This window comes from Strongylocentrotus purpuratus, unplaced genomic scaffold (genome assembly GCF_000002235.5).
Source record: "Strongylocentrotus purpuratus isolate Spur 01 unplaced genomic scaffold, Spur_5.0 spur5_scaffold_18, whole genome shotgun sequence".
Taxonomy (NCBI): Eukaryota; Metazoa; Echinodermata; class Echinoidea; order Camarodonta; family Strongylocentrotidae; genus Strongylocentrotus; species Strongylocentrotus purpuratus.
This window is the reverse complement of record NW_022145603.1, coordinates 31834737-31956595: the sequence shown is the minus strand read 5'-3', so window position 1 is coordinate 31956595 and position 121859 is coordinate 31834737. Positions and strand designations below refer to the sequence as shown.

Below are 121859 nucleotides of genomic sequence, written 5' to 3'. Positions count from 1 at the left end.
GGTCTGTCTTAGGGCTGTTGGTTGGGTCCAGGGGGCAGAGCCCCCGGAAGCTCAGGAGTTTTAGGTATTTAATTACGGTTAGATGAGCATCCAGGGGGCGGAGACCCCGGAAGCTCGTTTTTTTTTAGGTATAACTACGATCAAATGAGCATCCATGTAAGCTAGGGGTTTTAGGCATTTAATTACGGTCAGATGAGCGTATTTTAATACCTCGTTTGTGACATTGGCAGGTCACTTATTTTTTCTTTTTCTGTGTAACATACTTTTGCAAAAAGTGAGGGGGGCTCGATCACCTGAGCCCAGCCGTTCTACAGGCCCTGACATGAAGGTATCCAAATAAGCACATTTTTCGCCCGACTGTAAATTTGGGAATTTATAGTTTTCCAACAAACGCATTAAAAGGTTTATAAGATGGGTAGAAGAATCCCTGCAATCTGATTGGTCAATTACCATGTAATTATTTTTACTGGATGCACGCGATATCGGCGATCTATACCACCGATATCCTTTTTTAAAAAAATAATTCTCTCTTTTTTTTTCTTTTTTAATATTTTTTTTTTTTATATAATTTTTTTTTTTTAATGATTTTTTTGATAATTTTTTTTTGGTGATAATTATTTGTTTTTCGTGTTTTTTGATAATTATGATCTGTTTAAAAAAAAAAAAAATTCTATAATTTTTTATTTTTTTTAGTTTAGTTTACAGTTTAATGTGCACTGACAATTTTTTTTTTTTTAATTTTTTTTTTAATTTCATGATAAGTTAAAAATCATGCGTCCGGTAAAAAAAAATATGCGTGCGGTAAAAAAAATTATGCGTCCGGTGATAAAAAATTACCGGACGCATGATTCTGCCATGCATCCGGTAAATTTGTAAAATAACAATTTTTTTTATTTTTGACAATTTTTGGGACCCCATCTTATAAAACAGATGATGCACAGGTTTAATTCGTGGGTCGGTGGAATTGTGTGCACGCGGTACCTTTGAATTTGGTCTAAAACCCACTCGGCTGCGCCTCGTGGGTTCAAACCATTCAAAGGTATCTTGTGCACACAATCCTCACCGACGCACTCAAACCTGTGCATCATTTGTATAATGACTTACAAAAAAATGAGAAAAAAATACTGGAAAATAATGTCATTTCAGCAACATTTTTAAATCACTGGTATCGAATAAGAAATACCCCCACCCCCCCCCCCCCCCCCATCAGTACGCGAGCGTTCAGGGGCTCATGTCTTCTCACCCCCCCCCCCCCCCCAAAAAAAAAAAAAAAAAAAAAAAAAAAAAAAATACACCCAAAACAAAAATTCCCCCAAAACACACACGCTTTCCCATCCTCTCACAGTATTTCCACGATGTGCGCGTATCGCTATTTTAAAAACCTCTATTGATAAATTTAGGTGGCATGCGGAATGTTTCGCAAATGTAATTGCTGTTAATTTTTCTTTTCTTTGAATATAATTTTATATGTGATTTGATTCGTTTTTTTTTTTTATTATTGTTATGTTCTTTTGGCTTAAAAATACACACATCTTTATTCCTTTTTTTGTTGCTTTTGGAGGTTTTGCCCCCCCCCCCTCTTCTGGCGCCTATGTTATCGTATGTGGGAGTAAACTATTTTGAGCTTCATGTATTGAGCTTTGATCGAGTCCGTTTGCGCGTGTCACAATTATCTCTCTCCGTACGCTATGGCGTAACCTTGTTGTTGATTATCATTTAGATTGTTCAATGTGTATCTATATAGGATAATAATCAGATGGGCGCAGCCAAACTAGCACATGCACCACACACACAAAAAGATAGAGAAAAGACGTAGTAAGAGTTGTTTTTGTTGGTTAAAGTGCCATGACGCTTAGACAAATTAATGATGTTGGACGTAATGATTTTAGACCATATGGATCAGATGGTAATTTTCACCTTTTGTTTATGTGTACCAGAGGTGGCGCTCCGGGGGGGGGGGGGGGCATGGGGCACAGTGCACTCCCACTTTTTCAAGTACCCTAAAAGTGCCCCTTTTTGCATAGGTAAAAGTGCCCCTTTTACTTTGACAAGTGCCCATCTTTTACAGAGAAAAAGTCCCCCTTTTATTTTGAAAAGTGCCCCTTCCCCTTTCCACCTCTGATAAGTGCCCCTTTTGTTGACACATACTCCCGTTTCTTTGAAAAGTTCCCATTTTCCTTTACAATAAGTGTCCATTTTCCATTCTCATAAGTGCCTTTTTTAATCTCTAGTGAGTTCCACTTTTTAGATACGAGAAGCGCCCCGTTTTCACTTTTGATAAGGGCCCCCTTCACATCTGATAATTTCCCTATTCAAATCTGAGAGGTTCTCTTTTTTTGCTTTGACAAATGCCCCCTTTCCTTTGTAACAAAGTGCCCCTTCCCCCTTTTAACTTGGATAAGCGCACCCTATATTTTAACATGTGCCCCATTTCCCTTTTAAATAAGTGCCCCTGTTGCTTATGATAAGTGCCCCCATTTCAAGAAGAGCCCTTTTCCCTTCTCATAAATGCCCCTTTTCATCCCTTGTAAATGACCCTATTCAATTCTGAGAGATACTTGTTTTACTTTGACAAGTACCCCTTCCCCTCCTGATAAGTGCCGTTTTCATCTCTTATAAATGACCCTTTTATTTTGACACGTCCCCCTATTCTTTCCTAATACATGCTCTCTTTTTTTCTTATAAGTGTCCCTTCTCCTTCTCATAATTACCCCTTTTTGTCTTTGAAAGTGCTCCGTTTATTTCAATATGTGCCTCTTATTCCTTTAAATAAGAGCCACTTCCCCTTCTCATTACCTTTTAACAATGATATGTGCCCAATTTCTTTTCAATAAAGACCCTATCCCTTTTTCATAAATGCCTCTTTTCACTTTGATAAATGCCCCCTATCACAAACTAATGGGCGCCTCTTTTCCATCGACTAATGCCCATTTCCTTTCCATCCCTGGTGCGTGCCTCTTTTTTAGGTGTAAGAAGTGCCCCATTTCACCTCTGATAATTAGCCTTTGTACTCTGACACGTGCTCCTTTTCTTTTCTTATAACTGTCCTTTTCCTCTCATCATCTAACGTGCCCCTAATTTCAAGCGACTAAAAGCAGTTTTCCCCAAAGCTCGGTCGCTACGCTCGCTCGTAGTTATAGATGTTATAATTATGTAACTTATCAAAGATCTTTTCAGTCTTCCGTTATGAGAATGTGCTTATATATCCCAATCATGATAGGGTCATTCCTCTTTATAAGATGTATTTTTTTGCACTGCGACCTCACAAATCTTTAACAAAAATTCTCGCTCGCTTTGCTCGCTTGCATATGTATTTTTAGACCATCACACTTAACTGCAAAGATGATACTTAAGCCAAATGTTATATGATATATAAATACAAAAAAAATATTGAAATTATCCCCGATAATGCAATCACGATACAGGTGTATATACCAATGTCTAAACATTTGTATATTTCCCCTTTGAGATTTCCCTTTAAAGGTGCCCTTTTTTCCCCAGAAAGTGCCCTCTTTTGTTGGTGCCCCTCCCCCTTTGGAAGTCGCTCCGCCGCCTCTGATGTGTACATAGCATCTTCAAGTGTTTCGGAGGCGTCCACCGCGATGGGATCAAAGAGTTTGACCGTCCTTTCTGAAGGTACAAAATCTACAATACGCCTTATTTATCGACTAAAGTAAAGATGAGTTTTTTAATAAAATTGTAAATGATTAGTTTGTGTAATAAAAGCTAGATTTGGTATGAAACCTACGCTGAGTAAAAGCAACTAAAACAGTTATCTTCCTTCCCACCCTTAACGCACAATCAATAGGATCACTGCATAATATTTATCGTCATTGTGTACTGAGAAACGCGCACACGTACTCGATCAAAGCTCAATTCAACGAGCTCTAAATAGTTCCATCTCACATATAATTATATAGAAGGGAACTACTTCAGCGTTTCATGATAAACATTTTCGTTGAAGCCTTCTTGAAGAAATCACTACTTACAAAGTGATCAACTCATTCAACTCGTAATATTGTAATCAGTATGTAAGCTGTCTACTGAACACTTTTCCTATTATAACTTTCTAAATAAACCTCAAAATAACACTAGTTTTAAATTATGAAACAAACATGTGCTGTAATCCTTTAAAAGAAGATTGCTTTACATTTCAACGCATTTAAATGTATTTGGTCACTACGGCCTCTAATACAAAATATGGTTTAGTAATTTAACTTAATTTCGTTGTAGATGCAGAGAGGGTGACGTACGAACATATCAAGAACTTGTCAAAACTACTCGGTATAAATCATTTCGACCCGATTTGCGAAGCCTTTAGCTTTGATCGCAAAAGTTCACTGAACCTCTTAGACGAGAACGATTCCGATTACAGTGCAACCTTCGAGCAACTACTGAGCGGATGGAAATCAGGAAAGAACCTGAACGACCTGGACAAGTTACTGAAGGAATCAGGAATTAGATTAACATCGTCTTACAAAAAAAATACTCAAAAGTAAAATCAATAATCGACTGCTTTATTTCATTTGTTAATGAATTTACTTGACAAATTTGTAACGCGACCACGAATCAACTCAATGACAATTTCAAAGCCTAAAGCCTATTCTACAGAAATCTTGTTCGGATTGCGTAATACGTCATTTTAATGTTCACATATTTCCAGAGGTGATGGAAGAGGCTATTAAAATTGTTTGAAGTTGGGGGTCTCCTGCGTTTACAGATGCTGTTGATAATAATATTATATTTTCTGATATGTGTGTTTCCTCATGTTTCAAAAACTTTTTTTTTTTAAATATCTGTAAATATATCTTTAATGATATTCAATTATTCCGCATTACATTATTGAGTGCAGATTTGTTTAAAGGATTTTGTCGATTTTTCGAAAGTAGTTGTGATCTTGTATTCTAAAATGATCTCATATTAATTATTGATTGCCATTGTTGTATACATGTACCTTTTAGATGTTAGCTGTATGCGAATTTTTAACATTAATTTGATTCATGTTTATATTTTTCTTAACCTGTAAATTTAGTATGGTTCAAAATATATTTTAATGTTATTTCTTGTGACCGAATTGTGCATAGACAATACTGATTTGAGAGGGTTAATCAGAATGTAAACACAAGTTCAAAAGGAGTGTTATAGATCTGCTTCTATTTTGATTATCTACAATGTATAAAAAAATAACCTAGTGAGCGTTGTGATTACGATTTCCTTATCTTGTGACAGAATTGTACATAGACCATGTAGACTATTCTCAAATGGTGTAGAAAGGAGATAATTATGTTAGTTTTATTGCCGTTATCATTTGGTTCTAAAGGTTATTATTTCAGTTTTAAAGATTAATTATCTTCACGCTTCAGTATATTATTGCATATTGGTTCTTCACATGTAGGCCTATATGTGTACAGATTAATGTACAGCGTGAGTCCCGGCAAAGAAACACAGATTGAATTCTAAAAATAACAGGACAGCAATTATTTTCACAATTTCAACTCCAAGGCAATTTCAATGCCCTATTGTATGTCCCATGAAAATCACGTTTGATAAATCATGTTCGTACATTTCAATAGGTGACGCACAAGGCTATTGTAATTGCCTTAGGTTAATATTTCTTAAGTAGTTGCTATCGTATTATTATTGATTCCTTTTTGTCTCTGTACTACATGAGCGGAACCCGGGTATTCAGTTGGTAATGTAGTGTGCTCCCCATTGATGTCTGCTGGCTGTCTCGCCCGGCGTGGCGGTCCTTGGCAATTACCTGAGGGCTACTTGCTTGCGTCAAGAGATTTTTTTTTTTTCTTTCCCTTTTTGTGTTATATATTTGGCGTTTATCGATCGCCATGCTTACTACTGCCCGATTGGCTTGGCAAGCTGGATCGGGACGCCGGGTTGGGGGAGGGGGGTTATGGATGAGGGGTTTGTATGGGTGCGTTCGTGTGTGTGGTTGTGTATCGTGTATGCGTTTGTTTGATATCGTTTACATGTGGAGGGGGGCGGAGGTTTCACACCAGTGGACCGGACCCTGTTCAATATATTGTGCCCTTGATCGCCAGTCTGGACGTTCTTGCTGGGGTCATCGGGAGGTCGTGGGGTCATTGCACTAAGCCTAGGTCTTGTTCATGTAATTTTTTAATACTACTAATTAAGTCACTTGTTTGTGTGTGTTTTTTTTTAATTATTTTGAATTGTACCTGAATTGTACGAATCTCCTGTAAATATTGTAGTTATATTTGATTCGTTATAATAAAAGACAAACATATATTTTGTTTAATATTCATGCAATCACAATATAATTAGAGACTTAGTCGGTTATGCACAAGTTGCAGCCTGTCATATTTTAATTTTTATTATGACATCTTGTTCAATACAATCACAAAGATAACAGAACATTAGCCACAATGGTTGTATAAATTTGTATCAAAATTATTCCTGTTCATATCACGTTAGTTATGCGTGTAGATTCCCTAATTACAAAGATGGGCCTACCTAGCAACGTTTGAAACAAAGAATAATTTATTTTAATACATTGCCATAATTGTACATAGACTGTTCTAAAATGGCGTAGAAGGAAAATAATTCAGTATTTATCAAACCCATAACATGTATTATGCCTTTAAATCATGAATTCATTTTTCGGTATCTTTATTAAAGTCAATCGTTTAAATTGTAGATAGTCGGACACGTACTTGTAATCCGTGTCTATTTCTTATTACCCATTCATTAACAAACAGGTGATGGGTTTACAATTCACAATGTTATGGTCTTATTTTTTTCTGTGTATTTGCGACATGTCCGATAAGAGAGGTCCAGGGTTCGACTCCAACCCAGGCGGATGGCTGAAGCCTGCGTTGTGTGTTAACGTGCCCCTTCCCTTGTTCATAGACGCAGGTTATGTCAAGTGGAAAACACTCCGTCCCTCGGATAGGACGTTAAATGGAGGCCCCGTGTAGAGAAGAGTCACTACCTTTGCACGTTAAGAACCCACTGCACTATTTGTATAAGAGTAGGGGAAACTCCGGTGTAGTGGTCCACCTGCACACACCCCAGTATAGTACGATAATACTCTGTATAAGAGGTCTGTACTCAAAAGGAAGAAGAAGAGAAATGCTATACCTACTTGGTCATCAAAGTTTTATGAAGCGTAAACGAAAGATCATCAATTAGTTTATTTCACAAATGGTTGTATTTTGTTCGAAATTGTACATTTTAGATTATTCTAAACTGGAAAGGGTAAGAACATTTACTCAGAATTGTTATGTCATTTTTTTTAAAGCGTGTTTTAAGCCTGTTTTTATGTTTTTCTTCAAGCGTCGACATGTATATGATTTAAACAAATATCTGCATTTTTCTACTTATCAGTATGATGCTAACAGGTGGTGAGTTAGTTCTCTACTTATACTTTGGGATTACAAGGTGTACATTCTTATTCATATCCAATTCACAATGCTTTACATCTTAAGGGTACTATGTCCCATTTGCAAAGGTTAAGTTCCAACGGCATTTCAAAGATAATACTAATTTAGAACTTCCCTAAAAAAGGAGGGCTTGAAAAGGTATTTTAGTGGGGGAAATAACGACTATTAGTTGTCGAATCGACTTAAGTGCTATAAAGTCAGTAAGTAAACGTGTTGGCCATTACAAGAAGTGGGTTATTGATGAAGACAAATGCTCATGTACCCTTTACGGTTCATTTTATATATATCATTACCAAGGAAGAAAAAGAGCCAGTCAGTCACTCAAAAGTGTCTGACAGTAAAGTCTAGCAATTTGACGGGTTTCCTTACATAATATGAATAATAGAACACTGTTAACGTTCACAAATAGGACATACATATTCATAATTCCTGCAAAGTTCTACACAGTTTGAAACTGGCTGCAAAAGGGACATAGTATCTTTAATGTATAATTTCTTAAAAGCGTACACAATTATAAAGATAATTTCATGGAAGTCAAGATTCGATATGCTGTGCACACATTGTTTTTAAGAAAAGCATTGTGAAATTATCCCCTCGTGAATAAATTATACATAGACTGTTCTAAAATGGTGTGAGTTCAATAAGAATAACCACCCTGTAAAAGAAATATACAATGAACATCTTTCATACCCTTACCAATTTTTCAATTGGGCTTAAAACTCATCTCATGCTCAATGCATATTGTTAAATGTCAATGTTCTTTTTATACAACGCATGCAAAATGAATAATGAAACTGTGCCACATTGTATGTACTATAGCACCATAACGTTTGGTGATAAAATGTAAGTTAACATTTCATATTTCTTTAATCTAAAGTATGTTGAATATTTATTTAAATTATTTGTACGCACCTTCTGCATCTCTAGAGATGGATATGTTGAGTTTCATATTATTGTTATTATTATTATTGTTGTTAAAGTATGCGTACAAAATAGTTTGCCCCGATTAATGTTTCCTGACAATTTTACGAACACAAATCTAAAAAGTCTTATTCATATCCAATGCGCAATGCTATATCTCTAAACGTTTTGTAACAAATTTAGATTAGAAAGTAGTAGCTGTATTCAGGAATGCGAAGTAAGCATACATACACAGGACATTATTATATACGTATAGAGTGTTGCTTTGTTGAACATATCAAGCTCTTTAGCCCTTGATTAATTTCAAGACTTTGTTTTTCGGCCTTGCCTGCGCTTCCTTCATTAAGTTGTAACAATTTTGTTAAAACTCTACACCGATGACTTTTGTAACGGCAAGGCCATACGCGCAATCGCGCCTGGCCGTCCGGCAGACCCTCAGCTTGAGGTCAGACTCTGTCTCAACTCAAAGTCAGTTTGAATCCTTACTCGGAGGTCAGCATGATTTAAATCAGTTATAGCTCCTAGAAACATTCAGGGCAAGGATAATTCATTCATCAAAAAAACCTTGAAATATCAGCCCACTTACGAATTGAAAAGCCCGCCAAATTATAAATTATTTGTTCCCGATTCAGATGCTGAGCATGCGTTAATTCAGTTTATAAAACGCTCCAATAATGTAGCCAATGGGAAGCGTCAACCACAATGAATGTTTACTCTAACTAAATGAGAAAGTGCTCTTTGGTTCGCTTTTCAATTCGTAAGTGGGTTGATATTTCAATTTTTGTTCATAAATCAATTGTCCTTTCCCTTAATGTTTCTAAGCAAATGGTTATTATTATCGGCAGCAGCATCACTTCGCCCCTAAAATAGTGAAAAATATGTCTAATTTAAGACGAGGACTAAGGACACGATTTGCTGTAACATTATAACCTTCAAAGATTGAGCTGCCTTTCTTCCTTAAATAAAAATAATGAATAAAACTGAATGTAATTGACTCATCTCTTCTTTTACCAGTATATATGAACACCCATGGTCTTGTGTAGATGATGTTTGAGGGGGACTAGAGCCACGTGCAACATTAGAGAGCAAACAATGAGAGAGACTGTTTACATGTAGTTACAAGCGCAGTGAGACCACGTCCGTAACCCTAACCCTAACCCTAACCCTAATCCTAACCCTCATAAGGCACACATAATTCTAAATCGTGGATTGATAACAAATGATCATTTTTATTTTAAAAAAAGCATTTTGAAAGTATTCCGTTTTGAGCGCAGTATATAGACTGTTCCTAAATGGCGTCGGTTTATTCAGAATTATTATACTTAAAAATAACACATATATATATATATATATATACTTAAAAATAACATATACAATTGCTTCAAAATCAATTAGGCCTACTGACTTTAAAGACAAATGAAAATGTGTCCCTTTCGTCATTGAAAAGGTGCCCATCCGAGAGGGGAAATCATCTTCCGATAGAATGCCTTGCTCTTCTGAAAAAAGTTACATTTTTTAAAAATGCAGAATTCTGTATTCATTACAATACATTCTATCATTATTTAAAGAAACGTATGAGAACTATCACTCATTGGATTTTATAGTTTTCATTTTATTAAGGTATTACTTGCATGTGATTTTTACATTTGCAAGGCTTTTTTCTCCAAAATCTGGCTCAAATGGACTTGTACATGCCATGTCTAATACAATGGTGCTTAGTAAAGCGTGCTATGGAATGCTGTGATAAATATATCATGTGAAAACATCCCGGCCCCTGGATACGTCACTGATGTCTTTCTATTGCACATGCATAACGATGAAAATATTTTTCTTTACATGCTTTTCAATTCGTCTACAAAAGCTCTCCTAGGTTAAAGTTCAGACTACAAACCAGGCAATTGACTTTATTTCATTAGATTTTTGTCTTCTCTTCCATCAATGGCAAGTAGTGCCTGAATTGATTACACCTGGTATTACTTCAGCGGAGCGGTAAAATCTCACATTTAGGCAATTTACAAAGAGAAAGCAAATTTGATCTCACCGTAGGGGTCACAAGATTTATAATTTTCATGTCAATCTGACATATTTAGTGTCGTCATTAAATTAGTTTTAAGTAATACCAGGTGTAATCAATTCAGGCACTACTTGCCATTGATGGAAGAGAAGACAAAAATCGAAAGAAATGTATTTTGTTACGCACTATTATTTTTGTAAATAGAAAATAGAAAGAAAAAAAAAGAAAAGAATTGAATAGTGACATATTGTTGATGATCACTACATTATTCAAGTAAAAAACAATGAACCCTTCGGTGGGCCCAGATTTACGACTTAATCACGAAAAGAGACCTTCAACATTTTAAATGAAAGTTGAAGGTGCCTACGTTGGACTGAGATCAGTGACTCTCATCAATGAGTTCAACACAACCAGCATATAGCATAATGTTTCAATTTTTCAGTCATTAACCTACACGTGGGCTATTGGGCCGTTATGAATAGCTTAGGGCTGCGGTGGGGAGGGGGGGGGGGGGGGGGGGGGGCTCAGTTACCCCAAACATAGTTTAATATTGGTAGACTTGATACGTATTTTTACTTAAACACACTTCCAAGTGTCTTTAAAAAAAAGAAATATCATTCGCATTAAAGTTTCAAGCTCTTAAATCACTGATTTTACATTTGGGTCCTTAAAAACAGATTTTTGGTACCTAAACATATTTGGTCTATAAAGCCTCATACCGAAAATGTATTATGATAGTTTTGTACCGGGATATAGAGGGTTTCAAGCAGTCCTCTTGACGGTCGTAAGTAGCTGATTCTTTTGGCTCTTTTAGAGAAACAGGTCTATGTGATATGTTTCATTGTGCTGTTCATGGTAGGTTTTCTTCACCAAGCAAACATTTTTAGCCAACATTTTCGATCTGAATTGCACAAAAAAAAAAAAAATTGGCCCCTATACTATTACGATTTCGCACTTGGGACACAATTGGCCAAAATTCAAATTTTACACTTGAATCAATGATTTCAAAAGGAAACTCCGTTTCCCTGCTGTGCAGGCTATGAACCTAACTTCCATGTAAGCAATGCAAACACTAATTTCTATAATAACAATTGTCTGGCATTTACTATGGACTTTAACCCAGGGAACCTTTTGTTGAAAAGTGTTGAAAAGTGGGTTGAGAATAATACATCTCTTCATCGTTATGCATGAATATTAGACATACACCGGTGGCTGATCCAGGAACCAGAAAACACCTACTTTTAGCCCCCTCCCCCCCCCCCCCCCCCCCCCCCCCCCGCCCACACACCAAAAATACGACGATCAAAAAGGGGGAAGGGTAGACTTAATATAGGAGTTCATGACTTTTTGTTTTGTATTTTTTTGTTTTTTATTGCATGATGTTTAGACTTATACGCATAAACTGTGGCAAACTGAAATATCTTAAAGGTTCTATGTTCTATTTGAAGGCCAAACAAATGAAAAGGCTAAATTCTAACGAAATTTGAAAGACAATACTAATTTAGAACTTGCCTAAAAAAAGGGGGACTTGAAAATGTCTTTAAATAGGAAAATAACGACTATTAGTTGTTGAATCGACTTAGGAGCTATAGAACCAGTAGGTAATAGTCTCATTTGTCAGACCATCGTACCGAATCGTCGTACGTTATATGCTGCCCAAAGATTCAATCAGTTTCATTTTAGCCATTACAAGAAGTGGGTTATTGATGTAGACAAATGCTCATGTTCCCTCTACAGCTCATTGTATGAATGTTATTACCCAAGATGAAAAAAGCCAGTCAGTCACTCAATAGTGTCTGAAAGTGAAGTCTAGCAAGTAAACGGGTTTCCTTGCATTTTTTGAATATTAGGACACTGCTAATGTTTAAATTTTACAGCTTGGACATACATGACATATTCATAATTCCTGAAAAGTTCTACAGAATTTGAGGTTGGCTGCAAAAGGGACATAGTATCTTTAAATATATGATTCCTTTTTTTTTAAATCAATATCCCCTCGTTGAAAAGAAAAGTAAAAGCACATTAAAGTCAAGATTAATTGCTGTTAGGAATATACACGACTCTATAAAAATGCACAATAAAAACACAGTACATAACATAATATATTGAAACATAATGTATAGGTCATACCTGATTTAAAACATCTTGAAATCCATCAGCTGTTGAGAATCGTCACAAACTTAAATTAGGTGGGTCATATAGTTAATGAAAAGCTATCTTTAAAATGCTACCAAAATAATAAAATAATAATACAAATAGTCTGTTTTTCCCTGCAAAATGTCAAATCTCAAATAAAGGATATCTCAAGTACCTTACAATTGTATTTTCAACGAGTGTTAAACATGAGAGTAGGTAGATCAGAACATGGATCTACTTATTACTTATCATCACAATCATTATAACTGTATTGTCATTATTTTAGTTGCGAAATTACCATTATTCGAATAATAGAGGCAAAAGTTGTTTCTGTTACCAAAAAAAATGTAGTGTATGTAAACATTCATAATGTGTGTCAGTGTTCGCGTAAGTACATGTATATACGTGGATTGTGCCCGGAAACTATGCGTGACCGTAGACCTTAGGTAGCGTGCGTGCGCTTGTGTAGGTGTTCGCGCGAGAAGTCTCGGCGTCTGATTACGACCATTACCTACTCCACAGCCCCCCCCCCCCTACACCCTCCTCAGAAAAGGATATATGCCACTGAACATTTGAATTCTTAAAGCACAACATACAGTCGAAATACGGTTTCGTTTCTTGGGGAAATACACATGGAATTGAAAGCAATTCAACAATACCTTCCTTCAAGCTAAGAAGTAATTTTTTGTTTGTAAAATATATGCAACTCTTTGTCAAAAAGCATTTGTTCTTTGTATTCCCTACTTTAAGTAATGTAAGTTATTAAAAAAAACGGACTAACATGCACTTCACTAAAGGCCGACGCCTGGTGCAGCGGTGTGTGCAGGATCGACTCGCTCATTCCAGATTATCCTACTTGTCCGAGAGCCCACGAGACCAACATTAACAAAGAAATACTTGACTGACGGTGCACTAGAGCGACAGCCCAAGGGGTTCACAATGACACACTTAGCTTCAAGAATTCAATATTGACAAGAGGTTCACAAGACTGCGCCTTTCACTAGATCCGATCGTGGCCGACAAAAATAAAATGCATGAGAAAATATAGAAATGGAAAAAGTTTCAAAAGGTCCACGAGGCCCATGAGGCCCGTTAGACTGATGAAAGAAAGAAATACTAGGGGAAGATAGAAAAGAATACTGGTATCCTGGGCTGTAGCCTACATCGAGAGATGTAGACAAATTAGTTCAGGTAAATGCCAAAACAACTTTTATAAAATTTTGCTATGTGGGAACTTTCTTGCGAGTCCAAGAAAAAAAGGGGTAATTTTGGAAGCAGATTTCATGATAGATTCTGTGATTAGATATTAAAATAGCACTAACAGTCATTTCCCATGATTGCATAACTATCAATGTGAATGATACAACTATTTTTGCGTTATTTGAGCTAATACAGAACATTTGAAGCGGTTTTCAGTTTGTATTTATACTAATGTTGACGTATCATGGGTAAAAGCAAGAAATCGTGTGATCAAGTGGATAAGCTCGATAGAAATGTTTTCATAAACTATCCCTGCGACTAGCTGGTTTCGGCTCATTCTAAATAGCCAACCGAGCATATTTTCTCTTGTCATGTACTTTAGCATTGCATTCCATTAAAGCCTAGATGAGGTCATGGTGACGCACTATCTCGATGATGTTCTACACAGCAACACCCGTTTCTCACAAAAGGATCCGCCATTTTCTTCAACGACTGTTCAATCGGTTAGTTCGGTAAACTTTTCGGATAAAAAGTAGAAAGCTAAATTTTAAGAAAAATTCCTAGCGTTTTGTCGTGGGACAATTGTATGCACTGATTTGCCAACTGATTAGACAATTTACAATTTCATTTTGAAGCAACAAACCTTTGATTGTATATTTGGATGGACCGGAGCACGTTGGTTATATGAAGGAAATCAGATCAATACAGTGGAGATAACAAACTTGAACTAACAGCGCCAGGACTTTCCGAGACGGATTCTTTAATTATAACATTTGAATTATGCTCGTTAGTATAACTTTATCAAATTAGAATCATTCCCCTGCCTAGTTTCAATTCACAATCATTAGTAGGCTTCGAACAGTTTAAACCTGCCTGCAGGGTAACACAGAAAGATATATTCCTCTGAGGCTGTAGAGCGGGTAAATTAAATGACGTATTCAGTCTTTTCTAAGAACAATTTACAGAACACAAATGTGACTTAATTGACAAACACGATATATAAAGTCTAGAACGTAGAAATATCTATAAGATTTGCTTCACAATTGGGTCCACAGCCAAAGCAAAACATGGGTGTAAGAGCATCGAAAGAGCGCGATGAGGTCGATAAAGCCTTTCGTACGGCAGCTTCAGAGGGTCATCTTGATGTAGTTAAGTTTTTCGTTGGTAAAGGAGCACAGATTGAGAAGCCTAATAAACATTTTGGTGCGACGGCTCTCCTCTTAGCATCAGCTCGCGGTCACCTTCATGTAGTTAAGTACCTCGTTGGTATTGGAGCACAGATTGACACGTGTGATATTACGTATGGTGATACACCACTTCACACTGCATCAAGCCAGGGTTACCTCGATGTAGTTCGGTACCTTGTCAGTCAAGGAGCACCGATAGAGAAGGTTAATGCAAATGGTTGCACCCCACTTCTTATTGCAGCAGGTGAGGGTCGTCTTGATGTAGTTGAGTACCTCTTTAGTCAAGGAGCAAATGGAGAGGCGACCAATATTCATGGTACGACAGCACTTATTGGTACATCGGAGAATGGTCACCTCGATGTAGTTCAGTACCTCGTTGGTCAAGGAGCAGAGTTAGAGAGGGGTGAGGAGGATGGTATGAGACCTCTTCATGTTGCATCAATCAATGGTCATCTTGGTTTAGTTCAGTACCTCGTTGGTCAAGGAGCAGAGTTAGAGAGGGGTAATAAAGATGGTATGACACCTCTTCATTTTGCATCAGTCAATGGTCATCTTGATGTAGTTCAGTACCTCGTTGGTCAAGGAGCACAGATAGAGCGGGAAGATAATGTTGGTAACTCCGCACTTATTATTGCATCAATCCGTGGTCATATGCATGTAATTGAGTATCTCCAAAGTGAACAAGAACGGAGGAAAGAAGTACCACCTGAAGGTATGATTTGCATTTTAACAGTAATCACTATTTCACTTTAAAAAGCGATATATTTATTAAGACAGAACTATCTTAATACTTTTTTTTCATGTTTTTGTTGTTATCGTTTACTTTTTTCAAAGGTGCTTGTTGACAAATCCCAAAATAAATAAATTCGATGTAATTTCATTTCCTTAAATCGTTTAAATGATGAACTTTTTACCCGGCCTTACCAAGATTGTAGACCCATATTCAGCAAATTTTCCTGATCCTATAACTGAACTATTTTTAATCAAAATAAATTATGTATTGCCGTATGATCACATGCCACTTGGTCCAACACCCAGCTCGTCCAACTTCATTTTAGTCTACACCCAGTTGTCATGGGTAAATTCGATAAACCCGCTATACATGGTCAGTCATCATGCTAGTCAATTATTGACCGATAGGGCCAATAGCCACTTGTCTGTAACAAATTGGTAAAATGGCCACTTCGTCCAATCTATGTTTTTTTGTTTGCCTTTTGGTCCAATTGCATTTTGTCTAATATAAACCCAATTAGACCAGTTTCTATTTAGTCCAAGCATTATTTTTCCGTTTGTTTATTATTTCATTTGCTCTATTTTAATTACGTCCAATCCCATTCCTTTTCATAACCATATGGTTCAATCATCATTTGGTCTAAACATCATTAGGCCAAATTTTGAATTTTGTGTATTTGCCGATTGGTCTAATTACCAGTTTTACCCATTACGTTTAGGTCTATGTCTAAATGACCGATTATTCTTGGATTTATTTTTTTAAACCAAGAAGGAACTTAAAGGTTTATATATAGATCCGCAGTATTTTCTCATTATCTTCGGATTAACTTCGGGGATAGAAGGAGTAGGTCATGCGAAATAGTAGCATGTTCTAACAATAAATTATTGGTCCTGTTTCATAAAACTTGTTATCAATAACAAATTATATGACAATTGTGCTCTCATCTAATTAAGTGCCAATTTTGTTGAGCTTATGACAGCTATTGTAGCTTGTTATTGATAAACGGTTTTATAAAACACAGCCCTGATCCGAGTGACATTGTAGATCCCCGAATTTAGACTTAATCACAAACTCTGTTGAAGATTTGGATTGTTCAATGTGCATTTATTACAAAATATATTGTTATTTGAACGTATTGGACCGAATGGATATTGGACTTAGAGACTAATCCCGGGGGGGGGGGAGGGGTGGCAGTCAAATCAGTTGCTCATACTAGCAAATGCGCCAAACACAATAAAAAGAGAGAGAACAAAAATAACTGTAAACGTGATAACGGTTGTTTTTGTTGGTTAAAGCCCATTACGCTTAGACAAAATGAATGATTATTTGACTAAATGGGTGATGGAAAAAATGTTGTTGTACGAGATGATGTTAGACCATATTTAAATTGGACCAAATGGTAATTTACACCTATTTTTGTGTACCTAGGGTCAGCAAGTGTTTCTGAGGCGTCCACCGCGATGGCATCAATGAGTTTGAACGTCGTTACCGATGACAGTGTTAATCAGGAAGGTACAAAATCTGCAATACGCCTAATTAATTTATCGACTAAAAATAGTCTAAAAACATGATATTTTTAATAACAAGAGAGTAAAGATGAGTTTTTAATACAATTTTAAATGTAAAGTTTGTGCAGTAAATGCTTGATTTGGTATGAGTTTTACGCTGATCAAAACAACTAAAACAGTTTGTTTCCTTCCCACCCTGAAAGCAAAATCGATAGGATCACTGCATAATAGTTATCGCCATAGCGTATTGAGAGAGATAGTTGTGGCACCCGCACACGTACTCGATCAAGGCTCAATTTATGAATCTCAAAATAGTTCCCTCCCACATACAATTATATGGAAGGGAACTAATTAAGCATTCCATGACCTGCATCTTGAGTGCGTGCGTGTGTCACTGTGTCACAACTATATCTCTCAATACGTTATGCTAATTGATTCATCGTTACATGATAAACATTTTCGTTAAAACTTTCTTGAAGAAATCACTACTTACAAAGTGATCAACTCATTCAACTCGTGATATTGTAAACAGTATGTAAGCTTTCTACTGAGCACTTTTCCTATTATAATTTCTACATTATTCAATTGCTCAAAATAGCACTAGTTTTAAATTATGAAACAAACATGTATGCTATAATCCTTTAAAAAAATGCTTTAAATTTTAACGTATTTAAATTTATTTGGTCACAGCGGCCTCTGATGAAAATATGGTTTGTTAATTTAACTTTATTTCGTTGCAGATGCAGAGAGGGTGACGTACGAACATATCAAGAACTTGTCAAAACTACTCGGTATAAATCATTTCGACCCGATTTGCGAAGCCTTTAGCTTTGATCGCAAAAGTTCACTGAACCTCTTAGACGAGAACGATTCCGATTACAGTGCAACCTTCGAGCAACTACTGAGCGGATGGAAATCAGGTAAGAACCTGAACGACCTGGACAAGTTACTGAAGGAATCAGGAATTAGATTAACATCGTCTTACAAAAAAAATACTCAAAAGTAAAATCAATAATCGAATGCTTTATTTCATTTGTTAATGAATTTACTTGACAAACTAGTGACACGACCACGAATCAACTCAATAGCAATTTCAAAAGCCTAAAGCCTATTCTACAGAAATCATGTTCATATTACGTAATACGTCATTTTAATGTTCACATATTTCCAGAGGTGATGGACGAGGCTATTGAAATTGGAATCTCACATTATGAGTGTTTACTTTATATGTTGAAAAGTAATTTTTAATGTCTGGAAATATGTGTTAATGTAATATTCAATTATTCTGCACTACGTTATTAAACTAAGACTTTTGTCAAAACCAAACAAACAAGTTGATTTCTCGACAGTAGTTGCGATTTTGTTATGTATAGCATCCATACATTATCTAATATTCTTACCATACTCAATTGCCGTTGTTATATACATGTATCTTATATAATTATGTTAGCTGTACATGCGAATTCTTAAAATGAATTTGATTTATTTCCATACCTTCCTAACCTAAACATACCATTGGTGTTCAGAATGCATAATGTATGAAAGTCAAAATGTATTAAGGTGCAAAAACAAAGGAATATTTCGTAAACTTAGTATCGTTTACAAAATATTATAAATGTAAATTTCTTGTGACTGAATTGTACATAGACTATATTGACTTGAGAGAGGGTTGATAATATACAATCAAAATTTGTACTTAAATTTATAAGGAGTGTTCTAAGTTTGCTTCTATTTTGATTATCTACATTGTATACACACGCCTAGTGAGCATTGCGATATATTTACAACTGCCAATAGGGGCCTACCTAACAACGTTTACATGTAGACATATTTGGAAATAAAAATGTATTTGACTGTGAAAGCAAATTATCAATACGGCGCCTTATTCATACAGTATTGTGAATGTCTTATCTGGCAACAGAATTGTACATAGACCATACAGACTATTCTAAAATGGTGTTGAAAGAAGATATGTTAGTTTTAGTCAGATAGTTATATCACTTTAAAGATTTGTTTTTCTCTTTACGTTTTCACATCAGTTATGTACCATGTATATAGTTTCTATAGGCCTTTGCATTTACAGATTATTTTGATGACAAACCGGTGATGAGTTTATTCCGTATCCATAGTTCCTAATTTCATCATGTCATTTGTTTGTATATATCTAACCAAAGTTGAGATTTCCACGCATCAATATGTAACAAATGAATTCACACATGTACAGGGTGAGTCACAACAAAGAAATACAGATTCAATTCTATAAATAACACGACCGCAACTTTTTTAGAAAATTCAACTCAAAGGGAATTTCAATGCCCTATTGTATGTCTAATGGAAATCATGTTGAGCTTACTTAATACGTCATTGTCACGTTCGTACATCTCAATACTCATTTCCCCCAATAGACTGTATAGTGTTATAAAAGCCATTGGGAAAACGGTTAAAAATCTCAATTTCAAATTCCAATCATAAATATCTTGATAATCAGACGGGCATTTGGCATGTAAACGTCATGGGATTCCTGACTGACCTTAAGGTTTATAATCATGATTGCAGCATGAGCTAAATCCAGGATTGTGTTTAGAATCTGAGAAAAAAAGATACCCAATCCCTTTAAAGGTATAGACCAGTTTTGGAAACGCCCCTCTCTCCAAAAATGAAATGGAAACTCTCATTACCAATCATGTGAAAGAATATGCTTTGACTAATACGTGATGATACAAATTTTGCCGGAAAACCGCCTACTAATTGAAATATTTGGTAAATTATGATATCTATTGGGACCAAATAGATATCGCGCACGAGGTCGCGTAGTCCCATATTCATCTTTCTGTGTACAGTGCTTGTAACTTTACCAAGACTGGGCCAAATTTCTTATCATTTCAATACCCTATTGTATGTCCCATGAAAATCACGTTTGATAAATCATGTTCGCAGATTCCAATAGGTGACGCACAAGGCTATTGTAATTGCCTTAGGTTAATATTTCTTAAGTAGTTGCTATCGTATTAATATTGATTCCTTTTTGTCTCTGTACTACATGAGCGGAACCCGGGATTTCAGTTGATAATGTAGTGTGCTCCCCATTGATGTCTGCTGGCTGTCTCGCCCGGCGTGGCGGTCCTTGGCAATTGCCTGAGGGCTACTTGCTTGCGTCGAGAGATTATTTTTAATTTTTTTTTCTTTCCCTTTTTGTGTTACATATTTGGCGTTTATCGATCGCCATGCTTACTACTGCCCGATTGGCTTGGCAAGCGGGATCGGGACGCCGGGTTGGGGGAGGGGGGTTATGGATGAGGGGGTTGTATGGGTGCGTTCATGTGTGTGGTTGAGTATCGTGTGTGCGTTTGTTTGATATCGTTTACATGTGGAGGGGGACAGAGGTTTCACACCAGTGGATCGGACCCTGTTTAATATATTGTGCCCTTGATCGCCAGTCTGGACGTTCTTGCTGGGGTCATCGGGAGGTCGTGGGGTCATTACACTAAGCCTAGGTCTTGTTCATGTAAAATCAATTTCAAATGCTTTTAATACTACTAATTAAGTCACTTGTTTGTGTGTGTTTTTTTTTATTATTATTTTGAATTGTACCTGAATTGTACGAATCTCCTGTAAATATTGTAGTTATATTTGATTCGTTATAATAAAAGACAAACATATATTTTGTTTAATATTCATGCAATCACAATATAATTAGAGACTTAGTCGGTTATGCACAAGTTGCAGCCTGTCATATTTTAATTTTTATTATGACATCTTTTTCAATACAATCACAAAGATAACAGAACATTAGCCACAATGGTTGTATAAATTTGTATCAAAATTATTCCTGTTCATATCACGTTAGTTATGCGTGTAGATTCCCTAATTACAAAGAGGGGCCTACCTAGGAAGGTTTGAAACAAAGAAAAATGTATTGAATACAGTTCCTTATTTGTGAGTTATTGTAAATTTTCTTTCTTCCATAACTCTACATAAACTGTTCTAAAATGGCGTAGAAGGAAAATAATTCAGTATTTATCAAACCTATAACATGCATTATGCCTTTAAATCATGAATTCATTTGTTGGTATCTTTTATTCAATCGTTTAAATTGTAGATAGTCATGAAAGTACTTGTAATCCTTGTCTATTTCTTATTACCCATTTATTTACAAACAGGTGATGGGTTTACAATTCACAATGTTATGGTCTTATTTTTTTCTGTGTATTTGCGACATGTCCGATAAGAGAGGTGAGTTGGCTCAGTTGGTAAAGCGTCAGTCTGTCGAACCAAAGTTCCAGGGTTCGACTCCCACCCAGGCGGATGACTGAAGCCTGCGTTGTGTGTTAATGTGCCCCTTCCCTTGTTCATAGACGCAGGTTATGTCAAGTGGAAAACACTCCGTCCCTCGGATAGGACGTTAAATGGAGGCCCCGTGTAGAGAAGAGTCACTACCTTTGCACGTTAAGAACCCACTGCACTATTTGTATAAGAGTAGGGGAAACTCCAGTGTAGTGGTCCACCTGCACACACCCCAGTATAGTACGATAATACTCTGTATAAGAGGTCTGTACTCAAAAGGAAGAAGAAGAGAAATGCTATACCTACTTGGTCATCAAAGTTTTATGAAGCGTGAACAAAAGATCATCAATTAGTTTATTTCACAAATGGTTGTATTTTGTTCGAAATTGTACATTTTAGATTATTCTAACTGGAAAGGGTAAGAGCATTTACTCAGAATTGCCATGTCATTTGTTTAAAAGCGTGTTTTAAGCCTGTTTTTTTGTTTTTCTTCAAGCGTCGACATGTATATGATTTAAACAAATATCTGCATTTTTCTACTTATCAGTATGATGCTAACAGGTGGTGAGTTAGTTCCCTACTTATACGTTGGGATTACAAGGTGAAAATTCTTATTCATATCTAATTCACAATGCTTTACATCTTAAGGGTACTATGTCCCATTTGCAAAGGTTAAGTTCCAACGGCATTTCAAAGATAATACTAATTTAGAACTTCCCTAAAAAAGGAGGGCTTGAAAATGTATTTTAGTGGGGGAAATAACGACTATTAGTTGTCGAATCGACTTAAGTGCTATAAATCAGTAAGTAAAAGTCTGATTTTCAACCATTGTACCAAATGGTCGTACGTTTTGTGCCGCGCAAAGATTCAATCAGTTTAATTTTGGCCATTACAAAAAGTGGGTTATTGATGTAGACAAATGCTCATGTACCCTTTACAGTTCATTTTATATATATATATCATTACCAAAGAAGAAAAAGAGCCAGTCAGTCACTCAAAAGTGTCTGACCGTGAAGTCTAGCAAGTAAACGGGTTTCCTTGCATAATATTAATAATAGGACACTGCTAACGTTCACAAATAGGACATTCATATTCATAATTCCTGCAAAGTTATACACAATTTGAAACTGGCTGCAAAAGGGACATAGTATCTTTAATGTATGAATTCTTAAAAGCGTACACAATTATAGCAATAATTTCATGGAAGTCAAGATTCGATATGCTGTGCACACGTTGTGTTTAAGAAAAGCATTGTAAAATTATCCCCTCGTGAATAAATTATACATGGACTGTTCTAAAATGGTGTGAGTTTAGTAAGAATAATCATCCTGTAAAAGAAATATACAATGAACATCTTTCATACCCTTACCAATTTTTCATTTGGGCTTAAAACTCATCTCATGCTTAATGCATATTGTTAAATGTCAATGTTCTTTTTGTACAACGCATGCAAAATGAATAATGAAACTGTGCCACATTGTATGTACTATGGCACCATAACGTTTGGTGATTTATAAATGTAAGTTAACATTTAATATTTCTTTAATCTTAAGTACGTTGAATATTTATTTAAATTATTGGTACGCACATTCAGCATCTCTAGAGATGGATATGTTGCGTTTCATATTAGTATTATTTGTATTATTATTGTTAAAGTATGCGTACAAAATAATTGGCCCCGATTAATGTTTCCTGACAATTTTACGAACACAAATCTAAAAAGTCTTATTCATATCCAATGCGCAATGCTATATCTCTAAACGTTTTGTAACAAATTTAGATTAGAAAGTAGTAGCTGTATTCAGGAATGCGAAGTAAGCATACATACACAGGACATTATTATATCCGTATAGAGTGTTGCTTTGTTGAACAATTTCAAGACTTTGTTTTTCGGCCTTGCCTGCGCTTCCTTCATTAAGTTGTAACAATTTTGATAAAACTCTACACCGATGACTCAAAGTCAGTTTGAATCCTTACTCGGAGGTCAGCATGATTTAAATCAGTTATAGCTCCTATAAACATTCAGGGCAAGGATAATTCATTCATCAAAAAAACCTTGAAATATCAGCCCACTTACGAATTGAAAAGCCCGCCAAATTATAAATTATTTGTTCCCGATTAAAATGCTGAGCATGCGTTAATTCAGTATATAAAACGGGTTCAATAATGTAGCCAATGGGAAGTGTCAACCACAATGAATGTTTACTCTAACTAAATGAGAAAGTGCTCTTTGGTTGGCTTTTCAATTCGTAAGTGGGTTGATATTTCAAGTTTTTTTTTTTATAAATCAATTGTCCTTTCCCTTAATGTTTCTAAGCAAATGGTTATGAATATCGGCAGCAGCATCACTTCGCCCCTAAAATAGTGAAAATATGTCTAATTTAAGACAAGGACTAAGAACACGATTTGCTGTAACATTATAAACTTCAAAGATTGAGCTGCCTTTCTTCCTAAAATAAAATTAATGAATGAAACTGAATGTAATTGACTCATCTCTTCTTTTACCAGTATATATGAACACCCATGGTCTTGTGTAGGTGATGTTTGAGGGGGAGTAGGGCCACGTGCAACATTAGAGAGCAAACATTGAGAGAGACTGAGTGTTTACATGTAGTTACAAGCGCAGTGAGACCACGTCCGTATCCCTAACCCTAACCCTAACCCTAACCCTAACCCTCATAAGGCGCACATAATTCTAAATCGTGGATTGATATGGTGTGAAAACAAATGATCATTTTTATTTAAAAAAAGCATTTTGAAAGTATTCCGTTTTGAGCGCAGTATACAGACTGTTCCAAAATGGCGTCGGTTTATTCAGAATTATTATACTTAAAAATAATATATATATATATATATATATATATATATACTTAAAAATAACATATATATATACTTTGAAATAACATAATTTTATAAATATATTAATTTAAATTTATATATATAGTGCGTCCTACAAAAACTGAATCCTGCAAATAAACGGCTACTGTGAGCAAAGTGCGAGCTGTATAGGAAAAGCTTCTTGCTTTTCATCTCCTAAATTCTTTTGAATGATACTGTGATTATATTAGCCAACAGGTTACACTAAGAAACATTTGAGAATAGCATGTCAATATCCGTTTTTATGCCAGATTTGGGTAAAACAGAGAATAGTTGGTATCGCGTGTGAACATGACAGATAGGCATGTTAATTAAGCAATACCCATTTCCGGGATGGCAAGGACATACACACTTAGTTTTCCTCAAAATCAATTAGGCCTACTGACTTTAAAGACAAATGAAAATGTGTCCCTTTTATTATTGAACAGGTGCCCATCCGAGAGGGGAAATCATCTTCCGATAGAATGCCTTGCTCTTCTGAAAAAGTTTCATTTTTGAAAAATGCAGAAATCTGTATTCATTACAATAAATTCTATCATTATTTAAAGAAACGTATGAGAACTATCACTCATTGGATTTTATAGTTTTCATTTTTATTAAGGTATTACTTGCATGTGATTTCAACATTTGCAAGGCTTTTTTCTCCAAGATCTGGCTCAAATAGACTTGTACATGCCATGTTCAATACAATGGTGCTAATAGTAAAGCGTGCTATGGAATGCTGTGATAAATATATCACCTAAAAGCACCCCGGCCCCTGGATACGTCACTGATTTCTTTCTAGTGTTCATGCATATTGATGAAAGTATTTGTCTTTACATGCTTTTCAATTCGTCCACAAAAGCTCTCCTAGGTTAGAGTTCAGACCACAAGCCAGACAATTGACTTTATTTCATTAGATTTTTTTTCTAGTAGTGCCTGAATCGCATACACGGGTATTACTTTAGCGGAGCGGTAAAATCCAACCTTTTAGGCAATTGACAAAGAGAAAGCAAATTTGATCTCACGGTGGGGGTCACAAGGTTTATAGTTTTCATTTTAATCTGACATTTATGTCGTCACATAAGTGATTTGAAGCGCAAGAGGGCGTCCTTATTGTATTGTCCATGATCACAAACCCAACCTTAATAGTAAATAACTTTCACAGAAAGCAGAACAATCAGGGAAGCAGACATTTGAAAATTGGAATAAAATCGGACAAAAACTAACAAGGATTTGACTTTTGGAAAGTTGTAATCAGTTAACGTATCTGAACTTAAAATGTTCTGAATCGGTAATGTCTCTGTTACAATGCAGTGCCAGACATTTATTCTTATTTATTCCAAAACACTTAATTACTGAAATATAGATTAATCTCTCAAAATGTATGAGAACTATCACTCATTGGGTTTTAGAGTTTTTATTCTATTAAGGTATTACTTGCATGTGATTTTAACATTTGCAGGGCCTTTTCCCCCAAATCAGGCTCAAATAGATTTATACATGCCATGTTCAATACAATGGTGCTAAGTAAAGCGTGCTATGGAATGCTGTGATAAATATATCACCTAAAAGCACCCCGGCCCCTGGATACGTCACTAATGTCTATCTATTGCACATGCATAACGATGAAAATATTTTTCTTTACATGCTTTTCAATTCGTCCACAAAAGCTCTCCTAGGTTAAAGTTCAGACCACAAGCCAGGCAATTGACTTTATTTCATTCGATGTTTGTCTTCTCTTCCATCAATGGCAAGTAGTGCCTGAATTGATTACACCTGGTATTACTTCAGCGGAGCGGTAGAATCCCACATTTAGGCAATTTACAAAGAGAAAGCAAATTTGATCTCACGGTGGGGGTCACAAGATTTATAATTTTCATGCCAATCTGACATATTTAGTGTCGTCATTAAATTAGTTTTAAGCGCAAGAGTGCGTCCTTAGCGTATTGTCCATGAATAGGAATCCAAGGTTCATAGTAAAGAACTTTTAGAGAAAGCAGAAAAATCAGGGAATCAGACAATTAAAAAATGAAATAAAATCGGACAAAAACTAATAAAAGATTAGACTTTTGGAAAGTTGTAATCAATATACGTATCTGAACTTTCCCTTTTCTGAATCGGTAATGTCTCTGTTACAATGCAATGCCAGACAACTTTCTCATTTATTCCAAAACACAAAATTACCGAAATAGAGATTCATCTCTCAAAATCTATGACTCGGGATGGTCTTTTTTCTTTAAGAAGACCTATCATAATACACGATCTATTAGGGGGGGGGGGTATATCTTGAGTAGTGACCCTAGGGAGACGACAATTAGAACAAAAGATAAATTAATTATATTTGTGTACACGACTAACGGGAGTATTGTTAATCCACTGACAACATTGCCAATTTGAGAATCGCATAGCTACACTGATCTCATATTTCAAACATTCATAACTCTCCTATTAACTCATAGCCTGCCATTAGGCTGCATGCACGCTATTGTTATAGTGCCTTGTGCTCGCTAGCAAGCTACTGCTCCTCTGCTTCTTGCATGATTGCACGCAGATGTAATAGCAGTTATTGTTCATGCCCATTGGACTGTGCCTAGTGCTTCGCACGCGCTCTTGACAGTACCATCGCGTTAATCCAATTATCTCGTTATAAATTTGGCACTCGGGGGATTTGTGGCCTGGCACTATAGGGATTAGCCCTGTGGCATGATAAGAGTTAAGCTGATCGATTTCTAACTTTCGCCATTTTGTTTTTCCTATTTTGTTTCGCTTTCATGCAAATTGACTAGTTACAAAGATAGGAATGCCCTAATTAACCGTGTGCATATGACCAATGCTCCGGTGACCATTGCCCATAGCAGGTCCATATCGTTCGTACACTAACTGAATTTCTAACTTTAGATATTTTATTCAAGATTCAAATTATTTTTATTTCCCACGCAAAAAATAATACAATAACATTGCAATGTTATTTGCAATTATTTCTAAACATAGCCCTAACTCTTTTTTTACTTATAGCTTTGATAAAATGAAACATCTTGGTATGAAGTAATGTGATCGGAGTAAAAGTAATGTTTCACAGGAGACAGGTAAAAATGCCAGAGGTAAACATTTCAGAAGGTAAATATTTCAGAAAGTAAAAACGCCAGAGGTTAAAATGCTAGACGTGAACATGTCTCATTATTATTTATAGATTGAATAGACTTTGATTTTTTAACTATTTTGTTCGGAAGTATCAATTCGGGGCAAGTTTGAATACTGTACGACAAGCTGTTTTCCAAAAGGGAGTATCAAATGTCAACCAAGCTAATTGTTTCAAAAGAGCACCAAACGGAGTTCCCCATGTTAATGTTGTCACTAAAGTAACATGCCGCCCTCTTGTGGAGTTAGATTAAGAATGTCATAGTTTTTCTCATTTCTCCCTGTCCATTCATGGCAGAAAAAACAGCATGTTGGACATGACTGACCCAGTATACCTGGGATAATTGAAAGAAAGAAAATACTGTTTCCAGTCTCCTGATAACACCTGAGTTATGTTTGATTTCATTCGCTCGTTTGGATGTTTTCCTTATTCCACTATTTGCTCCTGAATATTAACAAAATAGACAAGTTTGGTGTTCGGTTGCAAGATTGAGGGACTGAGTTCATGCATGGGAGCGGACGCTAGAACGCTAAGTGTTGACCTTGACTCAAAATCTTGTGTAATTCTAATACACTTGCAGGGCATACATTTTGACAACGACTAGTAATATTTATTCTTTTATTCATTTTGGTTTATTAATACTAAGAGGACGAATAAAATTGGTTTAATTAGCGCTCATTTGAAAGAACATGCAATTTACTGTATACCACAACGATCTTTTAGGCAATGTTTAACGCTAAATATAAAGCGTGCAAATTATAATTGCGTATAAACTTGTATTAATTCACTTATTCATATCGTATTTTGTAAGGGATACTTTTTATTCCTCGAATCAAGATTAAGATTAACGGATCTATTTTTGTATTTAACATATCAGATTTAGGCACATTATGTACCGCGTTATATCTCGTGAAAACGCGCCACATAATGTGCCTTACCAGACAATATGCTTACCTTTATTTTAACATAACAAAATCACTTTCTTAAAAAAAAGAACACGTTGGTACATTGGTCTGTAGCCTGCATCGATAAATAAAGAAAAGTTGGCCCAAGTTACTACCCCCAAACCTGTAAAAATAGTAGCTTAACTACTTCAAAAGAAAATTGAAAAAAGACTATTTAATTCAGCAATACGCATTACATTCCAACTTAGCGATCGGGACACATTCATCTTTCTCCCTCTTTTTCTGTCTGTTTGTATGTCTGTCTCTCTCTCTCTGCCTGTCTCTCTCTTTCTCTCTCTTTCTCTTTATGACTATCTTTCTCTCTAGCTTTACCACACTCTGAATCACTCACTTCCAGTTCCTTTTTCTTAAATTCCCTTTCCTCTACCCTCAATCTCTTCTTTCAAATTTTGTTCAACACTATATAGCGCTTTCCACTGACTTCCTTACTATACGCAATGGTTGAATGTAAATTGGATGGCACCCCTCCAATAGAAATAGAGCATGTATAGTATAGAGCTCGACTCGTTTTCGTACATATTACGTTAGAATATGACATGCCTGTTAGACAAAATGTAAATATTCTGCGTTTGTGATTTCAACCTTGAAACCTTTGCTATTAACATAATATCCAACGCTATTTCCCCAGCTATACATCTACAGACAATTCAAAAACAGTAATCGGCATAATTTTGTGCTGAAATAAATAGATAAATTGGTTCCCAATTAACCGTAATTCCACCCAGCTACTGTTTCATCCACACTTTCCATAATTGTTGTTTAATTTTTTTATTTTTTTTAAATATATTTATTATTATTATTATTATCATTTCATTATTTTGTATTTTTTTTGTATTTTTGTATTTTTGTATGTTTGTATCATCTTTTTTTTTTTGGGGGGGGGGGGGGGAATGTTCAATCACGTCACTAGACCAAACTAAGTGATTATTAGACCATGTGAATAGTAGACGGGCTAGGTCTGGACCATATGGGAATATACTTAATGGTTGGTAGACGAACTGGTTGTAGACGAGACGGCATTAAACCGTGATGTAGTGGTTGAATTATTACTAGTCTCAGGAAAAGATCTATATTCTAAGTCCATTATTGACTGATTGTATCTTACAGATGAGCTTGTTGAAGCCAGCGCAATGGTCCAAGTTGATGAAGAACAGACAGACACCCAGAACACTGAGGAAGAAGGAAAGGAGGATGAAGGTGAAGAAGAGAAAGAAAAGAAGGAGGAAACAGAGGATTACATTGCCAGAGAAAGCCTGCCCCGTGAAACAGGTTAATATTTTGCTTTGAACAATATCAGCAGAAATTGATTTGGAGAGTAAGGAAAGAAAAATAAATGTTTCTCTCTGGTGCTTTGTGTTGTTGCATGTCCACTTCATTCACAGGAAAGGCAGAGACACGAAACAAAGAATAAAGTATTTGATAACTTAGTGTATTCATGATTCGACGACATGAGAGCGAGAGTAGTAACCCCGGCCCCCCCACTCAGTGTTATTTAGGGTACGCATATGCGTGTTCCAACCGACCCCCCCTTTTCAGCAAAAGTCCGGTGTGTAAAGTCAATACGGCTCGACCTTTTTCTTTTGTATACGAGCCTTTTTCAGCATCCCCCCCCCCCCTTTTCAGCAAAAGTCCGGTGTGTAAAGTCAATACGGCTCGACCTTTTTCTTTTGTTACGAAAAGGACATTTTGGCAACACGCATGCGGTCATTTTGAAACCTGAGTGGGGGGCCGGGGTAGTAACAAGCTCATGTATAAATATATAAAACTTTGGACGCTGGATGGCGTAATCTATGTTAAAATATACAACACTTTCTAACAGAGATGTGTTTTAGTGACAGTAGGCCTACCATGCGTGGTTCTAGCAAGAAGCAAGATTTGTTTTGTTCGGCAAAAGGCAGAAAAAACGTCTGGGTAAATTACAATATTTTTCTTTTATATTAATATTTCATTATATTACAACAAATTTAATGACAGATAGGTAAAAAGTAATTGTGCTAAATCCTTTAGGTTGAAACATATTCATCATTCATGTAAATTGCTAAATTCCAAAGATTGTATATCTAAATGCCTATATCTTTCTACAACGTAGAGTCTTCAACTAAGCAATATTTAAGAAGAAATTGAAAGAAATTGCCTTTTAAAAGATAAAAACTTTAAAATGTTTAAGAATATTATTCTTTTACTCTTATACCTGTCATGAAATATTTACCGGTACTTCAGAGTGATATTGCTCTTTGGTGTTCCTTAACCTGTATTTAATATTTTGCTGGAAAGTTGAAGTACAATTACGTATTCTATTGTTTGCAGAGAGTTTACACAATTTAATGGAAATATCTCTTCTGATTTTCAGTACCATCTGTAGTAAATGACAAACCAATCAAGATGGAATGTTGTAAGAGAGTTGGAGTTGAAGGTGGCAAACTTCAGCTAGATTCCTTTGGGATTGAACTTGATATCCCTCCGGGTGCAATTGACAGCACAGCGCCACAAGGCATTTCTCTTCGTGTCCTGACAGATACTCCAAATCTTAGCCACAGCAAAGCCGAGGTGTCAGTCTGCTTTGGTGTACAGTGTTTAGCCCCCGATGACTTGGTTCTGAAGTTACCAGTGACTTACACAATACCTCACTGTGCTGTGATTACAAGATACTCCAGTGTGGAGGCAGTCTTATACACGGGAGAGGGAGAATACTCACCCGGTAAGTACATGTAGGCCTATGCCTATTATGTAGCAATGCTATTTCATAAATGTTATCAATGTCAAAACTTTTTTGTAAATATATGAAACACTCAGCAATAGGTAAATAAAAAGATGTAACTCCATTTTCCATTAAAAGTACTAGGTGTATTAAAAAAAACGTTTGACACTTTTGATCGTAAGTGACTCAAAACATTATTGAGGTCTTCATGTATGTTGATTTTAACATATTGCTCAGAATATTTCATTAAGATTTCACTACGTGAAAAATCAAGTCGACGAAGTCGTGTGTGAATCCCATTTTTCCAGAACAAAGCAATCGCCACTGTGCATGACAGAGGAAAATTCAGACCACATTTTTAAACCGAGAGTCTGAAGGTCAATAATGAGATTTGGTAGCATAAGAATAATTGGGCCAAACTTCAAGTGAAACTCTTAAGAAGACATACTCTTGAAGTGCACCCCAAAAAAAACGCGTTGCTACAGGATGTATGAGGAAAACGCTCCCAATAATTTATATTGTGAAAAAATAGAAGAACAGAAAGAAAGAAAAAAGTAAAGGGGAAAATGAAGCTTGACAATAAATTGCTATAATCCCATCAGCTGTTTTCCCGCCCCACATGCGCTTCCCTCACCAATAGATTGGTCTGAAGATGTTGGAGTAAACAACGTGTATAGGTTAAAAATGTGCTAATACGAATGAACCCACAACTACTCTATGCAGAGACCTTGGCATTTGCTTACTATTAGTGAATTACTTTAATAACCATGTTTATCCCTCACTTCAATGAGTCCATAATTTTCCAGATTGTCACCACCAAATTGTTGATTATAGATGCAGTTGTTAAAGAACGTATTATGTTGTCGAGGTCTGGAACACCTAGCTGCATTATCACGAAATCTGTACTCAAACTGACGATGAACCACTTTTCATGGGTGACCATTAAGTTCAGGATCAATAGTTTTTTCTTCCGAGAAAAGAAGATGTGCTGTCAGCCGTTTAAAGAAAAGAACTTAGCCCTGCAGAAGACACCTGTCATCTTACATGCACACCTCTATGACGACATCATAGGAAATAGCGAGGTAAATTGTTGTTGCATCAGTTGATTTGGAAGTTGAGGAATCTGATACAATGTACTGAACTGTCAATATTCGTGGCAAATATGGAAGCACTTCCAAAAATGTTGTAATTTCCCATTAAGTATCAACTATGCCTTTACTCGGGAAGTAAAATCTTCACCATAGAATGTTTATCACCACCGCAACGTGTTAAACGGCCTTAGAGGTCGGCAGAAAAGCGTTCCTACATTCAGAACATGCAATGTTGTAATGACATGGTGGCTCAGTGGTTAAAGCGCCCGCCTCATGAACGGGAGGTCGTGGGTTTGAACCCCGGTCGAGTCATACCAAAGATTTATAATAAACATAATAATAATAATTGTACAGTTAGTTTGAAAAGGGAAAAATCAATTGTTTTATTTATTTGAACAGTGGATCGGCATGGATCCATGCAGCACTGGTGCACTAAGGTGTTGTCGGGAGAGAGGGGGAGGGGGGGGGGAACAGTTACTCTATATGAAATGTGAAAGAAGAAAGTCATCGAGTGAGGTATCATGATCATATTCCTTTAATGCCTTCCCCTCTTTCTTCTCTATTATTCATTTATCCTCAATCGATGAAGGGGATGCGACCTAATTTGTTAGGCCACTGGGTTTGGACATTCGACCCTTAGATTTTTCTAATTACCAAGTATGAACATCTAAGCTCTAAAAAACAAAGAATAAGTTATTACTACCCTTCCCCAATCTAATATGCTGAACGCCTAGCTAGAAGGCAGAAGGTCCTATTGTTTTAAGTCGTTAGTATGACTCGGCCGGGGTTCGAACCCACGACCTCCCGTTCATGAGGCGGGCGCTCTAACCACTGAGCCACCATGCCATTACAATAATGCGCACTCATGCGAATTCAAAAGTCTGTTATTATTTCTTTATCTTAAGGTTGTTGTGGGGGGGGGGGCGGACAACCTCCTTGCTTTCTTCAAATTAGCTAGTGCTTCCAGGGATATACATCTCTAGTAGTAGCTCTTCTTCTCCTTTGATGTTTTTATAAAACCCCTGTATAGAAAAATATATATTCCATCATCAATAACAAAGAGAAAGACAGTTCATGAAATTTAAATCAAATGGGAGGGAAGCTCGCAAAGTGCGTCACAGAGTTGCCAATTTGTGTTTGATTGATCACATCTTCACAAAATCATAACTTTCATATTTGGAATCGGAATTTACTCAAACTTTCAGTGACCTGTTCTTTTGTTCTGCTTCTAAAAAAAAAACTTAATATTTGAGTGCACTACCTCTTCATGTTTTCAATTGCAAATTCTTTATCAAATATTACCAAATAAAGTAATTCTGTTAAGAGTGCTTCCATATCTAATATATTATTGTTCAATATTTATTATTTTAATAACAACTGTTGCAAGTTCAGCACTTTTAGACAAAAATTTATGTGAAAAACTTGTTCTTCAGCTTTGAAAAAGATCGCATTTACCAACATAATGCATCATTTAATTGATGTTTTTGAGTTTTATTACTGTTCATAAAGATATGTCAATATTCTCTTACCTTGTATATTTATACAGCCCTGTATAAGTCTGTTTTCTTTTCTTTGGTAACAGTTGGTAAAAAGCGAAGAAGGTGAACAAGAATTCATACCTGCCCATATAAAACAACAGGTTCTTATTCAGACAGCAGAAGGTGATCTCAAAATGACCTGTTACGTAAAGAACACAGTAATTGGAGGACCTACTGTAAGTAGATAGATAACCAAATTTATTTCAAATTATGCTTTTAACGATTCTGGTAGCTCTGATTTCGAATAGGAGCATTCAACCGATGTATGGTCGGATGATATTGTGTATTGTTCCACTTGTGTATCAAATCGTACCGGTATGACTTGTAACTTTGCGTATTTTTATTGTTCATACTGCAAGAGCATTTTTCTGAGCTGATTTCAAATTGCTCGAGGGAGCATACTTTATCTAGGACTAATAATCATAGCACTGATAGGTCCTTAACAGTATTTTGAAATCATGCTTGATTGAAATAAGAGCCATGTAACTGCTTTAAGACGGGTTTTGTGAGAGTATCATTTTCTCAGTTTGGGTCATCAATCTTGCCGCAGAGTTGACATTCATGAATCTGTAAAATGCTCATAATCTGATTCTGAATTTGGAATGGTGGGAAGTACGTACTCTTCCAAATGCTAGAAGTCTTTTAACGTACTCTTTTGATGACCAATTATTTTATTTTTTGAAGGATGTCTCCTTTGATAGATTAAAGAGTGGAACCCGGATCTGTGAGCCCTTTGAATTGGACTTCCCCAACCAGTCAGATAGTGTTGCAGTGTCACTAAAAGTAGGACAAAATAATAAACTAGAAGTCAATCTCTTATTTCGATTGGAAGACAGAAGACAGGGACCTTCTTCACAAGATAAAGGTATTTTGATTTAAAGAGAAAGTGGAGTTCTGGTAAAGGTGTAAATTTACTTTGTTAAATGTATTCTTCTTTTATATTAGTTGGAATAAAGTTGTTTTGCGGAGCGAAGATTTGTGTTGCCTAGTTTAACATTTAAAAAGTACATATAATTAGTCATGTGAAGGTGCGGTTAACATTACAAAAACGCTAAACTTTTTAATAATACGAGAGTTTGCGATGTTAGTTCCGGTTGAAATGCGAAGACACGCATACAACTGTTTTTGCGTTGCCAATTTAATACTTACTTTACGACGATAACGATTAGTGTAAGAATGCCGGCGCGTAGGGGGTTTGCTAAATTCAGGTATATGGTCATATCAGATGTGAAACACTTCTTGGTTGAAAGCTAATGTGAAGCAAAGATTAGATGAACACAATGTTCAGACATTGTATAACAATATTTAAACATCTAGCACCTGTGTGAACTGTAGAATCTTTAAGAAAAATATTGGTCTTGAAAAATATTTGTAAATTCTCCAAAGAAAAACATGCATTTGATCTGAGAAAATTAAGATTGGGCAATACTCTTCTCCGCATGGTGCTAGGAAGATTTGGTAATATCAGTTTTCATGACAGATAATAACAGAATTGTTCTGAATCCATCTTGCTTTCAAAAAATACATTTCTTCTTTGAAACAGAATTATCAAGGAATTGTTCCTCTATCCTGACACCACGAAGAAGAAAAAAACCGTAAAATGACAATCATGCAGCTACAAATCCTTTAGAAAGAGCGTCGTCGATTGTCCGCGGTTGTGCGCGCAACCTTTGTGTTAGTCTTATTCGAGACGCGAATGAACATACAATATTTATTTGACACTCGGATCTACAAGCTGTCTTATAATTTAACACCGAAAGAGCAAACTCAACAAAAAGAATACATAGGGCTTTAAAAATGCCTTCCATTCTGAGGAAAATGCCTGGCTTTTGAAATAAGAGGTGTGTTTTGTTTAAGTCGATCCATGCTAGCTGAAGGCGTGTATAGACCTAAATGATAAACTACATCGAAACAAATTACTGCAAACCTCATGGGCCCAAAGTTCTTCTTTGTATAATCATGTTTTTCGGGTTGGTCAATGCGCTTCGCAAAAGGCATTTAGGTTGTTCTTTTCGGTTCATACCTAACTCTTTTGTAAACTTTCTCTTGATAGTATTTTTGTAAGATGTGGGGTTTCCCTCTTGCTGTTCAGACAACCTAACTTATTTCTTAAATTTATTACTCAAGGTACCATGTGAAAATAAGGACTTTGATAATATAATGCATTACCAATTTAGTGGAGCTGAAGAGGGTCCATGTAAAAAAATAGCTATAGAAACAGTTTACATATTTGGATTTGTTAGATGGGTGGACATTTCATCAAACAGCAGGCCTATAATTCCATGCGGAAATATTTTCAGCGTTTATATTAACTGAGGAATCCGTCGTATACATATATATATATATTACTGTACGGATTCGTCTGGTTAAAGATCATCCCCGATTATGTATTATTAACAAGTTTGTAACAATTTCTAAAATTTGTAATTTTACATTTGTATGTAACTCTTTGTAGGTGTCCCTAGGAATAACCCAGGAATAACAGAGGCAACACAAGGGGACACAGATTTCACATCTCTGAGACCGTCGACATCAACATTTGTCGTCATTCCTCCTGAAGGTGCAGCAGCAGCAGTCGATGGATTTTCTACTTCTACAGCAAGGTTAGGTTTTTGTCTTAATTGCTAATGTGTGGTTTAATCATTCTGGAATAAAATCTCATTGATGTGATAGGCCAAACCTTAGGGAACAATATCGATATTGTTCTTAGATTTAAACTATATGCCAGCCTTGATGAAAGGGGTATAAACGATTTTTTGGGGGGCGTATAGTACAACGGTTTTGTAATGGCCCTATCAACGCCAATTGTGGCTACAATTCTGATTTGTACTAAAAAGTGTATTAGAATATTCCCGATACGACACACAAGGGATAAACATTGAGAAAAATAAGATTGTTAAGAATTCGACGGAATTACATTGTCCATTTACAGACGTATATTCAATGTAGTTGAAATTCTTTGACCAAATGACGACATTTTGGGCATATTAGAGTACGCAGATCAACCATGTAGAAAGTTATAGAAACATACAAATAGATCAAGATGGGTCTCAATTAGATTAAGGTTTCCCTCGCGAATTTTTTTGTGATGCTTTATGAGGCAAATAATATTCGAAGAGAGGAACGAAGTTGCAACGAGGAAAGATTTGATATTTTCAATGAGTAGGGAATGAATGAATACTGCAAACGCGAGGTAGGAGGGTGGGGGTAGAAGTGTGGATTCTACGAACACCCCCCCCCCCACATCCCTATTTGTGTGGCCGGTACCTGTTCGAGTAAAGAAGAAAAACTCGAACGTACCGTAGCGCGTGTCGGGGGGGGGGGGGGGGGGCGGGGGGAGGATTGTACCCCGGCTTTTTAGGGTTAAAGGGGAAGTCCACCCAGGGGGGCGTTTCATGAAACAATTAGTCTGTGGTTTTCACCGACTAATATCATATTCGCCGACAATTTTATTGTTATAGACTATTTTCCAGGCATGTGATTGGTCAAATTTAGTCAGCGCTGACAATTGTATGCGGACTAATGCTGATGAAACGCCCCACAGTTAGTTTTAATTGAAGTAGAAACATTAGGGGAAAAAGGTCGATGACATTTTCAAAAACCGAAGGAAACAAAATTATGATATGTTTAAGGTGCGGTCGTTCAAACCCAAATTGGCAACTCTGTGACGTATCTTGCGGGGTCCCCTCCAATTTGCTCTGTATTCTGTAGAATGTGTAAACAAACTGAACGTAACATTATTGAAACATCCGTGTAATAAATTTACCAGTATGAACCATTTGAGCCTTGCCCATCTCCAAAAATACTAAAGTAATATATGGATGACAATAAATTATGGCTGTTTATTGTAGAAACAACGTGACAAACATTAGTGCTTGAAGTATCATTACCATTGGTCAAGGGATTAATTTCCGATTATGCACTAAAAGGGTATGAGGGGAAGAAACAGGTCAGTGAAGGTTTGAGCAAAACCGATTGAAAATAGGAAAGTTTTGAATTTTGGAAGGTGTGATCAATCAAAGAGAATTTGGCAACCCTGTAACATATCTTGCGAGCTCTCCTCCCGTAGCCTTTTAATAACAAACTCTTCTTCTTCTTATCGAGTCACTACACAAGTCCCGTCCAGTGGTCCACACAGGCTTTAGCACGGCATTTAACGGCTTCCAGGTCATCTTGGGTGCATGGCTCTGGCAGGAGTGGGCAGACTAGCAGGTCTGCCCACTCCTAATAACAAACTTAACAAATATATATATTGCCTTAAGAATATCATCAATCATACACTAAGTATAATTTCTGCAAATATGTTTTATGCAACACCTATATGAAACAAATCTATTCGATCATCAATAATTAAGAAAATCAAAGTTTATGAAATATTCTGTACTGAGAAAATAGGAGAGGAGCTCGCAGGACATTTCAAAGTGTTGCCAATTTCTTTCACTGATGTCAGATTCAATAACTCATTACTTTCGTATTTTCTTAATCGAATATTGTTCAAGCTTTCACTAAATAATTAGTTTTACTGATTGTTATGCTTTTATTAAAACAAACTTAATATCAAGATGGATGTCCCCTCCAAGACACGAAGAGATATGTATTTCACTCTTGTCATATTATTCATATTAATATTAATCAAAATTTACTGTTATTCATATTTAAAACATTTCAAGTTGAGGAAATCAAATCATTCATAGCTTCAATATTACAAATAAAGGTTATTTAATTTTGGGGAATGTTGAAAGATACTAAATTTGTCGTGTTGCAATATAAATGGTTAAAAATATTATTCAAAGTTTGAATTGCCTATCAGATTATTAATTATTTTCACACAATCATTTTTTTCGGAATATCAAGAATGTACTATCAAGTAAGAGGCAGAGATATTATTGTTAATTAGTTGAGATGTCATACAATGAGTTTCAATTGTAAGCTGCGCACACGTTGAACGATTTACAATTTTATCGGAATGTTATACAAAGAGTATTATCTACGAACTTTTAATTAAGTGTACATAACAATTCCTAAAGACAATATGGATTTGAAATTGCCCTAAAGTTGATTTTTTTTTTTTAAGTCTTTGCAATCGTGGTATTTGAACTAAATAAAAAACTAAGGTGCTTATTGTGGCAAAACGAAATTAGAAATGATAAAATTGCACATGATTGATACATAATACTCAAATTAACTGCATTGAAACTGAATGAGGTAACATGCAGTCCCATCACAAAACGTAGGTTTTATTACTTTACGATCTTTACTTCTCTATTCATATAATATCTTAACAGTGAAGTGAGCGACGGAATGCTAAATAGGTTGGCAAGACGAATTCCAAGCCACAACTACGACACATTAAGCGAAAGATTAAACATCGAGCACACCGAGGCCAGGAACATTCTCGAAAGGTATGGGAACAACTATGAGATGGCAACGAGGGATTGCATGGCGATATGGAAGAATAGATCAACCCGTAGTGTGGCTGACTTGCATGAAGTTCTGAGAACAGCTGAATTGGGGGGTTTCATTGTTGACTGTAATTAACATCAATACAGAGTAAGCCATGTGAGGAAAATGTGGTCAACAGACACATAAACACTCATGACCGCATATACTGGCATATATTTAAGAGAAGATTATGTTCTGTCACGGAGATACGCATACGACAAAAACACTACAACAATAATTATAATAACTGAATGTCCAATCAATATCGTAAAGTTTAAATACCGAGATACTGGCTAGGGGATATACCAAAATATGTATTTAAAAAAAAAAACGTTTTCGGCTCAAAATTTATATTCAACAAACTACCATAACTCCATGAAATTGATGTCAACTTAAAGGTATTTTGATTATCCATCATATGTCATCAACTCCATGGTGATTTGAGATGTTACTTAAAATTTATCCAAAATCGATTTAAACACAAAAAAAACGTCCTCTATACACAAATACAAATAGATGCATACGTTTATTACACATATATCGTTTGAGTGGAAATCAAATTAATAACCTTGGGTCACTATAAATTTTCACCGAAAAGAGATATAAGCCTCTTCTTTGCAAAATATATTGTTCTTGTACATTCCTGGTACGTTGCGAACAAAAAGATACCTCCCCGATTTTGATTTAAGAAAATAATGTTTTTGATATAATTAAATTTTGTGAGAAAAAAATTATACCCAATTCTTTTTTTAAACAAAATTGTGATGTCATCTATTTGTATTTCCGTCGAAATTGGTATACACAACGACTGTATATTTTTCATATGAAACCAAACTCAGGGTGGTTCAAGATTGCCTTAATGTATTATTTTAAAAATACAATTTTTTCTATAAAAGGACCTCTTTCTTGGACGTCTTTCGAATGAGGACGTTAAAGGTCGGTCCGCAGACGTAAATAATCATATCTGATTGATACACGTCTTTAAAAACCCAATTTCACACACGCCCCCTCGGATTTTCGGGTGACCGCTACTAGTTAAAGATAGACCCCTATTGTGTGTTTCATGCATGATGACGTCTTTCGAATAAAGAAGGGGTGAAGTAGTGGCGAGCAAACCCCTCTTTCCAGACTCTGGCCCTCTGCTTTAATAGGTGAAATAATATTTCGCCCATCGGGCATATTCAGCTTATTGATATTGATATATTGATGCGTCCATTCATGAATGCCAATGGTTTATTCTCCTATACTATGGGAATAAAATATGTTTTGAATGATTTTTACAAGGTTGTCATTTATGATGTACAATATACTGTTTTCATTTATTTTGCTTTTTTTTCAAAATGAAATGTGTTTGAATGATCTGATGCAGAGATTATCATTCACAACACAATTCATCCTCCTTTGAAATGAGGAATTTACTGTTGACAATAGCAATATATTTTGCAACATTTCATTTTTGACTTGGCCCCATATTCAGGTGTACTGCACATCACTTGATTTCGAGGTATATTTCAATATAAGTAGTCGGAAATCTGCCTGATCTAGCAGTCTACATATCATGCACAGAGTGTATCTTGTCACGGTTTGGTAATATTATGTGTGTAGGGCCATGTTCTGAGTTTCGCATTAGTGTTGTGATTCACCTGGGTTTTCCTGGCGAAACTTTTTTTTTTTTTTTGTAATTACATTTAGGAGTTTAAAGAAAACAGTGATGTATGAGCTAAAGTTGAAGGTTTTTAATAAAATGTAAATAACTTGTTTGGATGTCATTTCGAAAATGAAGATGACATTGAGAGGAGGAAAATAAGGATGATCACTTCACAAGAGAGTATTTGATTTTAAATTTGATTGTTAATGTTAATTGTTATGCTTTTGTGTTGTAAAATTACAACCAATAAGACAAAATGTGATATATCTTTGTGCTAACAGCTGAAATTTTCAATAGTGGTGCATTTCATAAATATTTAGTCATAAAAGGAATATTATACTAGAATGGGTGTTTAAGGCTAAATTGTGGTGGAGGCAAAAGTTGTTTTGCTTTATATGACTACTGTATATATTGTATATCCAGTGTGCACAATTTGGCACCGGTATCGTTTGTATAATGATTTTGCCGTTTGGGAAAACTTAATGAGTTGAAGGATTTCGATGAGTAATCACTATCTATATAAATTATTGTAAGAATGGTAATTTACACGTATTTTTATGAACAACCACCCCGGACAACCATCCCTAGGATAACCACCCTCTAGGACAACTACCCCCTATGACAACTACCCCCTAGGAAAACTACCCCCTAGGCAACCACCCTCTAGGACAACTACCCCCTAGGACAACGACCCCCGGACAACTACTCCCAGACAACTACCCCCTAGGACAACTACCCCCTAGCCAACTACCCCAGACAAATACCCCCTAGGACAACTACCCCCGGACAACTTCCCCCTGACAACTACCCCCAGACAACTACCCCCTACGACAACCACCCTCTAGGGCCCCCCTAACAACTATCCTAGGGGGTAGTTGGCTGGGGGGTAGTTGTCCTAGGGGTAGTTGTCCTAGAGGGTGGTTATCCAGGGGGTGGATGTCCAGGGGGTAGGTGTCTGGATACGATTTGTATGGGTGCATAGGGTCTGCAAGTGTTCAGAGCGTATCAGGACAATTACCCCCCTGGACAATCACCCCCCGGAAAATCCCCCCGGAAAGCTACCCCCGATGATAATTACCCCCAGGACAATACCCCCCCCCCCCGATAATAACCCCCTGTTCGTTAAAGGGGAAGCCCTGTTAATTGTAAAATTAAAATGTCACATATGTGTGTTTTCTTGATGTGTTTAAAAAGAAATTTTAATATCTGTAAATATATTTTTAGTGTAATATTCAATTATTTTGCATTTATACGTTATTGAATGCATATTTTTATTTTTAAACAAACAAACAAAGAAATTGCGATCTTGTATTGTCTCGTATTTATACACGATCTCATACTCATTATTGATTGCCACTGCTATATACATGTATCTTTATACAAATGTTAGCTTCATGCGAATTCTTAATATCAATTTGATTTAGTTTCATACCTTCTTAAGCTGTGCAGGGATATTTTTATAAATTTAGTATCGTTCACGAAATATTTTTAAAGAAATTTTCTTATGACTGAATTGTACATAGACAAAACTGATTTGAGAAAGGGGTGATAATATGTAATAAGCATGTATACTTAAGTTTAAAAGGAGTGTTCTTAGTTTGCTTCTATTTTGATTATCTACATTGTATTAACACGCCTAGTGAGCATTGCGGAAGATTTACAACAATAGGGGCCTACTTAACAACGTTTATATGTAGACATATTTAGAAATCAAAATATATTTGACTGTGAAAGCAAATGATCAATACAGTGCCTTATTCATAACGTATTGTAAATGTCTTATCTTCTGACTGAATTGTACATAGACCATGTAGACTATTCTAATATTCTATTATTTCCCTTTTTCCTTAGATTTTCACTTCAGTTGTTTACATTGTATAGTTTCTATATGCCTATTTTTACACATTAATTTTATGACAAACCGGCTTATTCCGTATCCATAATTCATAATTTCATTATGACATTTTGCTATACATAGCTAATCAGAGTTCATATAGATTTCCATTCAGCAATATCCAACAAACGAATATACATATGTACAGCGTGAGTCACAACAAGGAAACACAGATTCAAGTCTATAAATAACACGACCGCAACTATTTTAGAAAATTCAAATCAAAGTCAACTCCAATACCCTATTGTATGTCCCATGGAAATCACGTTCAGCTCACTTAATACGTCATTGCCATGTTCGCACATTTCAATAGGTGACGCACAAGGCTATTAATATGGCCTTGGGCTAATATTTCGTAGGTAGTTGCTCTCGTAATAGATATTGATGCAATCACAACAATAATCATAGATTTAGTCGGTTATGCACAAGTTGCAGCCCGCCATCTTTTCTTTATTTGTACACATTGATCTATACAATAACATGGACAGCTGAACAGTAGCATGTCTCTTTTGACTCTGCCCAAGTTTTTAAAGGTGAAATTCAAAGAAAATCACAAATATGTCAACTAATGTATCACTAGAATATACGAGAGATTCGCCGGAAAAATAACGATTTTTTAATGACGTCACTATATAGACCAATACTGCCCAAGCAGACGACATCCCATAAAGAATGAACATAATTGCAAAGCTATTATTTGTCAAATTATAATGAGTTTAGTGTATATAAATGTAATGGCATGTCAAACAATTCAAAAGGGGATATACTAAAATCTTTTGCTTGTAAATACACAGGATAGGGGTTAATTAATAATCAAAGAAACCAGACTTTCAAATTGAAAACTCCCCGGAATGATATTAAGGACGGCATTTGTTCCCTCTTGAAACGCCGAACATACCGCGTAGTGTGCAGCTGAATATACAATGGCGTCTTATTTTGTTTACAAGCGACAGATTCCTTTATTTTTGTATCGCTGCATTTGTCATCAAAATAAAACCATGCGCGGGGTTTAGAGTGAGGCAATAGATTATACATTTAGCCTGACGGTAGTGAATTAAGAGAAAGAACTCAAGAGAAGATGAAAACACAGGCCCTGAAAATGTGTGAGATGTCATGGGACATCGTCTGCTTGTGCAAGTCATGTCCATACTGTGATCTCACACATCTCAGCAGCGTTCGGAGAGCTCTCCATGTGCTATGCCGGGGCTGTATTTAAGCGTTTTTTAATTGATAATAATCATTACTTCGAAAGTTTCCAAACATTGGATTTTGATAACCTTGTCGAACTAAAGTTTCAATTTTGCAATAATTAAAATAAAGTTAGCTTTTAAAATCAATGAATATCTACTTTAAAGAAATAAATGTTCAACCCGAGATTTATTTGAATGGTCTTCATTCCAATTGAATGAACTCATATAATAATAATGAAAGTAACTTGGGCAAGGAATAAGGAAGTTTATAAAGCTTTTTGATATGACTAGTCACTAGAGGGCGAAATTCAATTTGATGACATCATTTGTGGACAACTCTCCATGCCTTTTGTACTTCAAATGTCATGTTTTTCCTTCTTTCTTGTCATTGAGATAATCTACTCTCTTGAAAGCAAGGTATAGAATGCAAAATGATATTCTACTTCACATGTTATGAAGTCGGATCAAGAACATAAATAAATACGAAGAAAACGAAAGAATTGTGAAATTTGATGTACAAAAGGCATGGGGTGGTATTCTCGAAAGTGGACTAACTTTAGTCCATGGTTTATTTCTCCGACTAAGGATAGAATGCCAAGTGACCATATGAATATATTTTGGAATAATTTTATATGTCCCTCAATTTCCATGATAACATAATTATTTCATAGTTATATTGTTGTTTATTAATTATGTTATTACATTTTATTTTAATTTAGTGACAGATTAAATTATTTTAAAAAACATCCGACATGAAGTCGGATCAAGAACACAAATAAATATGAAGAAAACGAAAGAATTGTGAAATTTGATGTACAAAAGGCATGATGGAGAGTTGTCCACAAAATGATGTCATCAAATTGAATATCGCCCTCTCGTGACTAGTCATTTAAAAAAGCTTTAGCTTCCTTATTCCTTGCCCGATTTTGTTTAAATTTTCACTGATTTTATTTAAAATTCTTAAACTTTACAATAAAAGTAACTTAGTATGAAGGTTTTAGTTTCGTTTAAATACGATTGAAACAAGTCTACTTATCAGTCTGGTGCGATTAGATTGTGGGTTAGTTCTCTTTCTATACATAGGGATTTTAAGGTGTAAATTTGTATTCGTATCCAATTCACAATGCTATACATCTTAATGTAAGAATTCCTAAAAGCGTACATTATTAAAAAGATCATTTCATGGAAGTCAAAATATGCTGCGAAAATAGATTATCAATTTTTTAAGAAAATTATTCTCTTGTAAATAAATGATATAGAGTGTTATAAAATGGTATTAAATACAACAACATAACGCTGGTATATCCCATTTCCTGAGAGGTGCCTTTCTTCCTAAAATAAAAGTTAATGATTGGAACTGAAATCCATCGACTCATCTTTTCTGTTATAATCACCGGTGGTCTTGTGTGGTTGATGTACGATGGAGACTAGAGCCTCGTACACAATTAGAGAGCAAACATTGAGAGAGACTAAGTGTTTACATGTATTTACGAAAGCAGTGAGACAATTTCCGTAAGAGTTATCCTGAAGCGAACATAATTATTTACATAATTATTCAATTAATTTCATGGAAGTCAAGGTTTGATTATGGTGTGAAAGCAAATGATCATTTTTATGAAAAGCATTTAAAAAGTATTCCGTTGTGATTGGATCACTATGGACTGTTAATTAAGCAATACCCATTTCCGGGATGACAGGGGCACACACCCTTAGTTCCCCCCCAAATCAATTACTAACCTTAGAGCAATACAAATGTGTCCTTTTTATTATTAAAAAAGTGCCCATCCGAGAAGAAGAAAAAAATATTCCGATAGTTCATGTTATGCCTACAGGTGCCCGTTGGGGTATACCTTTCCCATGTATCATGTAAACGATCATCCTTACTTTAATCCTTGCTGAAATTTCACCTGACTGTACGCCTTGCTCTTCTGAAAAAGTTTTTTTTCTGAAAAATGCAGAAATCTTAATTCATAACCATTAATTCCCTCATTATTATTTAAAGAAACGCATGCAACGAACTTCTCGTTGAGTTTTCACGTTTACATTGTATTCAGGTTATGCTTACTTGTAATCAAAACATTTTCATTTTTTTCTCCAAATGGATTTGTGCATGCCATGTTCAATGCATTGGTGCTCAGTGAAGCGAGTTATGGATGGCTGTGATAATATATCATATGAAAGCACCCCGGCCCTAGTCTGCAAGCACAAACCCTGGTCAGTCGTAAAAGTGAGTCTGCACTATAAGACTACCATAGGCCATGTACTGTAGCTGTATACTGACACAACCAGTAGGTAACTGGGCGAGACTTCTCTCAAGGCACAATGATTTTTTGATAAAAGTGTCAAATTAGGGTCTGTGCCTGCAGACTACCCCGGCCCCTGGATACGTCACTGATGTCTCTCTATTGTTCATGCATAACGATGGCAAAATATTTTTCTTTACATGCTTTTCAATTCGTCCACAAAAGCTCTCCTAGGTTAAAGTTCAGACCACAAGCCAGACAATTGACATTATTTCATTCGATTCTTCTTCTGTTTTATTTCCATCAATAGCAAGTAGTGCCTGAATTGCTTACGCCGGTTATAGAGTGCAGACACCGTTACGCACACCAGCAATGGATTGTGCCTGCGACCATTCCCTCATCCCAACCCCGCCCCCCCCCCCCCCCCCAACGCCCCTCCTCGGTAAATGATTTATGCCACTGAACAGTTGTGTTTCCATTCTTGAAATTCATATTAGAGTGCAAATACGGGTTCGGGAAATACACATGGAATTGAAAACAAGTCAAACAAAATCCAAAATGTACTCAAACTATTGACGGTAAAGTGGTAAACTAACCAGGGTATTAGCGCGCTAGAGTATATGATTATGAGGTATAGTTCAAATGTTCAAATAGGACTCAATTGTTGCAGGCATGCAGCAGCAATTTTCATGTAAATTGTGTCAAGGTGACCCGGTTGAGAACTGAGGATGGGGAAGGGGCGGATACGTATATTACGTATATAACTTGCATTCATATTTTCCGACGATTAAATATTTTGCATGATTGTGAATGATAAATCTAATCTAATACAGAAAGTTTAAAGCGATTTTCAGTTTGTAATTAAACATATTTTGACGTATCACGGGAAGAAAACAAGAAATTGTGTGATCAAGTGGTTAAGCTCAATAGGAATGTTGTCAGTAAATATCGCTGTTCACATTGCGGACAGAATTCAGTCGTCATTTTGTACATATTAGTTTGGCCGGTGGGGGCGTTTACCACTACGGACAGCAAATTCTTCTGTGAGTGGGAAGATTTACCCAGTGATTCCACCGATTATTATTCAAGTCAATCCTGTCGAAGCCCAATGTTGTAAGTGTTAATTTGTGCCAAATCCTGTAGTTAGGATTTTAGAGAATAGTATGATTATTAATTTGTGATAATTTGAGGTGCATTAGGAACTGTATTTTGATGAAAAGGGTTATGAAATACGTGCATGGTTGGGCATTTCAAAATGGCTGCCCGCGTGAGCATGTATAAACAAGTGGGTAGGATTGTACATGTATATCACTCCAGCAAAGCATAGCGAGTCAATACTGCGTATGGACCTCTAGCGCGGTACATGTGCTAATCTAGGCAGCAATTTCACACGTGCATAGTCATACACTTTTAACACACAAATGCACAAAATCATGCCGATAAAACTGTAAGCAAGTTTGACAGTCGACTCACGATTCATATTCCCAACATCGGTGAGTCGAAAAAATTGTATTTTACTGCTATTTAGGTGTCATCAATTGTCACTAAAGTACCGATTTTGAGTGAAATCAGTTTAGTTTTGTACAGTGGTGTTTGAAATGTTGAGATCAATAAAAACAGGTTTTAAAACACAGCCATGATAGCGATGCAGCTATGTGTGATGTATATAAGGCACATATGAAACATAAATAATGACACGTAAGTTCAGGGATAAACATGTTATGAGGTTATCAGGCAAGTTAGCTGTAGGTAAATTACTTGGTAATGCGAAAGGATGATTTAGCCACAAAACTGGCATGGTTAATTTTGAGTTGTGTGGAATCTGACTCGTGACATGGACAGCCAGTGGGTGTACATAGGATGTTTTGTATGATATGTTCATGAATATTGATGAAGTCTAGCTAATTAAAACAGATAAGTAGTAATCAGATTCAGGTATTTGGCTTATAATGGAGCAGTATTGGATAATGCTTGTGATTGTTGATTTATAAGCAAGGCATTTATTATTGTTTATGTTTTATTTGTTTATATACAGTTTAAACCACACTTCATGTTACTTCACGTCACTTCGCTTCAGAAGTTCAGTCTCTGTGCTTTGCTTCGCGATTTGAGCATTACACGTCATGGTATCATATAACACGGCATTCGGGCAGGACTCCTTTGTTTTCATAGCTCGTTAGTGGATGAGGATGTTTGTGCTGCATTAACGTCAACAGTCATACGTAGACGTATCATCGGAAAATGATAAAAACTTGTGCGATTAAGTGGGTAAGCTCAATACAAATTTTGTCAGTAAATATCACTGCGACTAGCTGGTTTCGGCTCATTCTAAATAGTCAACCATGCATATCTTCTCTTTTCATGTACTTTTGCATTGTACATTCCATCAGAGCTTAGATCACGTCATGATGACGTACTACAATGATGATGTTCTACAAACCAACGCCCGTTTCTCACAAAAGGATCAGCCGTTTTCTCCATGTCTGTTCAATAGGTTAGTTTAAGTTAGGAAACTGGGAGCAGATCAAAATGATTCATATCAATGTTACCTTTGTGTTATATACCATCGTATCAAACAGCGAGTGAATTCTTCGGATGAAAAGCAGCTGATTTGTGAGCTGATTTGACAATCTGCAATTGCATCTTTGAGAAAATTAAAGGGATCGTTGATGTTATATTTGGATGGACCGGAGTACAATGGTTTATATGAATCAAATCAGACGAATAAAGTGGAGACATCACACTTGTACCGACAAGGCCAGGACTCTCCGATGTGGATTCTTTAATTATAACATTGCAATTATGCTCGCAAGTACTACTTTATCAAGTTGGAACTATTCTTTTGCCGTAGTGTCCAATGCATAATCATTAGTATGCTTCGAAAAGTTTAAACCTGCAAGGTAACAGAAAACGATATATATACCTATCAGGCTGTAGCGCGGATAAATTCATTGACGTTTATTGTCTCGACCGAGAACGATTTACAGAACGCAAAGGTGACTTTGACAAACACGAAACAAACAAAGAAATATCCTTCAGTTATGCTTACAATTGGGTCCAATTAAGACAGAGCAAAACATGGCACATAGAGCAGTAAAAGAGCCAAATAGGATCGATACACCCCTTAACATGGCAGCGTTAAATGGCCATCTTGACGTAGTTCAGTACCTCGTTAGTCGAGGAGCACAGGTTGAGAAGGGCAGTAATGATGGTCAGACACCTATTCACTGTGCATCATACGGTGGTCATCTTGAGGTAGTTCAGTACCTCGTTAGTCGAGGAGCACGTGTAGAGATCGGCGGTATTGATGGTCAGGCACCTATTCACTGTGCATCACGCAATGGTCATCTTCAGGTAGTTCAGTACCTCGTTAGTCGAGGAGCACGTGTAGAGATCGGCGGTAATGATGGTCAGACACCTATCCACTGTGCATCATCCGGTGGTCATCTTCATGTAGTTCAGTACCTCGTTAGTCGAGGAGCACGTGTAGAGATCGGCGGTAATGATGGTCAGACACCTATTCACTGTGCATCATCCGGTGGTCATCTTCATGTAGTTCAGTACCTCGTTAGTCGAGGAGCACGTGTAGAGATCGGCGGTAATGATGGTCAGACACCTCTTCACTGTGCATCACGCAATGGTCATCTTGATGTTGTTCAGTACCTCGTTAGTCGAGGGGCACATTTTTAGAGCGGCAATAATAGGGACTTTTAGATTGAGTGGACGAGAACAGCGTGAACATCCACTGGTCATGCGTGTCAACGTAGTCAACTGCCCCTGTTGAATACAGTAAGAAATCTTTTAGATTTCAATCGACGATATGCGTCGACAGGAAGTAAGCGTGATGAAGTCAAGAACGGCGCGGCGAAAAAGGAGATTCCGCTAGCAAGGACCCGGCGTACCATACCGTCATGACAACAGCCTGCTGGGCGGTGTGAAGGCGAAGCTCATGCACACTGCCACTGTCACTAGCTATGAAAGCTTTCTACGGATGCTACAACATACCAATCAAACTTTCACAGTTCAAGACAAACAAATTTTAATGAGAATAGAGATAAGGGCAGAGGCGGACCCAGGATTTTCCAATAGGGGGGTCCTAACATTTGAAAAAAAACTGACCTCAGTTTCGTGAAAACTGTTGTTGCTCAAAGACAAAATTTTCCACATTCATCATGAGGCTTAAGATGACGTCTCGTTTGTGAAAAAAAGTGCACGGCGTTCTAGATTTAGGACGACGGGAAAATGTAGGTGGACGCGTACTTGATTCTGATAGTCGACGACTGAGACGACGTACCTGACGCATGCGCCTTGCCTTGCAATGACGTCATCACGTAGCAGTTCACTATATGTCGACGTGCAAATCTAAAAGTCCCTAATGATGGTGAGTCACCTCTTCACTGTGCTTCACGCCATGGTCATCTTGATGTAGTTCAGTACCTCGCTGGTCAAGGAGCACAAGAGCGCTCAAATGTGAAATTAATGATTGACTTCTTTGTTTCATTTATTTATGAACCTACTCGTATTGATCGCAACTAACTTTTTTAAGTTCAACTTGAGGGTAATTGCAATAGCCTTATGTATATCCCGTAGGAATCATGTTCTGATTACGTAATACGCAAATTTGTATATTCTTATGTACATGTATCTCATAAAATGCAAGCAGTATGTGAATTCGGAATAGACATTTGATTCTATCACTTCATCATACCTTCCTAACTTATACATACCATTCGTGTTGAGACTACGTACATGAAAATGTGAGGCAAATGTCATTATTGTTTAAAAACGAATGATTCTTTTCATAAATTTAGTAATGTTCACAAAATATATTTTTTAATGTAAATTTCTTGTGACTAACATAGATTATTTTGATTGAGAGAGGTGATAATATGTTATCAAAATATATACTTTAGTTTAAAAGGAGTGTTCTGCGCCCGTTTCAAGTTTGTTTGCTGCTATTTTGATTATCTATAATGTTTATACATGTCTGGTGAATATTGCAGTAGATTTACGACTGCTAATAGTGGCCTGCCTAACAACGTTTATATGTAGGCATATTTGGATATCATAATTTATTTTACCGTGAAAACCACTGACCAATACAGTGCCTTATTCACTGAGTAAATTGTAAATGTCTTATATTGTAACAGAATTGTATATAGACCATGTAGACTATTCTAAAATGGTGTAAAAAGAAGATGTGCTAGTTAGTCACATTATTATTGTATTTTGAAAGATTATTTCTTTTTTTCTCTTTACGTTTTCGCCTCAGTTATTTACATTGTATACAGTTTATATTAGCCTATATATTTACGGACTAATTTTATGACCAACAGGTAATGAGTATATTCCGTAACCATAATTCATAATTTCATGTTGTCATTTTTCTATACATATCTAATTAGAGTTGCTATATATTTCCATGCAGCACTATCCAACAAATGAATGTACATAAGTACAGCGTGAGTCACAACAAAGAAACGCAGATTCAATTCTATAAAATAACACGACCGCAACTATTTTCGAAATTTCAACTCAAAGGGGATTTCAATACCCTATTGTATGTCCCATGGAAATCATAATCAGCTTAATACGTCATTGCCATGTTCACACATTTCAATAGGTGACGTACAAGGCCTTAGGTTAATATTTCGTAGGTAGTTCCTATTGTATTAAATATTGATGCAATCACAACATGATTACTGATTTATCCGGTTATGCACAAGTTGCAGTCTGTCATCTTTTCTTTACTTTGGCACCTTGATCAATACAATCACATAGACAGTTGAACATAAGCAATAATGGTTGGGTTCATTTTGTGTAATACTAGTCTTTTTCATATCGCTTTAGTATTGCGTGTAGATTTCCTAATGACACAGAAGGGCCTACCGTTATTCCTTGAAACGCAGCGCGCGTAACAGCTGCACTGCTAAAGCCAGGGTAATTATGCTGCATTATTGTAGAGCGCTTAGAGACTTCTGACAAAGTAAGTGTTAGGCGCTATATAAGCACTGTAATTATTATTATTATTATTACCTAGCAACGTTGAAAACAAAGAAACATTTCCTTGAACACATTTGTAAATTATTGTTAATTTTCTTTCTTTCTCCAGAATTGTAAATATACTATTCTAGAATAGCGGAAAAGGAAAATAATTCAGTTTTTATCAAATATATAACATTTATTTTGCCTGTAAAACATGGTATTATTTTGTCTGTGTCTTTCATTCAATCGTTTAAATTGTAGATAGTCATATAAGTGCTTGTTATCCTTGTACATTTCTAATTACCCATTTACCCATTTATTTACAAACAAGTGGTGAGTTTATACCTTATGATTTTAATTGTCTCATTTTCTTTTTGTGCATATCCAACATGTCCGATGAGCAATGCTATACCTACTTTAATATCAAAGTTGTATACATTGTGGAAACAAATCATCATCAATTAGTTTTTGTTCACATATCTTTGTATTTTTTTAAGAATTGTACATATATTGTTCTAAACGGTATAAGGGCGAGAGCATTTACTCAGAATTGTTATTTGAGTTTTTTTTTAAGCGTGTTTTAAGCATATTTCTATGTATCTCTTCAAGTGTAGAAATTAAATGTAATTTAAACAAATATTTGTATCTTTCTACTTATCAGTCTATTACTAACAAATGGTGGGTTAGTTCTCTACACATACTAAGGGATTTCAAGGTGTAAATTCTTATTCATATCCAATTCAAAATGTTATACATCGTAATGTAATTCCTAAAAGCGTACATAATTAAACAGATCATTTCATAAAAGCCAAGATATGCCGTGAAAACAAATTATAATTTTTTTAAAGAAAATCATTGTATAATAATTACCTTGTGAACTATTATAAATGGTGTGAGTTTAGTAAGAATAATCACGCATGATTTGTGTCTAATGTGTCGTCAATAAAAGAGTGCTAAATTTTCTGGCGAAGCGCTGGTATATCCCAGATCCTGAGAGGTGATTTTATTTGTGTTAACTTTGTATTGACCGTTACAAAGTTGCCCTAAAACTGTATACGATTGTCACCTGTAAGCTTTATGGTGTTTAATGATTTGTAATTTTCTTTAAATGTCTAACTTAAGGCAAGGACTAAAGAGCATGATTAGATGTATCATTATCAACTTTAAAGATTGAGCTGCCTTTCTTCCGAAAATAAAAGTTAATGAATGGAACTGAAATCCATCGACCCATCTCTTCTTTTCCTTGTTATAATCACCCATGGTCTTGTGATGTTGATGTTCGAGGGAGACTAGAGCCTTGTAAACAAATTTTAGAAAGCATACATTGAGAGAAACTGAGTGTTAACATCCAGTTACGAGAGCAGTGAGACAGTTTCCGTAACAGTTATCCTAAAGCGTACATAAATATTCAATTAATTTCATGGAAGTTAAGGTTTGATTATGGTGTGGAAACAAATGATCATTTTTATGAAAAGCATTTTAAAAGTATTCCGTTGTGATTGGATCATTAGGGACTGTTAAATAAACAATACTCATTTCCGGGATGACAGGGGCACACACCCTTAGTTTTCCCCCAAATCGATTACTCACCATAGAGCAATGAAAATGTGTACCTTTTGTTATTGGAAGGGGTGCCCATCCGATAGAGAAAAAACATATTCCGATATTTCATGTTGTGCCTACATGTGCCCATTGGAATATACCTTCCCCTTTATCAAAATATACGGTTCTTGCTGAACATTCACCTGACTGAATGCCTTGCTCTTCTGAAAAAAATTAAATTTCTGAAAAAATGCAGAAATCTCTTGTCATAACAATTAATGTCCTCATTATTTAAAGAACCGTATGAAAACTACCACTCACTGGGTTTTCAAGTTTACATTTTGTTCAGGTCATGCTTACATGTAATCTTAACATTTTTTTTCTTTCTCCAAACGGATTTGTACATGCCATTTTCAAAACAATGGTGCTCAGTGAAGCGGGTTGTGGATTGCTGTGATAAATGTATCATTTGAAAGCACCCCGGCCCCTGGATACGTCACTGATGTCTGTCTAGTGTTCATGCATAACGATGAAAATATTTTTCTTTACATGCTTTGCAATTCGTCCACAAGCCAGACAATTAACTTCATTTAAAATCCCATATTTTAGGCAATTTACAAAGAGAAAGCAAATTTGATCTCACGGTGGGGGTCACGCGGTTTATAATTTTCATGTCAATGTGACATTTGTGTCGTCATTAAAGTAATTTTAGGCGCAAGAGCGCGTCCTTATTGTATTGTCCATGAATAGAATTCAACCTTCATAGTAAAGAACTTTCAAAGAAAGCAGACAAATCAGGGAAGCAGACATGTGAAAATTGGAATAAAATCGGACAAAATCTAACAGAAATTTGACTTTTGGAAAGTTGTAATCAGTATACGTATCTGAACTGTAAATTTTCTGAATCAGGAAAGTCTCTGTAATGCAATGCCAGACAATTTTCTCATTTATTCCAAAACACAACATTGATAAAATATAGATTCATCTCTCAAAGAGGAATGACTCGGGATGTTTTTTCCTTCTTTTAGAAGACCTAATACATTATCTATAAGAGGCCTATATTTTGAATAGTGACCAAAAGGGAGACGACAATAAAAACAAAACATAAATTAATGATAATTGTGTACACGACTAACGGGAGTATTGTTAATCCACTGACAACATTGCCAATTTGAGAATCGCATAGCTACACTGATCTCATATTTCAAACATTCATAACTCTCCTATTATTAAGCTGATTGATTCTAACTGTCGCCATTCTGTTTTTCTTATTTTGTTTCGCTTTCATACAAATGGACTAGTTACGAAGATAGGAATGCCCTAATTAACCGTATGCATATGACCATCCGAGAGGGAAAATTATATTCCGATAGAATGCCTTGATCTTCTGAAAAAGTTCCATTTTTGAAAAATGCAGAAATCTTTTTTCATTACAATGAATTCCATCATTAAGAAACGTATGAGAACTATCACTCATTGGGTTTTATAGTTTTCTTTTTATTAAGGTATTACTTGCATGTGATTTTAACATTTGCAGGGCTTTTTTCCCCAAAATCTGGCTCAAATGAATTTGTTCATGCCATGTTCAATACAATGGTGCTCAGCAAAGCGTGCTATGGAATGCTGTGATAAATATATCACATGAAAGCACCCTGGCCCCTGGATACGTCACTGATGTCTTTCTAGTGTTCATGCATAACGATGAAAATAGTTTTCTTTACATGCTTTTCAATTCGTCCACAAAAGCTCTCCTAGGTTAAATTTCAGACTACAAGCCAGACAATTGACATTATTTAATTCGATTTCTTTTTGTTTTCCATCAATAGCAAGTTGTGCCTGTATCGTTTACATCGGGTACTACTTCAGCGGAGCGGTAAAATCCGATCTTTTATGCAATTTACAAAGAGAAAGCAAATTTGATCTCACGGTGGGGGTCACACGATTTATAATTATCATGTCCATCTGACATACTTTGTGTCGTCTTATAAGTAATTTTAAGCGCAAGGGGGTGTCCTTATTGTATTGTCTATGAATAGAAATCCAACCTTCATAGTAAAGAACTTTCAGAGAAAGCATAACAATCAGGGAAGCAGACAAGTAAAGATTGGAATAAAATCGGACAAAAACTAACAAAAGATTTGACTTTTCGAAATATGTAATCAGTATACGTATCTAAACTTAACATTTTCTGAATCGGTAATGTCTCTGTAATGTAGTGCCAGACAATTTTCACATTTATTCCAAAACACAAAATTACTGATTTAGATTCGTCTCTCAAAATGTATTACTCGGGATGGTTTTTTTCATTTTAGAATTTAGAGGACCTATCATAATATACGATCTATAAGAGGCCTATATCTTGTGTAGTGACCCAAGGGAGACGACAATAAGAACAAAACATAAATTAATGATATTTTTGTTCACGACAAACGGGAGTATTGTTAATCCACTGACAACATTGCCAATTTGAGAATCGCATAGCTACACTGATCTCATATTTCAAACATTCATAACTTTCCTATTATTATGCTGATTGATTTCTAACATTCGCCATTATGTTTGTTTTTTTACCAGAGGTAACAATTTCAGAAGGTAAAAACGCCAGAGGTTTAAATGCTAGACGTAAACATGTCTCATTATTTCGTATCGATTGAATAAACTTTGAATTTTTAACTATTCTGTTTGAAAGTATATTCGGAGCAAGTTTGGATACTGTACGACAAGCTGTTTTCCAAAAGGGAGTATCAAATGCCAACCAAGCGAATTTTTTGAAAAAAGCATCAGACGGAGTCCCCTATGTTAATTTTGTCATTAAAGTAACATGCCGCCCTCTTGTGGTGTTAGATTAAGAATGTCATAGTTTGTATCATTTCTCCCTGTCCATTCATTCCAGAAAAAACAGCATGTGGGGCATGACTGACCCAGTATACCTGGGATAATTGAAAGAAAGAAAATATTAGTCTCCTTATAACACCCGAGTTTTGTTTGACTTCATTCGCAACTAGATTATATATCGCTCAAGACGGCTATTTTTAAGGTTCTGAATTGCCAATATTCTATAGATTCTGGGGGATCTGTGTTATGCTCGCGCGTTTGCGCATACTTTCCTTCTCCCCTTCCCCCGTTTGGAAAATCCTGGATCCGCCTCTGCTATTTACCATTTCATGTTTTGTGCTTGGCAAACAAACCCCTTTTATAACCACTTATTTCAATATTCCTTTTAAACAGCCCTGCTCGCTTGGATGTTTTCCATTATTCCTTTATTTGCTCCTGGAAGCTGACACAATAGACATGTTTGGTGTTCGGTTTCAAGATTGAGGGTCTAAGTTCATGCATGGGAGCGGTGCTAGAACGCTAAGTGTTGATCCTGACTCAAAAAGTTGTGTAACTGTATAACTCTGACAGGGCATATGTTTTGACAGCGTAAAGTAGTTATTTGTTCATTTATTATTATTTTGTTATTAATACTATGAGGACGCCATAAGATTGTTTTACTGAGCGCTTTAATGAAAGAGCAAAGCTATTTATTTAATCACACAACATATTTTAGCCTAGATGTAGAATAGCTTGTAGCTTAAGTATGTACAGGCACGTAGCCAGAGTTTTATTATTATTATTTTTTTTTTTTGGGGGGGGGGGCACATACATGTAATCGATCGAGGTAAAAAAGGGGTCTAAAAAAGTTCAACCGATCCTGGAATTTTTTGGGGGGCACGTGCCCCCCCCCCCCCGTGGCTACGTGCCTGAGTATGTATTCAATAGTTATTCATATTCATTCATTACATTCTCATTCATAGCTTTGATATTTTGTGTGTTAGTGGTACCAGACACAATTAGCATTTAATGCTATTTTCTGGTCCCATTTATCCTTTCAATGTTAAATATTCACAGTTGATTTATGTACTTTTTGTGTGGATAATAAAACTTCAAACTTAAACTTAAACTCACTCAAACATGCAATTCACCGTTTACCACAATGATCTGTTAGGCAATGTTTTACGCAATTATAAATGTTTATACTTTCATAAACTTGTTATACTTCCCTCATCCACATCGCACTTTGTAAGGGATGTTGTTTTTTGTTATTCCTCCAAACAAGATTCTTAAGATTAATGGATCAATCAAGACACATTGTGTATCGCGTTATATCCAGGGAAAATTCGGTACATAATGTGCCTTGCCAGACAATCTAACAATTCGCAACTTCCCGGCCTCGAGCGTACCCTTTATGAAAACAAAAAAACAGTCCCTCTCATTATCTTTCTTTAAAAAACAATTGGTTTAGTGGTCTGTAGCCTTCATCGACAAATTAAGAAGCACTATTTTTTCTCTTTTTTTATCCCAAATGTTATGCAACGACTCAGCCAACTGCTGAATAAGCAGGGGGGGGGGGGGGGGTAAGACGACATTGTTTTTGTTTTTGGTCTAAAAAAATTCGCAACGTCTCAGCCAGCCGATGAATAAGCGAGTGGGGAGTAAGGGGGGGGGGGGGGTAAGAGTAAGGACAAAGTTAACTTTTAATACTTTGGTTTTTACTGGACCTAAATTTTGGAACTCTCTAGGCTCTAGCGTTAAGCAATCTGTTAGTCTCTCTTCATTTAAGTGTAAACTTAAGGTTTATCTTCTCGATAAATACTGTGACTCATAGAGTAGTTCATTTTTGTAGTTATTATGGTGCCAAGATATATTATGTATTACTATAAAAGTAAATTTTCTTCTTGATATTAATATGTGTCTAACTGAATATTTTCAGATTGTCAACCTCTTATTCCCTCCCCCTGTTGTCTTGTGCCCGTTGTGTGCTGTGCCTATTGTCGATGTGCTGTATTCTTCTATTATTTCTCATATTTTCTCTTTTCTCCCGTCTTGTCTAGTCTAGTCTCTCTTTTTGTTGTTGTTGTTGTGTGTGTGTACACTTCTTGTTTTGTTATACCCCCTTTTCCCTATTGTATTCTTAGGTAGTCACAAATATCTATTCATCATGTTTTATCCGGCTCAGAGGGGACCCTAATAATTACAAGCTCTGCTTTTACCAGGGTCTCCTCGTCTTTCTTTTAGTTAGCTATGTTTTTTATCATTATCATAATTTGTTATTTTGCTTTGTAAATGTGTTATGATCCAATGTTATGCTCTGTATGTCATTTGAAAGAAAGACGAATAAAATCTTATCTTATCTTATCTTAAGAGCACATTTTGTTTTGTGTGTCCAAGTAGTTGAACAATTCAGTCGATCGATATTTCGTTTCGTTTTTTAATTAAAATATATAACTAAGGTGGGGGGTCCTCCAAAACACACACATACAACAAAATAAAAGGGGTTGTTCAACCCCCCCCCCCCCCCCCTGCGTACGCGCCTGTTCTCACTATATCTTCATGCTCTTAAATCACTAATTTACATTTAGGTCATTAAAAACAGATTTGGGTACCACATATTTGACCCTCAAAGCCTCAAACCGGAAATGTATCATGACTTTTTGGTACCGGAATATAGCGATTAACTGTGCTCCCATTAGTTCAGAAAAAAATGTTCAAGCAATCCTCTGACGGTCGTGAGGCACTGATTCTTCGTATTGTTCATAGTAGGTTTTCTTTACCAAGCAAACATTTTTAGCCAAAATATTCGATCTGAAATGCAAAAAAAGCAATGGTTGGCCCCTATGATATTACGATGTCGCATTTGGGGACATTTGACCAAAATTCAAATTTTATACTATAATCCATATTTTTTTAAAGGGAACTCCGTTTCCCTCTTGGAGCAATCTATGTACATGTACCTAACTACCATGAAAGCAATACAGACACTATTTGCTATGATTACGATTGTCTGGCGTGTAGTCAGGAATTTAACACTGGTGAGCTTTTGTGGTATGAGTTGAAAAGCAGCAGGTAAAATAAACCTCTCCATCGTTATGCTCGAAAAATGAATAGACATTAGTGGCGGATCCAGGTACCAGGGGGCACCCGCTCCTACCCCCTCCCCACACGAAAAAAAAATCAGAACGAAAAGAACGGGACAGAAAATAATACATATATGATTTGATGACCTTTTGGGGTGTGTGTTTTGTGTGAAAGTGCGCGTGCGTCAGGTAGTCTAAAGGCACAAACTCCAATTTGGCACGTTAAACCCATTCCTGATGCATTGAGCAGAGCCATAATTTGTCAGAGTCTGGCAACCAACTAGTGTACAGAGCCTACAAACAGCATTCTGTCAGCCTAGTCTTACAGTACAGACACAGTTACGCTCAACAAAGATGGATTGTGACTGCAAACTTTGCGTGAACGTAGACGTTTGGCTGTGTGCGTGTGCTTGAGTAGGTGTTCGCGCGAGAAGTCTCGGCGCCTGATTACGATCACGTTCGCAAAAGGATTTCTGCCACTGAACATTATTTTGTTGTTTCTATTCTTGAAGCATATTTTAGAGTGCAAATACGGGTTCGTTGCTTGGGGGAGATACACGTGAAATTGAAAGCAAGTCAAACAAAATCCAAAATTTACTCAAACTTTTGACTGGTGCAGAGATAAGCCACGGTGTTAGCGTGCTCGAGTATATGAGGTGTAGCTCACTTTAAGACTCAATGTTGACAGGCATGCAGCAGCAATTTTGATGCGAATATCTACAACTATGTATCCTAAAGCGTGTGTACATTTTATTCCCTACTCTATGTATTAAAAGTTTTTCAGAAACCACCGACCGTTGAAAGTAAACAATACATAAAAGGCCGACGCCGGCTGCAGCGGGTGCGCGCAGGATCGCCTCGGTCATTTAAGGTCATCCCGCTTATCCAAGAGCTCACGAGACCGACATTAACAACAGCAATTATTAACTGACAGTCCACTAGAGCGACAGCCCCAGGGACCGACAATGACACAAGCTCCAAGAGACCAATATTGACAAGACCGCGAATCTCCAACTAGATCCGATCTTGACCGACAAAAATAAAATGCATGAGAAAATATAGAACTGGAGAAAGTTTCAAAAGGTCCAGGAGGCCCATGACACAAGACACCAACTGCCCGTTAGACTGACGAAAGAAAAAAAAATACTAGGGGAAGATTTAAAAATACAGGTCTCCTGGGCTGTAGCCTACATCGAAAAATGTAGACAAATTCGCTCAAGTAAATGCCACAACAACTTTTATAAAATTGTCCTTTGTGGGAATTTTCTTGCGAGTCCAAGAAAAAAGAACGGTAATTTTTGAGGCAGATTTCAGGAGAGATTTTGTGATTACATATTAAAATAGAACTACCGGTCTAATTTTTCCATGATTGAATAATTATTAACGTGAATGATACAACTTTCTTTTTGTTATTCGAACTAATACACAAAGTTTGAAGCGATGTCAGTTTGTATTTATACTTATGTTGACGTATCATGGGAAAAAGCAAACAAAAAGTGGATAAGCTCAATAGAAATGTTGTCATAAAATATCGCTGCGACTAGCTGGTTTCGGCTCATTCTAAAGAGTCAACCATGCATATATTCTCTTTTCATGTTTATTTGCATTACGTTCCATCGAAGCCTAGGTCAGATCACGGTGACGTACTATCATGATGACGTTCTACCAAACAACGCCCGTTACTCACAAAAGAATCCGCCATTTTCTCAATGACTGTTCCATTGGTTAGTTTGATCGGGAAACTTTACTCACACAAAAATGAATTATTTAGCTCTTACCCTTGTGCAATATGCCATCAAACACTTAGTAATTTCTTCGGATAAAAAGCAAAGAGCTACATTATAAGATTTTAAGAAAAGGATCCCAACGTGTTATCGTGGAATAATTTGATGCATTGATTTGTGAACTGATTCGACAATCTTCAATTTCATTTTAAAGCAACAGAGCTTTCATGTTATGTTTGGATTGACCGGAGCACGTCGGTTTATGTGAAGGAAATCAGACATATAAAGTGGAGATTTCACACTTGTACTGACAGCGCCAGGACTTTCCGAGACGGATTCTTTAATTATGGAATTGGAATTATGCTCGCAAGTATTACTTTATCAAATTCGAATCATTTATCTGCCGTAGTTTCCAATGCATGGTCATTAGTAGGCTACGAATAGCTTAAACCTGCAGGGTAACAGAGATCGATATATTCCTCTCTGGCTGTAGAGCGGGTAAATTCATTGACGTATTTAGTCTCTTTTAAGAACGATTTACAGAATACAAATGTGACTTGATTGACAAACACGATAAATTAGGTCTAGAACGAAGAAATATTCATAAGATTTGTTTCACAACTGGGTCAATAGCAAAACATGGCTGAAAGAGCAGCAAATAATGTTAATGAGGTCGATAAAGCCCTTCACGAGGCAGCTTCTGAGGGTCATCTCGATATAGTTGAGTACGTCGTTGGTCAAGGAGCACAGATTGACACGTGTGATATTAAATATGGTGAGACATCTCTTCACTGTGCATCACGCAATGGTCACCTCGATGTAGTTCAGTACCTCCTTAGTAAAGGAGCACAGGTAGAGAAGGGTGATAATAATGGTAGGACACCGCTTCTTAATGCATCACACGGAGGTCATCTTGATGTAGTTCAGTACCTCGTTAGTCAAGGAGCACTGATAGATAGTAGTAATATATATGGTTCGACACCACTTCATGCTGCATCACACGGAGGTCATCTTGATGTAGTTCGGCACCTAGTTAGTCAAGGAGCACTGATAGATAGTAGTAATATATATGGTGAGACATCACTTCATGCTGCATCACATGAAGGTCACATTAAAATCGTTAAGTACCTCGTTAGTCAAGGAGCTCAGGTAGAGAAGGGTGATAATAGAGATTGGACACCGCTTATTAATGCATCACACGTAGGTCATCTTGATGTAGTTCAGTATCTCGTTAGTCAAGGAGCTCAGGTAAAGAAGGTTAATTATAAAGGTTGGACATCGCTAATTAATGCATCACACGAAGGTCACATTAACATCGTTAAGTACCTCGTTAGTCAAGGAGCTCAGGTAGAGAAGGGTAATAATACAGGTTGGACATCGCTTATTAGTGCATCACACGGAGGTCACATTGAAATCGTTAAGTACCTCGTTAGTCAAGGAGCTCAGGTAGAGAAGGGTAATTATAGAGGTTGGACATCGCTTATTAGTGCATCAGACGGAGGTCACATTGACATCGTTAGGTACCTCGTTGACCAAGGAGTAAAGGTAGAGAAGGGTGATAATAATGGTTCGACACCACTTCACCACGCATCACTCAAAGGTCATCTTGATGTAGTTAAGTATCTCGTTAGTCAAGGAGCTCAGGTAAAGAAGGGTAATTATAAAGGTTGGACATCGCTTATTAGTGCATCAGACGGAGGTCACATTGACATCGTTAGGTACCTCGTTAGTCAAGGAGCTCAGGTAGAGAAGGGTGATAATAATGGTTCGACACCACTTCACCACGCATCACTCAAAGGTCATCTTGATGTAGTTAAGTATCTCGTTAGTCAAGGAGCACAGGTAGAGAGGGGTGATAATAATGGTATAACACCACGTCTTAGTGCATCACAAGGAGGACATCTTGATGTAGTTCAGTATCTCGCGAGTGGACCAGCACGGAGGAAAGAAGCATCACCTAAAGGTATGATTCGTATTAATATTTCTTGTCAAAGAGCGATGCATTGATAGGGACACAGCTATCGTAATACTTTCGTTTTAACTTTTTTTTTCCTTTACTCTTTTTCAAAGGTATTTGTTAAAACATCCCCATGTAGATTAATACGATGTAAATAAGGATAAATTAGAATAACCTTTTACCCTGCCTAACCCAGATGTTAGAACCATACTCAGCAAATTTTCTATTTCCTATAACTGAACCGATTCCAATCGATTGAGTACTGTCATTTGGTCCAATGCCAGTTGGTCCGATACCCAGTTCATCGAACTTCATTTAGTCTTCACCCAGGCGCGGATCCACGGGTAGGAGGGGGGGGGGGGGGGGAGGGGGGGGGGGGAGGGGGGGGGGGGGCTTGCTTTTTTTAAATTTATAATATAGATATTTTTAGTGAGTGCTGACACTATCCCCCCCCCCCCCCCCCCCCCCCCCCCCACACACACCTACTGAGCGAAAATAACGGACTGCGCATTTTTCAAATTTCCGGGGGCAAAAACGAAAAGAAAAAAAAGCCGCTCACCCCTTCCCGCAAACTTGTCAACGAATTTATATTTAGATACAAACTTGTTGAAGATTTGGATTGTTCAATGTGCATCTATAACAAACACAAATTCTATTTGGAGGTATTAGAGACATCGGCTCAGTTTTACAAAGAGTTGATATTAATCGCAACTACACACGTAATAGATAGGAGATTGCAATCTTGCGATCGATTTGGATCAATCTCAACGCTTTGTAAGACGAGCCCTAATGGATATTGGACTAAGAGACTAATCCCGGGGGGGGGGGGCAGTCAAATGATTTGCTCATAATAGTAGGGGGATCACACTGCCTGTGCACACAGTCTGCCCCGCGAACACACACACACAACAACAGTCAGTTGGTAGAAATAGCAATTTTTGTAAATTTATTTTTTTAAAAATGAACAATATTTTTTAATTTTTATTTCACATATATTTTAAGCATACCTTTAATTACAATTTTGTGTAGTTTCATTGTTATAGGCATGTGGGAAATATGTTAAATGATTTAATTAGAATATTGTATTTTCAGCCAATATTATATATTGCCGTTTGGTCCAATGCCGAATTGTAAACATGTTCTAACAATAAATTCTGGGCCCTGTTTTATAAATCTTGCTATCAATAACAAATGCTAAATTTCTATGAAAATTTTGCTCTCAGCCAATCAAATGCGATGATTTCAGTAGCTTATAACAGTTGTTGTAACTTGTTATAGCCATAATCCGTGTACTACTTTACGAATTAAGAACGAATTTAGATTTAAATACAAACTTTTTTGAAGAAATTGGATTGTTCAATGTGCATCTGTAACAAAATGAATAGCTAGTATACCTACTGGATATTGGAATCAGAGACTAATCCCGATGGGTGGGGGGGGGGGAGCACTCGAATAATTTGTTCATATTAGCATGGGCGCGCCACATTATAAAAAGAGAGAGAAAAAGAAGAAAAAGGGTTGTTTTTGTTGGTTAAAAAGCATAACGCTTACACAAAATTAATGATTATTGGACAAAATAGTTGATGGAAAAAATTGTGTTAGACGAAATTATGTAAGACCATATGAAAATTGGACCAAATGGTTATTAACACCAAATTTTATTTCTGTGTGCATAGGATCTGCAAGTGTTTCAGAGGCGTCCTCCGCAATCATAACATCGATGAATTTGAACGCCGTTACTGATGACATTGTTAAACGAGGAGGTACAAAATGTGTAATACGCCTAAATTTAGTATAAAATACACAAGATTATATATGACGATATATCTGAAGATGGAGAAGACAGTTTAATAACAATTTGAATGTATAATTTTAGCAGTAAAGTCTAGGTTTGGTATAAATTTCATGCAAAAAAAAAATATATATTTATTTATTATTTTTTTTGCCAAAAAAATTAGAGCACAATCAATAGGATCAGTGCACAATATTAATCGTCATAGCGTACTGAGACAGATAGTTGTGACACTCGTTGTACACACTCGAGGTTCAAGTCATTGAACGCTGAAGTAGTTTCCCTTCCACACTATTGTTTTTGGGAGGGAACTATTTGGAGCTCGATGAATTGAGCTTTGATCGAGTACGTGTGCGCGTGTAACAAGTATCTCTCTATTACAAAGATATTATAAATGAAAATGTCTTTAATTTAATAGCAAATCAGTATACAAAGAATCAAACTTATTATTTCAACAAGGAAGCCGTGTCAATAGTTGAAATACCATCATACTTGGGGAGGGGGGGGGGGGGCTGCATAGCATAAACAATGCAGAGTACATACATGTACATGGTTGTGACATGATGAAATATTAATCAAGATGAATCTTCTTTTTCAGGCAATTTTAAACAGAAATAAATGAGAGATTAATTCCACATAACCTACAAAGAAATCATGAAGATTTACTACTTTTTTGTTATTAAATACTACTTCTTACATGACCACTATATCGTTAGGTTGTTTTCATTGTGGATTTATTCACTGGATTATGAGCAATTGAAAAAAGCTCTACATGTAACGTATATATATATATACAGTTACATTATCAGCTCGTAATTTGGGTGTAATATTTGATCAGGAAATGTTGTTCTTTCGTAGTCATATAACACATTTTCAGCAGAGTGTAAGAGGCTGTTCACACCAGCAAAGAAAGCGCGGTCTAGCGCGCGCTACACCGCGCTATCTCTGCGGTGTGGAAGGTACAACGTCGTTTCGGTCCGCCCAACAGCGAGCCACGGTGAGCCAAAACGGCGTGCCACTGGAGCACCTATTGGGGGTGGTCCACGAGAGATAGCGCGGTCTAGCACGCGCTAGACCGCGCTTTCTCTTCCGGTGTGAACCCGAGCTACGATAACACGCCGGAAGTCATCGTTTTACACGCGGGGAATTGTATACTCTTTCTATTTTGGTGCGATCTGAATCTGAATCGGTACAACTCAACACTCCTAATTAGTAATAGCGCGCGAAATCTTTGACCGCTCTGACCTCATGACGTCACGCGTCATGACAACAGGACCTCTCAAAAAAGGGGGTGCTACGATAGACCGCGCTATCTCACTGCGGTGTGAATCCGGCGAATGCCCGATAGCGCGATCCACGGTCCGCCCACGCCCCCCCCCCCCTTGCGGTGTGAACACGCCCTTAGTTACCAATTATGTAATCTAATTTCAAAAGAAAGTGTTTATCTAAACCTGCGGCTGAGATCTTGATTCATGCTTTAATTTCTTTTCGTTTATATTTTGCAAATTCATTGTTCCGTAACCTTCCAAAAAGAGATGTCACAAAACTTCAACGACTTCAAAATTCTGCAGCCCGGCTATTAACGTTCACTAAGAAATCTGATTCCATATCACCAATTCTCCGTTCTCTCCATTGGTTGCCAGTAGGAAATAGGATTATTTTAAAAATTATGTTACTAGTTCATTATTCAGTTTACTCTCTTTCTTCCCCTACATACCTGAGCAACTCTGTTTCAAAATACAACCCCACACGAAGTCTTCGCTCCTCATCAGACACGCTATTACTTAATACTCCCAGAACAAAACATGCTTGGGGCGAACGGGCTCTCTCAGCCATTGGTCCTAAACTTTGGAATAAGCTCCCTCTACAATTACATCAACTGTCGTCAACAGAAACATTCAAATTACAACTGCAAACTTATTTGTTTCTTTCGTTGTAATTATTGCAATATTCTAATTTACTATATGTCTAGGGGAATTTCGAATTTTGTTTTTCGGTTTATTGTTCTTTTCTTTCTTATGTCTGTTACATGTACTTTTCTTTAAGCGCCATGAGCACCGAAAGGTGGCCCTGTGCGCTATACAAGTAGCCACTATTATTATTATTATCAATATCTGGGGCAGTATTCTAAAAACTATGTTAACTTCTATCTGTCCCACAGTTTACATACCCTTAACATACCTCTTAATCAGTATTATGAAAACTATGTCCAGGGTATGTTATTCTTTTTTAGGTTATGCCCCTGACATGCCCATTTTTTATTCATTTTCCAATGAGACTCAGATCTCTCAGCCAATCGTGTTTCATAATTGACTTTTTAAAATTTAAGAACCACATTTCATCCAGCAGAGATGTAGTCATAACAAAAATTATCTGGAAATATATCAGGCATATCTTTGAACTCGACAATAATTTACAGTCCTCTGCCTAAAAACAAAGGGACCTCATAACTCGAGTTTCATAGCCATATCTCTGAACATAGCACACTCTGGGTAAAACGAGCTTTGACTGCAAATATGGGGACAGGATCATGATAATCGCATGTTTCTTGTTAATTTAAGTTTGGAGTGAAAGATGAATATTAGAACTTGTAACATACAAAAATGTCATAATTGGCTTAGAGTTGTTCCCTATGTCACAAAATATGATTGCACTAGGAGACTAAGAAGTTTATTTCAGCTTATGACCATATTTAGATCTTCTAAGGAAAATTCTTCATTCCTCGTGGTAAGATATCCTCTTCTTTGATCAATGTTTTTCTCACTATCCTATATAGAGATCAAGTGAATATGTACAAGAAGGAGGCTCGAAAGCACGAGAATTCCCTCATATGTGAGCATATTGTCTCCATCAAAGGGTTTGTGGAGTGTGAAGATGATGCCTGTTACTGTGGGATTATTGGTATCGTCATGAAATACATGGAGAATGGATCTCTTTGGGACTTCCGCACTACTAAATGGCAACAGCACCCCGACCTCTTGCCTCTGACCAACAGGATGGTCTATGAAATGTCGTCTGGAATGCAATTTCTCCACTCACAAGATATCATTCACCGGGATCTCAAGCTGGAGAACGTTCTAGTAGATGGTGATCTTCATGTCAAGGTAACATTCTTCACCTGTCATCTATGCAGCGTTTCATGAAACCATCATAAGTACTTAAGATATCACATTAACACTTGTATTGTAATTTACACACATTTCTGTGGGATGTCGGTTAACTTGTACTTATGACTGTTTCATGAAACAATGCCCTGCTATTTATTTCAATTCTGAAGGAAAAACTTTGGAGCACCACATAAGTTTTAGTATTTCATTATTTTCGTCTTAGAAGATTGAAATAGAAGAAATCTGACAAACAGCTTTTTGAGGATTACGGTACTAAAAAATATTTCTTGGCTGTTATGAACTACATTCTATATAGATTAGCATGATATAATGTCTTTAGTTCCATGCCTAATATTAATGAATCTTGTCTAGCTGCAAATGAAATTATCTTCATTGACTGTGATTCAGGTGCAGATTAGCGATACATATTCTCAGATTGCTCACACGATCCCTACGAAATGAATTATCCAAACGTTTCACTTGATTATGACTTTGTACTGACAACGTTTCCAGGAGGAACTGAGGGATCCTAACATGTTTGATGGTGTCCTTGCCTGGCCCTTGTACCTACATGTAGATTTGTCACTAAATCTATAAAAAAAAAAAATCAATTAATCTTCTTTTTTTTAGATATTGATTTGTGAATTGAAAAGTGCTTTATTATATTTGAAAGATAGGCTAGTTTAATATCACACATCATAATGGAGCTTGCAGCTGAACTTATTATTGATAGATGGGGAAGCATCTAAGATTCCCAAGAATTCTCCTTTATGAAATCGAACAAAGTTCATGAGATCTTTCCTGTCAAACAAGATATTTATTACTGTGGCTGCAGCGAGGTCGATACTAAATCAAAAGTCTGAACAAAGGCTTCTACGGGAATTCTTTGCTTTAATTGGAGTAATCATGTCGTTCCAATTCATTCCGTGAAAACTGTGGATAAATTACAGATAAAGAATAATAAATATAAGTACATCATAGCATCATCAATATAGTAATAAACACAGTCTCTTTGAGAAAGTCATAAAATAATGTACACTGTGTCATGATCTTCATAACTTATTAAAACAACCCCAGTCACTATTCTAGTCCATATGCATTAAATGGTCTTACATAAATACAAATCACTACAAGTGTGTCAACTAGACTTCACTATATCTTGAATAAACGAACTAAACAATTATAAATTCTGAATCTCTTAGTGCTTCAGCACTCTCATAACATATCATCAAATTATTTAACAATATCTTCACTATCATCATTGTTCTTCATATCAAATCAAATGTACATATTAAACCAGCATGGGCTTACATGTCTTACACTACATACTAACATCAACATCTCTCAGTATGAAGTACAAAATACACACACTAATTTACACTTTATGTTTCAACAATTCATAGAAATAGATTCAATATACAACAAAACTAACCTCTTTGCCTGACATAATGACAAAACTATGACTGAAATCCCCATGATGCGCTGACAAAAAGGGGATCCTTGGACCTCAACACAACCATGTTCTGGTAGCCTTCTGAGTGTTTGATATCAAGTGGTTATCAATAGGTGGCGCTATATTAGGCACCTTGCCTGAGGAAGTGCTATTACAAATATATGTGTGTTCATGTCATGCATCAATAATACAAGAAACAAATGACTTGGGTGATAACGTATTTAAGTGCAACTGTCACAACATGGCTCCTTTAAATTAAGAATTAATTTACTCTAAGAACGTCATTACAAATAAACAAAATGGTCGACAGCCTCGGCTAAATCTAAAGCATCAGAATACAATTGTAAAGCTTAAACTTGCATCGCATAATTTCTGTCGCTTAAATTCAATATCACACAAGTACGAACAAAGTACTCATGATATATAATACACTGTCCAAAATTGGAATTAAGTACATATAATCAAAAAGAAGCATTTAAATGCCGAATCTTAGATTATACTTCATATTCTTCAAACAGTCATCCGTAATCTCGATCAGACACCAAAAAAAAAAAAAAAAACATAAATATACATTAATTAGATATCAGTATTCTTGACTTGAGTCTATACTTTGCACATTCACTGGATTAAATTCTCAGTGAATTAGAGTTCAAATTAAAGGCAAATGTCTGCAGTTTGATCATTTAAGTTTTAGTTCGTAAAAAAGAGTATCGGTCTTCAGTCCTGTGGCTCCTTGGCCGGGAATTCTTCCTGGTCTACGTTCGGTACAAGAAGAACTAGCATGAATAGGGCGATCAAGGTAACTCGAGGTACTCTGTCTCTCCCTCACTCCACCCATGTGGCTCAAAGTAGGTACATTGCATTTGAAGGCAATGAAGTCACACTCCTCTCTCAGAAGAAAGTCCTTCACTCTTAAGATGCCACTATTGTCTATGAAGGGGTCAAGATGATGCAGACGACTTTCATTGTGGCGTTTGTCACCCTCTACTGCTTGCATTACATCATTAAAGGTCTTCCTTTGAGTCAACTTTATGCTCTCCCTTTCAGCTTGCATGTGTAGTTCAGCAGATAGAGGTTCCATCACAACATTCTTGACACCACCTTTCTCTTCTCTCTTGTCCCATCTTGCATAGCAACGTCTCGGTAAGTAAGATCTGAGGCGTAGACAGTTTGCCACAGCTTTCTTCGCTCGACACCAACTAGAGAGATTATCAAATCGTTCCAACTTGAGCTTGTCTACTTTCTGCACAGAGGCATGGGTCTGACTTGTCACTTCAGGATCTTTAGAAAGATCTACAACTTCCTCCTTTCCCTTATCTGGAGTTTCCTTTTGGCCACACCATTGGACTCCAATCTCTTTCTCGAAGGGGAGATGATCATGCGAAAGATTTAATTCTTTAACTTCCTTGGCTCTATCTTCTGTTGCTACTGCTTTCAACCCATCATCAACATAAATGTCTTGCCTGAACTTCATGTCATTCTGCGAAAAGGGTTTCTGTTTCCTATCTGGAGTGAAGTCGGCCTCTAGAAGTTGATCAACATGAAGAGGTGCTTTCTCTTCCTTCATGGTCGCTGAATGAGTGGAGTTCACTTCTGATCGATGTCCATTTAGTTGTAGCTCTTCAGGCACAAATCGTACTGTTGTGTGATGGCTTACACCCAAAGAATCGTTGTGATTATCTGCATACCCTCCCTTTACTGTGCCAACAATGCTCCATCCTAGATCCGTCTGGATCGCATATGGACCTCTTTCATCAGGAGAGTGGATGACAGCACGTGGAGCAAGAGCCTTGGCACAGTCGTAGCCGATCAGGAGCCCAATCTCAACATCTTGAAGAGGAGCTATCATGTCAGCAATCCTGGACAGATGTTTGAAGGATCTTGTCATGTCAGGAGTAGGTATGTTATGTCGATCTGCTGGCATGATGTCTCTCGTGAAGGTAGGAGGGAGGCTGATGATCTTGATGGAGTCGTTGAATGCTTTCACCTGAAGACCAGTCACCTTTTCACTTGCAATTCTCTTATTCGCTTTGGTCATGGTAGAGAGTAGCAGGTTTACCTCTGTTCCTTTAATTCCCATCGCCTCCTTAGTTTTCGTGAGAATAAAGGATGTGTCAGATTGAGTGTCCAGCAAGGCATACACCAATTTATCCTTGTCGCAGGACTCATGAGACAGCAACACTGAAACGATCATCGTTGACTTTGTAGAGTGACTGGAATCAGAATTCGATGCATAGGATTTTGACTCCAAGGTTTCAATGTTATCCCTTTCTCTGTTTGTAACATGTCGTCTTTCTTTCCACTCATCATCATGTAGAACAGTAGGATGATTCCTTCTGCATGAAGAGCATGTATCTCTCTTCGTGCATCTCCTCGATATATGTCCCTTCTGAAGGCAGCCGAAACAGAGTCCATTTTCCATAACAATCTTTCTCTTCTTCTGCATCGTCTCTGAGTTGAAGGAAGAACATGCAGTGAGGTGATGTCGACCCTTGCAGAAGATGCATGAAAAAGTCTCTCTCTCAGCAGAGCCATCTCTCTGATTCTGATGATGAGTTTCTGTCTGCATAAAGCTGGAAGTAGCTGATTTCTTCCTTTCATTCGAGGTCTGTAGAGATTGTAGAGAGGATACAGGGTCACAAGCTACTGAGCTTCTTCTTCAATGAAGTCGGTGAAAACAGAAAAGGGTGGGAATGTCCCCCACTCTCGCCTCCACTGCACGACCTTCCTGCTCCATTTCATGACCAACCAATCTGGAAGTTTCATCAGTAGCTTCCGGTTTTCTCTTTCATCATCAAGATGGCTTAAATGATGAACATACTTCGAAGCTGTGTCACACTGCTTCAAAAAGTCTCCAAGTCTCCTTAGACCAAATGCATCTCTGGAACCCACATTGGATACCACAAATGGATCTCCATATCTCTGCTCCAATACCTTCTTTGCCTCGTTGTATCCTGAAGCATCTCCGATCATGGAATAGCCTTGAACCAGGGATCTCGGCTCACCAGTAAGGTACTTTAAAAGAAAGTAGAACCTTTCTTCGATTGGAATTCCTCGATGCTCGATTAAGGCGTCGTAGCTTCTCTTCCATGATGTATACTCAAGCGGATTGCCTGAGAAATGTCCGGGCTCCGGAAGAGGTAGTCTATTCAAGCAGAGCAGCTCCTTTAAACTGTTGGCAAGAACATCTTCGTTGCTGGGCTTGTCTGCTGGTTGAAGACTTACTTCATCATCTCTCTGGGCTGCAGGCTCCATGGGAGAGACGGGTGCTTGTTCGTTGACCCAGTCTCGAACTCTTGGTTTTGCTGAGCGAGAACCAGACTTTGAAGCGTGAGTTCCGCCTTTTAACTGTATAATGACTCGCATGGTCTCTCTCATCAAGGATGAGTGGTCCTCTTCCATCTCATCAAGCTTATCTTCGCCATCATCATCGAGATTTGCTGAAGGATCTAATTCAGCGAGCACTTCTTGAGTAGCTATGGCTTTGTCCATAGCTTCCTGTACTTTGCTGCAGGATTCTTTAATCACCTCAGCTTGGATGTCGTCTTCTACAATAAGCTCACGATGCTTATTTGCTATTCTACTCCAGAGTCGAATGGCGACTTTCCATGACTTCACTGCGACATCCGCTTGGTGCTTGATACCTTTCTCTATTCGGGACACATCAATCTCGAATAGTGTGATATGAATCTGAAAGTGTTCTCTCTCTCTCTGTTGATGACATGTACAGATTGCAGATCTTGGCCTTGCAACCAATCTCCAAACTTCATTCGGTGATAGGTGTTGGGGCACGGACAGTCACAAGCCGCCAGAAGCTTTTAGAACAGACTTACCCAACTCAACTAAGATTGTTACTTCAAAGTATGATGTCTACGGGTAAGAAAATATAATTCATATAAACAATCCTCAGAAGTCCATTAAATAAAAGAATTTAGCAGTGGTGATATACCCAATCAAAGTATATTCCAATTCTTGAATGAGTTTTTGAAGGAATTCTGGGTATACTTTAATTGTCCTACACATTCAGGTATTTGAGGGGGATAGTTATCCAGGTTATAATAACTGAAGGTCATTTCATAAAAGATTGTTACGATTTTTTTTGTTATGAACCATTTTTTGTATTGTTATAAAGGTTTTTATTGTTTAACCCTGCTTTCGCTATTTCATTATGGTGAAATTGTTACTTCAGCATCAATTTTGCCACCTCGCTGCCCAAATTTGAATCGTTTAATATCCTTGGTTGTTATTGAACAGTAGAGTTTTGAATATCAATATATGGGTTTCATCAAACCTTCATTCATTCATTCCTTTATTTTGGATCATCATGTTTTCTTCCTTTCTTCTCCTTTCTCTTTTTTCTTCATTTGTTCGGCCCTTTAAGTGCCGTCTGGGGCACATGTCTCCTCTGCCGCCCCCACAGAAACGCCTCTGAGAAAGACACTCATAATGATGCCTTTAATTTCATAAATATTCTTTTTGGATCGGATGTAGAACTACTGGTTAAATATAATAAAATTGAAATTAAAAAACATTCACATTACAGAAATGGTTAAAGAAATGGTTGAATAAAACGAATGTGTGAAAGCTTCCCTGCCAGAGTACTGACACATAGGGCAGACTAACATTACATTAACAACAGTATGTGCATAATTCAACAAGGCTCATGTTTAAAGGTTTGAAGACTAACAATATTTTTGAACTGAAACATCCCTGCAGACCGACAGTCCATAAGATTGACATTTTGGTTTAGTAAGAACCCTAGAAAAGGTTTGAAGAAGTAAGAAAATAATAACACATTAACAAAATAATTGCATACAACAAATTATAACATACATGTCTACGGGGGCATTTTAAATTTTAAAAAATTGTGAAGGAAGAACAAGGGCGATTTTAAACGCTTACTTTTAATTTTCCAAACCCGATTTCATAGTTCCCTAATTCTTTTAATCCATGATAACAATGTCTTTTTTAAACTCTGTATATGAAAATGATTCAACTTCATCATGTTTGTCAGGACCAATTAATTTTTGTATTTTCATGAATAATTAATTTCTTAAATGCTTAATAGTTACAGAAACATGAAGTAAACATGAAGAAAGGTGCATTTCACTGTAATTTACTCAACTAATGAATAAATTCCAGATATTAATACCTTTCTGTTCAATATCTGCTTTTAGTCTTTTTTGTATAAACTTGAGTGTAACAAATGTCCATGTTTCTTTTTCTCCATGCATTAACCCACAGCTTTGCGATGACTCTCTATGAACTTCTGACAGGTATTCACCCATACTCTGGTGAGTTTTCGCTTCCTGTTTTGATAGCATTACTTATTCAAGACTCCTCAGTCCTCCCCCTCTTTCATATGTTGCACCCGCAAGCCTACTGTATAGCATTACTTAGATTTGGAAGTTTCTTTGTTTACCTGACTGATACAAAAAGCGCAACTCGTTGACTTTTAATCCTCTCTGAATGTCATGGTAATGTCGTGTAATGTCTTACCAAAGAGCACTAGTCAAGTGAATTCACATGGTTTAGAACCTGGGTCCTTCTATATAGTTATGAGATAACTGTTCTACCACTGAGCCATCTATTATGCTTAAATTGGCGTGCATTTGTATTTAAAGATGAAGTTGAGTTCTGGGCATGCGATTGCATTGTAAAAGAAACGGTGTGGAATCGACCAGAAAAGGTTGATCATCTAGCATATAAGAATTTGTGTGTATTGCAAGGTTTCGGAATCATCAAAATTGTAAGAAATTTGGCCAAGTCTTGGTAAAGTTACAAACACTGTACACAGAAAGATGTATATGGGACTACACGAACACGTGGCGTAAAAATCCTACCCGGATTTTTACGATGTTACATGACATATTTAGAATATGAAGGCATTTGAAGATCCATGCTTTTCAGGGAACATTTCTTGTCTGATTTTCTTCCACACTTTCATAATAAAAATGATAACGCTCACAAATTATTTTTAGTCCAGGCTAGAGAGCAAGGAACCTTGTTTTGTTATATATACAATGTTTTTTGATGGTTTCTTGTCAATTCGAGGGTGCTGATTCCAAATCTGATGAGTGCCAGACGCGAAACCTTGAGCATTTCTCCTAAACGGCGAAAATTCAAAATGGCCGCCAAAATGGCCGCCAAATTATGAAAAGGCTTATTCTTTGGCCATTTAACAGGTTATTTTATGTTTTCTTGTCAATTTGAGGGTGCTGAATCCAAATCCGATGAGTGCCAGATGCGAAACCTCATGCATTTCTCGTAAATGGCGAAAATTCAAAATGGCCGCCAAAATGGCCGCCAAATCATGAAAAGGCTTATTCTTTGCAAATGTTTGGCCATTTAACAGGTTATTTTATGTTTTCTTGTCAATTTGAGGGTGCTGAATCCAAATCCGATGAGTGCCAGACGCGAAACCTTATGCATTTCTCGTAAACGGCGAAAATTCAAAATGGCCGCCAAAATGGCCGCCAAATCATGAAAAAGCTTATTCTTTGCGAATGTTTGGCCTTTTAACAGGTTATTTTATGTTTTCTTGTCAATATGAGGGTGCTGAATCCATATCCGATGAGTGCCAGACGAGAAACCTTGAGCATTTCTCCTAAACGGCGAAATTCAAAATGACCGCCAAAATGGCCGCCAAATCATGAAAAGGCTTATTCTTTGCAAATGTTTGGCCATTTAACAGGTTATTTTATGTTTTCTTGTCAATATGAGGGTGCTGAATCCAAATCCGATGAGTGCCAGACGCGAAACCTTGAGCATTTTTCACAAAATGCGAAAATTCAATTTGGCCGCTTTGCTAGAGTTCAAAAACTTCTGTCTGATGGGAAGAGATTCCCACAGAATTTCAGGGTGCTTCGATTTGTCATTGAGGAAATATTGAGATAAGTACTGGAAGACCACCACTTCACTAACTTCGACGAGTTGTTTGAAATAGCCAGCAGTCAAGGCAGTCAAACTACTCAATTGTGGATGAACTGTCTTGTAACACCCATGATCATCTGTAGGGATTTTGTTAGAGCTGGAAGGGAGGGTGACTGGTCTCTCCATCTGCAAACTGTCAAGGAAATATTGCTCTATTTCTTCGCTTCAGGGCATACAAATTTTGCACGCTATGAGCTGTATTATCTCCTTTCCATGCAAAGTCTAGCTGCCACCAGCATTACTCAAGCAGTTCTCAGATAGAGAACATGACTTGTTATGCACCATCTGGTCCGATATGTACATTGAAACGGCGTACATGCGCTATGGAAAGGGACCTTCCACTTTGAATGACTCTACCCTTGCTCTCTGGGTTTTGTCTCTCAGCCTCTTTGGACAACTGAAGAATGACTTGGAAGCCATGCAAGAAGGGGAAGATCAGAAAGTTGTCACTTGTCACCGTAAGGAGAGAGTACATGTACGTCTCAACAGAATCAAGTCAGATGTGGCTGACAGAAAGAGAATTCGTGAGGCGCTATCGACTTGTTTAGATGCATTTAACAGTGAGAAGCACCCTCCTTCAAGCCTGGTGAACATCTACACTGGAAAGGTTGTGGATGATTCAGCAGTAAATGCCGATGATCCAATCAAGATTGGATCTGATCAGATGAACGAGAACGAAAGAAAGTTGCAGAAGGGGTTCCATGGCACAATTAAGAAGAAAGTCAAAGGAATGGCAAAGGCTTCTGATATATGTCGTCAAGAGGTGAGGTATCTACAGTTGCCAATACAGGGATGATCTACGCCCGGGTAATCAAGATCATGGCTACATCAAGGGAAGCAATTTTAACCAAAACCTTCTTCTATTATGAATTGGCTCCCTATCCACCCGCACTGTTCGACAAGAATGGTGATGCACGTTCCACAAGTAAGTCTGCCTTGAATTCAAGGAGCAAATTGAGGTAGTCAACAAAATGCACAGGTGCCGGATGTTATATCAGGCTTGATGGATGTGCTCTTCTTTTGGATTGTTCCGTGTCCTGCTTCTCCTGCAAAGGTGTGTACTTTTGTAGATGTTGCTGTAGTAACATTCATGAAATATGCATACAGATGACCAGTTATTCATGTGGTTTTAGACAGATAGTATGAGTTTAGCATCAAGTCTGTTTTTTACGAACAGCACGTGCAAAAGGTTGCAGCCGTGTAAAATAGCTGAAGAGTGAGTATCCTCTGCCAAAATAGAACGTCATCCTAAATGTTTCTGCAAACAAGCAACAATTAAGTCATCAAGGTGATCGTAGATCAGTTATGTTCCATGCAATTAGCACAAGAGGGCAAACGACTGATCGAAACTGGACCCGATCCGCATCCAATAATTATTGTTGTTTGGGCACTTGAAGAAGAAGCAGATGTAATAATGGCCTACCACCTGATAAAGGAGGCTGAGAATGGTCACTCACCTATCAAAGTTGTGTGCGATGATACAGATTTTCTGTTCATTCTGGCACACCATCTACATGTTCAAACTAATGGCATACCACACACAACAAAGGTGGTAATGGAATCAACATCTCACACTCGAGCAGTCATAGATATCAATGAGGTTATCAAGAAACACAAGAAAATCATGCCCTATCTACTTTGAGCCCATACATTAGGTATAAGTGACACCGTTTCCTGTTTAATACAGAGTAGGAAAGGCTTCTGTACTGAAGAATTTGGAGCCATAGCTATCCTGATTCTTTATACCCCTTGGGAATACTGAAACCCTTCTCAATGAAGTAATATAATCCTGCTTGACATACGGGGCATCCATGTAAGGAGAAGAACCAAATGATTCTCTTGACACAATGCGAAGGATCATTTTCGCAAGGAAGGCTGGTGGCAAGCGCCTATAGCCCCTTTCAAATTGATGAGTCTTCCACCAACTATGGCCGCTTTTCGGCCAGATTACCAGCGTGCCTATTATCAAGTGACGTTGTGTGTGGCTGGATATGGTTTACAATGAATATCTGTATCATATATTCATGTTTTTATTATTTTATTCATATATAACCTTCCCAGTGCACAACGTATACTTTGTTGTTTTCTAGCTAGCCTGTTGAGTTCACTGTAACGGTATCCACTGCGAAAATGCAGGTGTTAGAGCAGCACAACTTATTGGACCACGCGGATAGATACAATTTGCTGTTATTATCACTCGCGTATTCCAGTATACTGTAGTTGAAGCACTGGATTTCTGTCTTTAGCTAAATCAAAATTGTTGACCCTTGAATAATAAACCATCCGATGCTCAGTTGCTCACAATGGTAAAGCTACCCATATTAAGACTAACATTGGGAATCAATAGCATTGCATCTAAACTTATGTGAGTAACATCTAGATAAAGCACACACTTGGTATACAGTTGGCATACATCATTGCACATGTTGGGTTTTTCGGCCATTTCCATCATATAATTGGACAGGAGAAAATCAACCTAAGAAAGGAAAGTTTATTTGTTTGCAGCTATATGAGCTTACGGTGAACAATTTGTACACTATGATGATAAGAATTAAAAAACTGCGTAATAATATATAGGTGGTGTAGTGAGATTCACATTTTGAATTTTCGCCGTTTAGGAGAAATGCTCAAAGTTTCGCGTCTGGCACTCATCGGATTTGGATTCAGCACCCTCAAATTGACAAGAAAACATAAAATAACCTGTTAAACGGCCAAACATTTGCAAAGAATAAGCCTTTTCATGATTTGGCGGCCATTTTGGCGGCCATTTTGAATTTTCGCCGTTTAGGAGAAATGCTCAAAGTTTCGCGTCTGGCACTCATAGGATTTGGATTCAGCACCCTCAAATTGACAAGAAAACATAAAATAACCTGTTAAATGGCCAAACATTTGCAAAAAATAAGCCTTTTCATGATTTGGCGGCCATTTTGGCGGCCATTCTGAATTTTCGCCGTTTACGAGAAATGCTCAAGGTTACACGTCTGGCACTCATCGGATTTGGATTCAGCACCCTCAAATTGACAAGAAAACATAAAATAACCTGTTAAATGGCCAAAGAATAAGTGTTTTCATGATTTGGCGGCCATTTTGGCGGCCATTTTGAATTTTCGCCGTTTACGAGAAATGCTCAAGGTTACGCGTCTGGCACTCATCGGATTTGGAATCAGCACCCTCGAATTGACAAGAAACCATCAAAAAACATAGTATATAAAAAAGCAAGGTTCGGGTCCTTTCCTATGGGGCCTAGCCTGGACTATTTAACCTCTTCCCAGAACTCAACATTCTATTTAACTTGATTATAAATCAGCTTATGAATACAAAATGATGTTATACAGAGACTTTAGCCTCAATATTTGCTAATGCTCATAGATATTTGTTTGATTGCACTAACATTTGACTGTAAGTATTACTCATTCATTTGTATGGCTAATTCAATTAATTTCCCTGTATTATGTTCTATAATTTGTTTGTATATCAGACAGAGAATCTGCCATGATAAGGGTCTTTAAATTAACCAACCAAACTCCCTGTCTGGAACCAGTTCCTAAAAACACTCCTGAAGCTCTGATCAAAGTTATGACAGATTCATGGAGCTTTGTAGCAAGTGATCGTCCAGATTTCAAAGGTTTGTATATACTTGATCGACCTTAAAGGCAGTGTATTCTACTGATACTACTTCATATGTACGTTTACTGCCATCTGCTGCTCACAAAATCCCGGTGCGTCGATTGCCATGTCCTACAATGCATCACAATATGATGATTGGGTACATGGCCGGAAATCGTTCTACGCGTACGCGTACGCCGTCACCGAAATATTGCGCAATTGAAAATACGTAGTGGTAGCGATGTCAGTAAAATACCCTGCATTTATATGATATATCACAGTCTTTATCTTAAAATTATTTTGAATTCGACATTGCCATGACTGGAATATGATACAGTGATTTGTCGTTTTTATTGTCTAATGAAATGTATTATTATTTAACAATCTTAAGAGGAAATGACAGAAGGGGATTTTGTTAATATCTGTTTTTAAAGCAGTAAAGAATTCTGTCATTTCTTATTAGAGGGAGGAATATTGACTGTGAGATAGAAGAAAAGTTGATATGACCATTTAAATCTCAGATAAGAGCTTCTAAATCAATTGCCAACCTATAGATAGTTGTCTGAGGCTGATTCGGTTAACTTATCTAAGATGGTTGTTATCTGGGGGTAATTTATCTTGAGGATAATTGTTCTAGGAGGTCATTTCCATGTTGTAAATATCCCAAGGGCTATCATACCCTCAGAAGAGACGTTTAAAAGGCTATCGGTTGTCCTATGGGTGTGTTTACCAGGGGCAGTTGTCCTGATCATACAAAATACTTCCATTACAGTTAAGCTTGAATTGCCCATTTGCTCTCAATTAAAGGGTATGACGTAATATTAAACATGTCTCCTGATAAGGTCTTGATTAGGTCTAGACTAAAATGTATGTGCTTTATTTTATGTACTTTATCTAACCATTCACACATTTGTTGTTCTTGTTTTGTTATCAGAAATTACAGATAGGGTAAATAAACTTGATACTGAACCAAGTTATGACTCACTTCGACCCTATTTAGGAGAGGTAAGTCTATTTGTTATTCTGTCCCTTTTTTCTTGTACTTTAGGCGAAGCAAAGTTAGTTTTTACTATTTATTGGAGGTCAATCTAAGAATATCAAGTAATCATTATCTGATGTAATGTTTTACAATTAATACTGAATACATATAAATCTGTGTGAATAACAAAATGAGTGAAAAAGAATTCAGGAAATCTGTATAATTTCCGCTGAACATCAAATATTATTTGTTTTGCATAGGCTTGTTGACGAACTGTTCCATCTTAATTTTGATTTGCTTTATCTCCGTGTGCATTTGTAGGATTTGAAACATTGCGTCATCCAGTGGCTTGTGCAAATACAAAAATGTTTTCCTTCCAAAATCTGTATCACATATTGTTTTTTACATTTTCGAGATGTAGCTACAGTGTTCTTATTTTATTAGATAGCTTTTATATAGCTTAAATTTCAATTATACAGCGGAGGTCTTAGAAGAAGAAGGATGGAAGACTTAACCGTGGCCACACCCCTGTCGAGCAGAGTAACATCAATACAGCAATACCTATCACTAAAACAGTGACACAAAATCAGATGGAAGTTCAAGAAAGTCAGCCTCTCTCTCTCTCTCTTTCTATCTGTCTCCCTTTTACTTTGCGTTACACAACGCAATGGTCGTCATGGTGTAGTTCAGTGGGATGATGATGAACAGCATTTGTATGGCGCCATATATCTGTTTAAAAAAACATTCAAAGGTGCGAGCTCCTCCAATTAAATTAGCATTTAAATGTCTGAAGGAAGAGTGAACAAGCACACATAAGGGAATTGAATGTACGGTTCTAATAATATTGAAATTTGATTTTTTTTTTTTTTTTTTTTTTTTTTTGCCCAAAAGTAAAATCAATATTATTGACTGCTTTATTTCATTTAATTATGAATGAACTTGACATAGTGGTTACACGATCGCAACTACTAGAAATCATGTTCAGATCGCGTATTTCTAGAAGTGATGGACGAGGATATTGAAATTCTCTGAAGTTGGCGGTCTGCTGTTTCACAGATACTGTTGATTGTAAAATTATAATTTCACATATGTGTTTTTTCTTTTTGTGTTTAAAATGAATTTGTTTATATTTGGAAACGTATTTTTGATGTAATATTCGATTATTTTTCATTACATTATTGATCGCATATATTTCTTTTAAACAAACAAACAAAGAAATTGATTTGTCAAAAGTAGTTGTGAACTTGTTTTTGTCTAGTATACAGACATTATCTCATATTCAATATTGATTGCCATTATACATGTATCTTATACACGTTATGTATGCGAATTCTTAATATTAATTTGCTTTGATGTCATACCTTCCTAATCTGTACATACCATTCGTGTTCAGAATACACATGTGTATTATTATGGTGTGAAAATAGAGGTATATTCTCTTTGTTTTAAGTATCGTTCACAAAGTATTGTATATGTAATTTTCTTGTGACTGAATTGTACATAGAAAATATTGATTTGAGAAAGGAGGAATAATATTTAATCAGAATGTAAACTTAAATTTAAAAGGAGTGTTCTATTTTGATTATCTACATTGTATAAACACGCCTAGTGAGCATTGCGGAATATTTACAACTGTCAATAGGGGCCTAGGGTTTATATGTAGACATATTTAGAAATCAAAATATATTTGACTGTGAAAGCAAATGATCAATACAGTGCCTTATTAACATAGTACCATAGTAACATTGTAAATGTCTTATCTTGTGACTGAATTATACATAGTCAATGTAGACTATTTTAAAATGGTGTAAAAGGGAGATAATGATGTTAGTTTCAGTGACATTATCATTTGGTTCTAAAGGTTATTATTTCAGTTTTAAAGATTATTTCCTCTTTTGTTTACGCTTTCACTTCAGTTATTACACTGTATATAGTTTCTTTTCATGTGGGCATATATTTGTGTACAAATTAATGTTATGATAAACCGGAGTTGTGTTTATTTCATGTCAAAATTTCATTATGTATTTGTCTATGTATAACTAGTCACATGATGTACAGCGTGAATCCAAACAAGGAAACACAGATTCAATCCTATAAATAACACGACCGCAACTATATTTTAGAAATTTCGACTCAAATGCAATTCCAATACCCCAGTGTATGTCCCATGGCAATAATGTTGAGCTTACTTAATACGTCATTGTCATGTTCACACATTGCAATAGGTGACGCACAAGGCTATTGTAATGGCCTTAGGTTAATATTAATAATATAAGTAGTTGCTATCGTATAAAATATTGATGCAATCATAACATAATTATAGATGGAGTCGGTTATGCACACATTGCAATCTGTCATCTTTTCTTTATTTTGACACCTTGATCAATACAATCACATAGACAGTTGAACATAAGCAACAATGGTTGGATTCATTTGGGATCCATACTATTCTTATTTATATCACGTTAGTAATGCGTGTAGATTCCCTAATGACATAGAGGGGCCTACCTAGCAACGTTGTAAACAAAGAATCATTTCCTTGAATACAGTGCCTTATTTGTAAATTATTGTTAATTTTCTTTCTTTCTACAGAAGTGTACATAGACTGTACTAGAATCGCGGAGAAGGAAAATGTCATTTTTTATCAAACCTATAACATATGTTTTGCCTTTAAAACATGATTTCATTTTTCGGTATCTTTCATTTAATCGTTTAAATTGAAGATAATTATACAAGTGCTTGTAATACTTATACCCTTTTCACATCTATTTTTCTTAACCCCGGACTATCCTTAACCCCATACTATCCTTAACCCCATACTATTTTTTTTGCTGTTCACATCTATTTTCTTAACCCCGGACTATGTACTTAGCCGGGGTTAAGAAATTTCACGCGATTCACACTACGTTCGCCTTAGCCCCGGACTATTCGATAGCTCATGAATATTAATGCTTTTGCTACCGCGCATGCGTAACGTGAACTGCATGCATGCGTAACGTGAACTGCATGCATAGCGCGCGATAAATGCAAATTCACGACCACACGACCACGCTGTCTGTGATTGGCTGTTGCTTAGCCCCGCTTCTCCTTAGCCCGGTTCGGATTCACACTACGCAGCTTAGCACCACAATTGCCCGGCTAACCCCGCAATTGCCCGGCTAACCCTGCTATTTTGCAGGGCCAGATAGTCCCGTACTATTTGTGGGGTTAGCCCACTTTGGCAAAACGTAATGTGAACAGAAAGCCGGCTAAAATTACCCCGGGTAATTGGTGGGGCTAAGGAAGGAATTGGTGGGGCTAAGAGCCCCCTTAGCCCCACCTATTTCCCGGGGTTAAGCAATATTTGGTAGATGTGAAAAGGGTATTATACATCTAATTAACAATTTATTTACAAACGAGTAATGTTCATGGTCTGTGTATATCCGACATGTCAAATTGAGCAATGCTATACCTACTTGATTTTTAAACTTTTATACAGTGTAAAACAAATGATCATCAGTCAGTTATTTTCACTGTCAAATCAGTGTATCTTTTTTTTCGAATTGTACATAGTTTGTTGCAAACGGGAAAGGGCGATAGCAATTACTCATAATTGTTATTTCGGGGTTTTTTAAAGCGTGTTTTAAGAGTATTCTATGTTTTTCTTCAAGTGTTGACATTATATATAATTTAAACAAGTATCTGTATCTTTCTACTTATCAGTCTAGTGCTAACATATGGTGTGTTAGTTCTCTACATATACTTGGGGAATTCAAGGTGTAAATTCTTATTCATATCCAATCCAAAATGCTACACATCGTAATGTAAGCATTCCTAAAAGCGAACATAATTAAATAGATCATGTCATGGAAGTCAAGATTCGATACGTTGTAAAAACAAATTATCATATTCTAAAGAAAAGCATAGTAAAAGTATTCCCTTGTGATAAGACTGTTCTAAAATAGTGTGCGTTTAATAAGAATAATCACGCACGATTTGTGTCTTTTGTGACGTAATCAAAACATTGCTACATTTTCTGTCGAAGCGCTGGTATATCCAAGATCCTGAGAGGTGATTTTATTTGTGTTAACTTTGTATTGTCCGATACGCAGTTGACCTAAAATCTGTTAAGATTGTCATCTGTAAGCTTCCTGGTTTTTATAGATACATTATTGTTTTTTGTTGTCTAATTTAAGCCAAGGGCTAAAGAGCACGATTAGCTGTAACATGATTAACTTGAGCTACCTTTCTTCCTTAAATAAAAGTTAATGAATAGAACTCAAATCCATCGACTCATCTCTTCCTTTACCAGTTAGAATCACCCATCGTCGTGTGTGGTTGATGTTCGAGGGAGACTAGAGCCTCGAACAAAATTAGGGAGCAAAAATTGAGAGAGACTGGGTGTTTACATGTATCTACGAAAGCAGTGAGACAATTTCCGTAACAGTTATCCTAAAGCGTTCATAATTATTTACATAATTTTATGGAAGTCAAGGTTTGATTATGGTGTGGAAACAAATGATCATTATTCGTTTTATTCAAGTCATGCTTTCATGTAATCATAACATTTTCAGTTGTTTCCCCAAAAATATGGCTCAAATAGATCTGTACATGCCATTTTCAATACAATGGTGCTCAGTAAAGCGCGTTATGAATGGCTGTGATAAATATATCATTTGAAAGCACCCCGGCTCCTGGATACGTCACTGATGTCTTTCTAGTGTTCATGCATAACGATGAAAATATTTTTCTTTACATGCTTTTCAATTCGTCCACAAAAGCTCTCCTAGGTTGAAGTTCAGACTATAAGCAAGACAATTGACTTCATTTCATTCGAATTTTTCTTCTCTTCCATCAATAGCAGGTAATGCCTAAATTGCTTACAATGGGTATTACTTTAGCGGAGCGGTAAAATCCCACATTTAATAATAATAATAATAATACATATGATTTATAAGGCGCCAAATCCACTTGACAGTCAAATGCTCAAGGCGCAGCTTGTGCAAAAGATGAAATACATACATGTACATGATACATTTATACAAAGTGCGATAAGAAAGGTACAGACATGAAAGGTAATGGTAATCAATGGTCAATGGTTAGGCAATTTACAAAGAGAAAGCAAATTTAATCTCACAGTGGGGTTCAAAAGGTTTATAATTATCATGTCAATCTGACATTAGTATCGTCATTCAAGTAAATTTAAGCGCAAGGGGGTTTCCTTACTGTATTGTCCATACATAGAAATCCAACCTTCAAAGCACAGAACTTAAAAAAAAAAAAAAAAAAAAAAGCAGAAAAATCAGGGAAGCAGACTAGTAAAAATTGGAATAAAATCGGACAAAAAATAACAAAGATTTTGACTTTTGGAAAGTTGTAATCAGTATACGTATCTGAACTTTAAATCTTCTGAATCGGTAATGTCTCTGTAATGCAGTGCCAGACAAGTTTCTCATTTATTTCAAAACACCAACATTTTTTATTTAGATTCATCTCTCAAAATGTATTACTGTGGATGTTTTTTTTTCCTTTAAGAGGACCTATCATAATAAATATAATCTATAAGAGGCCTATATTTTGGGTAGTGACCCAAGGGAGACGACAATAAGAACAAAAACATAAATTAATGATAGCATCAGACGGAGTCCCCTATGTTAATTTTGTCATTAAAGTAACACGCCGCCCTCTTGTGGAGTTAGATTCAGAATATCATAGTTTGTATCATTTCTCCCTGTCCATTCATTACAGAAAAACAGCATGTGGGGCATGACTAGCCCAGTATACCTAGGATAATTGAAAGAAAGAAAATATCAGTCTCCTTATAACACCTGAGTTATGTTTGACTTCATTCGCAACTAGATTATTTATCGCTCGAGACGGCTATCTTTAAGGTTCTGAATTGCTAAAACTTGATAGATTCTGGGGGATTTGAAAATGCTCGCGCGTTTGCGCATAGTGTGGCTTCTCCCCACCCCCGTTTGGAAAAATCCCGAATCCGCTGCTGCTATTTACCATTCCATGTTTTACGCTTAGCAAACAAACCCTTTTTGTAACCACTTATTTCAATATTACTTTTAAATAGCTATGCTCGCTTGGATGTTTTCACTTATTCCATTATTTTCTCCTGGAAGTTGGGAAAAAGACATGTTTGGTGCTAGGTTGCAAGATTGAGGGCCTAAGTTAATACATGGGAACGGACGCTAGAACGCTAAGGCCCGAAATTACAAAGGAGGTTTGTCGACAAAGGTTTAAGTACGTCATATGAAAAACAAATCATTATAGATACGAGAAATATAGCTTATTGCAACATATGTCCACGTTACCATGACACATGGGAAACGCTTGAGCTACGTAAATTCGGCTGTCTTCAGAGGTAAAAATGTTACATGTAAAAATGTCACAATTAAACATGTCACAGATAAATATGACAAAGGTAAACATGTCAAAAGCAAATATGTCAGAAATTTAAAGCATTTTCCATGTTTTGGTCACACAACGTCAAGCGGGGAGAAGGTTAAAGAGAAAGAAAATAATAAAGAAGGAGGGTAGGGGGTATTGCGTGTCATCTTCAATTAGGTCTAATCTTAAACATATAGTCAGATAGGAATGAAATAACGAATTTTGCGACTCTATGTAGAAGAGATTTGAATGAGAATAATTTGATTTTAAGTCTAGGATTTGTATTCTAGATAGTTCCATCTTGAAGCTTTCTGATAACAAGATGGTGTGGTATATTTTTAGTCTGATAATCATCTTGTTTCAGCTACAGGAATTTATTATATTTATAGAGTCAAGAGGACTTTATTCCTCTTCTTCTCCTCCTTTTGGCTCATCCTTCTTCTTACTAAGGCCGGCACAACTAACATTTTCAATCTTTAGGACTGGTCATCACACGACTTGTTCTCTATCTTTTTTTTATTTTCCTACTCTGAAATCGATTTGATTTATACATTGCATATGCTTTGTTTTGAACTACATCGGTTTTGGGGGTATGAATGATATACATTGTCATTATTTATATTTATTTATATCGAGTGAATAAACTTTGAACTTTGTGCTATTATGTTTAGAAGTATAGTTGGAACAATGTTATGAACAACTTTGCAACAACAAGCTATTTTCTAAAAGAGAATATTAAATCGGCCTAGCTTATTGTTTAAAAAGAGCATCGCACGAACTTTCCAATGTCAATTTCGTCATCAAATTAACATGTCGCCCTCTTGTGAAGTTGATTAAAAATGTCATAGTTTGTATTATTTTTCCCTCTCCATACATTACAGAAAAACAGCATTCTGGGCATGACTAAACCAATATACCTTGGATAATTGCTGTTCAGAAAATACTGTTTTCAATCTCCCGATAACAGTTGAGTGATGTTTGCCTTCACTCGCAACTCGACTTCCTGTCACTGAAGACGGCAGTCTCTGAGGGTGTGAATTGCTAAAAATTGAAAGCGTCTGGGGGCTTTGTCCCCTGGACCCATGGGCGTAGATCTGTAATTGATACCTATTGTTCAGGGGGATGATCTATTCATTCACCCCCCCTGAAAAATAGGTATTACGTAAGGATTGACGCCCATGCCTGGACCCCACTCATAAAGATAGAGGTGGTTCCCAAGACAACCCTTTCGTATGTAACATTTGTCCTTACAAGAGAGTGTGTGTTTTGATTGCTCAAGAGGGCTATCTTCGATTGTTTCTGTGTGTATGTCTCTCCAATTTGGGGTATCCCGAGGTGGCTAGGAACAGTGTGTGGTGGAAGACGTGGTCGGGTGGTGTGTGTGTGTGTGTGTGTGTGTGTGTCGCATGGTGGGGGGTAGTAGTGTGTTTGTTTGGATGGGCTTATTTGTATTATGTTACAACTGATTTCAACTGATGTTTTCATCAATCGTACAATCTATGTGATGAAAATGTTTTGAATTCATGTCGAGGAAAAAGAACTGTATTTTATTTCTAAGATTGATTTGTATTGTGTGGAATCAATAAAATCAAACTATTGAAACAAACACAAAATATTGGACGTTTTTAAACTGCAACAACTCGAAAGCGTCTGAGAGCTCTGCCCCTTGACCCCACCTTGAAATGCTCGCATGTTTGCGCCCCCCCCCCCCCTCCCATTTGGAAAATCCCTGATCCCCGCTGCTATTTACCATTGCATGCTTTGCGCTTGACAACAAGCACCTTTTGTAACCACTTAGTTCAATATATTTTGAAGTAGCCATGCTTGCTTGGTTTTTCCATTATTCCATTATTTGCTCCTAAAAGGTGACACAATAGACATGTTTGGTGTTTGGTTTCAAAATTGAGGATCTTAGTTCATGCATGGGAGCAAGCCGTAGAGCGATGAGGGTTGATCTTAACTCAACATCTTGTGTAACTCTAATATACAAGCAGGGCAACGTTTTGACAGTGACTACTATTAATTTTATAGTATTATAGTTATTTCATGATGTTTCATACGCTAGCTATAAGTTTCTCTAAAACGTCTGATGGGACCGGGTCATTACTGTTACCAGCAACGTATTTTGTCATTCTTTTTATGTTAGGCACTATTATTAGAAAAAAAAGTAAACAAAAAACTGAAAAAATGACTTGATAAATTAATAGTGCAATATAATCCAAAATGTACTCAAACTTTTGACTTGTACAGGCGTAGATTAGCTAAGGTGTTCGTGCGCTCGAGTATATGAGGGGTAGCTCAAATGTTTAGACTCAATGTTGACAGGCATGCAGCAGCAATTTCGATGTAAATTATTTGAATGTAATTTGTATCAAGGTGACCCGGTTGAGAACTGGGGAAGGAGGGGGGTGAATACGTTCATCCATGAAGAGAGTAAAGTTTTGTTTGAAAGCCAACATATCTAAAATTATGTTTCAAAAAGACTTTGTTCATTTTATTCCCTTATCTATGTAATGTAACTTATTTAGAACCCCCCCCCCCCCACTCGACACTTCACCAAAGCTGATGTCGGTGCAGCGGATGTGCGCAGGATCACCTCGGTCATTTCAGGTCATCCTACTAGTCCAAGAGCCAACGAGACCGACATTAACAAAAGAAATACTTCATTGACGGTCCACTAGAGTATCAGCCTAGACACCGACAGCCCAGGGAACCGACAATGACAAAAGCTTCACGAGATCAATATTGACAAAAGGTTCACAAACCGCAACTTTCCACTAGATCAGATCGAGACCTAATAAAATATAGAAATGAAAAAAGTTCAACAGGTCCACGAGGCCCACAGCAAATGACACCGACAACCCGTAAGACCGACGAGACAAAGAAATGCACACAGGAAGTTACAACAAATGCTGATGTCATGGGCTGTAGCCTACATCGATAAATGCAGGGGAAAATATGCCAAACAAATTGTAAATAAAAAGTATGGACATTTTGGAGGCAGATTTTAGGTAAGATTCTAAGGTTGAAAATTAAAAAAATCACTAACAGTCATTTTTTCCGATGATTAGATATTTCGCATTATTGTGAATGGTACATCCATCCTAATATAGAAAGTAAAATATTTTCAGTTGTTATTATGGTTGTATACACCATAGATATGACAGCAATGCGCAATGTCTCATTTTAATATACGTTAAATCGTAACAAAAAAAAAATACAAATTCATGAGCAACAGTGAACATTATGTTGATGTATCATGGGAAAGTGAGTAACAAAAACTTGTGCGATGAAATGGGTAAGCTTAATGAAAAATTATGTGAGTAAATATCGCTGCGACTAGCTGGTTTCGGCTCAGGATGAAATATAAATCACAATCAGGTGCGTACGCAGGGGGGAGGGGGAGGGTTAAGGGTTGAACCCCCCCCCCCCCCCCTTACTGAACGAAATATTGGCCGGCATAATTTTTTAATTTCCGTGACAAAACAAAAATGTGCTCTTACCCCCAAACCCCCACCCGTTTACTTTCTGGACTTCAATGTCATTGAGTGAGTGACTGACTTCTTCTTTTCTTTGTTAATAATATACATTAAATGAGCTGTAAAGGTACATGAGCATTTGTTAACATCAATTTCATACTTCTTGTAATGGCCAAAATTAAACTGATATAATATTTGCACAGGAAAAAATGTACGACAACCATTCGGTACAAGGGTCTGAAAATCAGACTTTAACTAAAGTGATTATTTGTCTGTTTGTTATATTTATTCACCATGTAAAAATTGTATACAGATGATACAATTCAGTGGGTTACATCGATAAATAATACATAGTAGAAACAGTGCATCAGTAAACAAACAAAAAACCGTTTGAAGCGCAACGTCCCTAAGATAACAAAGCTGATAATTATTAGGTTGAGAAAGAACACGGCTTAAAATAAGATATTCTGTCTTTACAAAGATAGAAAATAATCACAAAATAAATGGTTAGAGATAAAGACGAGTTATGATCATGCGATTGCAACGGTGTCGATTTGTATCCGTGGTTGGGGGCGGGGGATGACAGATGCCAAAATATTTTCGGCAATGAATCAAAGCAACCAAGAGGTAGAAGCGTGTGGCAGGTTGCACCCCCTCCCTTCCAAGTTATCAACTTTTTCAAGTCACCCTCAATAAAGATAACATTTCAGAGAATATGGGACCCATGTTGGTGCCACATGGGATTGCTATCTGGGTTATTCTCTCAAGCGCGTAGCAAGGATATTATTTTAGGGGGCGGTATTGAGCACGCGAATCACTTACAGACCTCCCTAGGGGGTGGGTGCAGAGAGAGGGGGTTTCCCCCCGTCCCGCGCGATGCGCGGAAGCTTTGAAGTTTCATTAAATTATTAAAGACAGAAGACGATTCGTTGTACCATTCTCGACTCTTAATTCTTGTTTGAATTCAGCTCCCTCCCCCTCCCACCCGCGGGTAGCGCGGAAGCTCTGACTTTTCGTTAAATTATTAAAGAAAGAAGACGATTCTTTGTACCGTTCTCGACTCTTAATCCTTGTCTAAATTCATTTTTTTTGTGACGTTTCATTAAATTATTAAAGAAAGAAGACGATTCGTTGTACCATTCTCGACTCTTAATCATTTTTCTTCCTACGTCCTCTTCCTTTCTTTTTTTGTCTCTCTCTCTCTCCCTCTTTGGGGGGGGGGGCCGGCGTTTTTTTTTTTTTTTTTTTTTTTTTTTTTTTTGGGGGGGGGGGGGGGGGCGACCGCCCCATCTCCCCCCTCCCCTTGCTACGCGCCTGTATCTTCTTTGTCTCTCATTATCTCTCACTCACTCACTACCAAAATGTGTATATTGATGGTCATCTTGCGAGTAATAACTACTCTCATCGGGCTCTCATCATTAATTTTCCTCTTTTTTTTTTGATGGTGAATTATTGGGGGGATGATTGTACAGGCCATCCCCCCACCTGATTTTTTTTTTTTTTTTTGGGGGGGGGGGGGGGGGGGGGTGTTACACCCACAAATGTAATAATGCCCACAAATGTAATAACACCCACAAATGTAATAACACTTTACCCACAAATGTAATAACCACTTAACCCACAAATGTAATAATTTTGAATCACCCACAAATGTAATAATGACTTTACCCACAAATGTAATAAATTTGAAGGGATATTTTGTCGAATTTAAAACTAAAACCCTGTAATAAAGCATGGGTATAGCGCGCAGTCTTTGCTCCAGACCCGGTTATTTAAAAAAAAATAAACTAAGACCCCACCATCTTTCAAACTAAGACCTGGGGGGGGTGTTCACAAAGATCCTAAGTTGAACTTATCTCTAAGTTGGACTTAAAATTTATGGGAAGCCATTAGCATCCTTGAAAATATTTTGTAATTTTTTTTTAGAAGGCATAAAATGTTGATTCAAATCATTCATATTTTCTATCATCATGGGAGATTTCATGTTCTTGATGTGGAATTGATGAAAAGTCTAAAATACTCCAATTTTTGCTTTTGAATATATTTCATTTTAAGGCTCCAATGGCTGTCCATACTTTTTAAGTCTAACTTAGTGTTAAGTTCTACTTAGGATCTTTGTGAAACACTCACCTGGTAATAAAGCATGGGTTTAGAGCGTAGTTTTTCTTCCAGACCCGGTTATTTCAAAACTTTTTAAAAATCTTCAAAAGTAAGACCCCATCATCTTATTCCTGTGGAAGAACATAAGTATTGAGCGTAGTCTTTCCTTCAGACCCGGTTTTTCAAAAGTTAAAAAAAACAAAAAACAAAAAACAAAAAAAAAAAAAAAAAAAAAAAAACCTTTTAAACTAAGACCCCTCCATCTTCCAAATACACCAGTTTACAGTTGTGTGCGCCATTTTAAACAAAGCCAATGACCTAGAGGTCATGTATTTATGCGTAAATAAAGATTGCGCCCATGCAAATTATGATGATATCACTGCCTGCGCGCTGCGTTGTGCGCGCATATCATCATTTGCATGGGCGCAATCTTAATTTACGCATAAATATCAGAGGTCAGAGGTTATTGGCCCCGGAACAGGGCCAATTTGGCCCTGTTCCGGGGCCAATGACCCGAGGTCAACTGTCTGCTCATGCGCACTGATACAACTGTAAACTGGTGTATTAAGACCCGGTAATAAAGCATGGGATTAGAAAGTAGTCTTTACTTCAGACTCGGTTATTAAGAAGAAAAAAAATCTTCAAACTAAGACCTCACCATCTCATTCCTGTGGAATAACATGGCTATGGAGCGCAGTCTTTGCTCCAGACCCGGTTATTTCAAAAAATTAAAAAAATCTTCAAAACTAAGACCCCACCATTTTCCAAATTAAGACCCGGTAATAAAACATAGGTCTAGAGCGTAGTTTTTCTTCCAGACCCGGTTATTTCAAAACTTTTTAAAAATCTTCAAAACTAAGACCCCATCATCTTATTCCTGTGGAAGAACATAAGTATTGAGCGTAGTCTTTCCTCCAGACCCGGTTTTTCAAAAGTTAAAAAAAAAAAAAAAAAAACACAAACAAAACAAAACAACAAAAAAATCTTTTGAACTAAGACCCCTCCATCTTCCAAATTAAGACCCGGTAATAAAGCATCGGATTAGAAAGTAGTCTTTACTTCAGACTCGGTTATTAAGAAAAGAACATCTTCAAACTAAGACCTCACCATCTCATTCCTGTGGAATAACATGGGTATAGAGCGCAGTCTTTCCTCTAGACCCGGTTATTTCAGAGGAAATAGAAATTTAAACAAATCTTCGAAACTAAGACCCACCATCTTATTCCTTTTTTTTTTCATTTAGGAATAAATTACATTATTACATATGTGGATAAAACACGTCACAAATAAATGATTGGTCGGCGGTCACACGAACTGACGAATCAGTCAAAATGGTCCATATATATAACACACAGAGGAGGGACCGATTCGATGGTTCGTTGACCGTCGACGATTACTTAATCATGTAAATATTCTAACGCCCACAAATATCCTGGAATTCAATGTTCGTAGAAAAAAAAGTAATTGAATAAGTGACCTTAAATGTATTTAAATATTGTCGCTGATTGTTTTATGCATGTGATTATGAAATATGTTCACGATATGAAACACATATTTATATATATATATATATATATATATGTACGCTATTAGTGACATTGGAACGTTGGATTGCGATGTAATATTTTCATGAGTGCGTGAATGAATTACCTTTCTTCATGTGATGAACGTATCAATTACTTATACTGAAGACTACCAATTGGTACGCGGTACACGGTGTGAATTCATGAGAACGAAATTTATTCAAAGGCAAATACAAACAAAACACATTTATATTACAGTTTTCCCTACTTCTGAAACACTCAACTCCCATAGATCACTGTATATAAATAACATGAACCTACCTGATTTTGGTCAGTACACACTTTCGTAACAGAAGAAGCAGTCCTTGCCACTTGCTTTTATTGTTGTATGCTTTTGATTTCTACAATATCTTCTGGTCTTTCTGGATATTGTACTACAATGAAGTAATTGATATATCTGCCTGATTTAAGTGCTCAATATTAAGAACGTCTCCGTCACAGTTTTGTTTATTGCTGTGATTTGTTGTAACTTTAGTGTTCTGACACTGCTCATTACCATGGAGGTACAACCACGAGAGAGGGGACTCCCCCGAAAGAAATGTCAGATTTAATCTCTAATCGAGAATCTAGGACACCTACCCCCCTGCCAACTACCCCCAGCTAACTACCCCCTAGAATGACAACCCCCCCCCCCCCCCAGCTAACTACCCCTGGACATCTACCCCGGACAATACCCCCCGGACATCTACCCCAAGTCAAGTACCCCTGGACATCTATCCCCGGGCAACTACCCAGGCATGTAGCCAGAGTTTGATATTTGGGGGGGGGGGAAGGGGAACATAAATTAAATCGATCGAGGTCAAAAAAAGGGGTCTACAAAATTTCAACCGATCCTGGAAATTTTAGGGGGGCACGTGACCCCCCCCCCCCCCCGTGGCTACGCTCCTGCAACTACCCCCAGACATCAACCCCCCGTCAAATACCCCCGGAAATCTACCTCCCCCCCCCCCCCCAATCCAACTATCCCCTTCCAACTACCCCCAGCCAACTACCCCCACCCTGAAAACTACCCCCAACTACCTTAATTTGCTTGGGGGTAGATGTCCGGGGGGTAGTTGGAGGGGAGTTAGTTGTCCAGGGGGAGGGGTAGTTGGAATGGGTAAGATGTCGGGGGGTAGATGTCCGGGGGTAGTTAGCTAGGTGGTAGTTATACCCATGCTTTATTACAGGGTTTTTGTTTTGAACAAATTCGACAAAATATCCCTTCAAATTTATTACATTTGTGGGTAAAGTCATTATTACATATTTTGTGGGTGATTCAAAATATCACTTCAAATTTATTACATTTGTGGGTAAAGTCATTATTACATTTGTGGGTGATTCAAAATTATTACATTTGTGGGTAAAGTGGTTATTACATTTGTGGGTGAAATTATTACATTTGTGGGTAAAGTGTTATTACATTTGTGGGTGTTGTTACATTTGTGGGTAAAGTGTTATTACATTTGTAGGCGTTATTACATTTGTGGGCATTATTACATTTGTGGGTGTAACAGGGGGATATATATATATATATATATATCCCCCCATCCCCCGGGATCGACACCCATATGCGATTGTATTGTGAAGGAAACGTTGTGGAATCGATCAGAAAAGGTTGATCATCTGGCATATAAGTATTGGTGTGTACTGCAAAGTTCTGGAATCATCAAAATGATTAGAAATTTGGCCAAGTCTTGGTAAAGTTACAAGTACATGTACTGTACACAAAAAGATGCATATACGCGACACGTGCGTTATATCTATCAGGTCCAAATAGATACATTAAAGTACCAAATATATCAATTAGTAAGCGGTTTCTCTGCAAAATTTGTATGATTACGTATTAGTCAAAACATATTATTTCACATGATTGGTAATAATAAGAGCTTCCTTTTCATTTTTTTAGAGGGTTGCGTTTGCCCCATAACGTATTTAGATAGCAAGGAAAAGAAAGGGAATACACATTATTACCTTTCGTTGAAAAAAATAGCACTATTTTAGTGTACCTCAAAAGTTAACAAACATACTTCAGTTTCTTTTTAAATAACAAAAGGTTTTTACAAGTTCGTATATCAGGTGGCAATACGTTCCAAATGTCAGGACCTACATATCTAATCTAATTAATCTGTGGGCTAAAGCACTCCTTGGTGTAAACAAATGGAAATCAGAGGAATGTCTGGTTGGGTAGTTATGAATGTCTCTATTTAGAGTAAAATCGTTACAAAATGATAAAGGCAGTTCTTTTTGTATTAAGTCGGTACATGAACACTGCAATTTTCATAAAATAGAATTTCAGTAATTTTCAAAGTTTTCAAACTGAAAAATACCCAGAGCCCGACAAAGTCTCATGGCTCTCTTTTGCAATCTTAATGTACCATCAGTATTTACTTTATTAATGGCCCATACAATGTTAGAGTAAGAAGTACGTGAATGAATGTAATAATTGTAATTAATGAACAAAATACTAAGTGCAACAAAAGTCTTTAACTTGTACGTAACACCGACATAACAAGACAAAACTCGAGAAAGATCACGTACTTGTTCATGCCAGGACAGGCACTGATCAATATAAATGCCTCGGAATATGGTACTTTTCTTTTGTTGAATGGTGATGCTATCTATCTTTAATGGAACATTAGTTTGTTCAGTGTTAGCACGAGTTTTAAAGTGGATGGAAGCAAATCTGCTGAGGCATACAAATATTTATGATATGCATGTTGAATTAAGGGGTCACACTGAACCATATCATAAAAACTTGACAATATTTAGTAGCGTTATAAAAAAATTATGAGAAGGTAAGGTAAGGTTTCTCCATTTCTCCTAACAAAGATGAAGAGATTGTTTCGCCAACCTGCATTATTAAGTAGCACAATATGAAAAAGTGTAACCGCTTTAACACTTACTCCAAAAAATAAAGATATCACATCATCAAAAATACTTATAGCACAATACAATATGAAAAGGTAAGACTGTTTCTGAATTTCTTCAGAGGACTGAGAGAATCACATCATCAAGTTTGCATTATTAAGTAGCATAGTATATTATGAGAAAGTATAACTATTTATTAATTTCTTCTGGAAAAAACCCATCAGATTAAGAGATTAAAGAGATCACATCATCAAACTTGTGGCAAAATACGATATGAGAAAGCAATAGTGTTTCTGTATTTCAACATTTCTTCTGATAAATGAAGAGATCATATCATTAAACAATGTGTAGCACAATATATATAATATGGGAAGGCAAACAAGGGCGTTATTTCTTTTTAAAGTGTAGGGGGGACAAATAGGTAGTGGCAAAAGGGGGTGGGCCGAAAATTTTAAAATTGCGTGGACCGATATTTCGCTCAGTGGGGGGGGGGGGGGTAGTGAGCCCAATTTTTTCCTCTTTTTTTTTGCCCCCACGGAAATTTGAAAATCGCGCCAGTTGATATTTCGCTCAGTGGGGGTAGGAGGGTGAGGAGCACTATTATTTTACTCACTAACCACCCCCCCCCCCCCTTGATCAACGAAAAAAAAACCACAAAATGTAGCTTGGGGGGGGGGGGGTCAGGGAGTGGGGACTTTTTTTGTAAAGGAAAAATGTACGTTACCATCGTTTGTTGCCATAAACTAAGTTAAAAACGTCCGTGGGCACAAGGTTTGGTCTTACACAGTGCAATACTTGAGCTTCGTGATAAAGGAGGTCCAAAACATGGGGGGACAAATTAATATTGAAAACTTGGGAGGACACGTAACCCTACCCCCCCCCCCCCTATGATTGACGCCCATGAAAATAAGAGTGTTTCTCAATTTATTCAAAAATTATTCAGAAGACTAAAAGAATCACATCAATTTTGCAATGCATCACTGAAGTCGATTCGACGAGTAATGCCAGACAAGTAGGCCGCCACTCTGTGAATTGTTGATAAATACATATATTTTATCGATTGCCCCCACCCTCTGGAACAAACTCCCACCCCATATTCAAAATTCTTCATCCATTGAATCATTCAAAACCCTTCTCAAAACCCACTTTTTTTAATCAATTATAGTTTACTGGAGCCGCACACTAGTAGTTAATTCCATTCAACTAATTTGTATTGTATTAGTAATTTTTTATTTCGTTCTGTTGCTCTTAAGCTATTGAACAATTTTAATTAAACTGAGTAAGACGATAACACCTGTGCAGTTAGAAACGCTCATATTAAGCGCCCTATAAATTTAATTATAATTAATATTGTAATATTATATACATTCACTTCATTTTGTTTTGTCATTCGGATAGCTATTTACATGACTTATCCTACGAGGATTTAAACAATAATTAGCGACAACATTATTTTAAAAAGTCTATGTCGACACTAGGTTGACTTCGAAGGATTTTCCCATTTCTTCTAGTGCAAACTAAATCGCATTAAACGTTGAACACATTCCATTCACGGAGCGTTATTCGCTGTTTTCCAATTATTTGCCAGTACTCGGTTTTCCGAAGTAGAAAGGTTTTGCAAGCAATAGGTGGTATCGCCAAAATGGGAGAGGGAAGGAACCGCTACAGAATAGCGGTGAGGAAATTTATATGACAGTTACAGGTGAGTATTTACAATTCTTCTCCCTCATGGATTCGAAACTCCCCCAAGTCCGCACCCCGGTAGCCTCTTGTTGATGGCCCTCGTGTTGTTGGAGTCCATAAATTCTGGCGAGCTCGCGCCAGAATTTACGGACTCCAACAACGCGAGAGCCATCGACAAGAGGCTAGCAACCCAGAGACTCCAGCCCAGACGGACAGACAGACGGGCGTCTGCAGGGGTGCTGAAGACGGTGGTGAAGGTGGTGGTGAAGGAAGAGTGACCAGGTTGATGAGGGGTTTCCAGATGTCGTTGATGAATAATCCTGAGTCTTGGAGCACGGTGTTGTGGCGGTGAATTTTGATGGCTTCTCGGATTCGGCGTGTATGCCAGTGCTTCATTATGGAGATGAGATGGCTGTTGTTGCCGGGCGTGTTTGACGATGGCGGACTTATCCCATTCGCTGAGTCTGATCAAGTTGGTTCTGTGCTCCTTGAGTCTTGTTTCCAGATTTCGCCCCGTTTCACCAATTTAGACTTTTCCACATTCGCATGGTATTTTGTAGACTCCAGCTTTTTTGTGGTTTGGATGCTTGTGTTTGTGGGAGTAGAGTATCGAATGGAGTTTGTTGGAGGAACTGTGTCGAACTTGTATGTCTGCTGCTTGAAGGAAACGCTGAATCTTGTGAGAGGCTTGACCGATATAGGGAAGAACAACAGTTTGTTTTGGTGGTGTAGCTGCGGGTTGGTTCTTTTCAGGGACGGTGTTGGCTGCGGGCTTGCTGCCGGGAGTCTTGGATTTGATCTTTTGTCTTAGGTATTTGATGATGGTAGTTAGGGCTGTGGTGACATGCTGGATTTTCTGGTCTAGATGCTCGGCGGATGAGGGCGTTTGGGACTGATTGTAGTACGGATGGATGGTGGAAGGATCTGTAGTGAAGACATCTATCGGTGTATGTGGGTTTCCTGTAGACTCGGTGAGCGACCTTCCCGGATGGCGATTTGGTAACGAGGACGTCTAGGAAGGGGATGCTGTTGTTTTGCTCAGTCTCCGTGGTGAATTTGATGCTCGGGTGATGCTGGTTGATGTGGGCAAGGAAGTGGTCTCAGTCACGTCTGCTATGTGGCCAGGTGACCCTCAAGAAAGATTTATACCGAGAGTCCTTTTCAGGACTCCTCAATCCTCCCTCTCTCACATGGTGCACCCACACGCCTACTGTATAGGAATATATTTATTTGGATGCTCAGATTTTTATGTTATAATAAATATATTAAGCATGAAAAACAGCCACTCTTCTATAAAGAGTGGAACCTAAGTAAGATATTGCATCAAAGGAAACTTTATTTCCATGACAAAATTGATAACAACCATTAAAAATAAAAAAGCGCGAAAGCGACAGCACTTTTTTGGTTTTTCTAAATTGAGAAATGCAATACCAAAAGTTTGGACTGATATTTTTTTAGAAACTCCAACTATACCAATTCGTAAAAAGAAAAACAATTTGTGTCAAGTAGGTTATTTTATCATATTCGAGATGAAAGTTCATCATACTGGACAAACTTAATTCATTATCATTTATACTGGAAAAAGATCTTCCAAAGAAATTTGATGAATGTAAAGAATGAATGTACATGTAAGGCATATGTCTATAATGTAGATATTGATTTTAATGTTGGTCTTTTGTTAAAAAACAATTCGGAAAACAAATATTGATGGTATTGTTAAAATTGCCTTTTGGAGCTTATATAAAATGATAATTTTGAGAAACGGAAAGGGAAAAGATGAAGGGGAAAAAATTGTGGTATTTTTTTCTTCAAAAAGAAGATGAGATACGTTTGGACGTTAACACAGCTCTGTCAAAAAAAGGGAAAACGAAAAATGTATAATTTACCTGAATTGGTAGAAATGTATGTGTAAAGTATGTTAGTGGTTATGTTAAACAAAAATGTATGTGAGTTTGATTATTTTGTTGAAATAAAAACACCTGTTAAGGGTGAAAAAAAAACCTGTTAGCTTGATGATTGGTGGAGGTCTTAACGCGTTCAAAAAAAACCTCATCTGTAGCTTTAGATGATCTGTCTACCGCTGTATGACTTACTAAAGACAACTCAAAGTGTCATAATAAAAAATATTTCCTGTGATGTTGTCATTATCAATATTTAACCATAAAAATAAACTTTGGCCAAATAAATTGTTAAGTGATATTAGGTAATAATTATTGCAAACAGCTAAATCTAACGTTGATTGGTTGCAAGTGGGCCATAATATGAAATATGTAAATAGTGGCACTGACACCCCGTTGATGTTTATCATACCCAGACACGTCATGCACGTAGGCCGTCACTATCTGAAACGTCTTGATATTTCCCAAAATTGTCTTACGACAAGCACGGACAAGTCCCTTGCCCTGTGGATTAGTCAACATGTAACGACAAAAAACAACTTTGTTCCCTGTGTACTAAATGGTCAACCATGCGTATTTTCTCTATTCATGTATAGTTTTACATTCCATTCCATCGAAGCCTAGATGAGGTCATGATGGTGTACTGTCAAGATGATGTTCTACAAAACAACGCCTGTTTCTCTCAAAAGGATCCGCCATTTTCTCAATGCCTGTTCCGTCAGTTAATTTGATCGCAAAACTTTAAGCACACATGAATGAATCATCGAGCTCTTACCCTTGTGTAATATACCCTCAAACACAGGGTAAATTCTTCGGATAAAAAGTAGAGAGCTAAATTTCAAGAAAAAATCCTAGCGTTTTATCGTGGAACAATTTTATGCACTGATTTGCGATCTGCATTGACAATCTACATTCATTTTGAAGCAACAGATCGTTGATGTTATATTTGGATAAACCGGAGAACGTTGTTTTACGTGAAGGAGAGCAGACGAATGAAGTGGATATTTCAAACTTGAACAGACAGGGCCAGGACTGTCCTAGACGGATTCTTTAATTACACAATTTGGATTATGGTCTCAAGTATAAGTTCATTAAATTTAAATCAATCATTTGCCGTAATAATGCATACGAATTAGTAGGCTACGAAAATGTTAAACCGGCAGGGTAACAGAGAAAGATATATACCTCTCAATAAACCTCACTGACGTAGTTAGTCTATTCCAAGAACGATTCACAGAATGCAAAGGTGACTTTGACAAACAGGAAATATTAGGTCTAGAACGAAGGAATATCCATTAGATTTACTTCACAATTGGACCCACGGACATAGCAAAACATGGCTGAAACAGCAGCAGATGAGCCTTCTGATGACGATAAAGCACTACTCGGGGCAGCGTTAAATGGATATCTTGACGTAGTTCAGTATTTCGTTGGTCAAGGAGCAAATGTAAACTGGGGCACAAATACGAAAGGGGCACCACTTCACCTTGCATCACAGGAGGGTCATCTGGATGTAGTTGAGTACCTCGTTAGTCAAGGAGCACAGGTAAACAGGTGCATTGATAAGGGTTTGACACCACTTGATTGTGCATCACACAGTGGTCGTCTTAATGTAGTTCGGTACCTCCTTAGTAAAGGAGCACAGCTTGATACGTGTGGTAATGGTAGTAATACACCACTTCATGTTGCATCACAGATGGGTCATCTTGATGTAGTTGAGTATCTCGTTAGTCAAGGAGCACAGCTTGAAATGTGTGATAATGATAATGATACACCTCTTCAGCTTGCATCACAGAAGGGACATCTCAATGTAATTCAGTATCTTGTTAATCAAGGAGCACAGGTAGAGAGGATTGATAATTTTGATCAGACACCACTTCTTGCTGCATCAAGTAAAGGTCACGTTGACGTAGTGGAGTACCTCGTTAGTCAAGGAGCACAGGTAAACAGGGGCACTAATACGGGTGGGACACCACTTCTTTATGCATCACGGGAGGGTCATCTTGATGTAGTTCGGTACCTCGTTGGTCAAGGAGCAAAGGTAGAGAAGGGTCTTGGTAATGGTGTGACACCACTTTTTAGCGCATCACGCAATGGTCATCTTGATGTAGGTCAGTACCTCGTTGGTCAAGGAGCACAGGTTGAGAGGGGCAATAATAAAGGTTTGACACCACTTCATGTTGCATCAGGCTATGGTCATCTTGATATGGTTCGATACCTCGTTAGTCAAGGAGCACAGGTTGAAAGGTGCGATAATGATGGTGACACACCACTTATTGTTGCATCACGCAAAGGTCATCTTGATGTAGTTCGGTATCTCAAGAGAGAACAAGCACAGAGGAAAACAGCATCACCTGAAGGTATGATTTGCAATTTAATAGTGAGCAAAGGCGGTTATACCATGTCAAAAGGCGATGTTTTGTATAGGGTCAGAGCTGTCATGATACTTTAGTTTTAAGTTGTTTTTATCCTTTACTTTAAGCCTAATCATCAGTAGTCCATAAATTCAATTGTTTATAATTGCCGATTATTTACCAGTTTTGTGTATTACCGTTAGGGTCATGTCTAAATGACTGATTAGTCTTGGATTTTTTTTATTTTATTTTTAACCAAGAAGGATCTTTAGGTTCCTATATAGTTTAACAGTATTCTCTAATTATATTCGGATTAACTTTCTTTGTTCTTTTTTTATTCTGATAGTGTATATGGGGATGGGGGATTGGTAGGTCATGCCAAAAATCTATCAATAAAGTATGCGTCCTGTTTCATAAAACTTGTTATCAATAACAAATGCTAACTTTCTATGACAATTTTGTTCTCAGCCAATCAAATGCCATGTTTTCGGGGATTTCAGTACCTTGTAATGTATCTTTCTGTGTACGTAGGGTCTGCAAGTGTTTCAGAGGCGTCCGCCGCGATGGCATCAATGAGTTTGAACGTCTTTTCGGATGACATTGTTAACTCGGAAGGTACGAAATCTGTAATACGCATTATTTATCCAATACAAAATAGTCTAAAAAAACACGAGATTATAAATGGCAAGATATCTAAAAGTAGAGAAGAAATGTTAATAAAACTTTGAATATATAGTTTTTTGCAGTAAAGGCTAGCTTTAGAAAGTTTTAAGCTGAGAGTAAAAACATTTTTTTCTTCCAACCGTTAAAGCACAATCAATATGATCTGTGCATAGCGTATTGGAGAGATAGTTGTCAGTGACACGCGCACACGTATAGATCAAAGCTCAATTTATCGAGCTCCAAATAGTTCCCTCCAACATACATGGAAGGGAAGTACTTCAGCGTTCCATGAGTTTGAGTTTATTTTATTTATACACGGTAAAAGCCCGAAACAGTTCGCAGACTGGTTTCAATCAGGGCCGTGTCGATAAAAAACAACATAATCATGACATATAAACAAAAGTAATATAACACTGACAGATTCACAACCATAACACGACAATAATAGGAAATAAGCTAAAAACACTTTACTTAATTAAAACTATATTGGTAGACCCAAAAGATAAACAATTAAATAAGTTACATATATGATCATCATAATCTGTTTGCATATTTATATATATATATAAATTAAAAACAAAAAGAAGGTTAACAAGAATATAAATAAGTTAAAAACATACTATGTATTCATGTTAAATATTAAATAATCAAACTTTAAAACAATAAACAAAAGAAAACACACATAATGTAGAATGTGTGATAATTGTGAAATTAAGACAAATGCGTATTCCATATTAAGTAGAAGTAAAATGAAGTATGGAATAATAATAAATACTTAAGAGCATTATGAATATGGATCAGTTAAATACTACATATATAATTGTTTTTGTTTTTAAAGAGACAAAAACTGATAACGTATTGCAAAGATCATATTGCACACGAATAGACATTTAAAACATATTGCGTAGGAGTAATATAACATAAATAACAATGATAAATAGGTTGAAATTATGAGATAAACATTGTATACAACTATAAAACCTTAACAACAAACAACAACAAAGCTCTCTTAAACTAATAAGTTAGCCCCTCCCCACACACTTATTTCGTATTACGTCAGCTTTGCCTTAAAAATATTTAACGATTTAGCACCTTGTACTTCATGTGGCAAGTTATTCCATGTTAAGGCCCCTCTATATTTAAAAGATCTTTTCATAGTCTCGGTCTTTGGTCTTATTGTTTTCACATTATACAGACTTGAACGTGTATTGTATGTATGGTCAGCAAATATAAACCTTTCTACTAAATACTCAGGAGCTTGTTTTGAGACAATCTTATACATCATAATTGCTACATTCTTTGTTCTATTATTGTCAAGTGTATTCCAATTTAGTCTTGTTAAATTTTCATCTGATGAGGAATACCAAGAGGACCTATTGATTATTCGAGCTGCTCTATTCTGGATTTTTTGTAATTTGTTTTTCTGTGTACTTCCACATCCACCCCATACTACATCACAATAATTTAAGTGAAACAATACTAGTGAATTATAAACCAATTTCATTTCATATTCATTTACTATATTTCTTATAGATTTCAGCACATATAATCCGTTACTTGCTTTTTTTATGAATAGTATTAATATGTTCTTGCCATAATTTAAAATTAGCCCAAGGTGTCTACACTTACTAACTTGAGTTAACACAGTATTGTTGATAGTAATGTTTAAATCATTATCTTTAACTTTATCCAGACGTTGCTTCGTACCGAATACAATGTATTCAGTTTTCTTTATATTCAAATTTAGTTTGTTTCGTATCAACCACTTTTTAACGTATTCTAGGTCTTCATTAATCTTCTCACTCAATTCTATGGTATCATTTGCCGAACAATATATTACCGTATCATCAGCATACATGCTTACTTTACAGTGGGTGAGGCCACGCGGCAAATCATTAACATGTAATATGAAGAGCAGGGGTCCTAAAATGGATCCTTGGGGAATTCCACATTCAACTGGCAAAAAATCTGACATTATACCGTTGACAGATGTAGATTGTACTCGACCATGTAAATAGTTCGAAAACCATAGCTGTGATGGTTCATCCAACCCGTACATACATAATTTTCTCAATAGTAACACATAGTCAACGGTATCAAAAGCCTTTTTTAGATATAGCATTACCGCACATACAATTTGACCTTCATCTATGCTTGTTAACCAGTCATCTGTTACATTTAGTAGAGCAGTAGCTGTAGAGTGATTGGGTCGAAATCCTGACTGGTAAATGCTCAACAATGTATTGGCATTTAAGTAGTCATAGATTTGATTGAAGACCATTCTCTCTAAAACTTTTGATACTATGGGTAAAATCGAAATAGGTCTATAGTTACACAGTTCCTTAGACCCTCCTTTGTGAATCGCAACAATTCGGGCTTTTTTCCACACATTAGGTACAATTCCTGTATGCAAAGACGAGTTAATTATAGACGTCAGAGGCTGCACAATATACGGGGTGACCATTCTAATCAGCTTAACTGGAATCATGTCACACCCCATTGCCTTTTCAACGATAGGCTATTTAGTACCTTTAAAACGGCGTTTGAATCCACTTGTCTAAACTGAAAAGAATGGTGTGCCGGTGTTACTAAAGTCTCGTTAACACAATTATTTGCAGAAGGAATGTTTTTGGCAAGAGATGGTCCAACGCTGACAAAGTACTCATTTAGTTTTTGAGCAATAGTTTTTGAGTCGAGTATATCTCCTTCCTCATTTTTTATACATGTTATGCTATTACCTGACCTTTTACGTAGTAATAATTTATTCAACGCTGCCCATGTTCCTTTCACGTCATGACACGAGTTTTCAATCTGATAATGAAAAGTTTCTTTTTTACTTTGCTTAATTTTTGAAGATACATAGTTTTTCATCTTTTTATAATTCAACCATTCTTCAGTAGCTTTTATTTCATTAACATGATGTTCCTTTTCCTTGCCTTCTCTAACATTGTTTTCATTTTCAGCACTTTCTTTCTCTTCGTTTTCTTTCAGAGTTCTGTCAATAGCTTTCTGTTTCATTGCGTCTCTTTCACGCATCATGTTCAATATGTCTGCATTGATCCATGGAGGTCTATCAAGTTTTACTCTTCTTTTTCGGACAGGTGCGTGTTTATCACAGATCCTCAATACCAAACGGTTAAACTCATTTAAAGATTCATTAGGATCACATGCATTAAGAACGATATTCCAGTTTTCATTCCTGAATTCAGCACAAAATGAATCATTATCGAATTGTTTGTAGCTTCTATAGGTGCTATATACATGTTGTGTTTTTTCGCTTTGATTTTCCCCCATATGATATATACCAAGGAATGATCACTTATTCCGGTATGGATAACTCCGCTTTCGGCTACCTTTGAAAAATTTGAAACATAGATTAAGTCAATAAGTGACTTTGAATTCTGTACAATCCTAGTTGGTTTATTAATTACTTGAACCAATGAAAATGTATCACAAATCTCAGTTAATCGCATCGTATAGCAACTTGCTGGGCATGCAAGCAGGTCACAGTTCAAATCTCCTAGAACAATAATATCTTTGTTCTCATTGTCCAATTTCGTTAATATAGATTCGAACTTGTCAAACAAATTAATAACAGATCCCGGCGGTCTATACCAGGCAATTAATATTATGGGTGAACATTTAGGAAGACTTATTTCGACTGATACCATTTCAATATCCTCGGTCATGAGATCAGACCTGATTTTATGGTTTAGTCGGTTATCATTGATATATAGAAGTACTCCCCCACCTTGTCTATTACGGTCCTTTCTGTACACGGCATAGTCATCAATGCGTATATTATCATCTGATATAAATTCACATAAACGAGTTTCATTAAATGCAATAACATCAAAATTATTTTCAGATATAATCACCTGTAAATCATCAAAATTAAAGCAAAGTGATCGTATATTTAGATGAGCAAATCGCAATCCACAATTTCTCTTTATTCTACTATGAGTTTTACCACAAAAATAACCAATCTTTCTCGAATCACCCTGGTTAGTGGTACTAATCTCATCATTACTAATATGAGAAGTGATGATTACATTGCTCTCGTTGGGAATAGAAGAAACTTCATCCTCATCATTGTTATAAGGACAACAAAAAGTGTCTTCTTCATCATGATTTTCGGAGATAAAAAGATTATGATTCAGTTCAAAATCATTAGAGTTGCAAAAAGGTTTATCTTGATAACTGTTAGAGTCAGAGATTGTCAGTTTGGGAGTATGACATATATGCTGGCTAACCTTCTCATCAACTTCATGGTTATTTAATGGTGTGTAATTTTCGGTCACACTGACGCTATCATGTTCATCAGCAGAAAAATCACTTGCTTCATCGGTGTTATTTATGTCAGCTTCTCGATTACAAGTACTATATAAAGGAAGAGCAGAATTTAAACTAGCAACGTTTCTCATATGAGATTCATGTGATATCGGTAACTCGGGAGAGAGATAAGTACGAGTTGAGAGTTTCTTTAGTGCATCATTATCGGCACAGTCTTCCTGGCCTGCTTTTTAGCAGGTATATGTATTTTTGCAGAATTTACGTTTGTGTCCAGTTTCATTGCAGAGGTAGCACCTAATCTTTTCTCCAAAACGGCAGTGTAGGTGCTTGTGATTTGTTTCTCCACAGTAAAAACATCCTGTGTAGCGAGGGGAAGAAACAGCATGCGCATAGCTCATTGTAGGAGGTTGCAGTTGTGGTCCTTCATACACGTATGACGCAGTTTGCTGATGCGGATTCTGCATTGCCATGGAGAAAGGATGCGGGTCAGATGGGAAGGGATGGCGAGTGGCGTAGGTGGAGGATAAAGTCCTCCGATCAATATGTATGCTCTGCCCATGTTTTTTAATGAAATGGATGCTCAACCCAAGATTTATTTGAATGGTCTTCATTCCATTCCAATTGAATGAAGGCATATAACAAATATCAACGTAACTGTTGAACATTATTCATCACAAACTTTGGCAAAGTTGATTTTGACAGGCTTTTATAAATGGCCAGTGCTCTGTCATCCATGATCGCATTTCGATGAGTAGCCTATCTATAAAACAAGACATTATTAACAACGGTAACCTTATAATATATTCCACCAACTTTGCTCGTTCTTCAATGATATTGGGGCATGAATATGGATTTCCATTTTTACTTACTCTTTTTGTCTTTGGAAATCAAAGATTAGTATGATAAGAAAACGAATGACTATGTCCTTAAATGAAGTGTTATTTACAAAGAATTAGTAAGAAGTATATTGTAGAGCTTGTTAAGGATTTCGTCAAATGGGCCAAGAATATTGTTTAAGGCCATATCATATTATTACACTAACAAGCTAATGGTCCATCAAGGGTCAGTGGGAAAATTTCGAGAAGCCCTCCTTATTAATTGTTATACTTCCTCAATTGATGTTATATAAGTAAGTATTGTATTCAAGCCATGCGGGCTAACATAGGTAATTAGTGATTATGGTAAGAATTTAAAAACAAAAAGCCATGTGACGGTTGACGAATAATAGTTCGTTTTTTTTTAAACAATCAGGATGGATGCTGTGTAAATGAGACGTAAAAATTGAGCGAGTACTTCAAACTACATTTGCATATTTATACCCAACAAGTAAACGTAAATACAATTTGAAAAAGTTAAATATAATGTAGTTTATACTTTCTATGAATGTCTCGTTATACAAAATGTATTGTAAATCTCATGTCTTGACTGTATTATATATTGATCTCAATTGAGATATCGTGAGAAAATTTATTCAAAGTGATTTTTTTTTCATTTTTGTAAAAGATTGTTTTATTAAAGCGTGGATGGGTGGTGGTATATTGGTTCATTCACTTGACTCTTAATCCAAGGGTTCAGTGTCCGAATCCCAGCCAGCACTAACGTCTTTTGGCAGGACATTAAAACACATTTCCATTCTGAATAATGTGGCTACTCTAGGTAAAAGAACACGTACTAATTGTTATTATTAAACCTGTTTCTTTGTTGTTGTTTTTCAAGTATCTACATTATATATGAATTATCTTCGTATTTCTCAATTTATTAGCTACAATGGTTGGGTTCATTTTGTATCAATACTATTCCTATTCATATCACGTTAGTAATTTGTGTAGTTTAGCTTATTCCAAAGACGGGCCTACCTGGAAACGTTGAAAATAAATGCTAGTTTCTTTAAACACAGTGCCTTTTTTGTAAATTATTGTAAATTTCCTCTCCTCTCACAGAATTGTAATGTTAAAATTAGACTGTTCTAGAATGGCGGAGAAAGAAAATAAGTCAGTTTTTATCAAAGTTATAACGCGTATTTCGCCTGTAAAACATGGTTTCATTTTGTTTAATGTCTCATTCAATCGTTTAAATTGTGCTTGTAATCCTTTTTCTTCCCCTTCCAATTATCAATTTCTTTACAGATAGGTGATAAGTTTATACATGCCCTTCATAATTTCATGGTACTACTTTCTTTCTGTGCATATCCGACCTGTCCGATGAGTCATGCTATACCTACTTGAATATCAAAGGTTTATACAGTGTAAAACAAATGATCGTCAATTATCAATCATAAAAAACATTGTATTTTTTAAAACAGAATTGTATACAGATTGTTCTAAATTGAGAGGGGTGAGAGCAGTTACTCAGAATTTCTTGTAATAGTTTTTAAAGTGTTTTAAGACCGTTTCTATGTTTTTCTTCAAGTATAGACATTATGAAGGTATTGATTTAAACAAGTTTCTTCATCTTTCTAAATATCAATCTACAGTTGGTGTGTGAATTATGTGCGATCAGCCTCCAAAATTTAAGATTATCAATAAGTGATTGATTTCAGAATATTTGAAATCAGGTATAAAATATGCGTTAAATTTCAATGTATTATCTTGTGTAGTAAAGAATCTGTGTACTAAGGTTATCATAGTATAATAAATAAAGTCCTGATCATTCCTAAAAACAATTATTCTGGACATAATTTTTACCTCCCTTTGTTTTTTCACAAAAAGATGTAATACTAAAGAAACAAATGTATCAAAGATATTACATTTTTAATTTGCAACAGTTTGGTCATTTACTTGCAACATCCATACATAGATCTTTATTCAATTTCGGAGATGTGCTGGACTCAGGATTATCTGGCAGTGGGAGCAAAGTCTGCAAGTTCTCTTACAAGCAAGACAGATTTGATAAGGGGGAAAAGGGTCATCATCTCTAAGTTATGCTTATTATTTTATATTTGTCTGTCCCTGTTTGGAGGGGAAAGGGAGTGGCTAAGAGCATGTGTCCCCACCCGGCCTATGGATCCGCCACTGACGTCTATCTAGTGATCATGAATGACAATGAAGAGATTTATTTATCTTTACTTGCTTTAAACTCGTTCCCTTTAAGCTATCATGGGTCTAAGTCCAGACTAAAAGCCAGAAGATTGGAATTACATGTATTTCACTTTTTTTTCCTTTCTTCAATAGCCAGTCGTGTCTGAATTGCTTACATAGGTAATAGTTAAGTGGCGCGTTCCCAAATTTAGACACTTTACACAGAAGAACCGTGTTTGATTTCACGATGAGGGTTACAAGATTTATCATTTTCATTTCAAAAAGACATTTTTGTCGTCATTAAACAAATTATAAACGCCAGAGGGCTTACTTATTGTATTTTTTCTTAAATGAAAATCCAACCTCCCAAGCAAACAACTTAAAGAGAAAGCAGTAAAATCAGAAAAGCAGACTGGTAAAATGTTGAACATAACCGGACATAAAAAAAACAAATCATACATTTTAAAGTGGCTAAATGAGTAATATCTCTGTGCCAGAGAACTTCTTCATTTGATCCAACACAAAATAATTATATATATTCTGTGAAAATGTATGACACGAGATCGTCTTTTCGTTTTTAGTGGACTGAAGATAATATATTATCCATAACAAATCTTGAGTAGTGCCTCCTTCAGACAAAAATAGAAACTAATGATATTTGTATACACGACAAACGGGAGAGTTGTCCGCGACTAGGTCACAATCCACTAAGAAAATTGTCATTTTGAGATACGAAAAGCTATACTGATCTCAGATTTCAACATTCATAACTATTTTAAGTGAGATTTATGTCAATCTTTCGTCATTCTGTTTTTTATTTTTTTGCTTTCATACAAATGAAATTATAACGAGGGATGGCCCTTTACGTGTTCCTATGACTCATGCTCCAATTGACCCGTGGTCAATATCCTACACTAACATAATTTCTAACTTTATATGATACCTTAACATGACTCTAATTCTTTCAGACCCACTCACATCCCTAGCCCTTTCAAACCCACTCACAACTCTAACACTTTCAAACCCACTCACAACCCTAACCCTTTCAAACCCACTCACAACCCTAGCCCTTTCAAATCCACTCACAACCCTAGCCCTTTCAAACCCACTCACAACTCCTAACCCTTTCAAACCCGGTCACAACCCTAGCCCTTTCAAACCCACTCACAACCCTAAACCTTTCAAACCCCCTCACAACCCTAGCCCTTTCAAACCCACTCACAACCCCTAACCCTTTCAAACCCAGTCACAACCCTAGCCCTTTCAAACCCACTCACAACCCTAACCCTTTCAAACCCACTCACAACCCTAGCCCTTTCAAATCCACTCACAACCCTAGCCCTTTCAAACCCACTCACAACTCCTAACCCTTTCAAACCCAGTCACAACCCTAACCCTTTCAAACCCACTCACAACCCTTACCCTTTCAAACCCAGTCACAACCCTAACCCTTTCAAACCCACGCACAACCCTAACCCTTTCAAACCCACTCACAACCCCTAACCCTTTCAAACCCACTCACAACCCTAACCCTTTCAAACCCACTCACAACTCCTAACCCTTTCAAACCCAGTCACAACCCTAGCCCTTTCAAACCCAGTCACAACCCTAACCCTTTCAAACCCAGTCACAACCCTAAACCTTTCAAACCCCCTCACAACCCTTAAACCTTTCAAACCCCCTCACAACCCTAGCCCTTTCAAACCCACTCACAACCCCTAACCCTTTCAAACCCAGTCACAACTCCTAACCCTTTCAAACCCAGTCACAACCCTAACCCTTTCAAACCCCCTCACAACCCTAGCCCTTTCAAACCCACTCACAACCCCTAACCCTTTCAAACCCAGTCACAACCCTAACCCTTTCAAAACCAACTCACAACCCTAACCCTTTCAAACCCACTCACAACCCCTAACCCTTTCAAACCCAGTCACAACCCTAGCCCTTTCAAACCCACCCACAACCCCTAACCCTTTCAAACCCACTCACAACCCTAACCCTTTCAAACCCACCCACAACCCCAGCCCTTTCAAACTCAGTCACAACCCTAACCCTTTCAAAACCCAGTCACAACCCTAAACCTTTCAAACCCCCTCACAACCCCTAACCCTTTCAAACCCAGTCACAACCCTAGCCCTTTCAAACCCAGTCACAACCCTAACCCTTTCAAACCCAGTCACAACCCTAAACCTTTCAAACCCCCTCACAACCCTAACCCTTTCAAACCCACCCACAACCCCAGCCCTTTCAAACTCAGTCACAACCCTAACCCTTTCAAACCCAGTCACAACCCTAACCCTTTCAAACCCACTCACAACCCTAGCCCTTTCAAACTCAGTCACAACCCTAACCCTTTCAAACCCAGTCACAACCCTAACCCTTTCAAACCCACCCACAACCCCAGCCCTTTCAAACTCAGTCACAACCCTAACCCTTTCAAACCCAGTCACAACCCTAACCCTTTCAAACCCACTCACAACCCTAGCCCTTTCAAACCCACCCACAACCCCTAACCCTTTCAAACCCACTCACAACCCTAACCCTTTCAAACCCACCCACAACCCCAGCCCTTTCAAGCCCAGTCACAACCCTAACCCTTTCAAACCCAGTCACAACCCTAACCCTTTCAAACCCAGTCACAACCCTAACCCTTTCAAACCCACCCACAACCCCAGCCCTTTCAAACTCAGTCACAACCCTAACCCTTTCAAACCCACTCACAACCCCTAACCCTTTTTTGAATAGGAACAAATTGGTTAACTGAAAGTGAATAAGTAGGAAAGTTGAAAGATAGAAATTACACGTGTAAACGAATTAAAGCATTTTAGCCTGCATAAACATATTCAAAGTTATGACTCTGAATGTAATGGGAAAAAAAGATAATAGTTTTGAGTGCGCTAGTGTGTGGGTATCTTACTATTGCATCGGGCTAAGGTTACCTATCCGCCAAACAGGCAGCCTATCCATGTACATACACAGCCATAAGGGTGGAGTGTCGGAAGGTGACCAGGTTAAGTACAGGAATGCACAGGGTGTCATCAAGACAGATATCGAGTACTTGTGAACAATACTGATTTCATTAACCCTTTCCTGTTTCTAGAGGTTATAGACGAGGCTATTGAAATTGTCTCAAGTTGGCGGTCTCCTGCGTTCACAGATACTGGTAATTGCAAAAATTAAAGTTTCACATATGTGTGTTTTCTTTATGTGTTTTAAAGTCATTAGTTATTATATGAATACATATTTGTTAATGTGATACATAATTATTCTGCATTACATTATTGAACGTAGATTTTTGTTTAAATAAACAAAGAAGTTGATTGTTCAAAATAAGTTGCGATCTTTTTTCGTCTAGTACTCATACATTATCTCACATCCATTATTGATTTCCATTGCTATATACATGTATCTTAACAAATGTTAGCTATATGCAATTTCTGAATATATACACTTTTTCATACTTTACTTACCTGTACATAATTATTTTCATAAATGTGTAATCGTTCACAAAATATTTTAAAAGTAATTTTCTTATGACCGAATTGTACATAGACCATAATGATTTGAGAGGGTGTGATAACATTTAATCAGAATGTATACCTAAGTTTAAAAAGAGTGTTCTAAGTCTGCTTTTATTTTGATTATCTACATCTATAAACACGCCTAGTGAGGATCGTCAATATGTCAATATTTGCCTACCTAACAACATTTACATGTAGACATATTTGGAAATCAGAATATATTGACTGTGAAAGCAAATGATCAATACAGTGCCTTATTAACATAGTATTGTAAATGTCTTATCTTGCGACTGAATTATACTATGTCAATGTTGACTATTCTAAAATGGTATAGAAAGGAGATAATTATGTTACTATAGTTTCAGTGACATTATCATTTGGTTCTAAATGTTATTATTTCAGTTTTAAAGATTATCCCCTTTTTTACGCTTTTACTTCAGATATTACATTGTATATAATTTCTTTACACGTAGGCCTATATTTGTGTACAGATTAATGTTATGATAAACCGGAGTTGTGTTTATTCCATATGAAAATGTCATTATGTAATTTGTCTATATATATATAACTAATGACATATGTACAGTGTGAGTCACAACAAGGACACCTAGATTCAATGCTATAAATAACACGACCGCAACTATTTTAGAACATTCAAGTCAAAGGGAATTTCAATACCCTATTGTATGTCCCATGGAAATCATGTTCAGCTTACTTAATACGTCATTGTCATGCTCGTACATGTCAATAGGTGACGCACGAGGCTATTGTAATTGCCTTGGGTTAATATTTCGTAAGCAGTTGCCATCGTATTAAATATTGATGCAATCACAACATAGTTATATATTTAGTCGGTTATGCACAAGTTGTAGGTATATGTCAAATATTCTTTATTTGTACACATTGATCAATACAATCACATACAGTTTAACATTATCAACAATGGTTGGGTTCATTTTGGATCCATACTATTCTTATTTATATCACGTTTATAGTAATCCGTGTATATTCCCTGATTACATAGAGGGTCCACCCAGTGGCGGATCCAGCCGGCGGGAAGAGGGGGGCCCAATCCGTGAGAAAATATTAGTTGCGACTCAACCACCGGTAAATAAGCGGGGGGGGGGGGGTAGGAGGTACTTTTTTGTCCGATTTTTCGGGAAATATTTTACCCCGACTTAGCCTTCTTTATGAGATTTTTTTTTTTTAATAATTAAAAAAATTAAAAAATAAAAAAAAAAATGCTGTTGTTGACCCGCAAGGACAAAAGAGCATGATTTGCTGTAACATCAACTTCAAAGAATGAGCTGAAAAATAAAAATTGATGAATGGAACTGAAATCCATCGACCCATCTCTTCTGTCAGCAGTTCTAATCACCGATGGTCTTGTGTCGTTGATTTACGAGGGAGACTAGAGCCATGTTCACAATGAGAGAGAATACATTGTAAAAGACTGAGAGTTTACATGTAGTTACGAGAGCAGTGAGACAGTTTCTGTAACAGTTATCCTAAAGCGTACATAATTATTTTCATCATTTCACGGAAATGAAGGTTTGATCTGATGTGACAACATTTATGTATATATATATATATATATATATAGTGCGTCCCCAAAAAACGGAACCCGAAAAGAAACTGTTATTGTGAGCAAAGATAGAGCTGTATAGAAATAGCTTCTTGCTTTTCCTTAGGTAAAAGTAAGATTTTTTTAATTGATACTGCGATTACATTAACGTATACACGTTTCACAAGCAACATTTAAAAATAGTATGTCGAGATCCGTTTTGTGCCAGATGTGGGTAAAACAGTGAAACAGCGAACATGACATTTTTCCATTGTGTGGCGATATGCATGTTAAATAAGCAATACCCATTTCCAGAATGACAGGGGCATACACCCAGGGGCGTCGCCAAAGGGGGGGGGGGGGGTGTGGGGGTGCGACACCCCCCCCCCCCCCCACCTGTCAGGATATTGTCGGTAAAATTGCGCTGCCGTCGGGAAAAAGAGAAAAGGGGAGGGGAAAAAAGAGAGGGAAAAAAAAAGAGGGAAAAAAAAGAGAGGGAAAAAAAAAAGGAAAAAAAAGAGGGAAAGAGAAAGAAAAGAAAAAAAAAAAAAAGGAAAAGAAAAGAAAGAAAGGAAAAGAAAGGAAAATAAGAAAAGAAAGGAAAGAAAAGAAAAGAAAGAAAGAGAAAAAGGAAAAAGAGGGAGGAGAGGAAAGAAAGGAAAAGAAAGAAAAGAAAAGAAAGAAAAGGAAAAAAGAAGAAAAAAGAGTGAAAGGGAAACAAAAGAAACGGGGGATGAAAGAGAGGAGAAAGAGGGAATGTAAGAGTCTGAGAGAGGAGGAGTGGGAGTAAAAGAGAGAAGAGGGTTGTTGGGTGGAGTCGTCTCGTCGAGGGAGCAAGAAAGACACGGGTAAATATGTTGCTGTGTCGGGTCAGCTGTGTCGGTATTCTTACTCGATCCTCGTGTACTATCAATGCAGAAGTTTGAAGTCGGTGAGATGTATATTGTCGGTCGGCCGACAATTTTTTTCTCCCTACGAACTGTGACGTCTTATCCGCTGTGACGACTTCGAGAGTGACTACACCTAAAATATTTGTATTTTCTCGAAGTTTCACTTCCTATAATATCAGCTAAAGAAATCAGATGTTTAAAATTTTCGGGGAAACTAAATTTAAACAAGGTTTAAGAATCAACAACGGTACGACGAATCGTCTTCCTTTCTTTATATTGTGATGAAACGCCAACAATTCCGCGCTTCGCGCGGAAGGGGAAACTTCATTTAGACGAGTCGAAAACGGTACAACGAATCGTGTTCTTTCTCTAATAATTTGAGGAAACGTCAAAGCTTTCGCGCTTCGCGCGAGAGGGGGAAACTGAATTCAGATGAATATGGCTTAATAAGATTTAAAAACGGTACGAGGAATCGTCTTCCTTTCTCTATATTGTGATGAAACTCCAAAAATTCCGCGCTTCGCGCGAAAGGGGAAAACTTCATTTAGACGAGTCGAGAACGGTACGACGAATCGTCTTCTTTCTCTAATAATTTAAGGAAACGTCAAAGCTTCCGCGCTTCGCGCGAGAGAGGGAAACTGAATTCAGACAAAATTAATAGGGCTTATTTTGAGTCGAAAACGGTACAACGAATCGTGTTCTTTCTCTAATAATTTAAGGAAACGTCAAAGCTTTCGCGCTTCGCGCGAGAGGGGGAAAAATGAATTCAGATGAATAGGGCTTATTAAGAGTCCAAAACGGTACAATGAATCGTGTTTTTTCTCAAATAATTTGAGGAAACGTCAAAGCTTTCGCGCTTCGCGCGAGAGGGGGAAACTGAATTCAGATGAATAGGGCTTAATAAGATTCGAAAATGGTACGAGGAATCGTCTTCCTTTCTCTATATTGTGATGAAATGCCAAAAATTCCGCGCTTTGCGCGGAAGGGGGAAACTTCATTTAGACGAGTCGAGAACGGTACGACGAATCGTCTTCTTTCTCTAATAATATAAGAAAATGTCAAAGCTTCCGCGCTTCGCGCGAGAGGGGGGAACTGAATTCAGACAAAATTAATAGGGCTTATTTAGAGTCGAAAACGGTACAACGAATCGTGTTCTTTCTCTAATAATTTAAGGAAACGTCAAAGCTTTCGCACTTCGCGCGAGAGGGGTAAACTGAATTCAGACAAAATTATTAGGGCTTATTTAGAGTCGAAAACTGTTCAACGAATCATGTTTTTTCTCTAATAATTTAAGGAAACGTCAAAGCTTTCGCGCTTCGCGCGGGAGGAAGGGGGGAGGGAAAACTTCATTCGGCCAAGGATTACCAGTCGAAAACGGTACAATTAATCGTCTTCTTTTCCTAATAATTTAAGGAAACGTCTAAGCTTCCGCGCTTCGCGCGGCCCATCACCCACAACCCCCTAATGAGCGCGCATTTAAGTGATTCTCTTGCTCACTACCACCTCTCCCTAAAATAAGATCCCAGCTCCGCGCCTGCATTAAAATATATAGCCATGATGATGACTAAATTGAAGAAATAATTCGTATATTTGTGTCGTCGAGGAAAATGACCATTTTGCGCATATGCTAGTACTATAGATAGTCCATAGGAAAAACAATTTAGCCTTCGGCCCCAGGTTTATAGGTTTGAATTTGTAGATATTGGAAATTTAATTTTGTCGGTAATTGGTGGCTAGTTTGGTCGGTAATCGTTGGCCTCTACACCCCCCCCCCCCCCCCCCACTGAAAAAGGTCTAGCGACGCCCCTGCATACACCCTTAGTTTTCCCCAAATCAATTACTCACAGGGTGCCCATCCGAGAGGGGAAAACTAACATATTCCGATAGTTCATGCTGTGCCTACATGAGCCCATTGGACTATATCTTTCCCCTTTATCACAATATACGGCCCTCCTTACTTTGATTCTTGCTGAACATTCACCTAACTGTATGCCTTGCTCTTCTGAAAAAGTTCAATTTCTAAAGAAATCCAGAAATCTCTATTCATAACAATAATTATAATTATAATAATAATTATTAATGCCCCCGTGATTTAAATAAACGTATGAAAACTCCCTACTCATTGGGTTTTAAAGTATTCATTTTATTCAACTCTAGCTCGCATGTAATCATAACATTTTCAGGTTTTTTCAAAACTCTGGCTGAAATGAATTTATACATGCCATGTTCAATACAATGGTGTTCAGTGAAGCGTGTTATGGATGGCTGTGATAAATAGTTATAGATAGATAAATAGTGGCGTTATGTGTCTTAGGCTGAAACAGTGAAATCACGTCACAACTAATTAACATTTTCAATGTTTGACGCTGGTCTTTACACGATCTGTTCTCTATCTTTTTTAGTTTTCGTACTCTGAAACGAACCTTTGCTCACGCTGGGCCGTCATTATGGAATACTCTCCCTCGATGGATTAAAAATAGCAGTTCTGGTGAAGTGTTATAAATAATCTTAAGAAATGTCTGTTTAATTTAGCCTATAATTGATTACCATTACCTTTCATGTACGTATCTCTCACATTGTTTTTTTGTGTGTCTATGTATCATTTATTTTATCTTTTGCACAAGTTGCGACTTGAGCATTTTGATTGTCAAGTGAATTTGGCGCCTTACAAATCTTATGTCTTATTATTATTATTATTATTATCAGACAGAGTTTTCAATGTTAATTTTGTCATGAAAGTAACATGCCGCCCTCTTGTGTAGTTGATTAAGAATGTCATGGCTTGTATCATTTCTCCCTGTCCATACATTACAGAAAACCAGCATTTGGGGCATGAATAACCCAGTATACCTGGGATAATTGAAAGAAGACAAAAAGGGGAAAACAAGGTATTTACATGAATTTATCGTTATTCCTAACGATGAGAATATTAAAATAAAAACTTGAACCAGAGGGATTTTGACTTATTTAGGCCCTTCTAACTCTCGTCATGGTCATTGAATCCACTGAAGGAAACCAGTCTGCACACACAGACTCTGATTTGACACTGTACCACACTCCTACATCATTAAGCAGAATCTATCTCTGTCAGTCTCTGCAGTATGCAGGCACAAACCCTAGCCAGTCGTAAAAGTGAGTCTGCACTATAAGACTACCATAGACCATGTACTGGACATAGCTGCTGACACAACCAGTAGGTAGCTGGGCTAGGCTTCTCTCAAGGCTCAACAATTTTTTGATAAAGTGTCAAATTAGAGTCTGTGCTTGCAGCTAAGTAGAGTATTTGCATTATGCTCTCAGCCTAGTCTCACTATACAGACACTGTTACGCACATCGACTGGCAAGGCTTTGTGTCTGCAAAATATCAGGACATCTGCCTAGCTAGTACAAGTAGGCCTGCAGCAAAGATAGTATACTTTGTTTGCGAGATCATGTTTAGGGACTTTGCTCAAATTTTCAAAAAATATAGGCCTAGGCCGAATACGGGGCGCCTGTTATTTCCTGTTATTTTGAACTCTCGTGATCTTTCTTTCCTCATCCGGAAGCAGAGGTCAACTCAGATGATCTTGTGATCAACAGAGTCTATACAAATCCTAGAGAACTATTACAAATGTATAGAGAGAGAGATTGATTGAGAGAGGGAGTGGGAGACGGGGAGCGAGAAAGAGGGAGAGAGGGGAGTGGGACAGAAGGTGGAGGAGATGAGAGGGAGAAAGAGAAAGAGAGAGAGAGAGAGAGAGAGAGAGTAATGAACTATTGCCTCTGACAAAGTTTACGTAGTCAGAAAAAATGATATTGGTCGTATTCCTCTTAATTAAATTTAATGATAATTCAGATAATTCAGTCATAAATACAGAATAGATAATTATATCAGCCAGGACCTCTAAGAAGCAACTTGTGCTTGTACATGAGGCCCCTATCAAGGTTAACACAATAATACATCTGTAAAGCGCTTCGAGACATTTGTATTAAGCGCTATATAAAAGCGTAATATTATTATTATTATTATTATTATTATTATTACATTAAATAGCGAAATGAATCAAGCTTACTAGGTTAATGTACGTACATTAAGAAGAAGAAAGAAATAAAACACCAACCATTAACTATCAGCAGGTATCACGCATGTATATAATACACCTATAATCACACTCAAACACAAGCACTACAAAAGGGAGAGTACAGAATGAGAAAGAGAAGAAAGGGAAGAGGTGAGAAAAAAGAAAGATAAGAAATGGTCTACTCAGTCAAGGATTGTTTAAGGACATTCTCTTTTCATGGACATTCTCTTTTCATGAACCGCCCAGGCATCGCTAGGGCTCTACATCCTGCTCGACTTCTCCAAAAACGCTCGGTGCCCGGGCGTTCGCCGCCCGGACACCGACTTAATCGAGCGTTCGCCGTCAAGCGATTTAGGTCAAAAATCAAAGCCGCTAGGTCAAAGATTGCTGACCGATTTTAAACTCGGTGCCTGGGCAAAATTGGCTCAAATCTCGCCGCCCG

The 121859-nt window shown here is 36.9% G+C and overlaps 7 protein-coding genes across 7 annotated transcripts; all 7 read left to right on the top strand.

Annotated features, from left to right (window-relative positions):
- The first annotated feature begins 14756 nt into the window (after positions 1 to 14756).
- LOC115925279 (protein fem-1 homolog A-B-like) lies at positions 14757 to 18123 on the top strand. Its single transcript, XM_030988940.1, has 3 exons — positions 14757 to 15390; positions 17038 to 17121; positions 17858 to 18123. The coding sequence occupies exons 1-3, from the start codon at positions 14757 to 14759 to the stop codon at positions 18121 to 18123; spliced, it is 984 nt and encodes a 327-aa protein (XP_030844800.1).
- Positions 18124 to 29415: 11292 nt separating this feature from the next.
- On the top strand, positions 29416 to 30975 carry LOC115925278. The gene is made up of 3 exons (XM_030988939.1): positions 29416 to 29633; positions 30715 to 30934; positions 30966 to 30975. The coding sequence occupies exons 1-3, from the start codon at positions 29495 to 29497 to the stop codon at positions 30973 to 30975; spliced, it is 369 nt and encodes a 122-aa protein (XP_030844799.1). The 5' UTR covers positions 29416 to 29494.
- An 18257-nt stretch (positions 30976 to 49232) lies between these two features.
- On the top strand, positions 49233 to 49887 carry LOC115925348 (ankyrin-1-like). The gene has a single exon (XM_030989014.1). It carries the CDS (start codon positions 49238 to 49240, stop codon positions 49796 to 49798), a length of 561 nt encoding a protein of 186 aa, XP_030844874.1. The 5' UTR covers positions 49233 to 49237; the 3' UTR covers positions 49799 to 49887.
- An 11797-nt stretch (positions 49888 to 61684) lies between these two features.
- On the top strand, positions 61685 to 67792 carry LOC591541 (ankyrin repeat domain-containing protein 29-like). The gene is made up of 2 exons (XM_030988938.1): positions 61685 to 63219; positions 67782 to 67792. Exons 1-2 carry the CDS (start codon positions 61896 to 61898, stop codon positions 67790 to 67792), a joined length of 1335 nt encoding a protein of 444 aa, XP_030844798.1. The 5' UTR covers positions 61685 to 61895.
- LOC105445492 (ankyrin repeat and protein kinase domain-containing protein 1-like) lies at positions 67699 to 99508 on the top strand. Its single transcript, XM_030988937.1, has 6 exons — positions 67699 to 68109; positions 73296 to 73441; positions 74810 to 74859; positions 79977 to 80123; positions 81039 to 81109; positions 99239 to 99508. The coding sequence occupies exons 1-6, from the start codon at positions 67795 to 67797 to the stop codon at positions 99506 to 99508; spliced, it is 999 nt and encodes a 332-aa protein (XP_030844797.1). The 5' UTR covers positions 67699 to 67794.
- Positions 99509 to 101024: 1516 nt separating this feature from the next.
- Positions 101025 to 103645, top strand: LOC115925572 (ankyrin repeat domain-containing protein 29-like). The gene has a single exon (XM_030989710.1). The coding sequence runs from the start codon at positions 102391 to 102393 to the stop codon at positions 103504 to 103506; it is 1116 nt and encodes a 371-aa protein (XP_030845570.1). The 5' UTR covers positions 101025 to 102390; the 3' UTR covers positions 103507 to 103645.
- A 5152-nt stretch (positions 103646 to 108797) lies between these two features.
- LOC115925276 (mucin-2-like) lies at positions 108798 to 114111 on the top strand. The gene is made up of 2 exons (XM_030988936.1): positions 108798 to 108876; positions 113504 to 114111. Exons 1-2 carry the CDS (start codon positions 108798 to 108800, stop codon positions 114109 to 114111), a joined length of 687 nt encoding a protein of 228 aa, XP_030844796.1.
- The last annotated feature ends 7748 nt before the right edge of the window (positions 114112 to 121859 follow it).

Coding starts and splice junctions, on each gene's coding strand:
- LOC115925279 (XM_030988940.1), top strand. CDS start 14,757: ATGGGTGTAAGAGCATCGAAAGAGCGCGATGAGGTCGATAAAGCCTTT. Junction 15,391..17,037: donor AGAGAGGGGTAATAAAGATG/GTATGACACCTC, acceptor TTGTGTACCTAG/GGTCAGCAAGTGTTTCTGAG. Junction 17,122..17,857: donor TGACAGTGTTAATCAGGAAG/GTACAAAATCTG, acceptor ATTTCGTTGCAG/ATGCAGAGAGGGTGACGTAC.
- LOC115925278 (XM_030988939.1), top strand. CDS start 29,495: ATGGTCCAAGTTGATGAAGAACAGACAGACACCCAGAACACTGAGGAA. Junction 29,634..30,714: donor AAGCCTGCCCCGTGAAACAG/GTTAATATTTTG, acceptor TCTGATTTTCAG/TACCATCTGTAGTAAATGAC.
- LOC115925348 (XM_030989014.1), top strand. CDS start 49,238: ATGGCAGCGTTAAATGGCCATCTTGACGTAGTTCAGTACCTCGTTAGT.
- LOC591541 (XM_030988938.1), top strand. CDS start 61,896: ATGGCTGAAAGAGCAGCAAATAATGTTAATGAGGTCGATAAAGCCCTT.
- LOC105445492 (XM_030988937.1), top strand. CDS start 67,795: ATGTACAAGAAGGAGGCTCGAAAGCACGAGAATTCCCTCATATGTGAG. Junction 74,860..79,976: donor AGGTATTCACCCATACTCTG/GTGAGTTTTCGC, acceptor TTTGTATATCAG/ACAGAGAATCTGCCATGATA. Junction 80,124..81,038: donor TGATCGTCCAGATTTCAAAG/GTTTGTATATAC, acceptor TTTTGTTATCAG/AAATTACAGATAGGGTAAAT.
- LOC115925572 (XM_030989710.1), top strand. CDS start 102,391: ATGGCTGAAACAGCAGCAGATGAGCCTTCTGATGACGATAAAGCACTA.
- LOC115925276 (XM_030988936.1), top strand. CDS start 108,798: ATGACGCAGTTTGCTGATGCGGATTCTGCATTGCCATGGAGAAAGGAT. Junction 108,877..113,503: donor GGGAAGGGATGGCGAGTGGC/GTAGGTGGAGGA, acceptor TTTCAAACCCAG/TCACAACCCTAGCCCTTTCA.